The 121,896-nt window shown below is 48.5% G+C and overlaps 15 protein-coding genes across 63 annotated transcripts in view; 9 read left to right on the forward strand and 6 right to left on the reverse strand.

Moving 5' to 3' along the window:
- TGM1 (transglutaminase 1) overlaps nt 1-14,329 on the forward strand; it is a 16,965-nt gene extending 2,636 nt beyond the window's left edge. For 2 of the 3 annotated variants that reach the window (XM_017644578.3, XM_017644579.3), the window contains exons 4-15: nt 1-99; nt 498-616; nt 724-831; nt 1,241-1,415; nt 1,756-1,894; nt 2,057-2,160; nt 4,300-4,388; nt 4,887-5,040; nt 5,148-5,429; nt 5,555-5,715; nt 6,078-6,214; nt 10,336-14,329. The exon at nt 1-99 is cut by the window's left edge and continues 150 nt beyond it. In XM_017644578.3, coding sequence (XP_017500067.1) covers nt 1-99; nt 498-616; nt 724-831; nt 1,241-1,415; nt 1,756-1,894; nt 2,057-2,160; nt 4,300-4,388; nt 4,887-5,040; nt 5,148-5,429; nt 5,555-5,715; nt 6,078-6,214; nt 10,336-10,564 — 1,796 coding nt within the window. In that variant the 3' untranslated portion in view covers nt 10,565-14,329. The remainder of the gene's footprint in view (nt 100-497; nt 617-723; nt 832-1,240; nt 1,416-1,755; nt 1,895-2,056; nt 2,161-4,299; nt 4,389-4,886; nt 5,041-5,147; nt 5,430-5,554; nt 5,716-6,077; nt 6,215-10,335) is intronic. The other variant, XM_073211444.1, reaches the window with a different exon arrangement.
- Nucleotides 14,330-29,327: 14,998 nt separating this feature from the next.
- On the forward strand, nt 29,328-35,421 carry TINF2 (TERF1 interacting nuclear factor 2). Of its 16 annotated transcripts, none has more exons than XM_017674885.3 (9): nt 29,328-29,438; nt 29,660-30,147; nt 30,293-30,397; nt 30,508-30,609; nt 30,690-30,797; nt 30,880-30,976; nt 31,144-31,594; nt 31,683-31,750; nt 31,858-35,421. In XM_017674885.3, exons 2-9 carry the CDS (start codon nt 29,956-29,958, stop codon nt 32,121-32,123), a joined length of 1,389 nt encoding a protein of 462 aa, XP_017530374.1. In that variant the 5' UTR covers nt 29,328-29,438; nt 29,660-29,955; the 3' UTR covers nt 32,124-35,421. The 16 variants fall into 16 exon arrangements, 10 of the variants coding, with proteins under 10 accessions (XP_017530374.1, XP_017530377.1, XP_017530376.1 ...); XR_005061112.2 differs by having other exon boundaries at nt 29,380-30,147; nt 31,144-31,266; nt 31,858-31,949; nt 34,350-34,479; XM_017674888.3 differs by having other exon boundaries at nt 29,380-30,147; nt 31,858-31,949; nt 32,081-35,421.
- On the reverse strand, nt 32,776-39,422 carry GMPR2 (guanosine monophosphate reductase 2). Of its 6 annotated transcripts, XR_001855418.3 has the most exons (11): nt 39,070-39,421; nt 38,559-38,678; nt 38,299-38,418; nt 36,067-36,150; nt 35,741-35,914; nt 34,811-34,892; nt 34,613-34,719; nt 34,384-34,426; nt 34,065-34,239; nt 33,566-33,725; nt 32,776-33,367 (listed from the first exon to the last, which is right to left on the reverse strand). XR_001855418.3 is itself a non-coding variant. In XM_073211464.1 (10 exons), exons 1-10 carry the CDS (start codon nt 39,331-39,333, stop codon nt 33,178-33,180), a joined length of 1,302 nt encoding a protein of 433 aa, XP_073067565.1. In that variant the 5' UTR covers nt 39,334-39,416; the 3' UTR covers nt 32,776-33,177. The 6 variants fall into 6 exon arrangements, 5 of the variants coding, with proteins under 5 accessions (XP_073067565.1, XP_017530378.1, XP_017530382.1 ...); XM_073211464.1 differs by lacking the exon at nt 34,065-34,239 and having other exon boundaries at nt 35,741-35,872; nt 39,070-39,416; XM_017674889.3 differs by lacking the exon at nt 34,065-34,239 and having other exon boundaries at nt 39,070-39,415.
- NEDD8 (NEDD8 ubiquitin like modifier) lies at nt 39,412-56,458 on the forward strand. Of its 2 annotated transcripts, none has more exons than XM_037017361.2 (4): nt 39,412-39,656; nt 55,223-55,270; nt 55,430-55,512; nt 56,088-56,458. In XM_037017361.2, exons 1-4 carry the CDS (start codon nt 39,639-39,641, stop codon nt 56,182-56,184), a joined length of 246 nt encoding a protein of 81 aa, XP_036873256.1. In that variant the 5' UTR covers nt 39,412-39,638; the 3' UTR covers nt 56,185-56,458. The 2 variants fall into 2 exon arrangements, with proteins under 2 accessions (XP_036873256.1, XP_036873257.1); XM_037017362.2 differs by having other exon boundaries at nt 39,412-39,650.
- A 141-nt stretch (nt 56,459-56,599) lies between these two features.
- MDP1 (magnesium dependent phosphatase 1) lies at nt 56,600-58,661 on the forward strand. Of its 7 annotated transcripts, none has more exons than XM_073211472.1 (6): nt 56,653-57,350; nt 57,447-57,507; nt 57,571-57,681; nt 57,851-58,006; nt 58,206-58,301; nt 58,453-58,661. In XM_073211472.1, the coding sequence occupies exons 1-6, from the start codon at nt 57,314-57,316 to the stop codon at nt 58,502-58,504; spliced, it is 513 nt and encodes a 170-aa protein (XP_073067573.1). In that variant the 5' UTR covers nt 56,653-57,313; the 3' UTR covers nt 58,505-58,661. The 7 variants fall into 7 exon arrangements, with proteins under 7 accessions (XP_073067576.1, XP_073067573.1, XP_073067572.1 ...); XM_073211471.1 differs by having other exon boundaries at nt 58,206-58,291; XM_017652114.2 differs by having other exon boundaries at nt 58,002-58,109.
- Nucleotides 58,662-58,802: 141 nt separating this feature from the next.
- CHMP4A (charged multivesicular body protein 4A) lies at nt 58,803-63,625 on the forward strand. Its single transcript, XM_017652457.3, is given in 8 exon segments — nt 58,803-59,213; nt 60,579-60,728; nt 60,813-60,990; nt 61,425-61,444; nt 61,447-61,537; nt 61,641-61,642; nt 61,701-61,829; nt 62,255-63,625. Coding segments are annotated over 8 exon segments (660 nt in total). The 5' UTR covers nt 58,803-59,182; the 3' UTR covers nt 62,314-63,625.
- On the reverse strand, nt 63,493-65,863 carry TSSK4 (testis specific serine kinase 4). The gene is given in 6 exon segments (XM_017652346.3): nt 63,493-63,748; nt 64,188-64,345; nt 64,348-64,580; nt 64,925-65,139; nt 65,486-65,640; nt 65,643-65,863. Coding segments are annotated over 6 exon segments (1,008 nt in total). The 5' UTR covers nt 65,710-65,863; the 3' UTR covers nt 63,493-63,568.
- Nucleotides 65,864-72,246: 6,383 nt separating this feature from the next.
- Nucleotides 72,247-77,815, forward strand: TM9SF1 (transmembrane 9 superfamily member 1). 4 transcript variants are annotated; one of them, XM_073211452.1, is made up of 6 exons: nt 72,247-72,681; nt 73,160-73,521; nt 74,288-74,909; nt 75,202-75,387; nt 76,289-76,562; nt 77,147-77,815. In XM_073211452.1, exons 2-6 carry the CDS (start codon nt 73,177-73,179, stop codon nt 77,538-77,540), a joined length of 1,821 nt encoding a protein of 606 aa, XP_073067553.1. In that variant the 5' UTR covers nt 72,247-72,681; nt 73,160-73,176; the 3' UTR covers nt 77,541-77,815. The 4 variants fall into 4 exon arrangements, with proteins under 4 accessions (XP_073067553.1, XP_017507266.1, XP_017507335.1 ...); XM_017651777.3 differs by having other exon boundaries at nt 72,681-72,809; nt 73,145-73,521; XM_017651846.3 differs by lacking the exon at nt 72,247-72,681 and adding an exon at nt 72,683-72,809.
- A 156-nt stretch (nt 77,816-77,971) lies between these two features.
- On the forward strand, nt 77,972-99,683 carry IPO4 (importin 4). 8 transcript variants are annotated; one of them, XM_073211446.1, is made up of 30 exons: nt 77,972-78,203; nt 78,284-78,370; nt 78,503-78,582; nt 78,662-78,703; nt 79,137-79,266; nt 79,354-79,533; nt 79,765-79,830; nt 79,932-80,033; nt 80,122-80,205; nt 80,479-80,643; nt 80,739-80,792; nt 80,951-81,060; nt 81,366-81,474; nt 81,632-81,761; nt 81,949-82,062; nt 82,158-82,271; nt 82,530-82,650; nt 82,809-82,920; nt 83,027-83,136; nt 83,246-83,323; nt 83,399-83,456; nt 83,541-83,646; nt 83,726-83,919; nt 84,070-84,111; nt 84,472-84,597; nt 84,703-84,911; nt 85,020-85,152; nt 85,231-85,335; nt 86,054-86,123; nt 88,314-88,402. In XM_073211446.1, the coding sequence occupies exons 1-30, from the start codon at nt 78,135-78,137 to the stop codon at nt 88,346-88,348; spliced, it is 3,135 nt and encodes a 1,044-aa protein (XP_073067547.1). In that variant the 5' UTR covers nt 77,972-78,134; the 3' UTR covers nt 88,349-88,402. The 8 variants fall into 8 exon arrangements, with proteins under 8 accessions (XP_073067547.1, XP_017506525.3, XP_073067549.1 ...); XM_017651036.3 differs by lacking the exon at nt 88,314-88,402 and adding an exon at nt 86,202-86,564; XM_017650972.3 differs by lacking the exon at nt 88,314-88,402 and adding an exon at nt 86,239-86,564 and having other exon boundaries at nt 78,120-78,203.
- REC8 (REC8 meiotic recombination protein) lies at nt 86,654-93,235 on the reverse strand. Of its 2 annotated transcripts, XM_017651669.3 has the most exons (20): nt 92,537-93,235; nt 92,210-92,413; nt 92,066-92,134; nt 91,806-91,948; nt 91,645-91,720; nt 91,415-91,535; nt 90,349-90,409; nt 89,945-90,024; nt 89,583-89,694; nt 89,423-89,495; nt 89,251-89,342; nt 89,030-89,079; nt 88,569-88,712; nt 88,173-88,239; nt 87,915-88,084; nt 87,653-87,701; nt 87,334-87,400; nt 87,075-87,206; nt 86,897-87,003; nt 86,654-86,791 (listed from the first exon to the last, which is right to left on the reverse strand). In XM_017651669.3, exons 2-20 carry the CDS (start codon nt 92,263-92,265, stop codon nt 86,700-86,702), a joined length of 1,761 nt encoding a protein of 586 aa, XP_017507158.1. In that variant the 5' UTR covers nt 92,266-92,413; nt 92,537-93,235; the 3' UTR covers nt 86,654-86,699. The 2 variants fall into 2 exon arrangements, with proteins under 2 accessions (XP_017507158.1, XP_073067554.1); XM_073211453.1 differs by having other exon boundaries at nt 89,423-89,694.
- IRF9 (interferon regulatory factor 9) lies at nt 95,847-101,016 on the reverse strand. 3 transcript variants are annotated; one of them, XR_001851741.3, is made up of 9 exons: nt 100,492-101,016; nt 99,539-99,719; nt 99,078-99,261; nt 98,720-98,841; nt 98,568-98,643; nt 98,398-98,469; nt 97,443-97,852; nt 96,415-96,530; nt 95,847-96,279 (listed from the first exon to the last, which is right to left on the reverse strand). XR_001851741.3 is itself a non-coding variant. In XM_017650833.3 (9 exons), exons 2-9 carry the CDS (start codon nt 99,716-99,718, stop codon nt 96,154-96,156), a joined length of 1,218 nt encoding a protein of 405 aa, XP_017506322.1. In that variant the 5' UTR covers nt 99,719; nt 100,492-101,016; the 3' UTR covers nt 95,847-96,153. The 3 variants fall into 3 exon arrangements, 1 of the variants encoding a protein (XP_017506322.1); XM_017650833.3 differs by having other exon boundaries at nt 97,443-97,784; XR_012120596.1 differs by lacking the exon at nt 98,568-98,643 and having other exon boundaries at nt 99,047-99,261.
- Nucleotides 101,017-101,152: 136 nt separating this feature from the next.
- Nucleotides 101,153-110,756, reverse strand: RNF31 (ring finger protein 31). 4 transcript variants are annotated; one of them, XM_037017344.2, is made up of 21 exons: nt 110,351-110,754; nt 110,124-110,270; nt 109,820-109,975; nt 109,546-109,605; nt 109,349-109,424; nt 108,940-109,117; nt 108,079-108,466; nt 107,614-107,901; nt 107,093-107,341; nt 106,800-106,985; nt 106,482-106,688; nt 105,062-105,235; nt 104,881-104,979; nt 104,707-104,796; nt 103,495-103,609; nt 103,268-103,386; nt 102,873-103,052; nt 102,683-102,740; nt 101,849-101,945; nt 101,406-101,574; nt 101,153-101,289 (listed from the first exon to the last, which is right to left on the reverse strand). In XM_037017344.2, the coding sequence occupies exons 1-21, from the start codon at nt 110,540-110,542 to the stop codon at nt 101,236-101,238; spliced, it is 3,282 nt and encodes a 1,093-aa protein (XP_036873239.1). In that variant the 5' UTR covers nt 110,543-110,754; the 3' UTR covers nt 101,153-101,235. The 4 variants fall into 4 exon arrangements, with proteins under 4 accessions (XP_036873239.1, XP_036873237.1, XP_017506044.1 ...); XM_037017342.2 differs by having other exon boundaries at nt 107,614-107,904; XM_017650555.3 differs by having other exon boundaries at nt 102,873-102,986; nt 107,614-107,904; nt 110,351-110,752.
- Nucleotides 110,757-111,563: 807 nt separating this feature from the next.
- PSME2 (proteasome activator subunit 2) lies at nt 111,564-114,886 on the forward strand. Of its 2 annotated transcripts, none has more exons than XM_017650153.3 (11): nt 111,564-111,714; nt 112,025-112,057; nt 112,489-112,551; nt 112,843-112,890; nt 113,000-113,030; nt 113,117-113,214; nt 113,790-113,858; nt 113,989-114,056; nt 114,228-114,282; nt 114,583-114,669; nt 114,758-114,886. In XM_017650153.3, exons 1-11 carry the CDS (start codon nt 111,667-111,669, stop codon nt 114,836-114,838), a joined length of 681 nt encoding a protein of 226 aa, XP_017505642.1. In that variant the 5' UTR covers nt 111,564-111,666; the 3' UTR covers nt 114,839-114,886. The 2 variants fall into 2 exon arrangements, with proteins under 2 accessions (XP_017505642.1, XP_017505567.1); XM_017650078.3 differs by having other exon boundaries at nt 111,565-111,714; nt 112,804-112,890.
- Nucleotides 114,887-115,023: 137 nt separating this feature from the next.
- Nucleotides 115,024-118,061, forward strand: EMC9 (ER membrane protein complex subunit 9). Its single transcript, XM_017650441.3, has 5 exons — nt 115,024-116,346; nt 116,491-116,567; nt 117,422-117,491; nt 117,581-117,675; nt 117,837-118,061. Exons 1-5 carry the CDS (start codon nt 116,149-116,151, stop codon nt 118,015-118,017), a joined length of 621 nt encoding a protein of 206 aa, XP_017505930.1. The 5' UTR covers nt 115,024-116,148; the 3' UTR covers nt 118,018-118,061.
- A 5-nt stretch (nt 118,062-118,066) lies between these two features.
- On the reverse strand, nt 118,067-121,174 carry PSME1 (proteasome activator subunit 1). Of its 3 annotated transcripts, XM_017649962.3 has the most exons (12): nt 121,008-121,166; nt 120,646-120,799; nt 120,038-120,070; nt 119,844-119,906; nt 119,613-119,723; nt 119,479-119,524; nt 119,261-119,358; nt 118,941-119,009; nt 118,788-118,855; nt 118,623-118,677; nt 118,460-118,546; nt 118,067-118,287 (listed from the first exon to the last, which is right to left on the reverse strand). In XM_017649962.3, the coding sequence occupies exons 2-12, from the start codon at nt 120,682-120,684 to the stop codon at nt 118,207-118,209; spliced, it is 750 nt and encodes a 249-aa protein (XP_017505451.1). In that variant the 5' UTR covers nt 120,685-120,799; nt 121,008-121,166; the 3' UTR covers nt 118,067-118,206. The 3 variants fall into 3 exon arrangements, with proteins under 3 accessions (XP_017505451.1, XP_036873253.1, XP_036873252.1); XM_037017358.2 differs by lacking the exon at nt 120,038-120,070 and having other exon boundaries at nt 121,008-121,174; XM_037017357.2 differs by lacking the exons at nt 120,646-120,799; nt 121,008-121,166 and adding an exon at nt 120,546-120,569.
- Between the last annotated feature and the right edge of the window lie 722 nt (nt 121,175-121,896).

Below are 121,896 nucleotides of genomic sequence, written 5' to 3' on the forward strand. Positions count from 1 at the left end.
TTCAACTCACAGTCCGCACACGCTCAAAGGCTGGCGAGTTCCTGTTGCCCTTTGACCCCCACATTGAGATCTACATCCTCTTCAATCCCTGGTGCCCAGGTGAGCTTGCTGGAGTCAGGAGCAGGGGATGGGCAGAAGGGGAGGTCAGGGCTTCTTTTCCTAGGATCCAGCTAAATGCTAGGTGCCTGGACCTCAGAGAAACCAGCCTTCTATTGTCCATGTGAGGGGACTTAGATACAATGTAGAAAGGTGGCTGGCCCAAGGCCACACAGCCTCACCTCTCCTGGCAAACGGCGCTGGTTACAGCCACCTCTTTTATGGTGAACTTCCTCCTACCATCTCTGTCACTGTCCCTCTGTCCTTCCTGGGAGCAGTGCTGCCAGGCTAGAGATACCTCGCTTTTTCTCTGTGGACTTGGTCTTGCAGAATTGGCCCAGAGGCAGATGGGGCCCAGGTAGAGAGCTGAGGGGACTAGGCATCTGTGTTTTGGGATACAGAGGACATCGTGTATGTGGACCATGAAGATTGGCGGCAGGAGTACGTGCTTAATGAATCTGGGAGAATTTACTACGGGACTGAAGCACAGATTGGCGAGCGGACCTGGAACTATGGCCAGGTGGGGCTAACCAGGGCCACGGTGCACTTGGGAGCTGGAGGCAGGTGGGGTGGGGTAGGAGAGCAGGCACTGGCTCCAGGGTCACCCTCTGCCCTTACTCCCTCCAGTTTGACCATGGGGTGCTGGATGCCTGCCTGTACATCCTGGACCGGCGGGGAATGCCATACGGAGGCCGTGGGGACCCAGTCAGTGTCTCCCGCGTCATCTCTGCTATGGTGAGCACATTGATGTCTGAGCCCTACTGTGTGTGTCCACCTCCTGCCTCCCCTACCTGCTGCTCCTGTCCTTTCTGATTTCCCCAGGACTCCAGCCCTGTCCCTGCCTTTGCAAAGGATACTGTGGAAAGGGGTCTCCCTCCTCCTCTTCCCTCCTTTCCTGCCCCCCACCCCACCCAGCCCTGGCTCTTGTCCCAGCTGTAGTGGAATGTAGGGCCCAGCCCTAAACTTGGCACACCCAGGATTCACATTCCTGTGTCAGACCAGCAGCGGGGGGAAGTGGGGCTTCCAGCGAGATCCAGAGGCACTTAAGAGTGAGGGGCTGCTGTGGGATCAGGGGCTGGGCTGGGGACACATGGCAGGTGTGAGCCTCTCACCCACCCCGTGCACCCCACCCCGTCCTGGGCAGGTGAACTCCTTGGATGACAATGGGGTCCTGATTGGGAACTGGTCTGGCGATTACTCCCGAGGCACCAACCCATCAGCATGGGTGGGCAGTGTGGAGATCCTCCTCAGCTACCTACACACAGGCTCTTCTGTGCCCTATGGCCAGTGTTGGGTCTTCGCTGGTGTGACCACCACAGGTAAGGGACGGACTGGGACTGGGGCACCTAGGCCCTACAAAGAGGAGGCGGCCAACCCCACTGTGCGCACAGTGTAAGGGCAGGTTGGGGAAGGAGGTGGTAGATGATAGGCTGGCCTTAATTATCATTACTCAGTGTTAATTACCTAGAGAGGCTAAAGGGAGAGGAGGGAGAAGGGACAGGCTGGCATCCTGGCTTGCCCTAGCCCCCAGTGCTCCCTGGCCCAAACGCTTCCTGATCCACCTTGGTAACCCCAGTTGCCCAGTCTGCCTGATGCCTCTCTTGTCCCCATCCCTGCCCTGGCCCTGGGCTCTGAGCCCCAACTCTGGCTCCTCCACAGTGCTGCGCTGCCTCGGCTTAGCCGCCCGCACCATCACCAACTTCAACTCAGCACACGACACAGACACATCCCTCACCATGGACATCTACTTTGATGAGAACATGAAGCCTCTGGAGCACCTGAACCGTGATTCTGTTTGGTGAGGCCAGGGCCGGGGCTGGGCTGGGGCTGGGGCTGGGCTGCCCATCCCTGCCAAGGAACAGAAACCAGGGCCTGGACTGGAAACCAAGGAGGCATTTCAGGGCTGGGGGACTGTCTCCGGATGGGTGCTCAGACCCAGCCTTCTGTGCGGTTCATGCAGGAATTTCCATGTGTGGAACGACTGCTGGATGAAGAGGCCGGATCTGCCCTCAGGCTTTGATGGGTGGCAGGTGGTGGATGCCACACCCCAGGAGACCAGCAGTGGTGAGGCAGAGCTCTGCCTGGTTCCTGTACCCCACCTTGGCCCCCTCCCCATCTCCCCAACCTTGGTAACAAACTAAGTGTCCACATGGCTGGACCTTAGAGCCTAGTCCTTTAACCCCATGGTTTTTTTAACTGGCTTACTGATAGAAACACCGTAAGCCTTTAGTTTATTTTCACTTTTCTGCACAACTCTCTATTTGCCTGAGTTTTATTTATTTATAATTATTAATAGACTCAAATAGTGCAAAGATCAGAAGATTTAAGAGAATTTAGTAAGAAGTTTCCCTTCTCCAACTAATCTATTCTCATTTGCTTTTTTTTACTTACATATCCTGGAGGTAACTAATTAAAGGGCCCTTTATTTATATATTTTTTACAGTTTAAAAAGTCATTATTATAAGAAATACATGCTTGGAAGGAAAAGGTAAGTATAGAATTGAATAATATAAAATGTGAAAAGTTCCCTATTCTCTCTCAGGAGGTTTTTGTTTTAAGTACATGTCTAGGTCCCATCCCAGACCTCACACATTACAGAATTTACAGAGATAATGTATAGGATTCTGTATTTTCAAAAGTTCTCCTGGTGATGCTGAAGATCAGCTGAGTTTGGGACCCACTCCAGGCCCTTGTGGAACACATGGGAAACAGTGGCCCAGAGAGGTGGAATGACTTTCTCTAGGGCACAAAGCATTAGGTCACTAGCAGATCAAATCCGGTTCCTGATTCCTTCCCTTTTTGACACCCATTCTTGCTTTCATTCTCTCCTGTCTGTTCCATTGCTCATTATGAGTTTCATTTCATGTACAGTATAGAAAAAGTTAGGGTTTGGATAGGTTCAAAAAAGAAAATAGGCCCTATAATCCAGCCCTAAGAGATCACCACTGATGACATAATCTACTGGTCTCTTTTCCACAGTATCTGTTTCTGCAAAAACTAGCCCTGTCGTACACTCTGTTCTCAAACAGGTCCCTCCCGCACTTTCCTACCTAACCACTCCAGCCCCAGGCAGCCGGGCCTGCCGCTCCTGCTGCCTTCCTGCCCACCTCTCCCTTCCTCACCCTGGGTCAGCAAGCCCTCCACTAGCCTGCATTCCTCCTCTGGCCTCTAGCCAGACCCCTCCCTCTCAATCTTTTCTCTGTAGGGTGCCCCTGAGTTGTGCAATCCAATGATGCCTGCAATGATGGAACAGCCTGGCCCAGGACCCCGGGAGGTCTGAATTCTGGCCCCCACTCTGGGAAGTGTGGAGTGGGCAGCAGACAGGGACTCTGGGGCCAAGCAGACCCGGGCTTGATTCCAGCTTGATCACTTATCAGATATGTCACCTTGGGAGGTTCTTTGCACCTTTGGGCTTTGGTGTTCTCATAAGTAATACAGGGATAATATATACCACAGAGAGTAGTTGGAAGAATTAAATACTAGCATCATATATTAGAGACTAACAGATGCCTGGAACATAGCAACTACTCCATATATATTAGCTCCTTCCATCCTCTGTCTTTTGAGATGCTGACATTTACCTTATCTTACTGAGCCTCAGTTTCTCCATCTGTAAAGGAGACCGCAGTGCTAGGTGTTTTCTAAGATTCTTTCCTATTAGATGGCCCTCACTTCCTGCTCTGTGTCCTTTCCTGCCAAGCCTCCTCCATGTCAGCCCATCTCCTCTAGAAAAGTCTCCTGAGCACAATAAGGTCAGACTTTGTTTTGCACCAGCTTCCCACAGAGAACTCCCCAGTGGGCTACGGAGCTAAGGGTTTGATCTGGATCTTTCAGGAATGGTGGCTGTGATGTCACTGCTCTCCCAGCCAGCAAGCAGAACCATCCTGGGCTCTGGGTTTGTCTTGATGTAGGGTGGAGGGTTCTGACTTCTGGGGATCACAGACAGCCAATCTCCAGCTTCAGCCAGTGGAGGAAGAGTGCTTTGGTTATAAGGCAGGCTTGTCCCATGTTTACTCCACCCCCAGCTGACGGAGGCCAAATGGAGCTGCACCCTTCCTTCCATTCCTTCCTGGGTTGGACCAGGTGGCAGCTGACCCTGAAGCAATGGTCATTGGGCCTGGGTGGGTGGGCCTCTCCCAGGATCTGAGGGTTCCCCTGCACCCCCTTGGATCTCTCACATCTCTCCTTCCCTCACTCCCCTAGGCATCTTCTGCTGCGGCCCCTGCTCTGTGGAGTCCATCAAGAATGGCCTGGTCTACATGAAGTATGACACGCCCTTCATTTTTGCCGAGGTGAGGGCTGTGCTCCGGATGCCTCCTTGGGCATTCTGGAGGGGTTAGAGCACTGGCTTTGTTTCTGGGTTCTCTGGTCCTGACTTCACCACTGACTGACTAGCTGTGTGTTCTTGGGCAAGTCATTCATTCTATGATTTTTAGTTTTCTTAACTGTAAAAGAGGGATAATAATGGCTGCCATGCTTTCTGTACTCAGGATCAAAAGACATAATGGGTATGAAACTGCTTTATAAATTGTAAAGTCTTCAGATGAGCCTAAGGGATTACTGTTATTAATACCAAAGAGCGCTGCAAGGAGGCTCCTGACCTGCTCTCTGACCTCATCTGGCCTAGCTTGGAAAGTCTCCCAGTTTGGCTCTGCCAGGAAGCTCCCAGTCTTTGGATCTAGCACTTCCTGTAGCTCCTAGGATCCTGAGAAAGCACCTAGGGGTCAGGCCCCCCTCAGACCCTCTGGCTCACTCATTCCTGGCTCACAGCCTCCACACCACCCCAACAGGTGAACAGTGACAAGGTTTACTGGCAGAGGCAGGACGATGGCAGCTTCAAGATTGTGTACGTGGAGGAGAAGGCCATTGGCACGCTCATCGTCACAAAGGCCATTGGCTCCAACATGCGGGAGGATGTCACCCATATCTATAAGCACCCAGAAGGTACCATTCCCCCAGCCTGGCCAGCTGCAGTCCATGCCAGTGTTCTCCCTGTGGGCTTGCCCAGCCTAGCAGTTGCTATAACTTCACCCGTGACCCTCAACCCCCAGGCTCAGAAGCGGAGCGGAAGGCAGTGGAAACAGCAGCCTCCCACGGCAGCAAACCCAGCGTGTATGCCAACCGGGACTCTGCTGAGGATGTGGCCATGCAGGTGGAGGCACAGGACGTAGTGATGGGGCAGGACCTGACGGTCTGTGTGGTGCTGACCAATCGTGGCAGCAGTCAGCGCACTGTGAAGCTGCACCTCTACCTCTCTGTCACCTTCTACACTGGCGTCACCGGGTCTGTCTTCAAGGAGAGCAAGAAGGAAGTGGTGCTGGCCCCAGGGGCCTGTAAGTGCCCCTTGCGCAGCCCTGCCCCCTAGATGCCCGGGCCCACTGGGGCTGTGGACATGGAGACCCCACAAGGCCATGTTTGAGGAAGCAAACCTAGGTGACACCATGCGTCTCTTCCCCAGCGGAACGCATGTACATGCCCGTGGCCTACAAGGAATACCAGCCCCACCTTGTGGACCAGGGGGCCATGCTGCTCAATGTCTCAGGCCATGTCAAGGAGAACGGGCAGGTGCTGGCCAAGCAGCATACCTTCCGTCTGCGCACCCCAGATCTCTCTCTCACGGTGAGGGCAACATGCCAGGGCTTCAGGGATGGCCAGGGGTGGGAGGAAATTGGAGGTGAAGGCACTGAACAGAAAGGGGGCTGGCCTGGCAAGCCCTTCCAGGAGAAGAAGTCAGGGGCTGCCTCTGGGCTCTTGGGCCTCCATTTCCTCATCTATAAAATGAGATCTCATAGCCCTGATTCTATGGTGGCTCCAGTTGGGGAGTGGGTCGGCTTTCCTCCCTAGCTTTGTGGAGCCTTCTCTCAGAGGCAGATAGGTGGGAGGTTCTGATTCTAAGGAGTTTCTCCTTTCTGGAGGAGTGCACCATCCCCATGTAATTGATCAGGATCTCTGATGCGGGGGTGGGGCTCTTTTTCTCTCAGTTATTGGGGGCAGCTGTGGTTGGCCAGGAGTGCGAAGTACAGATTGTTTTCAAGAACCCCCTGCCTGTCACCCTCACCAATGTTGTCTTCCGGCTGGAGGGCTCCGGGTTACAGAGACCCAAGATCCTCAATGTCGGGTAAGTCTGGCCTCTCTCCTGGCCCCTGCCACTGTCCTTGCCTGTGTCCTGGGCTGCCCTGGGTCGCAGCTTCACTTCCTTTCTCAGTCAGGACATGTATGGTCTGTCAGGACTCAACAAAGCTGCTTGGGGCCAGTCAGCAATCCCTCCTGCCACAGTTCAGTCCAACCAGTGCTTGAGGAGCTCTGCTGAGTGCTTGGTGCTGCGCTCTGGGTCCCTGCCCTGCCTCAGTGTCTCAGCCCTGCCTCACTGTCTCATTAGGGAACTACAGTTTCACATAGGGATCATTAGTAACTCATCACTAACACTGGCCCAACCCTCATGAGTTGACCAGTCATTTTCAGGAATATTATCTTATTTGGATACCATTAAAACCCTTTTAAAGTACATTAGAGATCATCATGTGATTAAAAGCAAAGCTTTGGGATCCTAACGACTTAGATACAAGTCCCAGCTCCATCACTCAGTGGCTATGTGCCCTTGGGCAAGTGACGTACTTCCTCTAAGCCTCAGTTTTCTCACCTGCTGAGTGGGGATGGCACCAGTACCTGGCTCTGAGGGTCATGGTAAGAAGTACATGAGATGATGTGGGTAAGGCCTGTTGCATTGGACTTGGCGCAAAGGTAGTATTCTGTTGGTAGTTGTTTTTTTGATTATTACCACCATCACCCCCAGTTTACAGATGAAGAAGCTGGTGGCCACACCTTCCAGTGTCTCACAGCTCATAACGGGCTCTCTGCCCTTCCTGCCTTGGCATCATGCACGGCTTTCAGGCCTGCTGTTTGGTTTGTGTCATGAGGACCAAGCAGCAGATCTGGAGGAGAGGGCCCCCTGCCTCAGGCCTTCATCCAGCTCACCTGGGTCTGAGCCTGGGCCCGGCAAGGCTCTGTGTCTAGTGAAAGCATGCACGGCCCTTCTGTTCCTAGGCTTATGCTGTCATTTCTAACGCAGACCCATGCAGGTCTGCCCTGTTCCCACCTAGGAACAGCACAGAGGGGAAGCCAAGAAGGCCAGAGGCTGACCTTTACAATCGGCTTTCTGGGGACAGGACAGGCATTGTCCTCATTTGACAAAGCATGCCTGAGGGAAAGCCCAGGTCCCTGGGGAGGGGATTGGTGGGGGTAGCAGTGTCCCCAACCCATCCTGCCCACTCTGCCCATCCCTTCCCTTCTGCCCTGTAGTGCCATCACTTTTGCCAAGTGTCAAAGCTGAGAAGGTTGCTGTCCTGATCTTTGCTGTAGCCTGGACTCAGGATGATGAGATGTTACAGGGAGGGCTTTCCCCTGTGGCCTTGCATGGGCTTCTGGCAGCTGAGAGAGGGGAGCTTGGGGTCCCCAGGTGCTTGCCTTGCAGGTAGGCATTTCTCATGATGATGGAGGGTGGTTCCCCTGTTCTGAGGGATCCCCAGAGATGGACTCTCCTCAGCAGCCTCTCCAGACCTTTGATTCTTGCCCCACCTGTGAGTTAGGAGAGGACCACTGGGCTGAGTGTTGAGATGCCCTGTTCCCTCCTAGAAACAGCACAGAGGGGCTGACCTTTAAAATTGGCTTTCTGGGGACAGGACAGGCATTATTCTCATTTGACAAAGCATGCCTGAGGGAAAGCCCAGGTCCTCTCTTCATCTTCGGGGCTTGTGTGAGTCTACTGCCATTTAAAGGCTCCTGTCTTCCTGCCAGTCACTGAGAAGCTTGAATGGTGGTTTCTCAAGCAGGTCATCCTTGGACATTGTATGGCTCCCTCGAACAACTGAGGGCCCTGGGGAGAGATCCCTGGACTGTCAGTTTGGAGATATTAGATTCCAAGAAGATGGGTGTCACTTTGCTCTCATTTGCACATCAAAGGCTGTGGTTTGGAATCCCATTATAACATAAGGTGTGCCACCCAACGTGGTGACTGGCTACTGAATAAACATGCCAGAACTAACTCCACCGGATGGCTGGTGTCACCACCAACCCAATCACCAGGGGAGGCTGGAAGTCTATTCCAAACCCCCAGAGCCTGAATCATATTCTCTAAAATATCCTTAGGGTGGCCTTCTAAGGGGGTGGATTTGACTTTGGGGAAATAGCCTAAAGTCATGTAGAGCTAAGACTAATAAGGTAGGTAAATGTTTGTTTCTTGCATAGGCAACATGGTTGAACAAGGATGTAATTGGAGAACAGTGCTAATTTGGATGTGTACTTTCTGGTGTCCTTGTCAGAGAGTTGATTTCATTACCTGTGCTCAGGTACAGGCATATGCCAGCTTTAGCAGCTGGGGTGCTCAGCTGAAACTCACAAACGGGGGTGTGACAAAGGTCTCACCTAACACTAAGCCTTGGCAGGGAGAGCTCTTGACATTCCTATCGGGAACCTGGAAAGCAATTTCTCTTGGAATTAATGTTGTAAGTAAAGACTAGATTTGGAAATAGTACAGTTCAGTTATAGCATGGATTAAATAGACCTGAAGGCTGGCCTGAGCCTAAATAACTTTTAACTTTTTTATCTGTGAAAAACTGAGCACAAATTAAAAGCACAGATTTGTAACCAGCTAGAGTGTAGCCTACCTGTTAAAATACAGCCTTAATTTCCAGCTACAGTATGATAGGAAGTCTAGAAATTAAGTCTATAACCTAACAAGTAGGCTATATATTCCCCTTGCCCCCCACTACTTCCCTCCTTCCTCGAGCTTGGAGGTGTTGTGAAGACCATCCGATCCCACCCCCTCATTTTACATTCATTTCCATTTCACAAATGACAAAGTAAGAGTCAGAGAAGTTCAGTAGCTTGTCCTAAACCAGACATCTAACAGTGGTTGAAGGAGAAGTACAGAACAGTTCAGGAGAGCCACTTGGAAGCTAAGTGTATTGTCCCAAGGACAGCTCATCCTTGAAGTTGGGGTGCTGGCTCATTCCCTTGAAGGACTGGTGTCTGCACAGGGTCCAGCTCCAGAGAGGGTCCCCAGTACAGGCTTGAACAGGGCCAGAGACAAAGGTTTTGGCAGAGGCAGGAAAGGACAGATGGTAACAGGTATGGGAAGATGTGATATAAACACAGCGTATAAAGTGCGTATACAGATTGCTGGATTTGCTCAGAGGGCAAGATTCAATTTCTTGAGCCCAGAAGGTGCTCAAAGGAGCCCTCACATGGTGTGAGCTAGGCCTGGAGGAGACACACGGGAGAGTTTGTGGAAGGGAAGGAGCACAGCGGGGCTTGTGGGCAGGAGCAACGGTGGGGTATGATGAGGCCACGCAGCAGGCAGGGCTGAGTCAAAGTGAGCCTGTGTGTCCGGTTAGGGAGCTTCCATCTCAACTCGGAAGCACTGAGGTAGCCAGGCCCTTGAAGGGTTTAATTTACCTCCGAGTGATTAAAGAATAGAATGGAAATAGAAGGCAAGTAGGCCAATTAGAAGGTTGGTAAAATTGTGATTCCCAGAGGAAATCTAGATTCCTGGTTTGGGAATAGATTGCAGAGGTTCATGAAGAAGGGAGAAAATGAACACATTGTAGTGTGTGCATGCTCATGGGTATTTCTCTGTCACACACATGTGAGTGTGTGTCAGTTTAAAGATGCAATTGTCTGTTTTGGGGAAGGACTTTCCTTTTTTTCTGAGATAACATCCTTCCAATGTTTTGGGGTATTAAAATGCCCCTTCTTTGGCAAAATGATTTGTGGCAGGGGTAATTAATTTTCTTCTACTCTCTTTCTTGACAAAACCACAAGTATTTGGCAATACTGTGTTGAGCCTCCAAGTGTCATTTTGAAGTTTTCTTGGTCTTAGAAACCCCAGAGGAGATGGGGACAGCTGGCCTGGTCAGGGCAGGAGTGCTGGCAGTGGAGAGGAGGGTGAGGCTGTGCAGCAGTCTTCATCCAGGTGTTTCTTCTCCCAGGGAGCCGGAGGGAGGAGTCCCAGGCGATCTCCAGCTCAAGTGGCTGGGTGGGTGGCAGCTGATCTAGCTAGGCGGAGGCAGAGGGCTGAGGGCTCAGGCTTTATCCTGGTCATGGGTGTGGAGATTCCAGCTGAGCCCAGAAATGTCTGAAGGGCTCCACCTCCTGCTTCTTCTTTTCTGGCTGTCCCATGGGTCCTTACTCCCTACTCCTCCCCCAGTCACCCCAGGCCTATGACCCGGTCTCTGCCCACAGGGACATTGGGGGCAACGAGACAGTGACGCTGCGCCAGACCTTCGTGCCTGTCCGACCAGGCCCCCGCCAGCTCATTGCCAGCTTGGACAGCCCACAGCTCTCCCAGGTGCATGGTGTCATCCAGGTGGATGTGGCTCCAGCTCCTGGGGGTGGGGGCTTCCTTTCAGATGCTGGAGGCAACAGTCATGCAGGGGAGACCATCTCTATGGCATCTCGAGGTGGGGCTTAGCCCTAGGCCAGGAGCAATGGGACTGGACTCAGATTAGCAAGGACATTGCCTCAAGACAGGGGCTCACTGCAGAGTGGTTTCCTGAATAGGGGCTCAGGTTGGGAGGCCAGGGCACCTGGGGAGGGAACCAATCTTGACTTGCACTGGCATCACAGATGCTAATAAACTCTTTTTTAATAAAGCTGCTGTTCTGTCCATCCATCAGTCCATGCCAGGCCAAGGACTGTAGACCCAGGAATGCATGTGGCATTTCTGGCACCCTGGGCTGAGAAGCTTGGTTGGCAGGTCAGTGATAGTGCCAGAGCTCAGCAGCTCTCAAAATAGGGCCTACTAAGGGACAGGACAGCCTCCAGTGTTAACCTGTCCAGCTTCTCCCAGTCCGAGGGCGCTCCTACTGACCATAGCCCTTTCGAAGCCCCTTGGAGTAGGAGGGGACTCCCCTCCTCTGTGGTACTCACTGAGAAGAGAGGAACCTAAATGCCTTTTTTTGTAGGCACATGTTTGAGGTAGAAATAGGCTAGAGGATTTTCTAAGCAGCAAAAGCCACTTTGCAGTGCTTATTTTCAAATATCCTTGTCTAAGAATTTTTACAAAAGTAATACATGTTCAGTGTTGACTTAGAAAAATACAGAAAAATTATAAAGAATAAAAATAACAATGTAAAGAAAAAAAAACTACCACACTGTGCAGGAAAGAACTGTTAACATTGTGTTTCATATGGTGCTCTCCCCTTCAAGTAACCATGGTAAGCATTTTCTCACAGCATTAAATATGCTTTGAAAACACCCTGTTTAAAGACTGGACAACAGTCTTGGCTTCCAGCCCACCCTCCTGGTCTTCCTGAATCTCTGGCTACCCTTCTCAGTCTCCTTGGCTGGTACTTCTGCTTCTGCACAGGCAGGTGACTCAGGCCTCCAGCCAGGCTCCTTCTCATCCAGCTACACTATGCCTATGTGAGCTCAATCAGTCTCTTGGTTTTAAGGACCACTGATTTAAAAACCTGTATGTTTTCCTGGAGCTTCAAACTCCTATACCTACTGCCTTCTCAGCTTCTCTACTGACTGTCTCACAGACACCCCAGGTGTAGCTCATTCAGGATCAAACTCCTGACCTCCCTCCAGCAAATCCTCCTGGAGCCTCCCTATATCAGTAAATGGCAACTCCATCTTTCTATTTCTCAGGCCCAAAATTTGGGAGTTACCCTTGACTCCTTTCACTCTCTTACATCCCACAACCAATCGATCATCAAATCTTGAGAGTTCTGTCTCCCACCCATATGTGTCCAGAATTTGACTGCTTCTCAACACCTCTACAGCTACCACCCTGCCAGAGCTGTCTTCATCTCTCACTGGGATTGCTGCCCTGGCCTCCTAATCATTTTCCCCACTGCCACTCTTGCACTGTGATCCTCTGTTCTTCACACAGCAGCCAGAATGAGCAGGTGAATCTGATTGTGTCAGTCCTCTGCTCAAAACCTTCTCCTGGCCTCCCCGAAAGCCAAAGTCCCTACAGAACTCTGCGACACAGCCCTCATGTCCCCTTTCTTCCCAAGGCTCAGTCCATTCATTCCCTGGCCCCTTCCCACCTGGACAGTGCCAGGCAAGCTCCTGCTCCAGCGCCTCTGCGAGGCTGTGTGCTCTTCCTGAATTCTTCCCCACATGTCTGCCTGGCTCGCCCCCTTATTCAGTGAGGTCTTTCCTACTAACCGGTTTTAAAACTGCAGCCACCTTCACACTCCCTATCCTTCTCTGTGCTTTATTTTACTCAGTAGCATGTATTACCATCTGACATTCTATATGTAGAATTCTTTTTATTATTCTCTCTACTGGTACTGCGTCATCCTAGTCCAAGCCACCATTGAACTCCCAGCCCTGTCACTAGCCCTCCCCCTACCCTATCTGTTTGCAACTTGGCAGCCAGAGCAATGTTTTTAAATGTCAGCCAGATGGTGTCACTGATCTGCTCTCCCTCCACCCCACCACCGCCAGTGGCTGCTCACCTCTTACAGAATACAGCCATGATTCCTTGGGCCCTCAGGACCCCGCAGAGGTAGCCCCCCTCCTCTTCTGGTCTCATCCCCCTCCCTTTTGCCATGCTGTTTCACCTTTCTTGTTTCCACCTCAGGGCCTTTAGTTTTGCTGTTTCCCCTGCCTGGCACACTCTTCCCTTGATAACCACATGGCTGGCACCTTTCCTCCTTTGAGGGTTTTCTTCAAATATCACTTCCTTAATTAGGCCTTTTCTGTTTAAATTACAACCCATTGCCCTCCTCACTACTTAATTTTTCTCCATAGCACTTATCCCCATACAACATACAAAATATTTTAACAATGTATTTGTTCATTGTGTCTCCCCTCCCCCTACCAGAATATAAACTCCATGAGAGCAGTGATTTTTTGTCTGATTTGTTCCCTGCTGTATGCTCAGAATTTAGTGCACAGATATGCTCACTAAATACTTGCTGAATAAATAAGAATGTAGGCCCTAATATATATTTAATAGCTCATGTCAGTTCCCAACAACCTCATAAAGCAGGCTGTATTGTTATGCCCTCTCTACATGAAGAAACAGAGGCAAAAGGGTTAGGTAATTTGTCCAAAATCAGTTAGAAGTCCAGAAAAGGATTGGAACCCAGTAGTCAGGTCACACAGCCTAAATTCTATCTCAGACTGACATGGCCCCACTGAGTTCTCCATTCCACCCTCAAACTCTTCTTCCCCTGGTTTTCCCCATCCTGTTGGTACTATAATGACCCTGCTGTTCAAGCCCAAAAGCTACAAGTCACCCGTCTCCTCCCTTTCCTCTCCTTCAATATTCAATCCATCAGCAAGTCTTAGCAGCTCTTCCTTCAAAATATACCCATACCTGTCCATCTCTCCACTGCACTGTCCCTGTGCTCTCCCTACAGAACCACCATAGCCTCCAGATGCATTTCCACTCTTTTTTCCTGAATAACCCAATTTCTACATGGCCAGTGAGCTTTCTAAGCTCTAAATTAAAACCACACTAGTAGTCTCCTGTTTAAAACCTTCCAGTGCTTTCCTATCAACCTTGGAACAGCCAAGTCCTGCCTTCATCTGTCTGGCCCACAGACCTCTCCACCCTTGTCTCCCCCACATGCCCTGGCCCGCAGTCTCAGCCTCAGGGGCCGTCTGCTGCTCAGATTCACCAACCTTCCCCTTGGGACTTGCTTATCCTTCTGGAGGAACACTCTTCCTCCAGGTTGCAGGCCAGCCCTCTTCCGTTATTCATGTCTAAGCTCACAAGCCACTTCCTCCTGGCCATCAACCCAATTTGTTTTCCCGCCTCCCAGTCTCTTTAGTATCTCACCCTATTTTGTTTCATGTCCTCCCTAGCACTTAATGTTTAACATTTGCGGGCTTATTCATTTATTAAAGTCTGTCTCTTGCCTCTAAAACATGAGCTCCCTAAAAGTGAGACCTTACCTAAGACAAGGTGTATATTTTGTTCACACAACTGTCCCAGGTCCTAGAGCAGAACCTAGCACAGAACTACCCAAGAAATGTTTGCTACTTACTAATTTAAAAGCAACAATATGCAAAATGTGACTTTTAATTGCTCCTTGAATTTATGGGGCAAACTCCAGTGGTTGCACTATATTTTTAACAACAAATGAATGAATTCTGTCCCATAGATGTGACATAACTTATTTTATTAGTACCTCAGTCCTGGAAATTTAAGTCTTCCCAATGTTTTGCTATTACATGTTTTGCTGTAATAAACATCCTTGTACAAGCACACCAATCTTTGTACTTGTTTTTTGTTACTTCTTTAAGATAACACCCTTAGTTAATTATTGTGAGAATGATTAGATATAAGGGATTGAGAGTGTATAAGGCTGTTGATACACTTTTTCATATTAGTTTTCAGAATGATTGAGCAGTATCTCTTTTTAGTGAACACCTGGGAGAAAATGTGAGAGTTTAAGATTTCTAACAACTTTGTGACTTGTTTCCCATATGCTCATTTTACCCTGGTCCCCTGTATTAACTGGAGCTGGAAAGTACTTGAGATTCTCAAAAAGAAATAAACAGACAGCTGGGGAGGCAATGCTATTCTCCAAACAGCTGGAGACATTGAAACAAAAGTATGTTAAGCTCCTACTATGAGTTAAACTAAAACTGGGAGCTTTGTGGAGAACCTCTTTAATTCTCTGGAGGTGGACCTTTAGACTCCCTGTTGTCCCCACATGATCTGTTCTGGCCTTGGGCCTCTAGGTCCCCTCCCACTAGAATGTAAGCCCCATGTAGACAGGGACCTCATCTCTCTTTCCACTGAGTCACAGCCTGGGACACATAGTGGGCACTCAGTACATGGCTTTTGAATAGACGATGAACCAAATGGAGGGTGACAGGGAGTGTAGAAGATTTGGGAAGCAGCGGAGGATTGCGTTTTGGGGCCTCTGTGGGAAGAACACATGAAGGCTGACAGACCAGCTCTGGGAAAGAGAGAGATGGGCAGGGGAGCTGAGTACTACTGACCAGCAGGGCAGTCTCACTGGAACTGTACCACAGAAAACCACACTAGGGAAACCTATTTTATGCCTTTTTATATTTGCTTACATGAGGATTTACTTTCCATCATCCTTTTTTTTTTTTTAGTAAAGATGTGTTTTTAGTCTTGGTTCTGGAAATCCACCAGAGTTGCCCTCTTAGTTGGTGCCCCTGGGCAGTGCTGAAGCAGTCTCCAAGTCTTGGTGACCTGTTTTGGTTTCCTGGGGCACCGGGTACACAAAATTGGTCACAAACGAGGAGATGGATTCTTTGCATTAGTGGCTGAGGGTTCCCTCAGTGTAAAGAACCAGTAAACTCCTTAATTCCTTATGCCCCAAGATTTAAAGCTGGGAACCTAGTAGTGGTGTGGACAATGATAGCTTCAACTGAGGCCCAAGAGCAGGTCAGGGGACCATCCTAGGTATGAAGAACCAGGCTGGATATGAGGGTGCCTGAACCCCATGGGGGTGGGTTTGATTTGGTAAAGCCTGTGGCTAATGCTGGAAGCTCCTGCAGCCTCTTGGCCCAGGGAGCAAAGTCTGGACCTGAGAGCTCAAGTACCAACTCCTGCAGATGGTTTTCTAGGAGGACATTGAGTGGCTGGGCAAAGCAATGCAGACCCTGTGGACAGCAAGCTCTCCGCAAACAAGCATGGAAACAAAGTCCTGCCCTTTTGGTCTGAGTTCTTGGAAAATTCTGGGAGAGGTAAAGACACCAAAAGGAAGATTTATCTCCCTGATAATAAGCCAGGAGGAGCTAATGACAACTTTTAAAGCAAAAACTTACAAGATGTGATTTATAAATGTGTCTCAGATTTATGGATCAGACAAGTGGTTGTACTTTATTTTAAATAAAGTTAGTTTTTAAAATAATGGTTAGCTTCAGCTATTCTAAGGTCCACCCTGGAAAGAGATTTGTGTCCATAGTTGGGCCAGAATTTTACAGACTCGGAATGGTGGCTAATGGACCATTTCTTCATCCATTTAACAAATATTAAATGACATAGGCCAGCCAATGGACTAAGTGCCAGAACACAAGACAAACCTAGTTCCTGTACTGTGGAGACTCCAGTCTGAAAAAGAAACAGATTAACTGAATAAATGCACAAGACAAAGAAGAGGAAGTAACTCTGAAGTTTACAGTGAAGAAGGCCTGGGGGTTGTGGTTAGGAAAGTTTTACCTACATTGGTGACCCTGGAGGTTAGTTAGGCAGAGAGGGATGGGAGATCAGGCCAAGCAAAAGGAATAGCCTGTGCAAAGATCCTGTGGTAGAAGGGAGTCTAGAAGAGTAATAAACAAGACTAAAGGAAGGACAGTGTGACTAAAGAGGAAAGAGCAAAGGGCAGAATGGAGTTGGTGGAGCTGAGGGATGCAGGGCCAAGCCTTGTGGGGACTCAGAGGCTACATTAAGAATCTTGGTCTGCCCTGCAGCAGTGGGAAGCCTTTGAAAGATTTAAGGAATTGTAGATGACATTACCACATTATGTATTTTGAACAGATTACTTTGTCTGTGGTGTCAAGAATGGATTGGTGCAGGGCTGGAGTGGATGCAAAGACACAGATTGAGAGGCAGCTGGTAGTAGTTTATGCTAGAAATGGTAGATTGGGTGAGAGGGGTGGCCAGAGGCAGATTGGAAAACTTGAATAAATATCTAGGAGGTAATTCACAGGACTTGAGGCAGGATGGGATGTGGCTGGGAGGTAGAGAGGAGCAGTAAAGATAACCCCCAGCTTTTGGGATTGTGGAACAGGCCTGATTGTGGTGCCATCCACTGATACAGGGACTGATGTCCCTCACCAGAGATAAGACACTGCAAGGAGGGTGAGGCTCAGAGATACAGGGCCACACAGAGCCTTTGTATACTTCTCTTCTACCTGGAGGTTCTCCTTTGTGTGACTGGGAGGACTTTGGCTTTGGTTTGAATGAAACAGTTCCCTCACCCTGGGTTCTTCAAGTGTGGTCTCTCCACTATGTACAACAGAATCATCAGAGCTGTTAATTAATAATTCAGATTTCTGGGCCTCAGAATAGACCTCATGAATCAGAATCCCTGGAGCAATAGCCAAGAAAGCTGTATTTTAGCAAGCTCAGTCAGGGGTTGAGTCCTATCTATGCACAGCAGAGTAAGGACTGAAAGCGACAACCTTCCATTCTTCTTAGCTGTGCTTTTCCCCTGCTTTCCTTGCCTACACCCTTCTCAGGCCGGCAGTAGCCATGAGACCCCATGCCCAATGTTCTGAGTTCTTAAACTCACTGTTTTCTTAAACCTTTGAGTTTCAGAAGGCTTGCAAGACAAGGGGCTCCTAGCACAGGAAAAAGGAGCTGTTTGTATTAGTTCTAAACACATGAACAAGGTGCTGTATTAGGCGCCACTAACATATGTACAAGGAAGAAACAAGCCCTTCTCTCAAGGGGCTCTGACACAGTGGGGGTGACAGACAGGTGAGCATTCAAAATACAGTAAATGCATACACAGTACTTACTAGGCATCAGGCAGTGTTCCAAGTGCTTTATATTTACTAATTTATTTAATCCTTACAACAACCTTCCATGCCAGTGGTTGTAATAAGAGGATGTACAGGATGCTGACAGCCCCAAGAGAAGGATGAAGGTCTTCAGAGGTAAATATCAGATGAGTCACCAAAGATGAAAAATCAAGTCCAAGATGCAAGGACAGAGGGATCACTCAGTATGTGCAAGGCACAGAAATGTAAGACAACACAGCATAGTTGGAAAATGCAAACAGTTCGATGGGGCCTGACATACAGGTGCACGATAGGTACAAAATGGCAAGGAATGTGGATGAAGAGATATGGTTGGTCAGATCATTAAAAATCCTTTTGACATATTTCAGAGTTTGAACTTTCTTTTGAAAGGAGGAGGAAGTTTTCAGGTAGGGATGGTATGATCAGTTTTGCATTTTACAAAGATTCATGATGAAAGTAACAAAAAATAAATGAAAGAGGAGTTAGGCAAGTTCGAAGGTTCTATAGGATGTAGAACTGACTAGACTTGGTGATGGATTAGATTTGGAGAGGAGGAAGGACTGAGTTCAGGGTGGTAGTCTGGGTTTCTAACTCACGGTGAAGAGAGGTGCCATGCATAGACATACAGAGCCCAGGAAGAAGAGCAGAACTGAAAAGGGAAGATAACTTCCAGCTTTCAGTCTGACATATAAGGAGTTTGGAAGTCCTCCTCCTGTCCTCACAATAAGAAAAAAGATGAACAAACTGAAAACCAACAATCAACAACTCTTCTTACATCTATTGAAGAAATGATGTCACAGAGCAAACCACCATCCCCAAAACTGGAGAGAGAGGTAGACACACAGAATCACACCTCACCAAAACAGAAGCCCAGGACTAGAAACCTCTGTGGGAACCAGTAGCAGGGCAGGAAAACATAAACTATAATTGACAAATTGCTGGAGGCTCAGTGCAGACAAATTAGATAGTTTAAAACTCCAGGAAGACCCAGTCTTAGGGAACCCCTACACTTTTGTGCGTTTTATCTTCAGGAGCTCTACTAGGTTCTCACAGTAAAGATCACAAAGAAAAAAACAAATAAAAAAACCTTGTACTTTTGACAAGGAAAGGGGAAAAATAGCCACTCTGAAATACATCCAGAGCACTCTGTTCTTCTCAATAAGTTCTGCCCGTAGGAGAAAGTATTCTACCAGACCCTAACTAACTTGGGAGAAGGGAAATACCCAACTCCAGCCTACTTGTTTGTCTTCCCTATGAGTGGGAGAAGGATAGGACTGAGAAGTGCAAGTGAAGTTCATAAATCAGAGGCACAGGATCCGTAAAAGACTGAGACCTAGTCACCAGACTATATGATACTTTCCCTTTCCCCACACCTCACCACCACATCAGTAGAGCTCCTATATAACATGACTATAATAGAAAGACCTGCACACCTTATTTAAGAAGGCTCTAGGGAACCCCAGACAACAGGGGAGACAATAACACCAGAGGAAATTTTAGCTTCTGACACTTAAAGCTATAGCAAACACTGAAGACAGCCTAACCCCTAGCCAGTTAAACAGAAAACACTCAAGGCTTATTTACTTTGGTTGCTTTTACCCATTACATCCAACTCAATAAAAACTACAAGGTATACTAAAAGACAATACAAACAGAAACAAAAACACAGTTTGAAGAGACAGAGCAAGCATCAGAATCAGACTCAGATATGGCAGAGATACTGGAATTATGAGAATGGTAATTTAAAACAACTATGATCAATATGCTAAGGGCTTTAATAGAAAAAGTGGAGAACATATAAGAACAGGTGGGTCATATAAGCAGAGAGATGTAAACTAAGAACCAAAAGGAAATGCTAGAATAGCACTGAAACAGAGATGAGGAATGGCTTTGATGGGCTCATCAACAGACTGGACATGGCTGAGGAAATAATCAGTCAACGTGAAGAAATGTCAGTAGAAATTTCCAAAACTGAAATGCAAAGAGAAAAAAACAAAAAGGTACAGAATGTCCAAGAACTGTGGGGCAATTGCAAAAGGTATAGTATATGCAGAAGGAGAATACCAGGAGAAGAAAGGAACAGAAGAAATATTTGAAATAATAATAAGAATTTCCCAAAATTAATGATAGACACCAAACACAGATCAAGGAAGCTCACAAAACACCAAGCCAAATACCAAGAAAAGAATGCCTAGATATATCATATTCAAACTGAAGAAAATAAAAGAGAGAGAATCTTGAAAGAAGGATGGGGTAGGGGACACCTATAGAGGAACAAGGATAAGAATTACACTGGACCTCTCTTCAGCAACCATACAAACAAGAAGAGAGAAGAATGAAATGTTCAGTATGTTTAAAGGAAAAAGCTGACCAACCTAGCCTTCTGTGTCCAGCAAAATTATCCCTCATAAGTGAAATAAAAGGAGAAATAAAAAATTTCTCAGAGAAACAAAAATTGAGGGAATTTGTCACCAGGAGACCTGACCTGAAAAGCATGTTCAAAGAAATTCTTCAGAAGGAAGGAAAATGATATAGTTCAGAAACTCAGATCTAGATAAAGAAAGACCCTTAGGGGAAAAAAAGGCATAATAAAAAGGAAGCTAAGGGCGGAGCCAGGATGGCGGCGTGAGTAGAGCAGTGGAAATCTCCTCCCAAAAACACATAGAGCTATGAAAATATAATAAAGAAAAATCTTCCTAAAATAGAGACCACAGAACACAGGACAACATCCAGACCACATCCACACCTGCAAGAACCCAGCGCCTTGCGAAGGGGGCAAGATATAAGCCCCGGCCCAGCGGGACCCGAGCGCCCCTCCCCCCCCGGCTCCCGGCGGGTGGAAAGAAACCGGAGCGGTTTTTTTTTTGGCGAGCGCTTTTTGGAAGCCTTAAAGGGACGGGCCCCCGTTGCTAGGGAGGCAGGGTGGCGGGACCGGTGAGCAGGTGCCTGGGACCAGCACCTGAGGACAAAGAATATCCCACGTTTTTCCCTGCGGGACCGGCGGGCGGGTGCCTGAGACCGGTGCCTGAGGACAGAGGAAATTGCGCGTTTTTCCCCCCTTTTTTTTTTCTCTTTTTGGCGAGCGCTTTTTGGAAGCCTTAAAGGGACAGGGACCCCAGTGCTAGGTAGGCAGGGTGGCGGGACTGGTGAGTGGGTGCCTGGGACTGGCGCCTGAGGACAAAGAATATCCCACGTTTTTCCCTGCGGGACCGGTGGGCGGGTGCCTGAGACCGGCACTTGAGGACAGAGGAAATAGCGCGTTTTTCCCCCCCTTTTTTTTCTCTTTTCTGCAAGTGCTTTTTGGAAGCCTAAAAGGGACAGGGACCCCGGTGCTAGGGAGGCAGGGCGGCGGGACTGGTGAGCGGGTGCCTAGGACCAGTGCCTGAGGACAAAGAATATCGAGCGTTCCTTCCCTGCGGGACCGGTGGGTGGGTGCTTTTTGGAAGCCTTGAAAGGACAGGGACCCTGGTGCTAGGGAGACAGGGCAGCAGGACCAGTGAGCGGGTGCCTGGGACCGGCACCTGAGGACAAAAAAAAGAAAAAAAAATCGCTTCTTTTTTCCTTTTTTTTTTTTTCTTTTTCTTTCTTTCTGTTCCCTCTCTCATTGTTGCTGTTGTTGTTTTGGTTTGGAGAGTGCTTTTTGGAAGTCTTAAAGGGGCAGGACAGGTCACTTAGACCAGAGGCAGGGAATCTGGGGATCTCTGGGCACTCTAACCCCCTGGGCAGCAGGGAGCACAGAGACCCCTTACAGAGATAAATAGCCTCCTGGCTGCTCCCCCTCCAACGGGGCTCCACCATTTTGGAGGAACAGCCCCAGCCAGGCCAAGCCCACAGCAACAGCGGAGATAAACCTCAAAGCAACTGGGCAGGAAGCAGAAGCCCTGTCTGCGCACAGCTGCCCAGCACAAGCAACTAGAGGTCGCTATTCTCCCAGGAAAAGGCTACAAACCAACAAGAAGGGAAGCTCTTCCAGCGGTCACTTGTACCAGCTCTGCAAACTATCTCTATCACCATGAAAAGGCAAAACTACAGGCAGACAAAGATCACAGAGACAACACCTGAGAAGGAGACAGACCTAACTAGTCCTCCTGAAAAAGAATTCAAAATAAAAATCATGAACATGCTGACAGAGATGCAGAGAAAAATGCAAGAGCAATGGGATGAGATGCAGAGAAAAATGCAAGAGCAGTGGGATGAGATGCAGAGAAAAATGCAAGAGCAGTGGGATGAAGTCCGGAAGGAGATCACAGATGTCAGGAAAGAGATCACAGAAGTGAAACAATCCCTGGAAGGATTTATAAGCAGAATGGATAAGATGCAAGAGGCCATTGAAGGAATAGAAGGCAGAGAACAGGAACGTATAGAAGCTAACATAGAGAGAGATAAAAGGATCTCCAGGAATGAAACAACACTAGGAGAACTATGTGACCAAGCCAAAAGGAATAATATTCGTATTATAGGGATGCCAGAAGAGGAAGAAAGAGGAAAAGGGATAGAAAGTGTCTTTGAAGAAATAATTGCTGAAAACTTCCCCAAACTGGGGGAGGAAATAATCGAACAGACCATGGAATTACACAGAACCCCCAACAGAAAGGATCCAAGGAGGACAACACCAAGACACATAGTAATTAAAATGGCAAGGATCAAGGACAAGGAAAGAGTTTTAAAGGCAGCTAGAGAGAAAAAGGTCACCTATAAAGGAAAACCAATCAGGCTAACATCAGACTTCTCAACAGAAACCCTACAGGCCAGAAGAGAATGGCATGATATACTTAATGCAATGAAACAGAAGGGCCTTGAACCAAGGATACTGTATCCAGCACGACTATCATTTAAATATGATGGTGGGATTAAACAATTCCCAGACAAGCAAAAGCTGAGGGAATTTGCTTCCCACAAACCACCTCTACAGGGCATCCTACAGGGACTGCTCTAGATGGGAGCACCCCTAAAAAGAGCACAGAACAAAACACACAACATATGAAGAATGGAGGAGGAGGAATAAGAAGGGAGAGAAGAAAAGAATCTCCAGACAGTGGATATAACAGCTCAATAAGCGAGCTAAGTTAGGCAGTAAGATACTAAAGAAGCTAACCTTGAACCTTTGGTAACCACGAATCTAAAGCCTGCAATGGCAATAAGTACATATCTCTCAATAGTCACCCTAAATGTAAATGGACTTAATGCACCAATCAAAAGACATAGAGTAATAGAATGGATAAAAAAGCAAGACCCATCTATATGCTGCTTACAAGAAACTCACCTTAAACCCAAAGATAAGCATAGACTAAAAGTCAAGGGATGGAAAAACATATTTCAGGCAAACAACAGTGAGAAGAAAGCAGGGGTTGCAGTACTAATATCAGACAAAATAGACTTCAAAACAAAGAAAGTAACAAGAGATAAAGAAGGCCACTACATAATGATAAAGGGCTCAGTCCAACAAGAGGATATAACCATTCTAAATATATATGCACCCAATACAGGAGCACCAGCATATGTGAAGCAAATACTAACAGAACTAAAGAGGGAAACAGACTGCAATGCATTCATTGTAGGAGACTTCAACACACCACTCACCCCAAAGGATAGATCCACCGGGCAGAAAATAAGTAAAGACACACAGGCACTGAACAACACACTAGAACAGATGGACCTAATAGACATCTATAGAACTCTACATCCAAAAGCAACAGGATATACATTCTTCTCAAGTGCACATGGAACATTCTCCAGAATAGACCACATACTAGCTCAACAAAAAGAGCCTCAGTAAATTCCAAAATATTGAAATTCTACCAACCAATTTTTCAGACCACAAAGGTATGAAAGTAGAAATAAATTCTACAAAGAAAACAAAAAGGCTCACAAACACATGGAGGCTTAACAACATGCTACTAAATAATCAATGGATCAATGAACAAATCAAAATAGAGATCAAGGAATATATAGAAACAAATGACAACAACAACACTAAGCCCCAACTTCTGTGGGATGCAGCAAAAGCAGTCTTAGGAGGAAAGTATATAGCAATCCAGGCACACTTGAAGATGGAAGAACAATCCCAAATGAATAGTCTAACATCACAATTATTAAAACTGGAAAAAGAAGAACAAAGGAGGCCTAAAGTCAGCAGAAGGAGGGACATAATAAAGATCAGAGAAGAAATAAACAAAATTGAGAAGAATAAAACAATAGCAAAAATCAATGAAACCAAGAGCTGGTTCTTTGAGAAAATAAACAAAATAGATAAGCCTCTAGCCCAACTTATTAAGAGAAAAAGAGAGTCAACACAAATCAACATAATCAGAAATGAGAATGGAAAAATCACGACAGACTCCACAGAAATACAAAGAATTATTAAAGACTACTATGAAAACCTATATGCCAACAAGCTGGAACAACTTCCTAGAAGAAGAAATGGACAACTTCCTAGAAAAATACAACCTCCCAAGACTGACCAAGGAAGAAACACAAAAGTTAAACAAACCAATTACAAGCAAAGAAATTGAAACAGTAATCAAAAAACTACCCAAGAACAAAACCCCGGGGCTGGACGGATTTACCTCGGAATTTTATCAGACACACAGAGAAGACATAATACCCATTCTCCTTAAAGTGTTCCACAAAATAGAAGAAGAGGGAATACTCCCAAACTCATTCTATGAAGCCAACATCACCCTAATACCAAAACCAGGCAAAGACCCCACCAAAAAAGAAAATTACAGACCAATATCCCTGATGAATGTAGATGCAAAAATACTCAATAAAATATTAGCAAACAGAATTCAACAGTATATCAAAAGGATCATACACCATGACCAAGTGGGGTTCATCCCAGGGATGCAAGGATGGTACAACATTCGAAAATCCATCAACATCATCCACATCATCAACAAAAAGAAAGACAAAAACCACATGATCATCTCCATAGATGCTGAAAAAGCATTTGACAAAATTCAACATCCATTCATGATAAAAACTCTCAGCAAAATGGGAATAGAGGGCAAGTACCTCAACATAATAAAGGCCATATATGATAAACCCACAGCCAGCATTATACTGAACAGCGAGAAGCTGAAAGCATTTCCACTGAGATCGGGAACCAGACAGGGATGCCCACTCTCCCCACTGTTATTTAACATAGTACTGGAGGTCCTAGCCACGGCAATCAGACAAAACAAAGAAATACAAGGAATCCAGATTGGTAAAGAAGAAGTTAAACTGTCACTATTTGCAGATGATATGATACTGTACATAAAAAACCCTAAAGACTCCACTCCAAAACTACTAGAACTGATATCGGAATACAGCAAAGTTGCAGGATACAAAATCAACACACAGAAATCTGTAGCTTTCCTATACACTAACAACGAATCAATAGAAAGAGAAATCAGGAAAACAATTCCATTCACCATTGCATCAAAAAGAATAAAATACCTAGGAATAAACCTAACCAAGGAAGTGAAAGACTTATACTCTGAAAACTACAAGTCACTCTTAAGAGAAATTAAAGGGGACACTAATAAATGGAAACTCATCCCATGCTCATGGCTAGGAAGAATTAATATCGTCAAAATGGCCATCCTGCCGAAAGCAATATACAAATTTGATGCAATCCCTCTCAAATTACCAGCAACATTCTTCAATGAATTGGAACAAATAATTCAAAAATTCATATGGAAACACCAAAGACCCCGAATAGCCAAAGCAATCCTGAAAAAGAAGAATAAAGTAGGGGGGATCTCACTCCCCAACTTCAAGCTCTACTACAAAGCCATAGTAATCAAGACAATTTGGTACTGGCACAAGAACAGAGCCACAGACCAGTGGAACAGATTAGAGACCCCAGAAATTAACCCAAACATATATGGTCAATTAATATTTGATAAAGGAGCCATGGACATACAATGGCAAAATGACAGTCTCTTCAACAGATGGTGCTGGCAAAACTGGACAGCTACATGTAGGAGAATGAAACTGGACCATTGTCTAACCCCATATACAAAGGTAAACTCAAAATGGATCAAAGACCTGAATGTAAGTTATGAAACCATTAAACTCTTGGAAAAAAACATAGGCAAAAACCTCTTAGACATAAACATGAGTGATCTCTTCTTGAACATATCTCCCCGGGCAAGGAAAACAACAGCAAAAATGAGCAAGTGGGACTACATTAAGCTGAAAAGCTTCTGTACAGCGAAAGACACCATCAATAGAACAAAAAGGAACCCTACAGTATGGGAGAATATATTTGAAAATGACAGATCCGATAAAGGCTTGACGTCCAGAATATATAAAGAGCTCACACGCCTCAACAAACAAACAAAAAATAACCCAATTAAAAAATGGGCAGAGGAACTGAACAGACAGTTCTCCAAAAAAGAAATACAGATGGCCAAGAGATACATGAAAAGATGCTCCACATCGCTAATTATCAGAGAAATGCAAATTAAAACTACAATGAGGTATCACCTCACACCAGTAAGGATAGCTGCCATCCAAAAGACAAACAACAACAAATGTTGGCGAGGCTGTGGAGAAAGGGGAACCCTCCTACACTGCTGGTGGGAATGTAAATTAGTTCAACCATTGTGGAAAGCAGTATGGAGGTGCATCAAAATGCTCAAAACAGACCTACCATTTGACCCAAGAATTCCACTCCTAGGAATTTACCCTAAGAACGCAGCAATCAAGTTTGAGAAAGACAGATGCACTCCTATGTTTATCGCAGCACTATTTACAATAGCCAAGAATTGGAAGCAACCTAAATGTCCATCTGTAGATGAATGGATAAAGAAGATGTGGTACATATACACAATGGAATACTACTCAGCCATAAGAAGTGGAAAAATCCAACCATTTGCAGCAACATGGATGGAGCTGGAGAGTATTATGCTCAGTGAAATAAGCCAAGCGGAGAAAGAGAAATACCAAATGATTTCACTCATCTGAGGAGTATAGGAACAAAGGAAAAACTGAAGGAACAAAACAGCAGCAGAATTACAGAACCCAAAAATGGACTAACAGGTACCAAAGGGAAAGGAACTGGGGAGGATGGGTGGGCAGGGAGGGATAAGGGGGGGGAAGAAGAATGGGGGTATTAAGATTAGCATGCATGGGGGGAGGGAGAAAGGGGAGGGTGGGCTGCACAACACAGAGAGGACAAGTAGTGACTCTACAACATTTTGCTAAGCTGATGGACAGTAACCGTAATGTGGTTGTTAGGGGGGACCTGATATAGGGGAGAGCATAGTAAACATAGTATTCTTCATGTAAGTGTAGATTAAAAATTAAAAAAAAAAAAAAGAAAGAAAGAAAGAAAAGGGGGATTACTCCTTAACAGGATAAAACTATTGGTAAATCAAAGATCAACGCATGCTTTAAATATCCTTAATGTTGATCACTTAAAGGGTGTCAGATGATCAGCTATGGAGGTACTCTTTTCTGATAATATTCCTTTTTCTTAATTAAAAAAAAAAAAAAAAGCAGTTACTGTGTGCTGACCTCCAATGAGTTCTGCAGAGTGGTATAGAGGGCATGTCAAAGTGTGGGCAAAGGGTCTGTTTGTTTCTACGCAGAAGATCACGGCCTAGCTTGGATACCCAGAAAATGAACTAAGATACGATATGAGGAGGAGCTTCTGGCATCAGCACTCTCTGGAGGACTTGTGCCAGGGGATGATCATCAAAAAGCCTCCACAGGGATCCGGACGATGCTGCGGTTGTGGCTGCATCCAGCCCACCGTCTCCTGGACTTGCCATAGGAATGAGGAGGGAGATGTCTAGGCTGGCATGTGCATACAGTGAGACAACGAATTTGACCGGATCTGTACTGTTGGAACTCAACCAGGAGTTGGGAGGGGTGCAAGTTGTAGCACTCCAAAATCTCATGACTATAGACTATCTATGGTTAAAAGAACATATGGGATGTGAACAGATCCCAGAAATGGGCTGCTTTAATTTGTCTGATGGTTCAAGTACAGTTGGACAATATCCATCATATAGATAAATTTTCACAAATGCCTAGGGTGCCTAAATGGTTTTCTTGGCTTCACTGGAGATGGATGGTAATTATAGATTTGCTTTGTTTATGTCACCGTATTCCTATTATGTTAATATGTGTGTGCAAATTAGTTAGTAGTTTAAAACCTATACATACGTAAGGTACTATACAAGAAGATATGTCAAAGAAATAATCAATCCTCCCATGTTTCCTTCATATGCTACATCTATAGCTTTTCTTCTTCCTTCCTAATTACAACCCTTAAATAGAATTCGTGCCTCATATCGAATTTACCGAGTATCATAATTCCTCCAGGTGGTAAAGATACCTCGAGACAAGTGCTGGGCATAGAAGCCATAAGGCATAAATCTGCAAAGAAGTAAAAAGCTAACCTTTGCAAACAATATGGCTTCTCTCTCACTTACCAACTTTACATTTCCCTGTATGGCCCCGGAAGATGACTGGTTAGCCAGAGACGGGTAAGATTCCTCAAGGGAGGAACAACCTAAGACAGGCACAGTCGCAGGGGGGCCATCAGGTGAGAATTTGGGGATCAACAGAGGTGAGGCTCAGAACCTCACCCCCCCTGCTTTGAGAGAAATCTGCATCCGTGGATGTCTTGCTGCCCTTGTCTAGCCTGGATTAATACTTAGTCCATAGGCACACACCTGATCATCTGATCATCTACATTTGCCCTCTTACAGCACTAAACTATGTTTTCTACCTTTATCTTGCATTTACCTACCACTTCAGCATTTTATTAAAAATAAAAATAATAATAATAATAGGAGAAATGTGGGATCAAGTACAAAAATCAAACAAATATTCATATTTGACCTGATTGTTTATAGGTCATATTGCATGATCAAAACCGAAAGTTTCTGTGATGAATGCCCTTGTACTGTTCACCATGTAAGAATTTATTCACTATGTAAGAATTCGTTCACCATGTAAGAACTTGTTCGTTATGCTTCAGAAGATTGGAGACTGACGAGAATTAGGCTTGAGATGGATTAATGATTGTACATTGAGCATTGACCCCCCATACTGAATTTTATTGTTGTTAACAACCATTTGATCAATAAATATGAGAGATGCCCTCTCAAAAAAAAAAAAAAAAAAAAAAGAATTTGTAATTAAAGATCTTTCTACAAAGAAAAAAAAAAGAGATAAAAAAAAGAAAAAAAAAAGGAAGCTAACTAGAATTTCATACATGCCCAATTTGGGTACTTCGGAACCTCCAATTCAGATGTCCAGAGGGCAGCTGAATGTGTGGATCACCTCAGAAGACTCATCTCTGGTGTAGACAGGGAGGAATAGGGAAGCCATTTTCTCTACAAAAGGAAATGGCCCAAGGAGCAGTTTCATCAAATCCCTGTAGTCAAGGTAGGTAATTCATTCAACCAACAATTAAACAATATACAGGTTCTGTACGTGGTGTCGGAAGTGAGAGACACCACGAAGGGTGACAAGGAGACAGACAAGTAAAACAATTACATTAGGTGGCTAACTGGAGTAAGGGCACAACAGAAAAAGTAAACTTTATTTTAAAGCTACATGATACTATACATATGTATCTCAAACACAGAAAAGCACACACACAAAAATCGTTTTGTTTCACCATCCAGAGAAAACCAGATTAATCTGATATGCCCTGTCAAATTTTGTATCTTATTATTTAAGGGCGGGCGCCCTCTTCTGTTCTGTAAAAGTAGCCGTTGAATTCCTGCCGGAAGCGGCGCGCCGCGCGGTTAGGCGCTGGTTTGGGGGCTGGGCTTTAAAGAATCGTATTTCAGTGAGTCAAGACAACGGAGAGCGGAAGGCGCACAACGCCCGCTTTACAGACTAGGAAGTCTGGCCTCAGAGAGGTACGTGACTTTGGAGGCTGGACGAAGAAAGGCCAAAGCCGGAAGAGCCCAAAGCGGCGGCCACGAGAACCCAGAGCCCCCCCAAAGACCTCGCAAGCTTTGTGGGGGTGCGGGTGCGGGAGTGGAGGCGGACCGGCTGGGGCGTAGCCTTATGGCGCGACGTCACGTTCCCCTGTCTGGCGACCCATTGGCTCTCCCATTACCGTCCTTTTCCGGGACAGGAAAACGGGTCATAGACGGAAAAGAGGTTCAAGGCAGCGGCGGCGTCTGAAGCAGAGCGACCTGATCCCTTTGCAGCCAGTCAGCTTCTCGATTCAGGCTCCGGCCTGAATTGGAGAAGTCCTCCAGAATCCCGGCCTGTGGAAGGGCGCCGAATCGGATCGCGAAGTATCCGACGTAGACCGAAATTTAAGAGCTCCTGAGCGCCACCGGAAGCCACGCCCCCAGGCGGGTCGGAAAGCCTCGCCGTGGGGGAGGAAACCTAAAGAGATTGCCCCCGGGGCGGAGCCCGCCAGCCATGGCTACGTCCCCGGGGGCTGGTCCCGCCGCTCTGCGCTTTGTAGCCGCTGCCAGCTGGCAAGCCGTGCGTGGGCGCTGCGTGGAGCATTTTCCGCGGGTGTTGGAGTTTCTGCGATTCCTGCGAGCTGCTGCTCCTGGCTTGGTTCGCTACCGCCACCATGAACGCCTGTGTATGGGCCTAAAGGCCAAGGTATTGCAGCCAGTAGGAGCTAGAGAGGAAGGGGGAAAGGGGCGGGTTGCCGGGACCTGACCAGAGCCGATCGCCTGGGGATGGGACTGGTTGGAAAAGGCAGCTTGCGCCGAAGTGAGCATTCTGAACTCAACACCCTAAACAGGTGGTGGTGGAGCTGATCCTGCAGGGCCGGTCTTGGGCCCAGGTTCTGAATGCCCTGCATCACCACTTTCCAGTGTCTGCACCTGTAGTGTGGGACCCCAAAGCTGTGAGTAATCTCTGGAATAAGCCCTATTCCCATTTAACACAAAGTTGTGCCTCCTTGTGGTGCCTGGATCCACCTGCCCCTAACTTGTCTGCCTTCTTTACCCTCAACAGACAAAGCAGGATATGAAAAAGATCTCAGAGGCACAAGAAACTTTTTGCCAACAGGTGAAGCATCTGGCAGAGGCCCCTGTGAACTTGGCTTCCAAGCTGCAGGTGAAACTGGCTGGTGTGGAAGCTGTGATGTGGTTTATTTTCTGTAGCCCTCTTCTGACCTGCTTATTTCCCTACTGCAGGAACTTGAACAAGAGTATGGAGAACCCTTTCTGGCTGCCATGGAGAAGTTGTTTTTTGAATACATGTGTCAGCTGGAAAAAGCACTGCCTACACTGCAGGCACAGCAGGTTTTGTGGCAAAACAAGTAAGGGCAGAGTGCGGGGCAGTTCTATCAAGGACTGGTCTTCATGCCTCTCTTCCTGCCCACAGCTTCAGGATGTGCTGAGTTGGATGCAGCCAGGAGTTTCCATTACTACTACTTTTGCCTTGAGCCAATATGTTGTGGACATGGGGTGGCCACTTGCAGGTACCAGAACCATCTGGGAGAACTAGGAATTTGGGGGTAGAGTGTTTAGTTGATACATTTTGAGACAGATCTTTGGAAGGGCTACATGGGCCTGAAGCACAGAAGAAACCAGAGTGAGTTGTGTCATTATGTTTTCTTTTTATAAGGAGCTTCATTTTCTTTTTCAGAGTGCTCTATTAATGATTCAGTGAACATGACAGAGCCCATGGAGCAGAGTCTTCCTCAGCAACCAAGTCTAGCACTCAATGATCCTCTGCCAAGAGCCAGGCCTGGCCATTACCTTCATCAAGGTCCAGCCTCAAGGAAGCACCCAGAACCTGTGGCTGGCCACCATTTCAATTTGGCTCCTCTAGGCCGGCGAAGAATCCGGTCCCATTGGGCAACCACTAGGGGAGGCCATAAGGAGCGCCCCACAGTCATGCTGTTTCCCTTTAGGAATCTGGGTTCACAAATGCAGGTCATATCTAAGCCTGAGAACAGGGAAGAACACATGGCAGATCCAGCAGGCGCTATGGGCACAAGAGAAGCCTACACTGGAAAGTCTAAGAGTCCCTCCCAGACCCTAGGGGGTAGGGCTCTGAAGGAGAACCCAGTTGACTTGTCTGCCTCAGAGCAGGAGTGAGTGGAACAGTTGCTTCTTCTGCCAGCAGCACATTCCTTGCCTGCTTTCCCTTCACCCCATCTTCTTTGCTTGCTCCCCCCTCAGGAATTGCTTGGATTGCCCCATGGATCCCCTGATACTGTCATTATCGCCTCCGATGAGCAGGAAGCCAGGTAGGTAGCTTAAGTCAGGATTGGGTCAGACAGCCTCCTCCCTTGGAGACTTGAGGGCTTGTGTTCACCTATAAGAATATACTTTGACTCTGGTTTCCATCCTGCAGTGTCTCCTCCGTCTCAGTCCAGCTCTGTCATTACCATAGGGGACTTTGTTTTGGACTCTGATGAGGAAGAAAATAGCCAGAGGGAAGGAAGGGTGAGTAGGAAGGAACACAAAGTTGGGGAGGGGCATGGGCAGAACATGATGGAAAAACCCACATGCTCCAGCATGTGCAGGGCTCAGAATGTTTCAGATGATGATAGCATCTCCCTGCTCCTTCTCTGCAGGGATCTCTGGGAAACTATCAGAAGACAAAATCTGATACCCTGATCCCCACTTTGTATGAGTACCTCCCTGCTTCTGGCCCCAGTGACGTGGGTTCCTTCCCATGACCATATAGACAGCTCTAGATTCCTGTGATAGGATTGGAATGCCCTTTGCACTCCGCCTGTCTCCTTTGTCAGCTCTACACACAGTTTAGAGGGAATAAAGTGAAGCCCAGGCTTGGGTTGCCTGATCACATTGCTAAAATTACTTTGTAGTGCCTGATAATTAAACATTGGAGTACCTAAAACACTGTCTTGGTGTGAGGAAGGGAAATTAAAGCTTCTGTAAGGTCGGTGTAAGTCATTCCTTAGAAACAGAACTGTCCTTTCCAGAGCTGGAAGAATCCCTTTGCTTTTTTACTTCCCTTACAAAGTGGTGTTCCAGTGTGCCCAGAAGGGTTACCAGCGCTGGCAGCCTGAAAGAGAAATTTCTTTTTGCTATTCTGAAAATGTCTGCATGTGTCCTGATGCCAGAATATAGTTTGTGAATTCTCATGCTGTCAGATTATCTGTGTGGTGGCACTAGAGTGCAGATACCTCATGGAAAAAGTACTCACTGTCCTTGGTATTGGGTCAGTGCCAGCTCCACCTCCACTTGCTTGGGAGCAGCACCCAGATGCCAGCCTTGTGCAGAAAGCCTCCAGTATCTCTTTATAGTCATTTGGATTTTTCTTTATTGAGGTATTTAAAATATATGAACATTTCTGAGTTTTTTAGATATTCAAAGATTCTGTTCAATGAAGCTGATTAACAAAACATGATTCTAAATGCCTTATTCCAGACCAGGGCTATATTAAGTACTTATGTTACAACCCAGCATCTTTGCCTTTTAATAATCTTCAGGATGCTGGGTGCCCAGATCCCTATTTATCTCATTTTCCCATGAGTGCCCTGGACATTGTGTGTATGCAAATAGAGAAGTACAGAATTACTACAGGAGCCTTCAAGAGTGAGATGACAGGAAATGACCAAGTCATCAGTAGCCACAGTAGCTAGGATGGGTGAAGAGCCCACTTGGGTGGGGTGCTGGTGCCTTAGGAGGGCAGAACTGCTCAGATCTAGCTCTCTTCACTGAAGATTGGATTCACCTGCTGAGTGACCCGGATGAAGGTAGTTCTCCTGCTCAACTCCTTCAGTTTAGCTGCTCCCACGTAGGTACATGTGGAGCGGATGCCTCCAAGGATGTCTCGGATGGTATGTTCCACATCCCCTTTGAAGGGCACCTCCACTATCTTTCCCTCTGAGGCCCTTAGAGAAGTAAAAAACTTTCTTACCTTTTCTTTCAGAATTCCTTAAGCCCAGTGACTTATCTCCAGTCTAGCATTTAGCCCTGGTTCACCACTTTTCTCATAACCATCCATCTCCCAATGAGTCCCAATGAGTAAGCCACCACCCTACTTAGTCACACTTTCCAAGAACTGCCAGCTCCTGGGCTTCAACACATACCTATACTCAGCCACGCCTCCAGCATACTTCTTCATGGCCATTTCAGAACTCATTCCATAGAAGAGCTTGTACCTCTTGCCATTCCTCTCAATGAGCTCACCACCTGACTCAGTGTGCCCAGCCAGCATGCCACCCAGCATCACAAAGTCGGCCCCTGCCCCTGCCAGCATCAACGATGGGGGAAAGAGATGAGTCTGGCTCAGGTGCCCACTCGCCCACCCTGAGAAGCAACTCATGCCAAATTCTCAGTCCTAACCAACATATTCCTGGGTTTGCTTCAGCTGGCCTACAACCAACACAGGCTGCTCTGCCCTGGCCTCTCAGGGGGCCTGCTTTCCCCAAGAATTTTTTAAAAGCCTCTGCAGATTCCCTGGCTCGCTTCTGCTCTTTTTTGCTGCTCTTGCCATCTTCCAGTCATTCCTTTTTACTGTGTCCAACTAAACACACTTCAAGTTTCCCAAGAGCAAAGGTCTCCAACTTCAGTGTGAGCAAGGATCACCTAGGAAGCTGTGAAAAATGCAGATTTTCAGCCCCATCCCCTAGAATCTGATTTTGTAGGTCTGGGTAGGGCTCAGGCATCCACACTGTCCAGCAGTCCAGGGGATCATGCAGATGGTGCTGCCTCACACTTGGAGGGTCTCTATCAGTCTCAGGATTTCCCCTGGTGGCTTGCCCTAGGTGAAACCACAGGCTTCAGGGTCACTAGTTCATATTATAAAAGAAATCTGAATGGCTTTCTCAGCCTTTTCCTAGACCCTCAGAGATAACTCATCCTCTTCTACAGGATCCTCCTCCCATACCCTCCCCAACAGCCTTACCAAAAGCCTTGGCCACATCCCCAGGACAGCTGCAGCCTCCATCCTGCAAAGTACGAAGCACAGTGAAGAGATGGCCTAGATTTCCCAAGCTCTCTGAGTGATGTCCCATTGACCCACCTCAAAGATGACACGGACCTGGGAGTCCTGATCCACCTCTACCAGAGCCTCCATACCTAGCAGAAAACCTAGATGTTTGGCAGCCTCATACCCTACCCAGCTCCAGCCTTACTGAAATGATGTGGCCTTTGAGGCCATGAGCAGCATCTGCGCATTCCAGCACTGCACTGAGCTGTGGGTAGCCCACTCCAGTTTTCTTCCGGGTGGTACACACAGAGCCTGAGGAGAGCGTGACAAGGATGAGAGTGAAGTGCTCCACAGGTGTCTGCCACCAAAGGGGGAGCCAGTGGCACCCAAGGAACCAGCTTACCAGGTCCAATTCCTACTTTGATGATGTCAGCCCCAGAGAGGATCAGCTCTTCCACCATCTCTCCTGTTACCACATTCCCTGCCTGAGACAGCAATTAAAACAGAGCATTCTTAGGATTGCAAAGAGAGAGGAGGTTGGGTGTTCTCATATAGCACACCTGGACTGTTACCTGCCAACATTAGTATAAAGAAGTGGACTTGGATTCCCTCTCCTGGGTTCCCTAGAGTGTCTAGACTAGCCACTTCAAAGAACCCTGCTTCCCAAGATGAGGTAAGGGGGTGAGTGGCCAGTGTCACCGCTGTACTAGGGTGAAGCTGGGGTCCATGTGGACCAAGGTCAAATCTGATTTACAATAGATTTATCTCCCTCTCCCTGCCAGGAGACCCAAACATATCCTGTCCTTAAGCTGTTATACCATATATCCTCTCTGGCTTCAGGGCAAAGGGGAAGACATGGTAATGTCAGCTGAATACCCATATGCACACCTGAATTTGCTTTTGATGGACAGTAGAGAGAGACCCCCTCAATGCTGGAGAGAAAATGAGGCCTCGTCATCACTTCCCTAAGCTTGTAAAAAAAATAAAACTTTTTTTTTTTGTGCAGCCCTTTAATATGACTGTGCATGTCCATTTCAGTAGACAGGTGTCTGTGCACCACAGTATGCATAGTGCATAAATGGTCCATGGTTTGGTGAGTGATGTTAGGCACACTGGATTTACAAAGACGATGTATCAAGAGTCAAGAGATAATAGCACTGACCAGTAGACAAACATTTAAGCATGGAACTACAGATAATGACCCAGTGACAAAATTAAGTGGACTTAGAAAATTATAATGCAGCAGAGGAGAAATAAACTAATGTAACAAAACGGACTGGCAAAAAAGCGTGAAAGAAAGAAATGTATCAACTGCAAGATAATAGAAACATACCATGATGGTGTGTTGAGGGAAGCGCTTCCGCACATTCTTTACAAATTCAACAAAATGTTCAGAATAGCCATTTGCCACATCCAGACATATATATTTCACCTGGGGAATAGCTTCCAGGATTTGTTCCAGCTGCTGAAAGTCAGAAGAGCCTGTACCTGAGCTGGCAGCCAGATGCTGTGAGATAAACAGGGCCATTGCATGGGAGGCATTAACTTTGTTACATGTCAGGAATACCAGGGTAGGGAGGTGAGGGTTGGTCCCCAGGAAGCCAAAAAGATTCCTGGAAAACTAGTCTAAGGAAGAGATCAAGGGAGAACCAATGTTACCTCAAGACAGTCAGGATTCTGGCTAGCGAACTCCTGCCACTGCTCGAGGCTGTAGTGTTTATGGACAGCAGTGAAGAGGGAGAACTGGAGAAAAGAGCCATCAAAAAGAAGTTTGTAAGGGTCTCTTTCTAGAAACAGATCTTTATAATCTAGCCAAGGGGGAAAAGGACTGAGGTTTGAAAAGAGCAACTTGAAATCAATGGTTGAGCTACAATTTTAGTTCAACCATTCTCCCCATAAATCCTAGAAGGGCTTTTTACTGTAAGCTAGTACTTGTCAAACACTCCCACCAAAGTACTAAGTCATCTGGATTGGATTTCACCTGCCAGCACATAGAGTGCTTCTGACTTAAAGGTGACAAGAACAAGGTGTTGGTGTAGTAGGACAAGCAGCGGACAAGGAAGAACCGTGAAGAGGCTGGACAGAGTCAGTGTCTGCTGTGCTGACTAAGCCGCTTCTCCTGTGGTAACCCAGTACTGAGCTAACCTATCTTGGGTGTCTTCTGGTCCATTTATCAGTAATTCAGTGAGTCAAAATGCTCACAAAAGGTAAGGCTTTAAAGCTAACAAAAAAAGATAAGGCTTTAAGGTTAAGAAAGCCAATAATGTGCTACCCCCCATCCTTATCCATCTGCACTGGAGTAAAAGATTTTCTGGAGACATGGACCAATCTGAAAAGTCTATTTCATTCAGTGTTTCATTCAGCCAAGTTCAAGGATACAATGATTCATCAGATTTGTGTTCCTTAGTTCAACAAATAGCAAACAATATCCCAATACTTTGAGAAAGGCATTCAAAGGCCTCTGTGAGTGCTGGTTATTGTGCTTTAAAACTGCAAACATGCAAACAGATTATAGACAGCTGTTGACTGAGACAGCACAAATCTTGCCACCAACAAGAAATCCAAGAAATGCCACCAACATCAGCCAGCAGTAAGGAAGTGCTATTGCTCTACACACTCAACATTACCTAAAGTTGGTACTGAATTCTATTTTCTTAGCAACACTCTGCCATTAACATGCTGAGGACAAAGGAAAATCACTCCTGGTCAGCAGACCTTGGAGACATACAAGCATAGTGAGGCATGGCATGATGAGCACATCCAATTACATACCAAGCTAGAGATCTAGAAAAAGATGCTTACTTGTATCCAATCTTTTTATTATTACTATGAAGACTTGGCTCTGTCTCTAAAATCTGATTCTTTAGAACTTATCAGCAGAACTGAAAAGCCAGACCCAACATAAAGCATCAAGACAGCACCAAAAAAGTCTGAATTACAGCCTATCTGTTAATGCTTTAGTCATATTCACCATTCCTCACTCCACTAGACATGGTAGGTGGAAAATGGGCAATAGCATTCCTAGGCATTTAGTGAATGGCAACAGCAGTAAAGTACTCAAACTGCGTAACTATCAACCTAAGAGAAATGACGGCAGACATTCCACAAAAACTTATAGCAATCAAATACAGAGAAAGGGAGATGAAGTCCTTAAGGCTAAAAGAGCCACAAGCAACAGCAGAATCCATCAGCCAGGGTACATGGATTAACCAGAAGAGTGCATATATTCTCAGTGTCCAGAGTAACTATCTAACTTATCAGCTACAAGTATAGAGGCAGGTAATTACTGACAGGAGCAGCATCTTCTATTTTGAAAGTAAACAATAACCTGTATGTAAGAAAAACACATTCCATTTTGGGCACATCCCAGAAACTCTCAGGAATCCAGGATTTAAAGAAGAGGAAGATTTTTAAAAATGAAAGAAAAAGAGAAGGATAAACATAAAAGAAAATAAGCTGCTGCTCTCTAGGATCTGCTAGTTAGAAATTTTTGAACTCAAACTGTATTTGGTTTCTGGACTAAAACACTGAGTTCTTAATGTCTCTAACAGTGTACTGGAGGGATGCATATGGTTTGGAGGGGGTGACCTAGGTGGTGGGAAAATTTGGCAGAGTATCAACTCAACTACTAGACAGGAGAAAAGGGAAAGTTCTGTTTATATATTAAAAAATGGGGCAGAATTTAGTTCTGAATTTTGCTAACTCAGATGGCCTTTTAACTTACTAAATAAAGGGGCCTCAGTGCAAGAGAAACTGGATAAAATAGTAAATCAATCATACTGACTGTTACTTGCCAAAGTTAACCTGGAACCGGGGTGGGCATGCAAATACCTCTGTAGTCAGCCCACATAACTAGACATCATTAAGGAAGAGACATGAGGTAAGTTCTACCTTACAGAGAACCTTGGCCATTTCAAAGGTGCCCACAGTATCCATATTGGCAGCAATGATGGGGATCCCAGTGTACATCTGCTTTGAGTTCCGAAATGAAAAGGATCTTGTGAGATCCACCTGCAGATGTGCACAGTAAACAGAGAATTCATTCACACAAAAATCAAGTTTGGCACAAAGACAAAAGCCAGGAACCTCTGTCAGACATGGCCCACCAGGTGCTTGCAGGCAAGAAAGGGCAACTAGGAAAGCAAGCTCACCTCACTTCGAGACTTAAGAGTACTGCGTTTGGGCCTCAACAGAACATCCTTGAAGTCCAGTTTGACGTCGTTGTCGATGTGAGGCATGGCGGGGACCTGAGGTAGCAACGAACCTGAGGGCTGGAAAGTAGAAAAGTCAGGAAGGAGGAGCTGAATCAATCTCCCTGTAGGCTTTAATGCCCTATTTGCGCTGGCAGCAGGGCTCATCTCTCTTCTTGCTTAAAATTGTGGAAGGTTGGGGCCCTGGTCGAGGCATGGTCCCCTAAGACCGTTAGGTCTGACCCGCCTTGTGGATGCGATCACACTCCGTGTCTCCACCCCAAGCACTATTTGTCGGAGAGAACTGGGATGGAGTCGCGAGTGACTCTAAGAAGGTGCATTCCTTACCCCACTACTTTTCCTTCTCCAGCCCGTGCAAAGAGCAGTTTAGCGTAAGAAGTTTATTTAGGCAGGGAGAAGAAATTTGGAGAGGGGAGGTCCCACGACCAGCTTCCGGAATAGGAGTACTCACTTCCTGTCGCCGAGGCCAAGCGGCACTTGACCGAAACTCCCCTTGCTTAGCAACAAGCCTCGTGCAGCTCCGCTGGGCCTTGTGTGCCCTGCCAACGGGTTCCGCTAAGTGCCGACGGGAACGATTTAACAGGTATTCTAGCTTCGGCGGCGGCCCTGCGAGGCTTTCTGGGTAACAGAGTTCGCACACTCCGGTTGCTATTGGATTCGAGGGGCAGGAGACTGCAACTCCCAGGGTGGAATGCGCGGGGCTACCCCCTGGCATGATGGGAGGAGTACGTTCCGCCCCCGCTCCAGTAGCCCCGGCTCACTGGGGACTTTCAGAATCGCGGAGGCGTCCTCTTTGCTGTAACTGAGCTTGTCGCCTTGTTTTTATTTTTCACGCCACCGAAACGAAACGCGGGAACGTTCCCGAGCCTTTTGGAAGCCCCGTGGAAAAAAGTTGGGGGTGGAGCCAGACAGTGACCCGGAAGGAGAAGTGACTCACCCTTGGAGTGTTGGGGAGAGGCAGTGGCGACCGCCCCGGTAGAAGCAGCAATTATCCGTGTGCAGCCCCAAACTGGAAAGAAGATGCTAATTAAAGTAAAGGTGGGAGTACCTCCAGCCTTGCCAAGACGCAGTGGTACTGGGCCGGCCTCTGCGCCTTAACGGGAGAAGAGGGGAAGGAAAACCACGCCTTTCCAAAGTCTGGAGGGTGCTGACAGCCTCAGGGGTCCGCGCGAGGGGTGATGGGAAGTGAGGGGACCCAAGAGGTCTTTGATAGCTGGGGGACTGGCGCCGCCAGAAGACCCCGGGGTCTTGTAGTCCCTGCTTTTTCGCTGAGATTGTGCCATGACCCAGAACGAGGCCGCCTTTGTCCGGGGTCTCTCTGTATTCGAATCCCCGCGGTCATAGAGAAGGCCTAGCAGCAGCTTGGCTTCCACCCATCTTTGGATTTTTGAAATAAGTGTTATCTCCATCTTTCATGCCCAGGTTACCTGCTTTTCCCAACCCCTAACGTAGGCTTCCTCCGACACAACACAAAACGCTAGATTGGGGTACCGGCGTCTTCCAGGGGCTAGGCTGTAAGCCTTTGCTGGTTGTCGCTAAGATGTAGTATCTCAGCCGGCCTTCAGGAACCAAAGCTGGGAGTGTGGTCAGTTATCACATGCCTTTCTGAACCGGGCCTCCTGGACCAGCCTCACTTCCTTGACTGAGGCAGGTTAGTGACCAGTGCCCTAGTTCTTGGTACTAGCAGTGTTTTCCTTCATTTTCATCTCTCAACTCCTGTGATTCTTCACCAATACCCAACCCTCGTTAGTCCCATCTGCTATTTCCTCTTTTGTACCTTCAGACAGAGGAGAAAAACTAACAATTGATGCAGTGCGTCATTAGTTTGGCCTTTTTACTGCCAAATAAGTCTGTTGTTATTTCATTAGCTCTTTAGTGTATTTACCATGCAGAATAGCCATTCTTAACTTCTTCAGTCTTTCCAAACCATCTCTTAGCTAAGGATTGAGGCCAAACAGCATGTTAAAGATCATTATTTTTCAAACTTTGAGTAGTGACCTGTAAAAGAGTCACTAATTATAAAATCAGTTTAATAGGTCAGTAGGGTCACAAGCAACATTAAAAAAAGAAAACAGTATCAGGGTATATTGATGGGTAAGAGTATTGTTTTGTGGAATTTTGTTTTCATTTTATATGTACATTACTAGTTCATATGTATTTCTTAATGTGGGTCACTGTCAAAAAGTCTGAGAAATACTAGTAGATGAATGTTTTTATTTTCAATGCACATGGATTCTCATGTCCTTTCAGTTTTCTCTTAGTGCAAAGAATAGGTTATTACTCTACTTATGTTCACGTTCTGTAAACTTTTTAAAAACATCTCAATCTACACTAAAAAATTTTACTTCGTCCCATACAGACACAAAAAATTTGCTACTGTGTGATATGATCAAATTGTCAATTCTAAGTGGGTTTGTAACCTACTGAGGAGTTGAGACCTGAAGTTTAAAAAAAGTACTGTGTTTTAGATGGGATTCTTAACTTAAAGGTGAGAGAATCAGCTGGAGATCCTGTGAAAATGTTGATTCTAATTCAGTAGGTATGGGGTGGGACCCAAGATTCTGCATTTCCGACAGGCTCCTAGGTGATGCTAATGCTGCTTGTCTGGGGGCCACACTTTGAGTAGCAAGGTTCTAGATTTTGTCTCTTTCTCTGAATCCATTTTTATTTAGTAGTTCTCTAAAATTGTCAGTCTCCTTTCCCAAACCACTGTCCTTTCTGCCTTTAAACAGGTTTCTCTGTCCTTCATCTTCTTTTTTTGTTTGCTGAGTTTCTTTATATGTCATATACACATGAAAGCAATTAGTTAGCTGTTAATTACTATACAAATGATAGGTTAATTAGCAGTGTTCCTTTGTGAGTTATTCATTCTTCAGTGGTTGCCTCCATGTAGCTGACTTCTTCCATATATTTTTCTTCAGGCCCTTACCACTAACCCCTCCTGATTTAAATATTTTCTTGATACCGCATCTCTTGTCTTTCTGAAATTAAATACATCCTCTCTGTCTTGGGCCATCTTCTCAGTACTCTTCTTGTATATTGATCCCATCAATCTACCAGGTATCTGGAACCCAATTCTTTAGAATCATTTTTCTCTTAATAAAACCTGGTTTTTCTTTTGATACTTTCTGCTTGATTTTCTTTCCATTCCCATTAACCTTATTCTGGTCTGGAGTCTAATAAAACTTATGCCTTTTTTACTCTGTAATACCTTCAGCCAAGTTTTACTACCACCATACCCTCTCTAAAGTTTAGAGTCTAAGCCAAAAGATAGTGTACAGAATCATAGCATACAGGTAAACTTTAAACTTCTTTTTCATCATATTACTCCCTAAATTCCAGATTCTGCACTGATATCTTCTTAGTAGATTACTTTGGGCAACTGTCTTATCTAAACCCCAGTTTTCTCATTCTTTTTTTTTTACCATGAATTTTTAACTTTAAAACACAGAGTTCTTAAGGGTTCAGTACAATACGTTGTTAACAACAGTGTACACTCATGTAACCACAAGATCTAGAACAGTTTCAGGGGTTAGTTTGGCTTTAGAATTTTATATAAACAGCTATAGAATATATAATTTTTGTGACTGGCTTCTTCAACTCAACATTATCGCTATTGTAATATAGTTCTTACTGTACTGAGTAGAGTTAGATCAGATGGTTACATCGCAATTTGTTTATCCATTCTCCTGTGGATTGATGTTTGGGTTGTTTCCAGTTTCTGGCTGTTATGAATAAGGCTTCTGTGAACATTGTTATTACACAAGTCTTTTTGTGGACATATGTTTTTGCTTCTTTTGCATAAATACCTAGCAATGGAATTACAGGGTCATGTGCTGGATATATGTAACTTCAAAAGAAACTGCCAAAAAGTTCTCCAAGGAGTAGTACCGTTTTACATTCCTACCTGCAGTGAATGTGCATTCTGGCTGCTCTGTACCCTTGCTAACTTACAGTCATGTCGTTTCCATTTTGGCTATTGTAGTGGATGTGAAATGTTATCTCATTCAGGTTTAAATTAATTAACATTTTTTGCTAACCATAGCACTTTGCATTGACCCTTGTATTTGGATAATAACATTCAGTATGTCAGTTCCTTGCTTATTGGTTTGTTCTATTAATTGTGTCTCCTTGTGTCTTGGTTGTAAATCTCCACTTGAAAAAGACTGTTGGCAAAGACTGGATCATTTAATTTCTTTTTCTTTTATGTCCCCTCCAGTGCCTAAAGCAGTATGTTGGGCTTAGGTTCACCATACACTTGTTAAATAGCGCAGAATGTATTCCCTGGTCAAAATGACTAGATATGAAGGAAGAAATCCAGTAGATAACCTGATATATGAAGAATGTCTTTTTAGATTGTTCACTTTCTTTAAAGCAATTTTAGTTATGGACAATTTCAAAACATATACAACAGCAGAGAGAGGAATATAATGCACCCTCTACCGAGCTTCAGAAACTATCATCTCATGGTTAATCTTATTTTATATATACTCACCAATTCTGTTTACCTGACTGGTGTTTTAAAAAGCAAATCCCTTATAACATGGCTTGTTTATTTGTACATATTTTAGTATTTATCTGTAAAAAAAAACTTTTATTGTAACTGTAGTTATCACACCTAAAAAAATTAACAATGATTTCTCACTATCACCAGACTTATCGTCTCATTTGTTTTTTGTTTTTTGTTTTCTTTATTTTGGTATCATTAATCTACAATTACATGAGGAACATTGTTTATTAGACTCCTCCCATCACCAAGGCCCCGCCACAAGCCCCATTACAGTCCCTGTCCATCAGCGTAGTAAGATGGTGTAGAATCTCTACTTGTCTTCTGTGTGCTGCACAGCCCTCTCCATGCCCCCCCATTATACATGCTAAACATAATGCCCCCTTTTTTTCCCCCCCTCCATTATCCCTCCCTTCCCACCCATCCTCCCCAGTCCCTTTCCCTTTGGTAACTGTTAGTCCATTCTTGGGTTCTGTGATTCTGCTGCTGTTTTGTTCCCTCAGTTTTTGCTTTGTTCTTATACTCCACATATGAGTGAAATCATCTGGTACTTGTCTTTCTCCGCCTGGCTTATTTCACTGAGCATACTACCCTCTAGCTCCATCCATGTTGTTGCAAATGGTAGGATTTGTTTTCTTCTTATGACTGAATAATAATATTCCATTGTGTATATGTACCATATCTTCTTTATCCATTCATCTACTGATGGACACTTAGGTTGCTTCCATGTCTTGGCTATTGTAAATAGTGCTGTGATAAACATAGGGGTGCATATCTTTTTCAAACTGGGCTTCTGCATTCTTAGGGTAAATTCCTAGAAGTGGAATTCCTGGGTCAAATGGTATTTCTATTTTGAGCCTTTTTTTTTTTTTTAAGAAACTTTTTTTTACTTTGTTATCATTAATCTACAATTACATGAAGAACATTATGTTTACTAGGCTCCCCCCTTTACCAAGTCTATTTTGAGCTTTTTAAGGAACCTCCATACTGCTTTCCACAATGGTTGAACTAAGTTACATTCCCATCAGCAGTGTAGGAGGGTTCCCCTTTCTCCACAACCTTGCCAACACTTCATATCATTTGTTTTTTACAGTTTCTTTAAATCTGGATCCAGCGAAGATCGGTACATTGCAATTGGCTCATACATATTTTTAGCCTTTAAATCTGTAATCCCAATCCCCCACCACCTTTCCCCATATTTTCTTGTTGAGTAAGCAAGGTGGTTTTTCTCAGAGTTTCCTACAGTTTGGATTTTGCTGATTATATCCCCATGTTGACTTTTTTTTTATTATTAAGGTATCAGTCTTATGAAGGTTTCACATGAGCAATGTTATGGTTACTACATTCACCCATATTATCAAGTCCCCCAATGTACACCCCATTGTGGTCACTGTTCATCGGCATAGTAAAATGCTACAGAGTCACTACTTGTCTTCACCCAGCTATATTGCCTTCCTCGTGAGCCCCCCCAACCCCACTACATTATGTGTGCTAATCATAATCCTCCTTAGTCCCCTTTTCCCTCCTTCTCCACCCACCCTCACCACTCCCTTCCCTTTGGTAACCCCTAGTCCCTTCTTGGAGTCTGTGAGTCTGCTGCTGTTTTGTTCCTTTTGCTATCTTGTTATACTCCACAAATGAGTGAAATCATTTGGTACTTGTCTTTCTCCACCTGTCTTATTACACTGAGCATAATACCCTCTAGCTCCATCCATGTTGTTGCAAAGGATAGGATTTGTTTTCTTCCCTGTGTTGACTTTTAATGTATTCCTCTTCCCTCTGTATTTTCTTTAAATTGCCAGTAAGATCTAGAGGCTTGATTAGTCTATTTTGTGTGTTCATGTGTGAGAATAATTCACTGGTGGTGGTGTGATATGTACTTCTGTCAGGTTGTTTTGTTTTCTATGATATTAGCCTGTTGCTTATGACAAATCTAAAACTCTAGAGGCCAAAAGATCTCTGAAATAAAAAGGTTTATTTAGCCTTTACAGATGCTAGCCAGATAAGGACTGAGTCCTGGGACTGGAAGTTTCTGCTTCACCAGCAGCAAGGCTAGTTAACAGAAACAACTTGTTTGCCAGACTCAAGAAACAGCACATTTATGAGGGGTCTCAATGAAAGAAAGTTCTTTAAATTCACATTGACTACAGATAAGGAAGGTGAGCTAACTGGAAGCAGGGGAAAGTCCTAGGAGAAGGGTTAGTCCATAGGGAAGGCTTGTGGATTGATTGTTGATGATCAGACCCTGCTCAGCGCAAAGGGGGATGCAGTGGGTCCAGGGAACCCTCCCAGTGATTGTTAAAGTGACTTCATCCAGGAACGTGGAATTTCTAGTTACTATATCCCAAGGCTATTGACTGATAACCTTCCCTTGTCTCTCTGCCTCTTTCTCCAGCCCTATGTCACTTAATTTAGAATTTTTGCCTTGTCCCTAGATCCATTTTTTCATTGGAGGTTACAAAATGGGAATATTCTTATTTATTGGTGCTTCATATATTAGTTGGAAAACTTGAGCAGCTTCCAGCATGGTTGCCATTAGCCACGTGGGCTTTTGAGCCTTTGAAATGTGGCTAGTGAGCCTGAGGAACTGAAGTTTTATTTCAATTATTTATTTTATTTGTATTAATTTAAATATAAACAGTGAAACTTCAGTCATTGGAAAACTTTTTTTTTTTTTTTGAGAGGGCATCTCTCATATTTTTTGATCAAATGGTTGTTAACAACAATAAAATTCAGTATAGGGGGGTCAATGCTCAATGTACAATCATTAATCCATCTCAAGTCTAATTCTTGTCAGTCTCCGATCTTCTGAAGCATAACGAACAAGTTCTTACATGGTGAACGAATTCTTACATAGTGAATAAATTCTTACATGGTGAACAGTACAAGGGCATTCATCACAGAAACTTTCGGTTTTGATCACGCATTATGACCTATAAACAATCAGGTCAAATATGAATATTCGTTTGATTTTTGTACTTGATTTATCTGTTGATCCCACATTTCTCCCTTTATTATTATTATCATTTTTATTTTTAATAAAATGCTGAAGTGGTAGGTAGATGCAAGATAAAGGTAGAAAACATAGTTTAGTGCTGTAAGAGGGCAAATGTAGATGATAGGATGATCAGGTGTGTGCCTATGGACTAAGTATTAATCCAGGCTAGACAAGGGCAGCAAAACATCCACGGATGCAGAAGATTTCTCTCAAAGCAGGGGGGTGTGAGGTTCTGAGCCTCACCTCTGTTGATCCCCAAATTCTCACCTGATGGCCCCCCTGCGACTGTGCCTGTCTTAGGTTGTTCCTCCCTTGAGGAATCTTACCCGTCTCTGGCTAACCAGTCATCTTCCGGGGCCATACAGGGAAATGTAAAGTTGGTAAGTGAGAGAGAAGCCATATTGTTTGAAAAGGTTAGCTTTTTACTTCTTTGCAGATTTATGCCCTGTGGCTTCTATGCCCAGCACTTGTCTCGAGGTATCTTTACCACCTGGAGGAATTATGATACTTGGTAAATTCGATATGAGGCACGAATTCTATTTAAGGGTTGTAATTAGGAAGAAAGAAAAGCTACAGATGTAGCATATGGAAGGAAACATGGGAGGATTGATTATTTCTTTGACATATCTTCTTGTAGAGTACCTTAAGTATGTATAGGTTTTAAACTACTAACTAATTTGCACACACATATTAACATAATAGGAATATGGTGACATAAACAAAGCAAATCTATAATTACCATCCATCTCCAGTGAAGCCAAGAAAACCATTTAGGCACCCTAGGCATTTGTGAAAATTTGTTTATGATATGATGGATATTGTCCAACTGTACTTGAACCATCTGAGAGAAATCAGACAAATTAAAGCAGCCCATTTCTGGGATCTGTTCACATCCCATATGTTCTTTTAACCATAGATAGTCTATAGTCATGAGATTTTGGAGTGCTACAACTTGCACCCCTCCCAACTCCTGGTTGAGTTCCAACAGTACAGATCCGGTCAAATTCGTTGTCTCACTGTATGCACATGCCATCCTAGACATCTCCCTCCTCATTCCTATGGCAAGTCCAGGAGACGGTGGACTGGATGCAGCCACAACCGCAGCATCGTCCAGATCCCTGTGTAGGCTTTTTGATGATCATCCCCTGGCACAAGTCCTCCAGAGAGTGCTGATGCCGGAAGCTCCTCCTCATATCGTATCTTAGTTCATTTTCTGGGTATCCAAGCTAGGCCTTGATCTTCTGCATAGAAACAAACAGACCCTTTGCCCACATTTTGACATGCCCTCTATACCACTGTGCAGAACTCAGTGGAGGTCAGCACACAGTAACTGCTTTTTTTTTTTATTAAGAGAAAGGAATATTATCAGAAAAGAGTACCTCCATAGCTGATCATCTGACACCCTTTAAGTGATCAACATTAAGGATATTTAAAGCATGTGTTGATCTTTGATTTACCAATAGTTTTATCCTATCAAGGAGTAATCCCCCTTTTCTTTCTTTCTTTCTTTCTTTTTTTTTTTTTTTTAATTTTCAATCTATACCTACATGAAGAATACTATGTTTACTATGCTCTCCCCTATATCAGGTCCCCCCTAACAACCACATTACGGTTACTGTCCATCAGCTTAGCAAAATGTTGTAGAGTCACTACTTGTCCTCTCTGTGTTGTGCAGCCCAACCCCTTTCTCCCTCCCCCCCCATGCATGCTAATCTTAATACCCCCCTACTTCTTCTCCCCCTCTTATCCCTCCCTGCCCACCCATCCTCCCCAGTTCCTTTCCCTTTGGTACCTGTTAGTCCATTTTGGGGTTCTGTAATTCCACTCCTGTTTTGTTCCTTCAGTTTTTCCTTTGTTCCTATACTCCTCAGATGAGTGAAATCATTTGGTATTTCTCTTTCTCCGCTTGGCTTATTTCACTGAGCATAATACTCTCCAGCTCCATCCATGTTGCTGCAAATGGTTGGATTTTTCCACTTCTTATGGCTGAGTAGTATTCCATTGTGTATATGTACCACATCTTCTTTATCCATTCATCTACAGATGGACATTTAGGTTGCTTCCAATTCTTGGCTATTGTAAATAGTGCTGCGATAAACATAGGAGTGCATCTGTCTTTCTCAAACTTGATTGCTGCGTTCTTAGGGTAAATTCCTAGGAGTGGAATTCTTGGGTCAAATGGTAGGTCTGTTTTGAGCATTTTGATGCACCTCCATACTGCTTTCCACAATGGTTGAACTAATTTACATTCCCACCAGCAGTGTAGGAGGGTTCCCCTTTCTCCACAGCCTCGCCAACATTTGTTGTTGTTTGTCTTTTGGATGGCAGCTATCCTTACTGGTGTGAGGTGATACCTCATTGTAGTTTTAATTTGCATTTCTCTGATAATTAGCGATGTGGAGCATCTTTTCATGTATCTCTTGGCCATCTGTATTTCTTTTTTGGAGAACTGTCTGTTCAGTTCCTCTGCCCATTTTTTAATTGGGTTATTTTTTGTTTGTTTGTTGAGGCGTGTGAGCTCTTTATATATTCTGGACGTCAAGCCTTTATCGGATCTGTCATTTTCAAATATATTCTCCCATACTGTAGGGTTCCTTTTTGTTCTATTGATGGTGTCTTTCGCTGTACAGAAGCTTTTCAGCTTAATGTAGTCCCACTTGCTCATTTTTGCTGTTGTTTTCCTTGCCCGGGGAGATATGTTCAAGAAGAGATCACTCATGTTTATGTCTAAGAGGTTTTTGCCTATGTTTTTTTCCAAGAGTTTAATGGTTTCATAACTTACATTCAGGTCTTTGATCCATTTTGAGTTTACCTTTGTATATGGGGTTAGACAATGGTCCAGTTTCATTCTCCTACATGTAGCTGTCCAGTTTTGCCAGCACCATCTGTTGAAGAGACTGTCATTTTGCCATTGTATGTCCATGGCTCCTTTATCAAATATTAATTGACCATATATGTTTGGGTTAATTTCTGGGGTCTCTAATCTGTTCCACTGGTCTGTGGCTCTGTTCTTGTGCCAGTACCAAATTGTCTTGATTACTATGGCTTTGTAGTAGAGCTTGAAGTTGGGGAGTGAGATCCCCCCTACTTTATTCTTCTTTTTCAGGATTGCTTTGGCTATTCGGGGTCTTTGGTGTTTCCATATGAATTTTTGAATTATTTGTTCCAATTCATTGAAGAATGTTGCTGGTAATTTGAGAGGGATTGCATCAAATCTGTATATTGCTTTGGGCAGGATGGCCATTTTGACGATATTAATTCTTCCTAGCCATGAGCAGGGGATGAGTTTCCATTTGTTAGTGTCCCCTTTAATTTCTCTTAAGAGTGACTTGTAGTTTTCAGAGTATAAGTCTTTCACTTCTTTGGTTAGGTTTATTCCTAGGTATTTTATTCTTTTTGATGCAATGGTGAATGGAATTGTTTTCCTGATTTCTCTTTCTATTGATTCGTTGTTAGTGTATAGGAAAGCTACAGATTTCTGTGTGTTAATTTTGTATCCTGCAACTTTGCTGTATTCCGATATCAGTTCTAGTAGTTTTGGAGTGGAGTCTTTAGGGTTTTTTATGTACAGTATCATATCATCTGCAAATAGTGACAGTTTAACTTCTTCTTTACCAATCTGGATTCCTTGTATTTCTTTGTTTTGTCTGATTGCCGTGGCTAGGACCTCCAGTACTATGTTAAATAACAGTAAGCAGCATATAGATGGGTCTTGCTTTTTTATCCATTCTATTACTCTATGTCTTTTGATTGGTGCATTAAGTCCATTTACATTTAGGGTGACTATTGAGAGATATGTACTTATTGCCATTGCAGGCTTTAGATTCGTGGTTACCAAAGGTTCAAGGTTAGCTTCTTTAGTATCTTACTGCCTAACTTAGCTCGCTTATTGAGCTGTTATATCCACTGTCTGGAGATTCTTTTCTTCTCTCCCTTCTTATTCCTCCTCCTCCATTCTTCATATGTTGTGTGTTTTGTTCTGTGCTCTTTTTAGGGGTGCTCCCATCTAGAGCAGTCCCTGTAGGATGCCCTGTAGAGGTGGTTTGTGGGAAGCAAATTCCCTCAGCTTTTGCTTGTCTGGGAATTGTTTAATCCCACCATCATATTTAAATGATAGTCGTGCTGGATACAGTATCCTTGGTTCAAGGCCCTTCTGTTTCATTGCATTAAGTATATCATGCCATTCTCTTCTGGCCTGTAGGGTTTCTGTTGAGAAGTCTGATGTTAGCCTGATTGGTTTTCCTTTATAGGTGACCTTTTTCTCTCTAGCTGCCTTTAAAACTCTTTCCTTGTCCTTGATCCTTGCCATTTTAATTACTATGTGTCTTGGTGTTGTCCTCCTTGGATCCTTTCTGTTGGGGGTTCTGTGTAATTCCATGGTCTGTTCGATTATTTCCTCCCCCAGTTTGGGGAAGTTTTCAGCAATTATTTCTTCAAAGAGACTTTCTATCCCTTTTCCTCTTTCTTCTTCTTCTGGCATCCCTATAATACGAATATTATTCCTTTTGGCTTGGTCACATAGTTCTCCTAGTGTTGTTTCATTCCTGGAGATCCTTTTATCTCTCTCTATGTCAGCTTCTATACGTTCCTGTTCTCTGGCTTCATGATTTTTATTTTGAATTCTTTTTCAGGAGGACTGGTTAGGTCTGTCTCCTTCTCAGGTGTTGTCTCTGTGATCTTTGTCTGCCTGTAGTTTTGTCTTTTCATGGTGATAGAGATAGTGTGCAGAGCTGGTACAAGTTACCGCTGGAAGAGCTTCCCTTGTTGGTTTGTTGCCTTCCTCACCTGGGAGAATAGCGACCTCTAGTGGCTTGTGCTGGGCAGCTGTGTGCATACAGGGCTTCTGCTTCCTGCTGGGTTGCTATGGGGTTTATCTCCGCTGTTGCTGTGGGCGTGGCCTGGCTGGTGCTGCTCCTCCAAAGTGGTGGAGCCCCGTTGGAGGGGGAGCGGCTGGGAGGCTATCTCCGTAAGGGGCCTCTGTGCTCCCTGCTGCCCAGGGGGTTAGAGTGCCCAGAGATCCCCAGATTCCCTGCCTCTGGTCTAAGTGACCTGTCCTGCCCCTTTAAGACTTCCAAAAAGCACTCTCCAAACCAAAACAACAACAGAAACAATTAGAGAGGGAACAGAAAAAAAAAAGGAAAAAACACTTGATTTTTTTTTTTTGTCCTCAGGTGCTGGTCCCAGGCACCCGCTCACTGGTCCTACTGCCCTGCCTCCCTAGCACCAGGGTCCCTGTCCCTTCAAGGCTTCCAAAAAGCATCCGCCCACTGGTCCCGCAGGGAAAAACGCGCGATATTCTTTGTCCTCAGGCGCCGGTCCCAGGCACCCGCTCACCAGTCCCGCCACCCTGCCTCCCTAGCACCGGGGTCCCTGTCCCTTTAAGGCTTCCAAAAAGCACTCACCAAAAAGAGGGAAAAAAAGGGGAAAAACGCGCGATTTCCTCCGTCCTCAAGTGCTGGTCCCAGGCACCCGCTCACCGGTCCCGCCACCCTGCCTCCCTAGCAACGGGGTCCCTGTCACTTTAAGGCTCCCAAAAAGCACTCGCCAAAAAAAAAAAAAAAAAACCGCTCCGGTTTCTTTCCACCCGCTGGGAGCCTGGGGGAGGGGCGCTCGGGTCCCACTGGGCCGGGGCTTGTATCTTACCCCCTTCGCAAGGCGCTGGGTTCTTGCAGGTGTGGATGTGGTCTGGATATTGTCCTGTGTCCTGTGGGCTCTATTTTAGGAAGATTTTTCTTTGTTATATTTTCATAGCTCTATGTGTTTTTGGGAGGAGATTTACACTGTTCTGCTCACGCCGCTATCTTAGCTCCCTGGAAAACTTTTAAGTATGTTTGGAACAAGTTGGGGGTGAAAATCTACCTTTTCAAGTGTAAATTATGAAGTTTAAATACAGATCAGGTATTTCAGATGAAAATTTACCATCTGAGTTGAGATTGCTCTAAGTATGAATGAAGTGCACATAGGATTTTGAAGATCTGGTTACAAAAAAAGGAAAATACATTAACAATTTTTACATTGGTTGCATATTGAAATGATAATATCTTAAATATACTGGGTTTAGGAATATAACAATTAATTTCACCTTTTCAAAATGTGGCTGTTAGTATATTTAAAACTGTAAATGTGGCTTACATTACATTTCTCTCTCTGTTGGATGGTGCTGCTTTACAGAATCATTTCCTTATACTCTCATCAAGGATATTGTTTGAAAAAAATTTTTTCTCATGACTGTATTTCTGGTATTAAAAAATGCGGAAAATACAGAAAAATACAAATAATATAATTTAAATCACCCATAATCCCACAACCCAAGATAAAAGCACTGATGTGTATATCCTTCCAAACTCTTATGAAAGCACATAAGTACATGTATGTGTTGTTTTTTTCTTTTTTTTTACAAAGTTAAAATTATACTGTTATTCTAAACATTATTTGAGGACTATAATTTTCCCTTTGTCATAATTTATTTAATCCTCAGTTGTTTGATATTGAGATTGTGTTTCTAATTTTTTGGTATTAAAAGGCTTTGATGACCATTGTCACAGACATATTTTTGGACATCATCATTATTATTTTCCCAGAAGTGTGGCTGGGACACCACATTGCCAAATTGCTCTCTGGGTACATTCATGGACTTCTATAGTCAATTTCAGAAACAGGTTCAGTCATCGAGTTTTAGGTTTTATAAACCATAATTTTTTTAAAATGCTGTTAAGGTCCAAGCATCTTACTTTTGGTAGAGCAGGTCTAGGCCATCTCTTTGAGTCTGTTTTACTCTTGAAAATTTTCTGTTATTGAATCAGAAGGAGTATTTGTATTAATATTCATATGATAAAAGAATATGTTTTTTATTAGAAATTTAGTAGTACAGATAAAGGGAGTTACCCATGATAAACCTTCCCCTCAGTCCTATTCCCCTTCTCAAAGGCAATCACTATTGCAGGAGATATGTATACTTTTAATCTTTTTTTCTATGCATGTATATAAGTATATATCTATATATAGAAAGTGATATATATAATTACACATTTTTAGACCTTTCCATGTTAATCTATAAACTGTTGCATAATAGTATCATTCTGTAGATGTACCATAGTTTAATAGTTTACATATTAGACACTAGGCTATTTCTAGTGTTTTGCTTTTACAAATGGTGCTGCAGTAAACCTCACATTTTTCTCTTTGAATACATGCTCAAGTTTCAAGTTTTTCTCCAGGTTAGTTACCTAGAAAGAAAATTGTCTTGTGTAAGAGTCTTTGCATTTAGAGTATTAAGATCAATAAAGTGGAATAATTTGTAGACAACACAGAATTGCATACTTTTCTTTGGTCAGGAAAGGGTCTTTCCATATATTGTCACTGTCATTTCATAAAACGACATTTTTAACACCTGAATATATTTAGTTTCATGAAAATCTCACTGTTGTTATTTTTCTCATTTTACCATAGGCCATTGAAAATCTTCACAAAAGCCAGCTTGGGTTGGGGTAGAAACTTGAGAATCACTGTTGTAATTTATTCTTTTGCATCCAAACAGGTAAATCTAAAGGAGTTACTCCTTACATTGAAAAAAATATTCTTAGTACTGACCCATTCTCGTAGTTGGGAAATTAGGTCCTAAGTACTTCTTCATGCTGGTCTATGTGAACACCTGAAGTAGAAACAACATGTCATTTTGTGAGCCTACTGCAGGAGCATACATTGGGTCCCAATACCAGACCAGCCAGACTCAGGCAGTAACGTTGACCGTTGAACAAACACAGGTTTGAACTATCAAGTCCACTTATATGTGGGTTTTTTCCAATAAATATTTTGGAAGAACATTTTTTGGAGATTAGCAACAATTTGAAAAACCTTTTCTTAAGCTTTATCATAAGAATACAGCATATAATGCATAAAACACAAAATATGTGTTAACAGCTAATGTTATCTGTAACGCTTGCGGTCAACAATAGGCTGTTAGTTGAGTTCTAGGGGAATCAAAAGCTACATGTGGATTTTTTGGCTGCCTGAGGGGTTAGCGCCCCTAATCCCCATGTTCTTCAAGGGTCTACTGTACTGAATACAGAGATAAAAGCCCAGTCTCTGGGGCCAGAGAGTCTGTGTTTAGAGCCACACTCTTCTTTTGACTTAATAGGCATGCTTTTTAGCCTGTCCAAACCCCATTTCCCTCACCTATAAAGTGATGTAGTTATAGTACATATGTCACAAATACTTGCAAGGATTAAGTGTATTGATGCATGTAAACATTCAGCACAGTTTCTGACTCTGGGAAAGTGTGTCAGTAAATATTGGCTGTGATCGTAACCTGACCACTGGTGTATATTTAGCCTTTCTACAAATATTTATTGACTGCTTACATGTCAAACACTGTTTTGTGCTTAGATTAGGAAGATGAATTGAACAGTCTCTGCCCTTTGTAAAGTTGGAGTGTAAATTGGAGAGTTTTACACTTAAAACAACTAGCTGTAATAGGCATTAAAGTGCATTGGGGATGAATCATCAATCTTAAAGGACCCTTGAAGGTTTGAGAAAGAGTGGAGGGGAGGGTATGGCAACAAAGAAAACAGTGGAAGCAAAGAAATGCCCCTAAATTAGATGGTACATAGTGTATTTGTGGTCTAGATTTTTGCAGACTGGTGTGGATAGAGCTTGAAAAGCAAGGATGGATGGGAGATTACAGTGGATGAAGCACAACCTTCCTAAGTGTATAATCAGTATAATTGTTGTATTTGGATATCAGCAGCCCTTAGCCTGTGGAAGAAGTTAAGAAGACCAGAGCAGTAATTTAGGATTTAAATAGACATCTAGAGAAGATATGGGAGAGTAGAATGTGGAACCTTGTGTACTTCAAACCTGGTTAGAGGTCTCTCATGTCCTAAAGAATTCTTGGAATATTGGAGGGTTAGTTTCTAAAATTGATACATAAAGCAAGCTCCTTCGGACTCAAAGGAATACTTTGCTTAGGATACCTCTTATTGCAGTTGCAGCTAAGGGAGTGCTGGTATTCTCATGGATTCTAGTGGGCTAGAAAAACTGTATATCCAAGAAAAATTGTATATTGGACTGTAGGACTCATCAAACCCTTGCCTGTTTCAGACGCTGACTGGAAAGGAGATTGAAATTGACATTGAACCCACAGACAAGGTAATGTGTGGTCAGTACCTCTTCATGCCCATCTCCCTGTATGTACATGTGTTTGGATATGCAGGGGAACTTGGTCTATTCCCTCTCAATGCTGTCTGCATAGCTCTTGTTCTTACCACTTCCATGGTCCCACCCCTGACTACTGGTATACCCCTAAAGGTGGAGCGAATCAAGGAGCGTGTGGAGGAGAAAGAGGGAATCCCCCCCCAGCAGCAGCGGCTGATCTACAGTGGTAAACAGATGTGAGTGTGACATGGGAGTGAGGGCATGACAGCCTTCTGTGAAAATAAGGGAGCAAATACGGAAGGTGGAGCAGGCCTGCCTCTTTTTTGGTGCCTCAGACCCTTTGACAATTTGGTGAAGCCTGTGAACCCCTTTTCAGAATAAGATTTTTTAGACAAAAAATAAAATATGTAATATTACAAAAGAAACTATATTGAATAGTTACCAAAATACTAAAAAAACAAATTTGTGATATATGTGCTGCTTTAATACATTTAAGACCTAATGGTGGGTGTAATAACTCCATAATTTTGAAATATTGTCAAGATACATGCAAACTGTTATGAAAATACCTTATTTCTGTTAACAGGTTACCCACATTATTGATACCACTGGGTTTTTATTGTGTTTAAAATTAAAAGAAATACCAAATTTCAGTTAGGGTTTAATAAAAATAAAGATGTATTTTTTTCTCATCTGAGTTCATAGAACCTCAACCCCACCTGAGAGATCCATGAAAACCAGCTTAAGAATCTTGTTCTAGATGGTATTTCTAATGCTTTTTTTTTTTTTGTCTGGCCTCCTTTTTCTGCAGGAATGATGAGAAGACAGCAGCTGATTATAAGATCCTAGGTGGCTCAGTCCTCCACTTGGTGTTGGCTCTGAGAGGAGGAGGTGGTCTTAGGCAGTGATGGACCCTCCCTCCTTTTTATCTCCTTACCCTGTCTCTCAAAATGAGGCATCATATATCCTCACACTCTGGGGGACACCAGAGCCACTGCCCCCTCTCCTGGATGCCCAGTCTTATGTGCCTGTTGGTGGGAGACTGTGAGGACCCCAGGATGCGGTGTTCCTGGCCTAAAGGGCCCTTGCTGGCTGTTGGGTTTTAGTTTGCAGTCCTGTGTGCTTCCCTCTCTTATGGCTATGTCCCTGGCTATCAATAAAATATTCCCTAGCCTCTTTGAATCTTTCTTCTGTTGCACAAATGTCACTGAAGTAAAAATTGGACCCAAGGCACCCAGTTATGCCGTGCTACAGGAGTAGAACGATGGACGGGAATGTTGGACGGGAATGTGCCCTTAGAGGATTATGGAACTCCAGAGAGGCACACTCTCAGTGGTGTGCTCAGCTCTTACTGGCTCACGAGAGCTAATTGGCATTTCTTCCCAACCCACTATTAAGTGACTTCATGTTGGTAGCTTGAAACTGGCCATAGAAGGAATATTTACAGAAACTGGGTAACAATACAAAACATTTGCTCCCCCAAACTGGTTGTTACACGTCTACCAGCATACTACTGATGTCGGTGGTAGAATCCAGAGCATGAATTCTCTCCTATTGTGGCCTTACTGGACATTTGGGCCTGGTTCAAGGAAGGCCTCAGTGTCTTTACAAACACTGTATTCTTTCTGACTGGTATATTGCTGGGGGCTCTGTGTTTACTTTGGAGAGGTTGATGCGGAGAAAGTTTGAGTGAGGAGTGACATAAGCGCTGATGAATCCCTTAGGGCCTGCTTGGTAAGATAAAATGAGAAGTGCCAAAAGCGAGGGTTTCCATTTCCTGGCTGCTCTAATTAGTAGAATGTGGGGAGGCTGGTTGGAGAGACCTGGGGCCCGCGGTGGTACTGCGTGCGGTCGCGTTGGCAGTGCTGCAGTCCTTCGCCCTTTCCTCCGTCAGGAGGCGTTCCTGAGAGGCCCCCAGGCCCGCGTGGCGACGCTCTAGCCGCCGTTTCCTTCAGGCAGCTGGGACGGCCTCGCCGCCGGCGGGGCGTTGGCAAGCTCTCGGGCCGGGAGAAAGCCGCTTCGGTTCACGCAGCGGGTATGGCGCGGCTCCCGGAGCTCGCCGTCTTCGATCTGGGTGAGGGATCCGACTGGGGACAGTTTCTTGGGCGCTCTCCTTTTCCAGACCCGAGCGCCTTCCAAGGCTGAACCCTCCCCCTTCTTCCTCTTCCAGATTTTACGCTCTGGCCGTTCTGGGTGGACACGCACGTGGACCCCCCGTTCCACAAGAGCAGGTGAGAAAAGGTTGGGGCAAGGTGGGGTCCGGTCAGAGTTGAGCACACTCTCGTCCTCTCCAGAGATGGGACTGTGCGCGATAGACGAGGCCACCCAGTCCGACTGTACCCAGAGGTGCCTCAGGTCCTAGAACGGTTGCGGGGTTTCGAGGTGCCCGTCGCGGCCGCTTCCCGGTAAGAAGAGCGACTGAAAAAAAAATGTCGGTCTAATGCTGAGAGCTGTTTGCGTGCGAAGACTTCTCGTGTAACCCCTTGGCTAAAAATTGGGGCAGTGCATATTTGCACGTATTTGCATATTTTTCGAATTGCACCCTCCCCTGTGCTTTGTATTTATTCAACACAGATCTCAGCGCCCTGTGTCAGACAGGAAGGTTATGAAATTGAATAAGGGCCAGGGACGCATACTCATCCTGGAGAAACAGCAACCAGTATACATAAATTCGCTTGCAGCCCTGGCCCTGCACTCTTCTGATCCCATCTATTACATCATGCAGGACAGGTGAGATTGAAGGAGCCAACCAGCTACTGGAGCTTTTTGACCTTGTCAAATACTTTGTTCATCGGGAAATCTATCCAGGCAGTAAAGTCACACACTTTGAGAGGTAGGAGATGAAGGATAGAAGCAGGGTGTGATAAGACCAGAGAGGCTCAAAGAGCTAAGAAGCCAGTGTTGTTGCCCCCTGCCCTGTTTTGCACAGGTTGCAACAGAAGACTAGAATTTTTTTCTCCCAGATGATCTTCTTTGATGATGAGAAGAGGAATATCATAGACGTCAACAAACTGGGTACTGAGTGGTGAGAACAGTCATTTGGGGAATGATGAGAAAGGGTCCCTAGGAGTGGGTAGGTAAATAGGCACAGGGTGGATAGTTTGTGTGACAGGAGACACCCAAAAAAGGTGAGAGTAATAATAAGCCTGATGAAACATGGCTTCTTTTCTTTCTAGGTGTTACCTGCATTCATGTCCAGAATGGAATGAGTCTTCAGACCCTAACTGAAGGATTAGAGGTATTTGCAAAGGCCCAAGCTGGACCCTGAGGTCCAGTCCTCAGGATGAAGATGAGCCTCAGTGGAGGCATAAAACTGAAAGGCGACCAAGAAAGCATTTTCAGGTGTATTTGTAAATTATTAAAATGTATTTATGTGTGGCAGAGAGATCTCACCCACAGTGTGGGTTGTTTCAATTTTTGTAGCGTGTGAACTGGTGGTGGAACTCTCCCTAGGTGCCAAGAGCACGGTGTGAGGCATTAGACTGCATCAGGTTCTGCCTTATAAACTGTGGCAAATACAAGACTTTGATCCCCGTGTGAGCTCTACCCCTTTCCTGAGCTCTGCCAAGGGCATGAAGACCGCTTTCACTGGATCCGAGTAGTGGGGAGCATTGCCCTGCACATTTCCTTGCAGGAAAAACATACTTAGTTTTGGGCGGGTGTGGGACTGCCTTTTACATAGTCGGATATGAAGAGGCCGCTTTAAGAGGAGCACATAGCTTTCGGGCTGTCGGTTCGGGTCACGTGGCAGAAGTGGCCTCCTTTGACGCCTGTTGATGATGTCGCCACAGTGCCCCAACGAGGGATTGGCCGAGGCCGGTCCTCGGGTGATGAGACGGCACCCTACCGGGAGCAAGGCGGAAGCGGGCTGAAAGTCGTCTGGGGGCGGGAGAGGCAAGGGTCGTGATGAGTGGTCTCGGCCGGCTCTTCGGGAGGGGTGAGCCCGGATGAGAGTGGTTGACTGGGAGGTGCTGGCCGCAGAGGGTGGGGTGGACCACGGCCCCGAGTGGGGAAGACATCCAGGAGGCACGCTGTTCCGAAAACCCTGGCCGCTCCCTCTGCCTTCCTTTCCCCACCCCAGAGGGAAGAGCTCGAGGCCCGGGAGGGAATACAGTGGCGCGCGAGGCAGCTGCTGGCTCCCACTGTTTCCGGCCGGCGTCCTCCACTCCTTTTCAAAACACTGGTGCTTATTCTGTGCTGGGAAGCAGGGAATCTGAGGTGATGAAGGATTGCCTTCTTGAAGCTCCTATCCAGTTGGGGAATACAAGCAAAAACTGGCATTTACAGTGTAGTATAGCAACTCCATGGTGAAGACGATCCCCAAAACCAGAGGAACACAGCAGCATGGGAGGGGGGCTGTGGCGGGCGTGGTCCGGAAGGAAAGTATGCCCGGTGGAGAGCTGATGTGCTCCTGGAAGAGGTAACTATGTGTGCAGAACAGAAGGAGAAGTTTGGTATGTTTAGGGAAAACAGAAGTGCTGGCTGCCCCTGTGACTGTGTGTGCGCTGAAGGGAAAGAGGAAAGTAGAAGGAAGTATGAATGAAGACTTAAATAAGGGCTGGATCATGAGGACTTTGTATGTGTTGTTTAAAAAGTTTCAGATTTTCTCCTGTAGGCAATAGAGAGTCTGGAAGGACTTTAAGCAGGCAAGGGACATCAAGGGTTTTTTGTTTCTTGGTTTTGTTTTTTTTAACTATTAGAGGTGCAGAAGATGAAGGGGAAAATTGAGATCAGTTTTTTTTTTCTCTAGTGCTTCATTGTTTTCCTTGTGCTTCATTCAGTTTGCTCCTGTGAAGTCAGGACCTTGGGCATCTCCTGAGACAGCAAGTGGAACAGTGATTATAAAAAGTGACTGAACTCTGGTGGGGGTGGAGGGTGTGATAATGGGGAGACTCAGTGTGTGTAGGTGCAGAGGTAGATGGGACATCTCTGTATCTATATCCACTCAGTTTTAATGTGAACCTAAAACTGCTCTAAAAAATAAATAACAACAACAACAATAATAATGATGACTGGAAGTGACTTGAAAGGCAGGTTGGAATATTGAGAGTCCTGGACCTGGAAGACATGCTGCCACATTTCAGTTCCTGCTCAATCTGTTACTGGCTGTGATTTCACATGAAAAAAAATTAACATTTTGTACCTGTTTTTACATTTGCAAAGGGAAAATAGTATATTCATTGTAGAGAGTCATTTTGAGGTTAACAGTAACAGTCAAATGCCTAACATATACTGTGCACTCAGTGATTGGCAGCTAATGTTTTTCCTTCACACAAAATGGGCCTGCTCCATTGGACGCCAGGGAAGAAGGAGAAGGAGCCAAGCCCTGAAGAGGCAGTACAGAAACTGAAGGAAACGGAGAAGATACTGATCAAGAAACAGGAGTTTCTGGAGCTAAAGATTCAGGAGAAGCTGCAAACAGCAAAGAAGCATGGGACTAAGAATAAGAGAGGTAATGAGGGAAAGGTGTCAAGAGGGAGGGCCCAGGTAGGAAGCGGGCTTCTGGCTCTGACGTTTAGGGTGTGGGTTGGGTCAGCTGCCCTACAGGCTTTGTGGAGGAAGAAAAGATTGGAACAGCAGCTGGCACAAACCGACAGGACACTATCAACTCTGGAGTTTCAGCGGGAGGCCATTGAGAATGCCGCCACCAGTGCAGAAGTGCTTCGCACCATGGTGCTTGCTGCCCAAGGCATGAAGAAGGCCTACCAGAACATGTGGGTATGGGGAGAAGGGACGAGGGGGCCCAGGCACTCAGGAGAGGAGCTTGGTATTGTACTTTGAATTTTAAAGTCTCTGAGAATGTGCATTTACAGTATAGATGCCTATGATCTAGCAGCCTCCTTGCTTCCTACAAGATCTCTCTGCTGCCTGGGGCATTCTAGGAAGGAAAGATAATCTTTTATCTTTTTTTTCCTAATTTTTAAAGATTCTTAAGAGAAGGGAGTGTAGCCTTTCCTGTCCCCAGTGTGGCTTCTTGCCATTGCTCAGCCCAGACTTGCCTCTTTACAATATTCCAGGAATCTCTTCTACCTGGGAAGCCATGGACTTATCAGTCTGAGGCTGCAGGCAGGAGGGACCTCATTCATGCTGGATGAGAAAATCCAGAGGAGTTGTTGCCTAATTTCTTGGCTACATATCTCGTTCTCAGGGATATTGACAAGGTGGACGAATGATGGCTGACATTACAGAACAACAGGAGGTGGCCCAACAGATCTCGGATGCCATTTCTCAGCCTATAGGCTTTGGAGATGATGTGGATGAGTGATTGGGATTAAGGGTTTAGGGAATATTGGAGAAAGCGTGGGACCAGTCAGAAGGAATGCCCAAGAGAATCGTGGGGCAAGTTCAGGGGGAACTCCAAAAGCGGTTTGTTTTTGGAAGTAGAACTTTTTGTGTTGAACAGTCTTATTTTCCTATATCCAAGATGACCTGTTGGAGGAGCTAGAGGAGCTGGAGCAGGAGGAATTGACCCAGGAGTGAAATGTGGGCCAGGAGGAAGAACTCCCAGTCAAACTTCCCAGTGCACCCTCTACACATCTGCCTGCAGGGCCAGGTACCCAGGGTTGTATTGTCTCAAACACTTGAGAGGATGGGATAGGTATGGGAAAGATTATTGCTCATCCTCTTGCCTCAAAGGAACCAGGCAGAGAGGGCTGCTGCTACAGTTGCACATGTTGTTGACTGCATAAGGACCCATGCCTAAAGGGGAGTGAGATTGAAGTCCAGCCTGTGCTCCACTAGCAAGCTGTGTATCCTGATTTAGGGCTGCAGATGCTGGGAGAAAGAGGCACCTTTTTCTCATTTGCCCAAAGGTGCAGTGGGAATTAGCAGCAGTCCAGCAAGCAGAAGGCCCCACAACTTTAGGTTCTTTACTAGGCAGAGAGAATTCAGCAGGCTCTGAGTGTGATAGCAGCAGTGGTTCAAAGTTGCCGAGGCCTTAACACTTCTTTCTTTCTCTGGGTATCCTTGTCCCCAAAGTTCCCAGAATGGATGAAGATGAAGAAGAACTAAAGCAGTTGGCTGAGTGGGTATCCTGATGAGTCTGGGCTTGTCTTCCTGATGCTGCCTTTGTTGGTCTCTTTGCCTTAAGTGCCAAGTGCTGAGTGAAAGGAACATAGCCTTTTTGGGGAGGTCCTACTGAGGGTGATAGCATGACCCTGCCTGAGAAAAGGGTCTGTTGCCCTCCCGTCCGTGGTTCAACTCCAAAGAAGGATCTTGGTGCAGGAGCAGCCCTTGGGCTGCCTTCTCTTTGATAACCGTTAAAGTGCCCTTGTTCTGAATAAAACTGGGCATATGGAACCCTAGTGCTTATACTGCCTTATCCACACCTGAAACTCTTCCCCTAGTCCTTGGACCTTTGTCTCAAGCAAGGAATAACAATGGGAGGAATGAAGGAGCATTGGGATATAGAACAAACGGGAGTTTCCAATATCTTAACCTGTATGTTCCTGGCAGATACTGTTTTATCTTTCAAGTTGGTTTGTCCTGGAGTTGCCTGAGGCTGAGGTTGAGGAAACTGCCCTCTATTATTTATCTTAGAACCATGTGGAACTATCCGAGTCTTCCCTCATTGTTTTCCCCCAGTCATGCCTCTGCCAAGACAGCCCCGTGATTTACAACCCATATTCCTTTTGCAAAACCCATTTTCAAAGGGAGGGAGAATACAGAGATAAAGAAGCAAGTAGCTCTCCTTTATCCATACCCATAGTTAATAGGCTGGGTTTGAACTGTCACTTTTATGTCTAGTTCAAATGTGAGGGGCCATGATTCGCTGGGATTATGTCAATAATGGTTAAGGTGGTATTTGGAGGAGGGAGAAGGAACAAGATATTTCACACATCCTGATACCAATTTATAAAAGAACAAACAATACCCTCCCTTTGGACTACAGACAGAGGCAGAGCCATGACCAGACAGAGCATCCAGGGCCTTTGTCCCATTGCTTGAATATTGAGAGCACCCAGGAGATGTAAAAGCATGAGCATTTGCCAGAATCATGAAACCTCCCCAAAGAGGGTGTTCACCTAGCACCCCCTCCCCCTTGAGCCACATAGGAGCTACATTTAAATTACAGTATTGACTGAATAGTGTCCAGATGGCTGGTTACAGGATCTGAGCAGAAGCCCACTTCTTACCCTCAGCAGGGCTTCCTGCTAAGGTTCCTTAGAGGAAGGAATGAAATCCAATGGATTAAAACTAAATCAGAATTAGATTTATTTTTGGTAAAAAAGATTTTCATAGCCCCAGACCCTCCTGCTTTGCTCCTCTCTCGACCCCCTCCCTCAGCCACTCTCAGGTATTGATTTCCAAGGGCTGATGATGGTTAGTGTTGCTGGGAGGCTGGCACATGGCCTCAAGCAGCCTTATCTCATGAGTGGGTTGTTCAAGCTGGAACTTGAGCACCCAGGGATCCTTGATGTCCAGGATGGTGGCGCACTTGGTGGCTTGGCATAGCATCTGGAGGACCAGGTTCTAGGGCAGAGGGGAGAGAGGTCTTGGCTGAGCTTGCCCCTCATTGTGCCACACAGGCAGTGAGCAGTTGGACCTAAGAAAGACAGACACAGGATAGCCCATCACACCACTCTGGTGAAAGGGGGTATGGCCCTGCTTTTATCCTCAAAAGCAGGCATTTAACTTCCTGGAGGAGAGGCAGAGGGAAGGGCCAGGCATTTACCTCCTTGGAATCTCTTGCAAAATCCCCTTCTGGTCTAAAAAGGTAGAGGCTGAAACCTGCTTATTGCTCACATCTAAGGTGTGGAGCCCTGTGGTTGGCCCTTTAAGTCCTCCCCCTATACTAAGGCAGGAGCTGGAGTGTAAGATGACCAGTTGAGGTGAGAGCCTTCCCCAAGGTTGGGTCTTCCCTCCCTGTAGATCATCCCTGAGGCCTCAGCCCTCCTGGGGAAGCCAGCACGTTGCACTCCTGGGAAACGGAGTGGTTAGATGGAAATGTGACCTCCTTCTGAGTCTCTCTCAGCAGCTTCTTGAGATTGGAGTCATCAGAGGGCAAATGGGCAACCACCAGGGTGTAGAGGATGATGCCCATACTCCAGGTATCGGACAGGAAAGGGTGTAGGGCAAGCTTAGCAAGATCTCCGGGCAGGCATAAGCAAAGCTGCCACAGTAAGTCTGGCTGAGGTGGGTAAAGCAGTTCACTTGGCGGTAGGAAGGGCTACTGCACACAGACTGGTTAGAAGGCACCATCTTGGCAAAACCAAAGTCCGATATCTTCACATTCTCCCACTTGTCCAGCAACAGCAAAGGCTGGGGGTCAGGCTGGGAAGAGGGTTTAGTATTAGACCGGGAGCTGAAGGGCCAGGGGTCAGAGGTAGAGATGAGGAAAGGCCAACTGGGAGAGATGCCACTATGAGGACACAAGGCAAGGAGGAAGGAAAGCCATGGAGTTGTGAGCAGAGCCCAAAGATGAGAGTATGGTACCTGAGGTCCACTGGGAGCTCACCATTGTATTTCACAAAATGCACACAGTGGATACTAAACAAATATTCTTGACCAGATGATTAAAAGAGTGAATCAATGGGCCTGGATACTGAGGAGGGAAGTCAAGGCAGGAAAAAAGAGGGCTGAAAATGGGAAATGTGCATTCAAATCCCCTTATGAGCCCAAAGGCCCCAGTCTAGGTGGCACCCTCACCGGTACACAATGCCCTTGCTGTGCAAGTAGGCGATGCCCAGGGTCATCTGGGAGAACCACTTGCCAGCAAGGGGCTCAGAGCAGGCCCCATAGCGCTGGATCCATTCAAGGATGTCACCACCCTGAGTCAGCTCCAGAATGATGTACACTCAGGATGTGGTCTCAATGGCCTGGTAGAAGTTGATGAGGTACTTGTGCCGCAGGACCTTAATTACCTGGCTCCGGAAAAGGGACGCATCAAACCCAGGAAGGAAGAGCCCTGGTTGTGCTGCCAGCCCTCCTGCCCTCCCACTGCTACTTAGAACTTTGCAACACCATCAAACCCCAGAGAGCTGGTGGCATGTGGGCAAACCCTGTGCTTTGCACTTTCACTTTTTGAGAGACTGGAGATGAGTGGGTGGGTGTAAAGAGATTGAATTTACATCAAGTGATTTCCCTAGCTGTTTAGTGAAACATTTAGTTCTGGTCTGTGGGTTTCTGAACCCACCCCCTCCTAATCATAACCCTCTGAGAAGCCTTAAGCAGCTTGGTGCCATTTCCCCTTCCAGCCCCCTTTCCAACCTGTATCTCACTGGACAGGAACTTGTTAAGATAGTCCTCTGAGGCCTTCTTCTTTGAGATAATCTTGACAGCCACCATGACCTTCTGCTTGGTGTAGTAAGCCTCATACACCGTGCCATAGGAGCCATTGCCAATGACCTTGCCCACTTCGTAACATACTCCTCCATGACAGAGTGGTAGGCCAAGGTGGGTGGTGCTGCCTCCAAGGTGTCTCCCTTCCCCATGATGCTGGGTACTGAGAGCAGGGAGCTTTGCTACTTAAAAGCCTCTAGTCTGCTCAGAAAGCCAGCACCTTGAGCTGCAGAGGGTTAGGGTACTCAAGTGAAGTTGTCTTTGAATGCTTGCCTGTGTAGTCACCCAAGTCTGGGATGCTGGGCTCAGCTGTCCACTAGGAACTTGGAGGAGGAAGAAGGGGAAAGCAGTTCTTTTTGTCCCCACTGGTTGTTTCTTTTCTCTCCTCTTGGTTACGGAACTCCCCAAGGTTCCATGTTCCACACACATCACAATTCACCTTCTGCCATTGGCCACAAGCCTTGAGAATGATACACACTTTGGGAAATATTCCTGGAGACAACTTCTGTGATCTGGTGAGACTTCCTCTATAAATCTGGTCCCTCCGACCATTCATGTTTATTGAGACCTATTGTGTCCCAGGAAGTGTGCTGAGTACTGGGATAAAGTAACCAGGAAGGCCAACAGAGACCCTATGCTCCTAGATTCTATACAGAATGAGAAACACCTGAGTGTGAGACTATTGCAGAGAATTGCAGTGTGTTGTAGAAACATATTCTAAGGAATCTAAACCTTAAAATGCATTTGGGGGGTTAAGACAACCTTTTTTTTTCAAACTCATGTTCAGCTGGGCTTCGTTGGATGGTTCATCTGATGGTCTCGGCTGGGATGTGTTTGTTTCTGCTGCATATGTTATGATTATCCAGCAGACTATCCTGAGTTCCCTCATAATGGCACTGAATTCAAGAGGAAGTTTGAGATAATCCGGCTGAGGCCTAGGGTCTGAAGTCACAAAGCATCACTTCCCTACCTTTACATGAGCAAAGACAGCTACAAAGTTAAAAGGATCACTCATGAAAGGATGTAGACTCCACCTCTTAACCTTGAAATGCATTATCTTGCCTTCCATGACCCTGAACTCCTAGTTTTTCTCCCATCCCTCTAGCCATTCCTCAGACTCTATTGGAGCCTCATCTTCCTCCATCCATCTCTTAATCATATCCTGAGGCTTCCATCACAGGCCTTCACATGTTCCTTAAGGATCTCATCCACTCCCAAAACTAATCATTATAATTGATGTTGACTACTCCTAATCTTATCTCCTTCCCAGATATCTGGAATTCCAGATCCAGCATCAATTGCTCACCAGACATTATATAGGAATGTCTTCCCCAGGCACTTTAAATTCACTGTGTCCAAAACTGAACTTATTTTCTTCCCCCAAACTTCCTCTTTCTGTAAGTTCTATACTAGTTGCCCTCAACTGAGACACTCAGATGTCATTCCAGACCCTTCTTTCTGCCTCTGGCCCTACATCCCATCTGTCACCAAATCTGTTTCTTCTAATTCTCTAGCAATACATTCAAGGTTTTCCAAGTCTGCTCCCACTATCTTAGTTCAACCTCCATCATTTAATTGCTCTAGCAGGTTTTCTGCTCCCCTCCAGTCTGTTCACCCTGAAGTGTAAAGTGTAAATCTGGTTTTATTCCCATTTAAAACAATTCAATGTGTTTCCATTCTCCTCAGGATCAAGTCCAAATTCCTTTATATGACTTCAAGATTCAGCCCTGCTTCTCTTTTTTTATTTTAACAATGTGCAGTGCTGCAGCCAAACAGAATTGTTTTTCCTTCATTTTTCCCTCAGTCCTGATGAACTACTCTCCCTTCAGGACTTAGCTTATAAGTGGCTTTAAGACAGCCTTTATTGAATGCTCAAACCCAAACTGGATTGATATCCCCCCTCCAGGGTGCTCCCCAGCCCTGATACTTTCTCTGTCATAGCACCTAACATAGGTCTGTAATTGCTTTTCTTCCTTGCACCTCCTACTAGGCTATAAAGGAGATTAACTGATCAGAAGAGGGAGATGAAGTCAGAAGTTTGAGAAGAATAGATTGTAGGGAATGGAAGAGGGATGATTTGGAAAATGAGCAGGATCACTGGGCAGCTTTGAAGCTGAACATAGTTTATAAACACAGGATGTTAATGTATAGTTTGATATTATTTTAGAATCCTAGATATAGGTGCTTGAATACTGACAGATGAACTTACCCAAGACAAAGGTTTCACTTGGCAGCTGTAATGACATATGGGAGAGAGGCATCAAGAACACAAGCAAGAATGTGAAATGATGGAAGGTGGAATCCAAGCTAAAAAAGAAGACAAAAGCTCAGGGGGAGGGGTTGCAGTGAATTGGAAGAACAAGTTGGATGGGAATGACAAGGACAAGAGGTTGTGGGTCATAGAGGGGTTATCTGGGTTTAAAATTGTGTGTATGTGTGTGGGTATAGGGATGGGGTGGGGGTGGCATTTGGAGGAAAAAACAGGGAGAATCAGATTTCTTGTATCTTCCATCTTCCAAAACAAAACTTCTTCAACAACAGATTATGCCATAGAATACTGGTAAATTCCCATTTATTGGTAGCTGATCTTGCTAGAAGGATGGTCCCAAAATCTTGTTGGAAGCCAGATCTACATCCTCAATCTATCACGAGAAGCAGTTGTCCAGGGCACACCATCGTAAGGAGGCCCACCAGCCCTAGCCATGTTCTGCTTCTCTGGCTAGATAGCTAGTCCCTGGATAGGCAGCTTGGTGGCAGCTCTGAACAGGGGCTAAACCAGTTCACTCGAGGCATGTGTGTTAAGTTGCCTACTATAGACAAATGCACTGCTAAAGTCCTGAAGATACCAAGATGGATAAACTATAACCTTCCTGTGAGGAGTTAGCAAGGGAGACAGACACCTAAGTAAAATAACAGAGTGAGATAAACCACTACAAACAAAGATTGGAAGGAGATATAAGTGAAGGCTTTATAGAGAAGGTCATTTGCACTGTTTAAAAAAAAGTCTCCAAGCAATTAAGTAGTGAATGGTAGATTGGGCAGTCTAAGCAGAAGGAACTAGATGAGGCTTGCAGGCTTGAGAGAACATGACATTGAAAATTTCAATCTGAATACACAATTGGGTTCAAGAAAGGGAATGTACCTGGAGAAGTAATTAAGACCCAGATCTGAGAGGCCTCATATGCCAAGTGTTTTTCTGTTTATCCTATGTACTCATAGTCAGATTTTGATGTGTATCAAAATCAGAACTTGTTAAAAAATACGGATGCCCTTAAATCTACCAAGAAGTAAAAAGCTAACCTTTTCAAACAATATTGCTTCTCTCTCACTTACCAACTTTACATTTCCCTGTATGGCTCCGGAAGATGACTGGTTAGCCAGAGACGGGTAAGATTCCTCAAGGGAGGAACAACCTAAGACAGGCACAGTCACAGAGGGGCCATCAGGTGAGAAATTGGGGATCAACACAGGTGAGGCTTAGAACCCCACCCCCCCTGTTTTGAGAGAAATCTTCTGCATCCGTGGATGTTTTGTTGCCCTTGTCTAGCTTCGATTAATACTTAGTCTATAGGCGCACACCTGATCAACTACATTTGCCCTCATACAGCACTAAACTGTTTTCTACCTTTATCTTGCATCTACCTACCACTTCAGCATTTTATTAAAAATAATAATAATAATAACAATAATAATAAGGGAGAAATGTGGGATTCACATATAAATCAAGTATAAAAATCAAACGAATATTCATATTTGACCTGATTGTTTATAGTTAATAATGTGTGATCAAAACCGAAAGTTTCTGTGATGACTGCCCTTGCACTGTTCACCATGTAAGAACTCACTCACTATGTAAGAATTTGTTCACCATGTAAGAACTTGTTCGTTATGCTTCAGAAGATTGGAGACTGTTGAGAACTAGGCTTGGGGTTGATTAATGATTGTGCATTGAGTCCCCTATACAGAATTTTATTGTTGTTAACAACCATTTGATCAATAAATGTGAGAGATGCCCTCTCAAAAAAAAAAAAAATACAGATGCCCAATCACCCCCTTCCCTAAGATCCTGATTTGGTGGAACCCAGGTATCCATGTTTTTAATAAGTTTCTGGCTGAATTTGATTCACACCAAGATTTGAGAACCACCCTTGCAGGAAATAAGGCAGGAAGGAAATATGACAAGGAAGGAAGGAAGGAAATAATAAGGAAAAGGAAGGAAGGAATCCTTGCAGCAACAGTGTGAAAAATAGATCCAAGGGGGATGAGACTAGCAAAGTGGCTGTCATGGTAATTTAAATGAGAGGATGGGGCCTGAACCAAGGCAGCCACAGAAGACAAGCATTTGGGAGATATTCAGGAAGTAAGCAGAGAGTGCTTGGTGGTACCAATCTGGGGGGGGGCAAGGGGGATTGAGAAAAACGCTTATGTTTTTGGCTTTAGAGACCAAGTACTTGTCACTTAAGGACTATTCTAAAGCCACTCTTAAGTAATTTTTTTTCCCCTAAGTTTCTAATTACAAAATCGTTTGTCTTAAAAACTCAGTTCCCTACAGTCTGGAACCTTACTTCCTCCTGTAAGGAGGAAGGCTGGCTCAGAAAGGGTAAAAGTGGGTAAATGGGCTTTTCAGGCCAGAAGTCACTTGTGATTTTCCGCTGTCCTACTTCTTTCCCTGGGTGAGGGACTCTTAAAAGTCAGCTTCCTTACATGTTGTTACCAAATGACCAAACGAAAGTCAATATGCCCTGGGTCTGATTTACCCTAATGGCAGATCCCCTTAAATAGTTGACACAATCATTGTCTAACCCCATACACAAAAGTAAATTCGAAATGGATCGAAGACCTGAATGTAAGTCATGAAACCATAAAACTCTTAGAAAAAAACATACACAAAAATCTCTTGGACATAAACATGAGCGACTTCTTCATGAACATATCTCCCCGGGCAAGGGAAACAAAAGCAAAAATGAACAAGTGGGACTATATCAAACTAAAAAGCTTCTGTACAGCAAAGGACACCACCAATAGAACAAAAAGGCATCCTACAGTATGGGAGAATATATTCATAAATGAGATCCGATAAAGGGTTGACATCCAAAATATATAAAGAGCTCATGCACCTTAACAAACAAAAAGCAAATAATCATATTAAAAAATGGGCAGAGGAGATGAACAGACATTTCTCCAAAGAAGAAATTCTGATGGTCAACAGACACATGAAAAGATGCTCCACACTGCTAGTCATCAGAGAAATGCAAATTAAATCACAATGAGATATCACCTCACACCAATAAGGATCCCCACCATCCAAAAGACAGACAACAACAAATGTTGGCGAGGTTGTGGAGAAAGGGGAACCCACCTACACTGCTGGTGGGAATGTAAATTAGTTCAACCACTGTGGAAAGCAGTATGGAGGTTCCTCAAAAAGCTCAAAATAGACATACCATTTGACCCAGGAATTCCACTTCTAGGAATTTACCCTAAGAATGCAGCACTCCAGTTTGAAAAAGACAGATGCACCCCTATGTTTATCGCAGCACTATTTACAATAGCCAAGACATGGAAGCAACCTAAGTGTCCATCAGTAGATGAATGGATAAAGAAGATGTGGTACATATACACAATGGAATACTATTCAGCCATAAGAAGAAAACAAATCCTACCATTTGCAACAACATGGATGGAGCTAGAGGGTATTATGCTCAGTGAAATAAGCCAGGCGGAGAAAGACAAGTACCAAACGATTTCACTCATATGTGGAGTATAAGAACAAAGCAAAAACTGAGGGAACAAAACAGCAGCAGAATCACAGAACCCAAGAATGGACTAACAGTTACCAAAGGGAAAGGGACTGGGGAGGACAGGTGTGAAGGAATGGATAAGGGGTTGGGGGGGAAGAAAGGGGGCATTACGATTAGCATGTATAATGTAGGGGGTGTGGCACGGGGAGGGCTGTGCAACAGAGAAGACAAGTAGTGACTCTACAGCATCTTACTACGCTGATGGACAGTGAGACTGTGATAGGGTATGTGGGGGGGGGGACTTGGTGATGGGGGGAGTCTAGTAAACATAATGTTCCTCATGTAATTGTAGATTAATGATACCAAAAAAAAAATAGCTGACACAGACAAGGGTAAACCTTTTCAGAAAAATCTGCAATACGAAATTAAGAGAATTTATGCACAGAGATAATAAAAACATGAAAAGAAACGAATATATGGCAAGATGCTTTACCTGCAAGTAACAATAACTGTCCGTCTGCCCAGCTCACAGGCTAAAAGGGCGACACCCTATCTCTGTGTGCCTCCTTAACAGACTTGGCTCAGGCTTGTCTGCCGTCGTACATTGAGACTGTCATTATATAAACAGGGAGGTCTCCAGTACGGCCTCAGGAAAGAAAGCATTCTTATTTATATATTTATTTTTTGGCGGACCATTCACAAGTAGGAGAGAAGCAGTGAGGTGAGATCCAAACTCCAGTACCTTTGCAATGTCCCTGGCAAAGCGACATCCAACGCCTCACCCGTCCATGAGGGTTGGGGGCCATGAACCGCCTCTCAGCTCGGCCTCAGCAGTCAGTGCGAGTCCCTTCGGTTCCGCCCGCAAACACTAGGTGTAAGGCCCAGCCACTGCCCAGGCTCAGTGTCCTGGCCAGTCACTGGGCTCACGCCGCGGGCACCGCTCTGTCTCCGCTAGTACCCCAAGTTTTCCCGGGGACGGGCGGGCGGCCCAGCAGCGACTCTTACTCCGAAGGGGCATCTGCATCCTCGTTGCCAGGCCTCAGCCGATAGTCTCCCTCGGGAGGAAATCACCGGTCCAGCTGCCGCAGCAGCGGAGGCGTGGTCCCCTCTAGGCTCCAGCAACTAGTTTTCCGCCGGGCTGAGGTCCCCGCGGGTAAGGGCGGAAGTGGTAAGACTGACGTGTCCTGGGCTGCTCTCCCGATCGCCGGGAGGGTCCCCCGCCGGGAGACGGGTTAGCTGAGCCTTACAGGGTCACCAGAGCTGAGCCAGGCCTCCGGCTGCGGAAAGCTCGTCGAGGAGTCGTTAACTGAGCCGAGAGTGGTGTTCCGCGTGGGGTGACCGCAGCCGCTGCGATCAGGCACAGCGGCGGCCAACCCCCTGGAGGTCGGTCGTCGGGTCCTGTCCAGACCGCCGCTTGCGCGCCGCTCTGGGGGAGACCCTGGCAGGAGCCCAGAGGCAGCTACGGGGCTGCAGAGGCCACTGGCACCGCCTCGGCCAGCCCTTTCCGCGCGGTGAGGCCCCCCAGGGCTGCGGCGGGAAGGTGCTTGGGGGGTGCGAGGCCGCTTGGCGTTGCCATGGGAACGCCCCGGCGCGCGGGAAGTCCGGAGCAGATAGGTTGTGGCGTGGGCGTGGGCGTGGGCGTCGCGGGGGGAGTGGTGGTAGGAGGACTAGAGAGCAGAGGATTTCAGTCTTATGCATAGGGAGACATGCTGCGGTGTGGGGGTCGGGAGGTGTCCTCCTGAGGGAGGGCCAGAGAGGCCAAAGGGAAGATTTGGAGCCACTGGGCGCCAGTTCAAGGGCCTGACCTAGGGCGTCATGAGTTGATTCCTGATTTCCACAACCGCAGGACTCCTCCCAACAGGTTCCATTGCCTTAAGGATGACAGTTCGAAGGCACCCCGGAAGCTGGAGCTACCAGTGGTTACCACTCCTGATGCTGCTGCTGGGCACAGGCCACGAGCCTGGGGTGGAAGGTGTGGCACATTACAAAGCTGGAGACCCCGTCATTCTGTATGTGAACAAAGTGGGACCCTACCATAACCCTCAGGAGACTTACCACTACTACCAGCTTCCAGTTTGCTGCCCTGAGAAGATACGTCACAAAAGCCTTAGCCTGGGTGAAGTGCTGGATGGGGACCGAATGGCTGAGTCTTTGTATGAGATCCGCTTTCGGGAGAATGTGGAGAAGAGAATTCTGTGCCACATGCAGCTCAGTTCTGTACAGGTCAGCCTCTCTACATTCGCTAGAACTTAGCCTTCCTTCTCAGGGACTAATAACAGTGCCTTACATTTATGGTTCTCAGAGCCCCTTTATGGAAATGAGTTGACTTGATTCTAACTACAATCCCATGTGTAGCAGGACAGGTGGTGGTATTTGAATTCAGTTGACAAAGAAACATACTTGCTCAGAAGTGACTTTTTCAAGACTACATGGGTCGTGAATTGCAGAGCTCCTGGCTCCAAGCTTTTCTGTTGGTAATAATGTCCCAAATATCACCCGTACGTAGTTTTTTCCTTCCATACCTATCTCTCATTTCTTTCTCTTTCTCAACTGGCTCCTTTACACTCTGCCTCATCTTTCCTTTCATACTTTTTTCTTTAGCAAATCCTACTTAGGGTAGCTGACCTTGGTCTATTTCAGACCTTACACCTGGCATCTCCTTTTTCTAGGCCTTAACCCTGTCAGGTCATATTGCTTTTATTAGGAAATCCCAACAACATACTAGGGTCTAACCCAGTGGTTCTCAACAGGGGACAATTTTGTCTCCCAAGAAATATTTGGCAATGTGTGGATAAATTTTTTATTGTCACTACTGGGGGGGTGCTACTGACATCTGGTGGGAAGAAGCCAGGGATCTTACAATGCACAGGACAGTCCCCCATCACGAAGAATCATCCATCCCAAGATGTCATAGTGCTGAGGCTGAGAAACCCTGCTCTAACCCTATGCCTGGGGAGACCTTGTCTGACTCCTGACTTGCTCTTTGTAGGTGGAGCAGCTGCGCCAGGCCATCGAGGAACTGTACTACTTTGAATTTGTAGTGGATGACTTGCCAATCCGTGGCTTTGTGGGCTACATGGAGGAGAGTGGCTTCCTGCCTCACAGCCACAAGATAGGACTCTGGACCCATTTGGACTTCCACCTAGAATTCCATGGAGATCGAATTATATTTGCCAATGTCTCAGTGCGGGATGTCAAGCCCCACAGCTTAGATGGGTTACAGCCTGATGAGTTCCTGGGCCTCACCCACACCTACAGTGTGCGCTGGTCTGAGACTTCAGTGGAGCGTCGGAGTGACAGGCGCCGTGGTGATGATGGCGGTTTCTTTCCCCGAACACTGGAAATCCATTGGTTGTCCATCATCAATTCCATGGTGCTTGTCTTTTTACTGGTGGGTTTTGTGGCTGTCATTCTCATGCGTGTGCTTCGTAACGACCTGGCTCGGTACAACTTGGATGAAGAGACAACCTCTGCAGGTTCTGGTGATGACTTTGACCAAGGTGACAATGGCTGGAAAATTATCCACACAGATGTCTTCCGCTTCCCTCCATGCCGTGGTCTGCTCTGTTCTGTGCTTGGTGTGGGTGCCCAGTTCCTGGCCCTTGGCACTGGTGAGGTGATAAAAATTAATCAGGGATTTCTCTCAAGGGGTAGAACGAAGCAAGTGGTTTGTTCAGAAAAGATCTTCAGATGTTCTCTTCTGTCCAAGGTGAGGGGCAGACCTAAGGGGTGGGATAGCTCTAGCATGGATGTGTAAATTCTCTTGTGGGTTTTCTGGACAACAGAACTGGGAGATAATGTTTTGCTGGAGGCCCTGGGTCTGGGAGAAAGGGGGCTGATTCCTCCGAAATTGCCAGAGGGACAGGTGAGCCCTAATTCAGGCTTTTCACTACTATCCTGCAGGCATTATTGTCATGGCACTGCTGGGCATGTTCAATGTACACCATCATGGAGCCATTAACTCAGCAGCCATCTTGTTGTATGCCCTGACTTGCTGCATCTCTGGCTATGTGTCCAGCCACTTCTACCGGCAGATTGGAGGCGAGCGTTGGGTGTGGAACATCATTCTCACCACCAGTCTCTTCTCTGGTAAGGACTGTCCTTTCCCTGTTGGGCTGACTTAGGAACTTAGACTGTATCACAGAACCTGGGACAGAATCAGAGTAAGGCTTTAAGGGAATGCAAAGAGGCAAGATCAACAATAATAAAACCACTCAAAAGACAAAGTATATCTCTTGTATAGTTAAAAATTAAGCCCTTAAAGTGTCCTAGGCAGCATGGCAAGCACTTGCCATGCCTTCCTCTCATTTGACCCTCACAGTGACTCTGGGAAGTAGGTAATAACTGTGTCCATGTTGCAGATGGAGGATATTGAACTTCAGGATGGTTAAGAAACTTGCCCAAGATTACACACTTCCAAGTAGTAGTGAACTAGGTTTCAGACCCAGGCAGATTGATTCTAGAGCCTTTACTCCCAACCATTACACTGTATTAACACTCTTTCTTGAATTTATGTTTTAATACTTTTTGATGTTTTTTTATTTTGGAAGTAAGCTACCCCACTCTAGCCTTTCAAGACAGCTTGTCCTTTCAGGCAGTGGTAGCCTGCATTGTGAACGTTCCATGTTCCCATCCTAAGTGGTTTATTTTCCACATTTGTTTAAGCCAGGTCTTTCTGAAAACAGGGTCCTAATTCAAAGAAATGTCTCCTGCTTAAAGTCATTGATGCTACAGCAGGACAGGCCCCTGGAGGCATGTGGATCTGCATTGCTCTTAGATCTTTATGAAACAACTGCCTTGATCCTTAATGAAAAGGGGAGGTGGTGTTGGTTAAAAGAAACAGGCAAAACAGGACACAGAAAGGGTGGAAAGAGTGGTTGTCCTGGGAGCAGATGTTTCGTCCCTCTCCCCTTCAGGTCCAGTCTGAATGGGTGCCCCCAGGGATGTAGCTCCTAGTGCTGACCCTCCTTCTGGGGGCCCATCCCTGCAGTGCCTTTCTTCCTGACATGGAGTGTGGTGAATTCAGTGCACTGGGCCAATGGTTCGACACAGGCTCTGCCAGCCACAACCATCCTGCTGCTTCTGACAGTCTGGCTGCTGGTGGGCTTTCCTCTCACTGTCATTGGAGGCATCTTTGGGAAGAACAACGCTAGCCCCTTTGAGGCACCTTGTCGCACAAAGAACATCGCCCGGGAAATCCCACCCCAGCCCTGGTACAAGTCTACTCTCATCCACATGACTGTTGGAGGCTTCCTGCCTTTCAGGTATCCTCCTTTTATTCCACGGTCATCACTCTCAGGTTCCTGACTTTAACTTTTCCTTGCCCCACTCACCCCACAGCCTAACTCAAAGTCAGTGATAATCCCTGGTTCACCTGTGCCGTTAAGAGCTCATTAAATGGTTCCTCCTTTCTCCAAGCAGGACTGAGTTTGAATCAGTTCAAATATGAGTGTCTCATTTGTAAAGCTCTCCAGAGACATTGATCCTTTCACCTTCCTGAATTTTTACTTTAGTGTCCATAGGCACCATGTGGGTACCCATTTGAATGCTCATCCGTTTTGTTGAGTACTTATAGTGCCAGGCAGATAATACAGGGAAAAATAAAACAGACAAGATCCCTGCTCTCAACCTATCAAGGAAGATGTTCTTGAAACAAGAGCAGCTAATCATAGGTAAAAGAATCCCCATGAACCTAGGGAGTGGAGTGGATCCACTTTCCAGTGACCTAGTAATTTGGAGGGGTGGTCACTGGATTGGGTCTGACCACTGTGCTGGCAGTGCAGTCCTTTAATGCTGACTATACACAGTGCAGTCATTTAATGCTGACTATCGTCTCTTCTTTTCACAGTGCCATCTCTGTGGAGCTGTACTACATCTTTGCCACAGTATGGGGTCGGGAACAGTATACTTTGTACGGCATCCTCTTCTTTGTCTTTGCCATCCTGCTGAGTGTGGGGGCTTGCATCTCCATTGCTCTCACCTACTTCCAGTTGTCTGGGGAGGATTACCGCTGGTGGTGGCGATCTGTACTGAGTGTTGGCTCCACTGGACTCTTCATCTTCCTCTACTCAGTTTTCTACTATGCCCGGCGCTCTAATATGTCAGGGGCAGTACAGACAGTAGAGTTCTTTGGCTACTCCTTACTAACTGGTTATGTCTTCTTCCTCATGCTGGGCACCATCTCCTTTTTTTCTTCCCTAAAGTTCATCCGTTATATCTATGTTAACCTCAAGATGGACTGAATTCTGGGTGGCAAAACTATTGCCCTTCTCTCCCTTTCCTCCTGCGCAGAGGCCCACTGATCTCTCTTACCAACGTCTCTTATATTTGACAGAATTATGTTATGGCATTGCTGCCTTCCCCTTTGCCCTTTGGGCCTCTCTTCCCCTGAGAAGGCCTGGAAATTCTAAATCTCTATTACGTAAGGAGTATATATTTGAACTTTTTAAGTTGCCTTTAGTTTTGGTCCAGATTTTTCTTTTTACAATTGTCAAAATAAAATTTATTAAGAAAAAGATCCTGTAGTTGGAGGGTTTGGTCTGGATATAGGAACACAAACCCTGCCGTTAAGGGCATTGTTCCTTAGAAAACCGGGTCGGCTGCGGAACGCACGCAACTCGAGCGCCCCACGGAGCTTGGGAACCTACATTACCAGAGCTTTATTTCGCGGTTCAGCCGGCGCTCAAGCCCAACGGAAATGGGAAGATCGCTGAATTACCCTGGGGACGGCCGGCGCGCGGAGCAACGCCCCTTCCGCCGGAAGTGGGTTTCGGAGCCTCCACGTGTTGTCCCTTCCACCCGCTGTCCGGCCGGGGAGCGTTGGCTCCGCTGCTGCTATGGAACCCGCCGGCCTGGAGCAGATCCTGTGGGAGCTGCTGCTGCCGGACACCGAGCGCATCCGCCGGGTACGGGGCAAGCGGGACCGGGCTGGGGCAGGCGGGAGGCTGTGGTAAAGGCCTAACTGTGACCTCCAGACTCCCTCCAGGCCACTGAGCAGCTCCAGATCGCTCTTCGGGACCCCGCCGCTCTGTCCGCACTGTGCGACCTTCTGGCCTCGGCAGCCGACCCTCAGGTGAGGCTGACTCCTTCCCGCTGAGCTTCCCATCGAATGCCACCGGTCAAGCCCCAGCAGCTCCTGCCTGCTGCGGCCCGCCTGGTACACATCCGGCGCCAACCCTCACCTGCCTGCTTTCTGTCTTCGCAGATCCGCCAGTTTGCGGCCCTGCTGATTCGCAGACGACTGAACAGCCTCTGGCGACGGCTCGCACCAGAGCCTCAGGAGAGGTGGGCGGGGCCGGGGCGGGGTTGGCTGAGGCGGCACTCGCGCAGGCTGAGTACCAAACATCTGCCACCTGTGTTCCAGGCTCAAGTCCCTGGTCCTGACGGCCCTTCAGAGAGAAACAGAGTAAGTATTTACCCCTCTTATTCTGGGATCCTAAGTGACTCCAGGCTGAGATTCCCCCCCTCTGGGTTTCTGACTTCTTTTTCAACTCCAGGCAGGGACTTGGGGAGCAGGGACTTCACTTCTAGACCAAGGGTGGAGCCACAATTCTGAGACTGTTGAAGACTATAGTTCTTAAGAATGGTCTGTGATGCTCTGCTAAACCCGAGTCAGAGATATGAAACTGAAATTTAGTCTGAGTGAGGCCAAACTCACCAGGTTACATACCCACATTGCTGTTGGTCTCTCTGAGCGGTTAGTCTCTCTGAGCTGCTGTCTTATGCATCCCAACTTGGCAAAAGCCCTATGCCCACACCTGGAGGTTTCTGTCCTGGCCACCCTATAGGGCAGGGCCAAGGAGGGGGATTTGGGTGGGGTGAATCTCTCCTGTTTGCAGGCATTCTGTGAGCCTTAGCCTGGCTCAGCTCTCAGCCACCATTTTTCGAAAGGAAGGCCTGGAGGCCTGGCCTCAGCTCATGCAGCTTCTTCAGCACAGTACCCACAGCCCCCATATCCCAGAAAGAGAGGTACTATCAAATGGTTGGTGGGAGGTAGGGACTGAGAGGCCAGACAGACCATGTAAGGTTTTCCCTCTTATCCCCACACCTGGACAGATGGGGCTTTTGCTGCTAAGTGTTATAGTGACCTCCCGACCTGAAGCCTTCCAACCTCACCACCAAGAGCTTCTTCAGCTTCTGAATGAGACCCTTGGTGAGGTGGGCTCTCCTGGGCTCCTCTTCTACTCCCTGCGCACTCTGACCACCATGGCTCCTTATCTCGACACTGATGATGTGGTGAGACGTGGCCCCGCAGCTTCCCTGGCTCCCTGTCCTTGGGCCTTCATGTCCTCACCCTCACAAGATGCAGAACTATGTCCGCTTCTTCTCTTGCTTTTTGTCCTTCCTGACAACTGAGGGTGGATACTGTGGGTGGCTGTGTCTGGGATCCTCCTATGTAAAGGCTTCAAGGAAGCTGTTAGCTTCTGGGGTCTGAGATGAGGTTGCATAATGCCTTCTGTCCTGTAGCCTCATGCACGGATGTTGGTACCCAAAGTCATCGTGGCAGTGCAGATTCTGATCCCTGTAGATGAGGTGAGGACATTTGGGCAATAGCTGTGTTGGAAGGAGCATGCAGGAGCATCCAGCTGGTCTACTGAAGAAGAGTGTAACCCTAAGATTTGTGTCTCTGGCAGGCAAAGGCCTGTGAGGCTGTGGAGGCTCTGGATGAATTGCTGGAGTCACACGTGCCCATCATCACCTCCCACCTCTCTGAGGTCCTTGCCTTCTTCCTGGAGGTGAGCCTGGGGTGGGCATTGCCCCTGCTGCCCCTCTCCTACTGGGAGTTTCCTTGCTTGTCTCTGATTCAAGTTAGTCTCTGGGCAGGTGGCTAGCAACGTGTCCCTGGGTGATACGATACGTGTGCGTATTCTCTGCTGCCTCACTTTCTTAATCAAAGTCAAGAGCAAGGTGAGTATCCTGCGGTGCATGTCACCACCACCACCACCCCCACTGCCCCCAAATCTCCATCCCTCCTCTCACTCCTGGGGCTTTCTGTCCATCTTAAAGTATCTAAAGTACCATAACCAAGATATTTGAGATTTGGTGTGGCCACACCGCAGCTTCTGGCTTAGAGATCTGCAATCTCCTGCTGGCCCCTTTGTGGCATGGAAGGCAGGAATTTTTAATATGAGTCCATCTTGGGAGCAGAGTCTGAGACACTATTCTACCCTCCCTCTCAAGGCCTTGCTGAAGAACCGTCTCCTGCCACCCTTGTTGCACACCCTTTTCCCCATTATGGCTGCCGAGCCCCCTGTAGGCCAGCTGGATCCTGAGGATCAGGATTTGGAGGAGGAAGAGCTGGAAATTGGGCTGGTGGGGGAGACTCCCAAGCACTTTGCTGTACAGGTGGGATGTGGGATGGGGGTGGTGGGGTGGCAGGCAGGGTGTTAGGTAGTAGTTGTAGGGCAGAGATGGAGCCAGCAAAATCTATCTTTTTATAGGTTGTGGACATGCTGGCGCTGCATTTGCCCCCTGAGAAGCTCTGTCCCCTTCTAGTAAGTGTGGCTCTGTCCTTCTGATACCCCTATGCCCAGGTCGGCCTGCATTCCTGAGGCTGAGGGCCTTTGGGTCCTGGTAGGTATAGAGGGTCTGTTGCCCCAGGAATAGGCAGGCTCATAACAGCATCTCAGGAGAGTTCCTCCTGTTCCCCTAGATGCCCATGCTGGAAGAGGCCTTGCGGAGTCAGAGCCCATACCAGCGCAAGGCTGGGCTCCTGGTGCTGGCTGTGCTGTCTGATGGAGCTGGTGACCACATCAGGCAAAGGTGTTTATTCCCCTGTCCTGGAGAGAAGGTGGGCCATGAGGAGGAGGACCACACAGCCCATGGTAGTTCTGGTCTATGCTGTCATTCAAGCCCAATTGTCAATAGCGTTTCCTCCCACTCTCAGAAGTATGAAAGATAAGTTTAATGGCTGCCCCAGCTGTAGTGACAAGGAGGCGGTATCTACCATATGGTAACAGGGAAAGCCTTGGTTTTCCCAGGGGAAACAAACAAAACAAAAAAATGGCTCAGCCTAGTGCTCTTGGGTCCTGCCTTCAGACTGTGTCATCTTGTCCTGCTCCATCCAGATTGCTGCCCCCACTGCTGCAAATTGTGTGCAAGGGCCTGGAGGACCCATCGCAAGTCGTGCGCAGTGCCGCTCTCTTTGCCCTGGGACAGTTCTCAGAGAACCTACAGGTCAGGAAGGTTGAATGTGGGCAGCCACCATTTCAGAGTGCCCACCCATCCCAGATACTCATCTCAACTCAAATCTTCAGGCATTCCTGCTGCCATTAGCATGTAGGTGTGTGCCCTGTGGTCAGGTTGACTCAGGGCCCCTTCACTCTTTTTCTAGCCCCATATCAGCAGCTATTCAGGGGAGGTGATGCCACTGCTCCTCGCCTACCTGAAGTCAGTGCCTCCTGGGCACACACACCACCTGGCCAAGGCCTGCTATGCCCTGGAGAATTTCGTGGAGAATCTAGGTAGTGATGGCAGTTGGGGGTGCAAGGAAGGGGACGTGACTGTAGCTTTGGCTGCAAGGCGCATCCTGAACTGTCTGCAATGGGGAGAGGGATGTAGTGGGGCCACAGAGAGGATCACCTAGAAGGAAGTGGCCCCCCAGAGGGTAGGAGACCTGGGTTGGTTGGTAGAGAAGGCCCTTTCTCACAGGGCCTAAGGTGCAGCCGTACCTTCTGGAGTTGATGGAGTGTGTGCTGCAGCCTCTGAGGAACCCCAGCAGCTCCCGGGCCAAGGAGCTGGCTGTGAGCGCCCTGGGTGCCATTGGTGAGAAGAAAGTAGCCAGAGGCAAGGGCACGGGTTCACCCAGAGAGCCTGTGGCAGGTGATCCTGGCCCCTGATTCTGTGCTTCCATCCTGCAGCCACGGCTGCTCAGGCCTCCCTGCTTCCCTACTTCCCCACCATTATGGAGCACCTGCGGGAGTTCCTGTTGACAGGCCAGGAGGACCTTCAGCCTGTGCGGATCCAGAGCCTGGGTGAGTAAGGGTTCCCAGGCAGTATTCCCAGGGCCAGGGAAGGGCTGATGCTCACCTGTTCACAGACAGCAGTTCCCCAGGGGAGCACAGGTGTCCTCCTTCTTATCAAAGAAGGTACTCCCGACACTAAACCAGAGTAGGTGGGATTCCTGAATCACCCTCCACCCTAGGTGCCACCTTTGATCCACCAGGCCTTGGCACTGCACACTTCTGGCCCAGTTCCATATCCCAGAGCTAACCAAGTCCTTGTTGCCACAGAGACGCTAGGGGTGCTGGCCCGAGCAGTTGGGGATCCCATGAAGCCCCTGGCTGAGGAGTGCTGCCAGCTGGGACTGGGCCTGTGTGGCCAGGTAGATGACCCTGACTTGCGGCGCTGCACGTGAGTGAGCCCTCAACTTGCCCCTGTCCCGCCACTGGATCCCCATCCCTTACCCCAGACCCCAGTCTTCTGGTCCTGGACCATAGGTTTCCCTGGGTTCCCCCACCCTGTCTGGCTATACCAGGCAAGATTATACAGCTTCCATCTAACTCCACCAGGTACAGCCTGTTTGCAGCCTTATCAGGGCTAATGGGTGAGAGTCTGGCACTCCACCTGCCACAAATCACCACACTCATGCTGTTGTCACTGCGTTCCACTGAGGGCATTATGGTGAGGAGATGGTGGGCTTGGCTGGTGAGGGAAGGCCAGCCCTGGGTTGTGATTCATCTTCTGGGCCCAGCTGAGCCAAAGTCCCTCCTGTGCATCCTCTGTCCAGCCTCAGCAAGATGGAAGCAGCTCCTTCCTTCTGTTTTATGATGAGAGTGATGGGGAGGAAGAGGAGGAACTCATGGACGAGGAAGAGGAGGATGACTCTGAGATCTCAGGGTACGGAGGGGTGCCATTCTGTTCAGAGGTATCTTGGCCTTGGGCAAGGGCACAGTGGGGCACAGTCTTCCTGATGCCTGAGCACTGCTGCTTCCGCACTGTACTCTAGGTACAGCGTGGAAAATGCCTTCTTCGATGAGAAGGAAGATGCCTGTGCTGCACTGGGGGAGATTTCTGTGAACAGCAGGTGAGCATCAGCCTTTCCCTGGCCCTGAGAATCCTGCCTGCAAACCCCTTGCATATGGCGTGTGTTTGTCCACAGTGTGGCCTTCCTTCCCTACATGGAAAGTGTCTTTGAAGAAGTGTTCAAACTGCTGGAGGTGAGAGAGTCTTTGGGTCTGAGGGTTGCAGGCCCCATGTTTGCCCTGCACACAGCAGGCACAGCCGCCCCTCCTCATCTGCAGTGTCCTCACCCGAATGTGCGGAAAGCAGCCCATGAGGCGGTGGGTCAGTTCTGCTGTGCACTGCACAAGGCCTGTCAAAGCTGCCCCTCAGAACCCAACACTGCTGGTGAGAATGGGAGGCTGGGGCTGGGTGCAAGGAAGAGAGGGGCGGGGCCTGACTGGACATCAGCCAGTAATGTCCCCAGCTCTGCAGGCTGCCCTGGCCCGAGTGGTGCCATCCTATGTGCAGGCAGTGCGTGGGGAGCGGGAGCGCCAGGTGGTAATGGCTGTGCTGGAGGCCTTGACTGGGGTGTTACGCAGCTGTGGGACCCTCACACTGCAACCCCCTGGGCGCCTTGCTGAGCTCTGCAACATGCTCAAGGCTGTGCTGCAGAAGAAGGTGAGTAGGCCAGAGGGGCTTCTGGGTAAGATGGTGGCCCGGCCTCAGATGGGGAGATTCAGAGGCTACAGGTGCAGCTACCCCTTTCCCTGACTCATGGAAACAAGGGGCAGGCAAGCCAAGGTTTTGTCAAGCTCCCTCTTCCTGCAGATAGCCTGTCAGGACACTGATGAGGAAGAGGAGGAGGACCAGGTAAGAGCTACAGATGCAAACTGGGACTAGGCAGTCCAGATAGTCCCACAAGGGCAGGTGTGGACAGTGTACTTGGGCTTGGTCTGGGGGAGCCACATAATGGCTCCAAAAGATGCAACCCTGCTTCCACCAAGACAGTGGAGTCTGGGAAGGCTTCCTGGAGGTGGGGATTCAAGGTGGGATTGATTGATAGGTAAGAGTAGGAGCCAGAAGAAAAGGCTGGACCTAAATAAGCCCAGTCTGGAAAGGGCCTGTTTTGTGGCAGTGGTGGACTGCCTGCAGGAGTGGCCAAGCATGGTGGGAGGTGTCCACAGGTGCAGAGCTGGCTCTGGTTCTCTAGCCCCTGACCTGGCCCCACAGGCTGAATATGACGCCATGTTGCTAGAGCATGCTGGTGAGGCCATCCCTGTGCTGGCAGCTGCAGCCGGGGGAGACGCCTTTGCCCCCTTCTTTGCCCCCTTCTTGCCATTGTTGCTGTGCAAGACCGTGAGTATTTCCTCTGGCTTCAAACTTTTTTTGCCCATGTGCCCTATGTCCAGCCTCCTACTCTGTCCCAGTCCCTAGGCTGACTTGCACTCCTCTCCCCACCAGAAACAGGGATGCACGGTGGCAGAGAAGTCCTTTGCAGTGGGAACGCTGGCAGAGTCCATTCAGGCCCTGGGTGCTGCCTCAGCCCAGTTTGTGTCCCGGCTTCTCCCTGTGCTGTTGAGCTCCACCCGGGAGGTAGACCCCGAGGTGCGGAGCAATGCCATCTTCGGGCTGGGTGTGCTGGCAGAGCATGGGGGCCACCCTGCCCAGGAGTATCCTTGGCTAGCAGAAGGGGGCTGGGGTGAGGTTGGGAGAGTATTCCTGGGGCTCAGAGATCCAAGAGGTCTGCCTGGGTGCCTATTCCTTGACTGTGGAACCAGACACTTCCCCAAGCTGCTGGGGCTCCTGTTGCCCCTCCTGGCGCGGGAGCGCCATGACCGTGTCTGTGACAACATCTGTGGGGCACTCGCCCGCCTGCTGATGGCCAGTCCTACAAGGAAACCAGAGCCCCAGGTGAGGAATGGGGGCATCAGGCAGGGCCAGTAAGCTGAAAAGGGTGCAGGGTGGTACATGAGGCATCTGTGTGTCCAGGTGCTAGCTGCCCTGCTGCATGCCCTGCCCCTTAAGGAAGACTTGGAGGAGTGGGTCACCATAGGGCACCTCTTCAGCTTCCTGCACCAGAGCAGCCCTGACCAGGTAACCTTGATGCTGCACGGCCCTTAGAGGGGAGCTTGTCCTCCAGTCTCAGTGACAGGCAGAGTTGGAGTCAGTTGTGGCTAAATGCAGTTACAGTTTAAGCTGTCCTTTGACATAACATATTCTTTTGCTTTCATATTTGTCTGCAGGATTGGCAGCCATGCCTGTAGTGGGAGAGGAGGGACTTTCTCTTACCACATAGCATTTTTTCTTAGGGAAGCTCTATCCTCCCTGGCTATTTCTACCCTCTGGTCTGAGCCAGAAATCAGAACTTCCTAGGCTGATGTCCTTTACCAGGGCTCTTTCATACTGCACTCCATGAAGGAGGCTGGGTACCTGTGGGCCACCTACCTTCCATTCTAGTCAGCTATTCTGCTTTCTGAGGGAGATTTGTCTTCACCCCGTGGCTAGATTTGGATTCATGTCCCAGGGTCCCTGTGTGCATCACCTCTGTCTTGCATCTTTAGAAACTATTGTATTGGTGGAGCTCCTGGATGTCTGGGCTGCTTTTGGTCTTGAGGCCATCACTTTGAAGCCATCCCCTCCAAAAAAATTATTACCATGTCTCATGGGTCCTTCTCATGCTCCACAGTTGTTTTGGATGCCTGTGAATCAGTGTCAGGTTCAAACAGCCCTAGTACGAGACTTTGCCTCTTTTTGGTCCCTATCCTTGGGGCCCAGGATGCTGCTTCCCAAGTCAGCCCTTCTTTACCCACAGGTTGGGGATGTGGCCCCTGAGCTCCTGCGTATCTATAGCCTCATTCTGGCTGACAACAAGATCCCACCAGGTGAGAGGGCAGAGCCAGAGGGAGGCAGGGAGCATCAGAGCTCCAAGGTCCTGAGACATCTAGGGGTTGGGATGCCAGTCCTCCCTGGATCTCTCCCTCTTCGCTCTCCACCCAGACACCAAGGCTGCACTGCTGCTGCTCCTGACATTCTTGGCCAGACAGCATACCGACAGCTTCCATTCTGCACTAGGCTCATTGCCTGGTGACAAAGCTCAGGAACTCCAGGCTGTCCTGGGCCTCACCTAGGCTGTGGGCTACAGCCAGGCCAAAGAGAACCGAGCCTGCCCAGGCCCCAAGACCACCTCTCAGCCCAGTTCCAGCTCACACAGTACCAATGATTCAGGGCCTCACACCCACAGCCCTGCTTGCTTGCCTTATGGGGACACCTTTGGGGTTGGATCTGTTAACGCTGTGGACAATACAAATGGAGTTATGACATCATCCTGTAAGAAAGGCAGTTCATTTTCTGCTTGAACAGTAGCTCAGAGCAGAAAGCACAGAGATGCGTGTTCAGAAATGAGGCGGCCAGGATCTAGTTTAATGTAGCTGGTTTCCTAACAGCTTTGTAAATTGGCTCTAGCCATAGTGGAATCGGGGCCCTGGCTGGATCAGGAGGCGCCCATATGGCTTCTCTTGTTCCACACGTAGAATCTTCTGTGCTGCAAGCACTGGTCAAGAGGGGAGGAGAGAGCCAGTTAGGGCAAGTCCCTAGAGTAGCCTCTGGCCCATGTGTCCCCACAGACAGATGCACACACACACATGCCCACACTCACCCAAGAGCAGGTAGAAGACCCGGGCAGCCATCCTGCGGGGGCTGCAAGGTGATACCAGGCTGCTGAAATCAGGCTTCCTGTTGGCCTGCAGCTCCAGGGCCACTGCCCTATAGAGATCAAGAACTGTTAGCTGAGTCCCCAGCCTGGACTTCCCTCATGAGGCACCCCTCTCTGGTACCTGTGCATGGCCTCCAGCGAGAGCAGCTCAGGCTCTGGGGGCAGCTCCACAGGCATCTCCATGGGTACTTCAGGGAGTTCAGGCACCATGGGCAAAGCAGGGGGCTCTGGCTGCTCTGCCTCAGCCCAGGCCCTAGAATGGGAAGTAAAGTGGAACAAGGAACATGACAGCTGTAACAGCGATGGGCCATGCCCACCCCAGCCAGTCTCCTGACCTGGCGAGGGCTATAGGCCTGGGTGCCCCCAGGCTGGCAGCTTACCACCGTTCTTCCAGGGGGATGAGGCTGATGCGGGACTTCTCTTCCTCAGCTGCTTCTAGGGAGAGCTCTGTTGGGGGAAGGCGAGGTCCTGGTAGGGCTGCTCATTTGAGAGGTCAGGACCTTGGGGCCACCTGGTTGAACTGGGTGCCAGAGCTATGCAGTGAGTTGCTAAAAGTACCCAGGTGGGAGAACTGAAGAGAATTCTCATTCCTCATGTTAAGCACACCCTCTGATTAAAACCATCAACACTTGGGGTACCTGTTGCCTGCAACAGTAGTTCAGGTGGTGGCCCCCACTGTCTACATTTCCCAGTGCCTACCTGAAGACAGCATGAGGGGTCCACTGGGCTCCTGGGCCTCCCTCAGCACCTGGGGGTGGGAGAAAGAGAACTAAGACCCCCAGTATATAAGCACCTGGAGCAGGGGTCAAGCAGTCCCACCATGAGCCAGCCTAGGCTCTGGGGCAGGACACAGCCCAGTCCTGTGCCCAGAACCTGGCATTGCTGGCTCCTATTGGCAAAAGGCAGCCTGCTGGAGCTCTGGCAAAGCAAACTGGTCTCTAGGAAAGATGGGTGTGGTTACCTCAATATCACTCGGAGTTTCAGCCTTTCTTATTTCCTCAGCTGCTACCTCCCTCTCAGCAGCCTCCTCCTCAGGCTCCTGGGGTGGCCTTCGTCTCCTGACCTGTGCTCTTGGGGGTGGCTGGGCACAGTGTGTCCAGAGAGCCAGCAGTTCTGGAGGTAGCCAGCACGCTGGAAACGAGGGCATTGGGAACAGGATTGGTGGTGTGAGGAATATGGGTTCAGAGGATGCCATGTGCCAACTCCTGCCACTCCTTACTGTGAGTTGGGGTTCGAAACAGCTCTGCAGGACTTTTCGTGGTCCTTTCTGGAGGCTGCACCATTGGCTGCATGGGGGGAAGGCCATAAGCCTCGTGAGGAGGGAGCCACTCCTCACTACCCCTTCCCCACCTCTTTGCAGTGCCTTGTTCCAGGCCTGGCTGTCCAACCCTTTGAACATCCTGCTCCTGCCTGCTCTGACTATTAAAAGTAGGACTTTTTTAACTGGTATCCATGGATGTGCTCACTGGGGTCACCAAAGAACACGGAGAGTTCCCTAATGCATGCACTTTGGGAAATGCTCTCATCTCCCCAGGAGTTTACAAGGCCCTGCATGCACCTGCCCCAGGCCCTCACTGCCTCCCTCCATCCCCTGCAGAGCTAAGGCTGCACTTACACACTCCCAGCAATGGGCTCTGGTTTGCAGTTGTTCCTGAAATTTCTCTCGGGAAATCTGAGTCTCCTTGTCCCAGAACAATAACTGGCGGCGGCGGCGAGCAGGTGGACTCCTAGGAGTTGGGAAGACTGGGGGCCTCCTCCGCTGATTAAGGACGGGAGGTGGGAGCAAGGTTACCCGTTACTCCTTTTCCTGTCATCCTGACAGCAAACAGGCCTCACACTCCTGCCCCCCAGAGGTGCCTTGGGAAAGCTTGGGCAGGGCCTCTGCAAGTTTGCACCTACCACCCCTGTTTGAGAAGGCAAGTTGGATAAAATGGGGTGTGGCCAGGGGCACCTTTTACTAATTTGCACAAAGGCCCAGCAGTGGTGCAGGGCTTGGAGAAGCCAAATACAAATGAACAACTGGCTGAGGAGGAGAGTGGAAGCAGGCAGGGGTTGCTGGTGAAGTGTGCTACTCACCTCTAGGCTGAGTGGGGCTGGTGGACGCAGCTCTTGAGGAGGGGTCACCTCTGCAACAACACTTCAGGTCCTGGCTCTGCCCCACACCCTTTGCCCTCATGGCCACCCAGACAAGAAGCTAGAGAGCCTCCCTTCAGCAAGTTGGAATACAGGGCCCTTGCCTGCAGCAGCTATGCAAGTGGCCCTGGCAAGGCCCCCCCCCCGGCCTGGTAGGTGCTCACCAGTAAGTGGGGCCCCGGGCTCCCAGCCTGCCAGCCTGAGTTCTTCAGGGGCTAGCAATTGGCCTGGAAGTGGCTCTATTGCCCCTTCCACTCTGAGGAAAGAAGGGTAAAAGAAATTAGGTCATCGTCCCAGCAATAACCCCCTAACTGGCCCAAGGGTTCCTACCCTTACTGTGCAAGAGCTAGAGGCGAGAGTGGGGGAACTATGGTGTTTCCCTCTGGGGCCCGGGGCTCCTCCTTGGTCTCTGCAGAGAGAGGATCAGGGCTCAGTGTGCAGAAGAGGAGAGGGGGGGCACTGCACAGGCCCAGGTTGTCAATGCCAGGGGCCTGACCGTCTGGTGCTAGGTGGGCCCTACGACGTTCCTCTAACAGGAGAGCCTCATCTTCCTCAGCGATCAGTAGGTCAAGGTCTCGGCGGCTGACCTCTGGGAGGTCCTGTTCACCCTGTTGAGAGGGGAAGAGCAAGGAGAGGGTACTCAATTCCATTTCTAAAAAAGGAAAGTAAGATCCAGGAGGCATGCTACAGGGCTGGGCTGAGCAAGCTCCACTGGGTGCTCAAGTGCCAGGGGCAGGGAGTCTGGAAATGGTGACGGAGAAGGCGGGACTCTGGGCAGGGAGAAGTAGGTAGATGCAAGGGGAGCTAGGCTATAGAAAGCAGACCTCAGGCCTCAGACTGTGCAGGGGCACAACTCACCTCAATCTGCAGCATGTGTATGGGCTCCGCCTCCTGGATGGTGATGGCCTCGGGAGACAGCACAGTGACCAGGATCCTTTCTGGAGGGGCAGGGAAGTCACACCAGCCTCCCTGCTGCTTTCCAAGTTCCCACATGGACTCAGGTCAACCCAGGTTCTAGTGAGGCCCAGCCGGTCACTGGCAATCTGACCCTGGTTACGTTGCTTAACAACTATGGGCCTAGTTTCCTCAACTGTAAAATGAGGATGAAAATTCTGACCTCATAGGACTATTGGGAGACAATGATGGGATTACAGACATAAAGACCTCTGCTCAGAGCCGTCTCTTAAGAGAAGCTCAAAGATTGTCATTTCAGTTCTTAGGCCTTCCTTTTTCTCTTGCCAGAAAGAAGACTCTCTACTCACCTGGTTTCCTAGGCTCTTTAGGGATTCTCTCTGGGGTTGCAGCCTCCAAGAGGTGTCGAATCTTTGGGGAGGGATTGGGGACAAACAACAGGATTAAGCTTCAGCCACTGCTTTCCCACTTTTCACACCCTCATTCAGACAATGGACAGTAATACCCCATCATGCCTAATTCTTGGGGCATCGGCATCACTATGCAGTGAACCCACTTGCCATCTGTTCCCCTCTCTTCCCATTCCTGCTGTCAGCCCCCTCAATTATCTAGCCTCTGTCATTTTGTCTTTGTGAGAAGCATTGCATCCTTAGTCAACTTATGGGGGACAGAGGGTACAGGAAAGATTGGTATGGTCTAGGGGGGGAGACAAGTTTGTATATGACCTCAGCAAGAGTCAACACAAGGATAAAATAAGGCCCTAGTGATGTGCTGTGTTCCAGAACAACATTGGATTCTGGCTGGGAGTGGGATAAAGTCAGTGGAAAAGGGTAGTATTTGAGCCAGGTCTGTAAGGAAATGTAGGTCTTAACTGGTAGAGAATGAGCAGTGACCATTATGGGCTAGGGAAACAACATAACCAAACAAATGAATGTAGCATCATTAGGATATATGGATCAGACTAGTGTTTGGAAATGAAAAATGCCCAGGGGATATGCTGAGAGATGTCTGACAATGGCTAGGTCTGGACTGGGGTATGGAAAACTCTAAATTCTAGTATTCTTTTTGCAGTGGGGAACTCCTGGAAGTGCTTTGAAGGAAGGGAATAACACTTTCTAAATTGTGGGGCATTAGGAACTGATAGAGAAGGGAAACCCAATGCCAAAGGACAGGTGCCTGGATTAGGGCCTTGGCTGTGGGAACTGTGGAAATAAGTGGGGACAAGAGCTGCTTCTAGGTTGGCTCTGAATAGGTAAGTGGAGTAGTTTTGTCTGGATGGGTCCATCAAGACCATTCCTCTGCACTAACTCCTGAGGGGCAGAGCTGTGGCAGGCTCCCTTCCACTCACCCCAGTGTCAGCAGTCTCTGTATGCATTGTGAAATCAGTCTGAGGTGTCCCAGGGGATTGAGCCCTACCTGAGGGATATTGAAGGGACTGGGAAGTATGGGATCCACAGATATCATCCCAAAAAAGGGGTCTGGAGCATCTTCCAGGGTTTCCATCAAGTCCAGGTGGTTAGGAAGCAGCAGGTTGGGTCTGAGAAAGAATTTGGGCTGTTGTGGACTGAGGCTGAGATGGGCTGAGGTGAAGCAGAGAGGTTCCTTAGCCAAGGCTGGGTGGTCCCAGGCCCAGGGGGGCAACTCACAGGTCAGCCTCTACCATATCAATGCGCATCTGCAGCTGGGCACGGTGTAAACGCTCCAAGATGTGCTGGATGTCCTCTGTGGGCAGGGAAAGCAAGGTAGAGAGCCAGCCTAGCCAAGGGCCACTCAGCTCTGCCCCATCTTAGAGCCTTCCCAGCCTTACCTACGAGGTACTGGCATTGTTGAAAGTAAACGCGGATCACGCCGATCTGGAGCTGGGCTGAAAGGTAGAGGGAGAAGCGGGGCCGCGGCAGGCCAGGCAGCGGGGGTTGCACTCGCACCAGCACATAATTGAGGATTTCCTCGCTGGGGGAACACGCGCCTTGATGACCGCCCTGCTACGGATCAACCCCACAATCTTGCCCACCCCAAATCATCCCCTAACCCTGATACCAGGCCATTCCTCCCTTTTCTGGGCCTTACCAAGTCTTCACCACGTTCACCTTTAGGTATTCGCGCTTCACCAAGCGGCTGCCGCGCGTCGCCGCCAGCCTGGAGGGGGAAGAGGAGCGTCAGGCTGGGGTCCGTGGGCCCCCGTTTGGTACGCCCACCCGGCCTGGCCCCTACCAGATGGTGGCGAAGCAGCCGGTGTGGCGCTGAAGCACGTTGGGATAGTAGAACATCGTTTCTCTGGGGTTTCACCTTCGCCTTCACCACTGCTCTATTCGGATCTCAATCCAAATTCTTTAGGGCACGGGAGTTCCCAACACCGTTGGTGAGAAGGGTTTGGACAGGTGGCGTGTCAGGTGGACATAGAATGCCAAATGCAAACTGGAGAATAAACGATTTAGGGGAGAAGTAAATGGAGACGCAGATTGCATACACAGTAGTTGGGACGCGCCTCTCCGTCGCCCCTGGGTGGGTTTGCACGCCCCGTGAGTACTTCGAACTTACTGGAGCCTTCCGAGTTGGTTTCCAGGTTGGAGATGCAGAGCTCTTGGAATGAAGGCCCACGCTGTGACCCAGACCAGGTCCCGAGGGAGAACGGGTTTCCTCCGTAGAGATGCGGGGGCCCTGGGCCTTTGCGCTCAGTCTCGGCCCCTGCAGTCCCGGTCGTGGCGCCCTCCGGCGGCACTTGGTCCCACGGCAGGGAGTGCGCACCCTGGTGCTCTAAGCCTCGCTCCTCAGTAGGCCCCCAGAAACAGCCAATGGGGAACGGGGTGGGCTCGGGAGCGCGGGTTCCAGGACGCCAAGTAGCCTGCCTGGTGTTGAAGCAACAGGAATGTCCCGCGTCAGGCAGCAAACCAATAGGAAGAACCCTGCGCGCTGCCCCATTGTAAGGTGTCTTGACCAATGGACTCTCGTTCTCCTTCTGGTAACAAGTATTCCTCGGAGAGGCCCTGCTCTGCGGGCCAATGAGCGGGGAGCAAATCCCAGCCTCTGCCCGGCAGCGGGCTTGGTAACAAGGGCCCTTCAACTAGTAGGGGTGGTAGGGTCATGCCGAGGGCAACTTCTCCTGCCCGGTTTGGGGCACCTGACCTGCGGTTAGACCTTCCCTTTTCCCCAAATCCCACCAATTATCAATTGATTGATTCATCTTTGTGTCCAGCCTAGGGCCTGTCGGCAGCTGGAGGTAGAAACGATGTAAGGCTGGCTTGGGGCCACCAGCTTGAGGTGGCCTTGGAGCCCCCCACAGGTCGATGGGCAAGAAGTCAGATCTCACAGGAAGCAGTGACGGGGCTTGTTGGGTCATTTCCTAAACCTAAACAACTGAGGTTGTGGGCATCCCCCAACAGGCTGTTTTCCAGTTATGAGTGTCCTCCTGGCTTTAACAGACCTTACCTTTGTTGGATGCAGGGAACACTTCTCTATATGCCAAAGCCGTTTGTCTCAATTCTTTGTGTAAAATTAAAGTTGTATGGCTGTAGTTACAAATACCCCTTGTCCCCATGCTCCCTGCCTTTACACAGCATTTCTTTGGCCTAGAATGCCCTTCCAACTGTGAGTCCAGGGCATGTTCTGCCTCTTAAGAGACTCAGCTCTTATTGCAGTAAACATTTGTCAAATGAATGTACACTCGCCCTGAATTTAAAACCATGGAATGTCAAGGCTGAAAGAGATTTCAAAACCTAGTCCAAGCCTTACCTTTACAAATGGAGAACAGAGGCCCATAAAGACTGTTTCTCCCAGACCACACAGCTTCTTAGTGACAGCCTGGCTGATAGCTCTGCTCTCTTGAATTCCAATGTTCCCAATACTTATTCTACTGTGCTTGACTACATTGGCTTCTATATGACATAAATGTCAACATTTTTAAGTATTTACAATGGGGCACAAAGATGATAACATAGGGATACCTGTCCTTAAAGTGTTTAGAATTTAGTTTAGGAAATGGGCAAGGGATACGGTAATTTATTCATCCATCCATCCATTCAACAATTATTTATTACATGCCTACTATGTGCCAGCACTCCTCTGGCCACTGGGATATAGCAATGAACAAAATAAGTCCCTATTCTTATGGAGTAGGGGAGAGAAATGAGAAGTAGGCAAAAAAGTACAAGAAGTGATCAGAGCTATGAAGAAAAATGAGGCATAGGAAAAGAAAAAGTAGTGAAGCTACTATTTAGGTTGGGTTCACAGGGAAACCTGCTCTGAAAGAGAGAAGGCAAGTCACTTGCCTACCTAAAGAAAGAGTATTTTAGACAAAAGAACCAGCAAGTGCAAGGGTCCTGAGGCAGAAATGTGTTTGGTGGGTTCAATAAGCCTGGAGAAGAATGGCAAGAGGTATGAGGTTAACGAGGAGGATAGAGGCCACATTGCAAGGATCTTAGAGGCTATTGTAAGGATTTGGGCTTTTACTCTGAGTCAAGAGCCAATGGAGGGTTTGAGCAGAAGAATGACATAGTGCAATTTACATATTAAGAGATTTACTCCTGAAAATCAGCTGAAGGTGGACAAGAGTGAAAGCAGAAAAGAAATGAATGAAAGCTGGAAGAGGTATGACAAATGATGGCAGCTGGTTTCCAAGTATTGGGGGTGGGTGGGGGTGGAAGAAGGAAACAGATTCTGGACAGATTCTGAAAGAATAATGATGAGATTTGCTGATGGATTGGATGCAGGGTGTGAGAGCAAATGGAAGTCAAGGAGTTAGCAGGTACAAAGAAGTTCAGCAAGGGTTTCAGCAAATTAAGCGCCTAACAGGGCTGGTGTACTTGTGCCCTCAGTGGCTGATTTCTCTGCTGCTCGTAGAGACGCCTGTTTGGGTTCTCAGGATACTGAGCAAGACTAAAGAGAAGGTCCAAGGAGGTAGAAAGACTCAAAAGCATCACTGATATTTGTCAAGTGAGACAGCAGGAAGATCCTCAAGGATCTAGGCATCTAGATTTGACCCTGTAAGTGAGCCACAGGAGGCTCATAAAAGTGACATGATAGGAAGAAGTCTGGCCTGAGAGGCCCTTTTCCTCCATTCTGCCATCATATATAGGGAAGACAATGCTGGAGGCTGTGGCAGTTAGATAAGCTGTGACTTAGGTCTGAACTAGTCTAGTGGAAGTGAGTGTACAGAGGCAGGATGACAAGTGGCCTTGTGAAGGAAGAACTTCCAGTTTGGTAACAAGATAAACACAGGAGTAAGGGAGAATGTCAGCTGATTTGGAGCCCTCATATCTCAGTGAACATAGCATTGGTGACACAGCAGTCTAGGCAGGGTGTTTTGTGGGACTTATAGAGTGAGGCACCAGTTAGGGAGTACCCTTCAGTTGCGAGGACAGCACTGTGCTGGGAGGTTAGGCACCAGGACCTGGTTGGCCCCAAGCACACAAGGTGCAGCAGCTCTTCCCTCTGAGTTCTCCTTCCCTCCCAGGTCCCAAGGCCTCTGGCCTCATAGTTCCAGGTCAACTTCAGGTTCTCCTGCTTATTTAGACCAGAGGCCTATTGTGAAGGCCCAAAGCAGGGTCATCTAGCCAAGAACTGTGGAGCCAGATTTTCCAATGTAAAGTTAGTAGCTACAGGGGCTGTAGGCCCAGGGACCCTCTTCGTGGCTGGCCCCGACCCTCTCCCCAATCCTGGTTGCCTAGAAGGTACAGAGAGCCAAGCCGAGAACCCACAGCCCTGGCAGCTTTCTAGCCAGAACCTGGGGAGGGGAGGAAAGGGGCCTGGAGATGTCAGCAGGAAGAGAGCCGGAGTGCTGTGTTCTCATGTTATATCTCCATCATCTCCCTGTGACCCTTGCTACCTTTTCTCCCAACAAATAAGATGCTGATTCCTCTTCAGTAAAATTTTATTGTAAATCCTTAGTGAAATCTAAGAAGAAATATAAAGTGCTTGGCTTTGGGGTTGGGGAAGAGTCCCCTGAGTTCACACCATTTGGACTTTCCCAATTCAGTTCCTCAGAAATCAAAGAGGAATATAGAGGGCTTCAAAATTTAAAAAAAAAGATAAGTCATAAAAACTGTTGAGTTCCCCACCAGCCAGGGTACACGAGGAGTTCAAGGATGTAACTATCACTGACAACCACTGAGAATTATCACCCAGTGAGGCAGGTCAATAGCGTGGAGAATGAGTGTCTTTCAAAGATAGGAGGAAGAGAGAGGAGGGGAGGAAGGTGGGTCCCCCAGGCTCTGCACCAGGGACAGAGTGGCTGCCTGCTCCTCCGGTGTCTCCTCCAGTAAATGTCGGGCAAAGGCCTGCTCCATCTGTGTGGCAAGAGGGTACCATGAGCATACAGAGGCAGGCTTTTGCCCCAGGAGCTACTCCAATAGGCCCCTTTTCCTGGCACCCCTGCCTCCCCCCACAACAAGCATGCTATTCTTCCCCTGCCCCGAACTCACCTGCACTGTGATAAGACTCTGTGGGGTGTGGCTGGGGCCAGGGTTCTCCTCCCAGAAATTCAGTGTTACCTGGAACTTGGGTGGTGGGCCCAGGCCCTGGGAGTACTTGGCCAAGTCTGAAAGAGAAAGGGTAGAGGGCTGGAAGGAAAAAAAAAAGAGAAGAGGGACTACAGGCAGGGAGGGTATAGGGACAAGCCCATCCCAGAGATAGCAGGTGGGTGTGGGGCTACTTGAAGACCAAGGCCAGAGCAGGCGTGGCAGGGTGGCAGGGTTGTGAGCTGTTGCCTCAAGCCAGAAATGCTGGGATTTAAGCTGCTACTTGTGCATAGGCATGCACAAACAGGAAAGTGCCCCTTCCTCCAGTATGAGTATTTAGAGGTGGCTGATTATTATGTAGCTGGAAAAGCTCTCTGCTGGGAGGGTTTAGAGCACTGGTTGCTAACACAGATGCATCCACACCTGTTGCCTGCTCACGAGCACCCTCCCTATGCTGGAGCAGCCATGGCCCAGGGAACATTCATGCTTTGTGGCCACTATATTCAAGCCTTCACTCCCAAGGTCAGATTTAGAGTTCAATGGAGGCAGGGAGTGGAATCCCTTCCAGAGCAGATGGGAGAGGAGCCCCTAGTAGCCTGGAGTGTGACATGCACCAGCTCTCCTGAACATGTGGATAGCCATGAGTGCACGTGTGTATGTAGAAGAGGGCCACAGGGTACACTTCCCAGGATTACTGTATGCTTCCATGTGGTGGTGCTCCCCAAGATGTGACACTCATGTTCTGGGTGCCACCATAGAGCTTCATCTGCTATGGCCTTGACTGGGGAAAGATGGGGGCAGCTTGCCAGAGCTGAGCACAGGTCCTCACAAGTTGTGCACCATACAAGTGGAGGGGGGCCATGCCTGGGCTGTGACGGAGGATCTACTTGGGGGAGCACCCGGGGGTGGCAGGGCCCACCAAGTTGCGCCAGGGGGTGGGTACTAATACATAGGGGGGCAGGGGCTCAGGCACTGAGCTGGAGCAGCCTCACCTCTGCAGAAGTAGGCAGTTCTAAAAAGCTCCACGCACTTGTTGCTGGGCAGCAGATGCGGGCCTGGACCAGGAGGGGAGTAGGGCGCGTTCCAGGAGATGGGGATAGGGCAAAGACGCTGGACGAAGAGGCCTCGGGAGTTGCTGGCCACCAGGACACCTCTCTTGAGTTGGCTGAGCAGGCGCTGGGTAGGCTCTTGTGGACCAGGCTTGGGAAATACCACCTGCTCCATTCCGCACTGGGAGCCCAAGGGCTCAGCCACAAGGCGGCAGTCCAGGCTCTGCACCTGGGCCTCCCCCACCACGTGCCCATTGTAGATGAAGGTAAGCAACAGCGAGTAGTCTGCGGACAGAGATCGGCCAGCTGCACCAGTGCCTCTTCCCAGAGGCCCACCTGGTCAGCACGAGGTTCTGGAGAAACAAAGAGGGCTCCTTGCAAACCCAGCATCCTCATCTAGCTGGTGAGAAATGTAAGGCCCTGAGAGGGAAGCCAGGCAGGCAGTGGGAAGGATAAGGCAGGCTGTGGGGTAGGGGCAGCAGCTGGGCCTTCTGAGGACAGTGAAGGTACCCTCCCTCCTCATCCTCATTCCCCTCACCCTCACAGCCAGGGGACTTCCTGTCAGACTTTCCAGTCATTCAGGAGAGTAGCTAATACACAGATGCCCACTGAGGCCTCCGGGGTTAATGTCCACGGTCTTAGAGTTTACAGGAAGTCCCAGAGGTTGGGCCTCTGCTTACCCCACATAAATCAATGTCTCAAAGCAGGGGCTATTTCTGAGAAGCTGTTTTGAGTCTGGAGTCTGGCCAGGTGCACTGCCTAGACACCAGTGCCTCAGTTCTGGGAAAGCTGGGCCCAGTTTGCTGCAAGCCCTGGCAGATTAAAATAATGTGTGTACAGCCACAGGAAGGCTACCTGGGGGGACACAGAGCAGAGATGAGTCAGAAATGCCAAGTACCTGAGTCTGGAGGAGGCAGAAGCTCCAGGGACACCTGATCTCCTTGGAAAGGGGCCTCAGGTGTGTCTGTACCTGGAAGAGAGGCAGAGGCACATCATTCTGAGTGGTTTCAGGGAGCCCAAGGGCTGAGGGTACAGCACGGGGATGACAGGAGGCAGGGGTACTGGTACCTTCCCGAGGCTCCAGGCTGCTCCTGCTGCTCCCAGAGTCTGAATGGCCTGCTTCCCCACTGGCCCCCACCTCCTCCTGCAGACACAGTGTCCGTCGTTGGCCTGCTCTTCCCGTTACTGTCCTGCCCTCCAGCCCCCTCCCCAGATCTCACCTTTCTGAGGGGGTCCTGGAGTGAGGAGGGACTGAGTGTGCAGTTCTTTGTGGAACCTTCCCTCTCTGAGGACACAGAACTGTGGGGTCGCTTTAATGGTGATTTCTGGGTCTCTGGCTGGGCTATGGAATATTGTGGATGGGGAGAGAAAGGTCAGTGTTGTCAGTGGGGGTAGAGGGTAGGGAAAAGACTGGAAGCAGTGAAAGGACAGGCAGTCCTGGGCCAGGGAACCTGGGACAGCACTCTGCCTGAGGGGCCTAGAGGAGGCCCACCACCCTCTGGGAGTGGAGGGCTCCTATCTCCACCCATCCTCCCCAGTGTGCTCACTCTAGGCGTGGCTGGGCAACAGGACACCCACCAGGGAGGGTTCCTGGTGGCAGCAGCCGGTACACCTTGTAAGGCTCAGCCCCATCCCTATGGCCATTCTCAGGAACCTCCTCAAATTCAGGACTCTTGTTGAGGGCACAGCGCAGACGAGTCTTCCAGATAGCAGGGCCTTCTGCATCCCCCTCCTTGTACTTTCCCTTAAACATTGCCCAGGCCTAGAAGTGAAAAAGAGCAGTGTTATAGACCCCATCTGATCCTCTACTAGGGCTGGCTTCACAAACGTGCAGCCTGAGCACTCACACAGAGGGGCCTGTGCTAAGGTTTATGCTCAGCTGTGCTGTCTTGAAATCCTTAATAACACGTGTGCTTCCATTCTGCATGCTGCCAATCTCCCCTTTATCTGAAACCGAGGCAGTCACAACCCCTTTAGGGTAAGAATGCTAGTAGTGTCTACTCCATCCCTCAGAGGGTCTAGTAACCAAGCCCTTTCACCTTGAAGAAAGCAGCATCCTGATCCTCCCGGAAGTCCTGCTTGCCTGCGTGCTTCCAGGGAATCTGGAACATTGTCTTCGCTGCATCATACCAGCACACCCCTGGGAAGAGCCCGCTCTCCAGTTGCTCCACCACCCAGTTCCGGAGCTTTCGGGTGCTGCGTGCCCTGCCTGATGCCATCCTGGGGATAAGAGCAGCAGGAAGCATCAATAGAAATGACACTTTGGAAGGGAACATCTGCTGAGATCCTGGCCATGGGGATTGGATTCTAACAAAGCCCCCAGAGATCCCATCTGCCTTTCACCTCTAGACATATCTCAGGATTCTCTGAGGCTGAATTGTTTTGTCTCTGCCATCAGTAGAAATTACAAGAAGTGCTTTAACATCCTAAACTGTGACATCTCAAAGGAAACCTTGGCACTGGTCTGAAAAAAAAAAATTTTTTTCAGGTGTCTGGAGTAGAATTCCCTTGGTGGTGTTCCTGGTAAGAGGCCCTATCTGGATCCCCAAACATTTGTAGAGGCAGTATCTGCTACTGGGATCACTGATTGACCCTTTTTTACTCTCCCAACCCCACAACCTATCCTTTGACTCCCATCCCTCACCTCTGCTTGCCCCAGGGGTAGGTGGGGCAGGGAGTGGGGTAGGTGGGGGCAGGGGCAGAGCTGCAACGTAAGTGGGCAGGGCCGGAAGGCAAGCAACAAGAGTCAGCCGGGGCTGGGGAGATTCCTTCCCCAAACCCAGCAGCAGATTCTCCTGTCCTTTGCCTATAGGGCTGGGGACACTGGACTCTGGTCAGTCTCTTACTCAGGCCCAAACTCTTGCTCCTTGCTTACAGGCCTCCTGTTCCTCAGTCTCACAGAAGGGCCCCCAGGAGCCTGGCCTCATCTCCAACCCCACCGGGCCTTCTAGTCCTAGATCCAAGCTGACAGCCGATTCTTGGCTGATCTTACCTGAGCTGCTGTGCAGGCTGTCCCAGGGCTCAGCTGACCTCAGCTCAGCTCCAGGTTAGGCAGCTTCCGGATCTCTCCGCCCCTTTCTACGGTCCCCACCCTAAGTTTCAGTTCTTCTCCAGGGACGCCTGTTCTCAGAAATCACGTGGTCTGAGTTGCAGGGCAGCTCATTGCCACCGGAGGGCAGCAGCATCTCCCTGCCGCAATCCTGTCAGTGGTAGGAGGGCCCCGCCTGGCTCAGGCTCTTTCCCCTTCCTCCCTCAGATAGTCCTTGCTGGGACACTGCTGCTTCCCCAGGGAGGCCACAGTCCTGGGGCAGCCTGGGATTTCGGGATTGCTCGGTATCACCTGTGCATCTGTGTTCCCCCACAGTGCCTGCTTGGTACCTCAAATAGCTGCTGAATTTGATGAAAGGTAGAAGGGAGGCAGGGGAGGAGGAAGCCCAAGCCAGGAGGCTGCATGGTGGGGGTGGGAGGCGGCCTCCCCTTGGCCATCCATAGTATCAATTCCTTTCTAGCCCTGAGTACAGGCAGAGTCAGGAAGTGGGATGCATGGGGTGGGGGTGGGAGTGGGGACCTTTCAGTAAAGCTCTGTTCAACCCCCCTTTCCCTGGCGCCCCCAGATGGTGGGGCCAGGAAGAAGGACCACCAAGAAGCCTGGGCAAGGAGATGCCTCTTTATTGGTGCTGGAGCGGTTCTTGAGGGAGATGGGCCACAGAAACCTGGCCAGGACCCTTGCCCTCAGCTATTTCCTCCTGCGGGGGATACTCTGTCCCAAGGGCACCTTTTCCATCAGCTTCTGCAGAAGGAGAGAGATGATGATGAAACTAGAAGCCTGGAGCTCAGGCAAAGCCTGGAGAGGGGACTTCTAGAGCATGGAGTCAGAGGCATGGGGAGCACTGGGGAAAGACTTACCTGCAACAAGTGGGCGTGATAGGCTGGGGCATCCTCCCCAGCCAGTGGCTGGGGACGCATGTGCAGGTAGCGCTCGACAGCTGTCTCCAGCTCCTCCACCTCATACAGGGTGGCTGGGTCCAATGAGTGGGCATTGATGAGGCTTACAAGATACTCTTTGTAGTGTGCCCTGGGTTGATGAGAAGGCAGAGTGTGTGTTCTGTGTTCAGCTAATTTTAACTGAGGGCTTCGCTGGGCACTGGCATTCTCAGATGAGCAAGACTGCCTGTGGCAGCCTGTGCATGCTGCTGGCTGCTACCTATCCATGCCCTGGCCCAGAGAGCCCCTCCCTCGGGCTCTTTGCAGGACCTACTGATCCTATAGACCCACCTTACTGCCTGAGCATACCCTGAGTGCTCCTGTCTCTCTCCCCAGCCACACTCCATGCCCTGCCTGGCACTCACTGGCAGAGGCCAGCATAGCCATCCGGAGTCTCCTTGCCACAAGCTTCATCCTGGAGCCCGTTGGGAACCTCCTTCTGTTCCATCACTCGGCAGCCACCTAGGAGTGAGGGAAGGAAGGAACACTTTGTTGGGAGAAGGCCATTGACCACAAAGCCCCAGGAGAACTGGGATATTGATGGTGGCATGGGAGGCAGCCCCCAGGGAGGGTACTGGGGACAAAAACCCTGCTCTCCCAGTGGTGGTGGTGGTGGTGGGGGTACTCAGAGATGCAATTGTGGCAGCCCAATGCTTATACAAAAGCAGGAACCTTGCTGTCCCTGCTTTTATCAAAGCTGGCTTTTGGCCCATAATCCATGCTCCCTTGAGACAACTCTTATGGTTGTGATTCAGTTCTTGCTTAGTTATTCTGCAAAAGTCTTACTCTATCTAGATGGGAAGAAGTTGGGTAGATTAGAATCACACGTAAAATATTTCTGTGGCCCTCATGGAACCTAAAATAGTGTAACTACCAAATCTCATTAAATACTCCCTTAGTTAACTAATGAATCATTATCCTTTGGGAATGGGAGAAGAAAATTAGTATTGAGGGGCCATGTGCTTTAATGTGGTCTTATGTAAAACAGCTTAACTGCAAGGTGGATATTAACCCCATTTTACAGAGGAAGAAATAAGGCCTGGGGAGGTTAACTCACCAAAGGGCACGCAACAAGTGGCATAGGATGGATGGGCTTTGAGCCCAGGTCTCACAGCACACCCAAGCCTCTCCTTTGCCTGTCTCACAGTGGAAGCCCAGCCCACCTTCTCCCCTTCTCTAGGACTCATCTCAATACTTACCTCCAGGGACTGCCCGGGCCCCTGCTGGGGGCTCTGTATTGAACATGATGTTATTGTCCTGAGGAGGGACAGACAGATGGGGATTAGGTTCCCTTTGATGCCAGCCCCCTGAATTTCCCTTCTCGCCACCCTCGGCCAGGCCTCCTCTCCTAGGCAACCTGCAAACCCAGCCAGGCTGGCCACTCCTGACCTGTAACAGCTTCTGGAGGCGGACAGCAGTCCAGTCCCGCAGGTAGAAGAGACAGTCTCGGGGGTGGTGGCCGTGCAGGGACTTTTTCACCCTGCAGTTGGGGTCTGGACATTTCTGGTGGAAACCCAGATGGGAGAAGGGAAGATGGAGACTGTTGGGGTCCTGGCCTCTCAGGAACCCCTTTGTGAGGAGTGTAAGAATGGGGGAAGATGGAGACATTGGAGGGTCTGGAGCAAGCAGAGGGGGAAAGGGGACAGACAGGTGCTTTACACCCCACTGGCCTCCTCTTCTCTCCTTTACACCCTCTTCTCTTTTCTTCCCCAGAGGCCTCTGTCCCTCATACCCGATGGCAGCCCCCTCCCTGTGTCCCTTCTACCCCCATTCTCAGGGCTTACATTCTTGGCGTAAAAGGCATTGTAGCAGCCACTGCAGAACTGGTGGCGGCACTGGGTGCAGTGGAAATGCATGCAGCCTCCTCGGGCCAGTGCGTATGAGAACTTGCACTTGGGGCAGTCTGAGAGACAGAGCAGGTCAGGGCTGCCACTCTTTCTCCAGGCCCTCAGGCAGAGGGCTGCAGGCAATGATGTATTACTGGGCAAACAGGCCAGTGGGGCAGCCTTACCAATGCCATTTTCCTGCAGATACATCGCCAGTCCCTGGGCCTGGTATTCTGGGTCATTGGTGCGTTTCCAGTTCTGGAAATCCTCGCAGCTTCGGCCTCGGTGCTGCTCCTCCCACTGCCAGAAGGAAAGCATCACCTGGGAGCTCCACCCCAGGCCCCTCCACACATACCCAGTGGGCCCTGGCTTAATTTACAGCATCCACCATTTGCTCAAATCCCAAACCAAGGGGCCAGTCTTGGTTCTTCTGTTTCCTCATACCACCACACATCCACCAGCAATTCTGGTTTCCACCCCCAATCCTATCTCAACCCTGTCTCCTTTTTCTACACCCCTATTGTGACCACCATAGTCTGGGCCAGGTCAGGTCTTGCCTTGGTTACTGGTCTCTCTGCCTCCACTCCTGCATCCCTATGGTCCATTCTCTACCTTGCAGCCAAAGTGCCTTTGAAAGGGTAAGTCAAGCAGCTTCAACAGTACTGGGAGTATTCTAGTTTTTAGGTTTGGTGGTATGCTCTCAGGTGTTCATTTTATTATTGTGTTTCATAACACTGATGCAACTTTTTGGTATCAAATGCTAAACTTTTTAAGAGGTAAATGAAATAGTATCGTCCCTTGCTTAGTCTTATAATGAAAGGCAAATACCTTCCTCATTTGGCCTCAAGGCTCTCCTGACCTGGCAACTAGCTCCTCTCTGAACGCCTGCCACTCTCCCCTTGCTCTTGAGGATCCAGCCACACAACCCTTTTCTTATCATTTTGGCCTTCCCATGTGTTGTTCTTTCTGTCCCAAATACTCTTTGCATAATTGGCTTCTTCTTAACTTTCAGACTTAAGCTTAAATTAAACTATTTTTAGAGAAGACTTGTCTGACTTTTCTACCTTTAGGAGGTCCATTACTTCATTGCTGAGCTCAAATTCCTATTAGTTTTCTTCACAGAACTTTAGTCAGTGTGTAATTATGCTTGCTCCATCCTTCACTTCCTTTCTTTTCTTCCTCGTCACCTTTCTTTCTTCCCTCCTTCATCCTTCCACCTTTTCTCTCTCGTCCCTCTTTCCTCTCTCCTTCTCCCCATCTACCCCAATACTAGTCTGTGAGCTCTTTGAGTCCTGAGCTCATATCTGTTCTGTTCTCTAGCAGAGCAGACCACCTGAGATAACACAGTACCTGCCAGTAGCTCAGCAAGTATTTCTGAGAGGATGAATGTGCCTCACCTGGCGCTTGCAGAGAACACAGAAGGTCTGGTGACACTGGGGACATGTTGCCTCCAGCTGCTCACGCTCATATATGAAGCCAAAGGAGCACTGTGGGCAGGAGAGCATAAAGCAATCTGAGGCCTGACCTGGCACCACCCCTGCCCCTGTCAGCAACTCTGGCAGGCCACATACCTGCACGCACCACAAGAACTTAGGGTCCCGCATGAGCACACCCTCAGTCAGCTTCTTGTGAAACAGTGCATAGGCATCTGGCTCTAGGCTCTCTCGAAGCTGGGACAGGATATAGAAATGATATGTGGACAGGGTTCCTATTCAAAGCCCAGGGCACCCTGAGTCCCAGGGACTGTAGTACCTGGATGTCGAGGGTGGAGAAGTAGCTGAGCAACTGCGTGTCATCGGTGAGGTCGGGACGACCACAGGCAGGGCACACCATGTCTGTGATGTGTTTCTCCTTCAAGGCAATAGTGAAGTGCTGGCGGAAGCAGTCAGGACAGATGGTACACTCACAGGATGTCAGGGCCTGCATCTAGACAGTGAGAGAGGGTGAGGAGAATGTCAGAAGCTGTCAACCTGGGGAAGGGGCAGTAAACAGGTGTCCACTGAGAAACAGGGTCTAATTAACAACTGGGCAGGTAGCAACCTCAAATACCAGGCATACAACTTAAATGTTTGAAGACTTAACGTGGAAGAAAATAGGCAATGGTGAGACCTAAGGTGAACAGAAGAATGCCCTCCAAAGGCACTCACTTTCAATTAAAAGGAAACACACAAATAACATCCTTGGAATGACAAAACTACAGAGATGGAGAACCGACTAGTGGTTGCCACATGAAAGGAGGAGGAAAGGAGGTTATAACTATAAAGGAGTAGCATGAGGGGGTTCCTTTGTGGCAATAAAACAATGGTATCTTGGTTTTGATGGTAGTTCTGTGAATCTATACATGGGATAAAACTGTACAGTACTGTACATCCATGTGAACAATGACAAGGTCTGCAGACTAACTTTGTATCAGTGTCTATTTCCTGGTCTTGATACTGCACTATAATTATATAAGATATCACCACTTGGGGAAAGTGGGTAGAGAGCATGCAGGACTCTATTATTTCTACAACTTCCTGTGAATCTACAATTATTTTAAAGAGTATTATTTTTACAACTTCCTGAAAATCTGCAATTATTTTAAAGAGTAAAGACAAAACAAAATAAAACACAGCTGGCCTAAATAAACTGGACTGTATTTGGCTAAAGAACTACCACTGCTGACTTGAAGTGGGGGCTCAGGAGATAGGAGGGTCCTATGTGTACCACCTGGATATTTGATGATGACATTAAAGAATTGTGGTAATTATTTTTTTGGTGTGACAATGGTATTCGTGGCTGTGTTTTCAGAGTTTTATCTTTTGGAGATACATACTGAAATATTTACAGATGGACTATAAGATGTCTCAGATTTGCTTCAAAATACTCCTCCATCTATGTAGGCCATACATTGGTAATTGTTGAAACTTGGTGATGAAGACATATGGTTGAGGGGTGAGGGATGGAAGAGAAAATTTGTTATAGTTTCCTCTACTACTGTATGTTTGAAATTTGCCATAATAAAACCTTTAAAAAGGGGGGTAGGTATGTGGCCTATTCCTGCCCTCCCCTTCCTAGAAACCTTCAGGGCACATGACAACTGCAGAGCAAAGACAGGACCAGAGACAGGCAGAGTGGGGGTTCAAAGGGAACAGAAGCATTCCCAGGCCAGGTACAGCGAAGAGGGGCTCACCCGGTTGCGGGGCAGGGCCCAGCCGCACACTGCACACTCCTGGGTAAGCAAGCGGCGCAGGAAGGCCCGGTCCTGGCTGTGCCTCACAGCTTCCACCACATCCCCCAACTCATAGTTCCTGGGTGTCTCCTGCAGCAGTGACAGCGCCAGCTCGGCCCGGCCCCAGCTGGGGAGCGTGTACACTGCCAAAAGCCGTCTGACCAGGCTCTGCAATGGGATTTGGGTAGAATGGGGAGAAGTGGCTATCAGAGCCCAGGGGCCCTACCCCTCAGCTTTCCCTCTTCCCCACTAAGTGGCCTCTTCACCTCCTCCCAGCACCTGCTTGTCTGGCCCATCCCAGGAAGGGGTGGGCTCAGGGCCATTGTCCCAGAGACGCTGATGGAAGGGCTCAAGGCGCTGGCGTTGTAGCTCAGTCAGGGCCCGTGCCACGTCACCCCCATGTTGGAACAATGCTTGAAGAGATCCTTCCTCAGGCCCAAAGCCTAGGGACTGGAGCTCCTGCACCTGCGAGCAGGGAGAGTGGAGAGTAGCGAAGAGGGAAGAGCAAGCGAGGAGAGTGTGAGAGGTTCTGAGACCCACAACTCTCAACCCTGTCCCAGCACAGCAGGTACCTTCCTCCGCCGGGCCCTCACACACTCCTCCACCGCTTCATCAAGATTGCCGTGACGATCTAGCCAGGCTTTCCGGGCCTCTTGACAGGAAAAGGCACCTAGCCTTGGGTCCTGCTGTCCAGCCAGCTCAGCCACCATCTCCAGCACATAGGGCAGCTCTGAGCGCAACCACTGCAGGGGTACTTCAGTGCCCGAGTACTGCAGAGCCGAGAAGACCTCCTCTGGACTGGCACCTGCAGTTTCACCTTCCTAAGGCACAGTCCCACCCAGACACAGGGCCTGTCACGATGGGCACTCTCCACCCACCCTCAATCTGAACCAAAATGCCGATAGTAAGCATTTTGAGCTCAGACATACGGCTCATCTGAGCAGTGTCTAGTGTACTTGTCATGTAAAAGGATTCAGTAAGAGGCAGCTGCTGCTAACCATGACAAGTTTTACAAGAACTTGTATTAACCAACTGTAGCCTTTCCCTTCCCCCACTAGCTCAGCCTCATCACATTCCAGGCCCAAATCCTCACCCGGATCTTGATCACAAGCTGGAGACCTTCCTCTCTCATCTTGTCTTGGCGCTGCTTCTCCGTGTCTCCACAGGAACTGCGCAGGGGGCCACTGAGGCATCGTGGAGGCCCTGGCTCAGGCGGTCGCTCTTCCAAAGAGGTGACATGTAGCTCGGGGGTGTGCTGTACTGGGATGGGGCTACTGGTCCGGTTGCACATAGCACACACCCAGCCAGGGCCCAAGTTGCAGAAGGTACAGTGAACACAGTACCAAACTGGAGTCTGGGCAGAGGAGAGCAAAGTATTCCCCTGCTGGGAAGGCAGAAAGAATTATCCCATTGAAAGCTGGCTGAGGCTCAGATGGAAATACAGGGAGCTGGAAGGAAGGTAACGGGGAATTAAAGGAAAACAGGGGATGAGGAAATAAGAGAATGGCCTATGGTAACAGGTGCAGATGAAGAGCTAGGAAAGCCAGGAATAGATTACCTGAAGGGGATGCAGGCAAATGCCAGCATCCCGAGAATCCACCACCAAGCTAGGAGGCTGAGCCAACCGAGGTCGCTCACATATGGCACACAGCACAGCTGCTGCCTCATTCTCAAAGGTGCAGCTCTGGCAGGCCCAGCGACCCCGTGCAAGCTCAGGTTCTAGGCTCCCAGCTCCTTGGGGACTCTCAGTCCCCAGCCCCAACCCCTTACAGCCTCGGGGCCGATCACAGGCCACACAGAGCACCGCCCACGGTTCATTTAGCACAGCACAGGCAGCACAGTGCCAGGGCAGACGGGCACTCGCAGGATCGGGAGAAGAAACAGAGCTGTCTCCCAGGGCCAGCAGGGAGGCTGGCTGAGGCTGCGGAGGAGCTGAGGCAGGTAAGCTGGAATGGAAAAGCAACATGACCTGAGTCCCTTACCCCTGGGCACCCCTCATTCCCTGCATGCTGAGACAAGGCTCTGGCTTTTGCACATGTTCTGTCTAGAATGCTTCCATATCTATAAGCTGCTCAATGTTTAAATGGTGGCTTAAAGTTCCTATCTTGCTAGTAAACACCCCTAACTTAGGGCATGGCCCATAGTAAAATGGGTCTGCCCCATTTAGTGCCTAAAACTGTCAACTGATTAGCTGATCCTTCAGACTGGGTTGCATCTTCCTAGTCCCTATTTGCACACCACAGTGATCTACCTTGTGACTGCCACTTGCTTGGAATGTATGTCTTACGATCTCCTGGGGGCAGTAACCTGCTGCTTGTCCTCTATGAAACCATCTTTAGCACAGACTATGGCACACAGATACTTAAGTCATTATAAGTTATTTCAATTTCACTCCCACCCAGAAAAGAAGGCCTCTCACCTAGTGCTCAGGTGTGTGGCCTGGGCGGCCCCAGGCAGGGTCTGGCGGAGGTGATGGGCACGGGATGGGTGCCCGTGGAACAGGCGATCACAAACTAAGCACAAAGCCTGCTTACAGGCTGAGCAGTGCAGTGTGCCTGGGATAGAACCACAGAGGACGCAGGGACCAGGAGTGGAGCCTGGAGAAGAGGAAAGAACAGATTAACTTTCTGAAAAAGACCAAGATATATCTGAATCTACTGTGGAGGAAGACAAATCACATACTACTTTTCAACATTATCTGACCTCAAGGAAACAATGTTAATCTCTTTTAAAAAATAAAGGAAATCAACCAAGATAGCCAGAGGGCCCCAAATTTCCATCAATATGGTCTACTAACACCCCTCCCCCCAATATAGGACCAATAATACCTGGGACAAAGGGTGTGTTGAGGGGGCCAGGAGCAATCTCTCTCAGCAGGGGGGCAAACTCTGAGAGCTGCAGTATCTGAGGAGAAAGGGCAGGGAACAGACAAATGTTTGGGGACACAGAGTCCCACAACCTCTGTCCCCTTTGTTCACCAGGGCCCAGAACCACCCCCATGCAACCCCTATTCCTGCCTTCTTACATCATCTTCAACTTTGTCTTTCAGCAGCTGCTCCAGTGCCTGCTGTCTTGGGTGGGTATTCTGCAAGCAAGATGAAAAGAGTCCCCACCTAGAGCAAGGCCCTCTCTCAAAGCCCTGACCCTCAACATTCACAGGGAGAACAGTACTGGGTGTTCCCAGGTTGCTGTGGGGATTGTGCCCATGGTTTAGAAGCAAGGGGCTCCCCAGGCTGGCTCTGAAGTTAGGCAGGGCTCCCCAGCCCTGGTGCTTAAGCCCTGGACTAAAGACACCTCACCTGTAACAGCAGACTGAGCTCTGTCCGAAGCAGCAGTACTTCCAGTGTGACTGTAGCAACTTGGTGCTCATCTGGCTCCTCCTGACCCTCAGGGAAGCTCAACCCATCTGGCTGCTCCTCTGTGTAGCCATACAATCGCAGAACATCCCGGCCCCCCTGACACACATTCAAACCAGTCACTGCCCAGCAGGTCCTCTTCCCAATAGGGCTGGATTCCCCTCATTCAGCAGAGCCTCAGGCCCTTTCGAGCCAACCCCTAGCCCAGGCCAAGTCCCTTTCCCCAAAAGGGGCCCAGAGGCTTCACCTGAACAGCATCCACCGTGCTGCGAAAAACAGGGTTGTTAAACTTGACCCCGCGCCAGTACCGGGGCCGCTGAGGGCTGAGGAGGTTGCGGCCATATTTCTCCAGGATATTCAGGGCCGTGGACAGGGTGTTGAGGTAGTTTCGGGGCTGGAAGCAGAAAGCAGAGCTGTGAGCCCCGCCCTGACATCAGGTCCTACGTCTCGCTTCCGAGCGGGACCGGGCCTCACCTCTCCATGAGCGTTGCAGCGAACCAGGCGTGCGGCGTCCAGTTGCAGGTAGCGGGCTGCTGGCGGCAGAGAAGTGACCAGGAGCGGCCAGAGCTGCTCCAGGGAAAACGCCTGCCCGGAATCCCTCCTCAGCGCTCTGGCCAGCTCCTCGCGGGCTTCCAGGAAGGCCTGCTCCTCCGCCTCCCCTGGCATCCTGAGACCAGAGTGAGCCCCAGCCCCGCCGCCCTCCAGGATCGGCGCAGGCTGTGCACAGACCTCCCACCGTCCTTCCTTCCTGGTGTCAGGTTTTGCTACCCAACCCGGTCCCAGCTGCCCCGGGTCACTCAAGCCACCCACAGTCACTCTCCCGCCCGGGACCTTCGCTAGGCTTAGCCGGGAACAGGAAATACTCGGAAAGAGGGCGGGATTGAGATCTAGTTTCAGGGGAAGGGGTGGGGATTCAAGTTAAGGAAGGGCGGGGTCACGTGATTGGGGCGGGGTGAATAAGAGGCCGGGTCCCAGCCAATGACAAGGGTAAATGGCCCCATAGCTCTGGCCCCATAGCTCCGCCCCCAGAGCTCTCGGCTTTAAATCCCTTTGTACGGCTCTTCTCTGCTTCCCCCCAGGCTGATTCCGCCCCTCTCGGATAGTACCAGGCGTTGGGGATACCTTATTTCCTTCAAAGCCTTCCTCTCTATCCAGAGCAGTCAGCCATGCTCCGGTCCCCATCGGTGAGGCCCCACTCTGCGGGGAACTCAACTCTGGCGGGCCTGAGCTCCACTTAAAGGAATCTCGTCCCTTCTCCAGTTGGTCTTGAAGGCCGGGTGCCCTCCCGGAGAAAGCCTCAGCGCGCCTGCTCCCTTCCATATCCTGTTAGCCTTTCTCAGCTCCAGGCCTCCTACTACTTCTCCCACCCTCTCTGGTTCCTCCCCGGCCCTTCCCTGCAGTTGAGCTTTCTATGGGGAACCCTACCACTGAGCACCTTTCCCACTGTCCCATCACTTTCACCCAAACACCGGACTTGCCTTGGACGGCCCTACCCTTCTCTGCAAGCCCCTCCCCTACTCCAAGGGACAGCCCCTGTTCAATCTCCGCCGTCCCACATGTTCCGGCTCCTCCCTCGGACTGTTCCTGGGCTTGTGAACGAGTCAGCACCGCCTCTTCCAGTCGCAACAAGCGGAGAATGGCTGAGCGGCTCCCTATAGTTTGCGGCCTGCCAAGGGGAGGGGGAAAAGAAGAAAGGGGCGGGGTTGAGGGGGGCGGGCCTGGACGTGGGGAGTGAAAGCGAAAGCCTCGGCCGCGAGCCGGGAGACCCGAGATCTAGCAACTGGAGCAGCATGGCCAAGCCTTGTGGGGTGCACCTGAGCGGGGAAGCCCGCAAACAGGTATCGGGGGGACAGGAGTCCAGGAAGGGATCGGGGAGCCCTCCAGGATGGAGGCCAAGCTAGGTGCTCCAGGGGACCATGGCCGTGCCAGAAAACTCCCCCAATCTCTCTCTAGTGCTTTCACTTCTGCCGGGGATTCCCAGATTCCTACCCTTTGGCCAGTCTCTGCACTGAGCGTGGGCTTCCGGGAGAATCTAGCTTGTGGTTGGAAAGGCCTGAGCCAAGTTGGAGGGCAGCCCTGTTGGGGGTGGGATCTTACTCTTGACAACCGAGACCCTTAACTAACATCCGGGTACTGCTCTCTGTGCAGGTGGATGTCTTCAGGCAAAACCTTTTCCAGGAGGTAAGTATTCTGGATTCAAGCGATTTGACTCAGAATCTTAGACTAATACTTGAGGGTAACAGCTTCTTGGAGTGACCCCCACACCCACTTTAGGCTCTCCTTCAGTTATCAGACCTTCCACAAAGATAAACTCCTAATTATCGATCTTTACCTTTAATTTGATCCCTCTTAATACTCTTGCCACATCTGCCACTTCTTCTCCCCTCTTTTGGTGTGGCGATGAAAGCTGTTGTCCCAAGGCAGGAATACCACAGTTCTCACCTTGGTTCTGCCACTTACCAGCTTGGGAAAATCTCTTCCCTTCTTAGGGCTTCAGTTTCCTCAATCGAAGTACTGGATTCAGTAATTTCCAAGAACACTCCCAGTCCCACTTCTCAGACATCTCACTGAGCATGTTGTGAGATCCCCAGTCCTTGCAATGTAACCCACAGGCTGAGGAATTCCTCTACAGATTCTTGCCACAGAGAATCATATACCTGAATCAACTCTTGCAAGTGAGTACTGTGGGCCCCTTTTGCCCCATCCCATGGCCTCTCTCCTCTTTACCTACCCTCTCTAGCTAACAGCTGGCCTCAGCATGCAGAGAACAGTTGTGAGTTGTGGACTGGGAATGGTAGGATGGTATGAGGCCTGAGCCTAGGTTGGGAGACGGGATGGGTGCGTTGTGTGGGTGGGAAGCAAGGCTGTGTGACTCAAGATGAAGGGACGAGGCCGCCGGGCAGCCCCTGACAGTGAGCTCTGTGCAGGAGGACTCCCTCAACGTGGCTGACCTGACCTCTCTTCAGGGTCCACTGGACATTCCCATACCAGATCCCCCACCCAAGGATGATGAGGTGAGGCACTCAGGGATAGGGCTTGGACTAGGAACCCAGTTTATAAACCCAGTTGGAGATGACGGTCTCCAGTACTTTTCTAAAGCTACTTTCCCACTTTTTACCTTAGATGGAAACAGATAAGCAGGAGAAGAAAGAAGGTAAGAGAGGAAGGGGTGGCTTGGGAAATTGAAATGGCACATTGACTGCTGGATGAGAATGGGCCTGAATCCCCTTTTTCTCACAGTCCCTAAGTGCGGCTTTCTCCCTGGGAATGAGAAACTCCTGGCCCTTCTTGCCCTGGTTAAGCCAGAAGTCTGGACTCTCAAAGAAAAATGCATTCTGGTAAGCCTGGGAACTGGGGGAAACAGAGAAAACAAGCCAGGTCATGCCCTGGTCTCTTTCCGAGGACCTTCAATAAGGACCTCATTCAGGTCCTTCCTTTGGGGAACTGTTCTTGAAATAGGAAACTTCCTTCTGTGCCTTGTGCTTAGATACCTTTTGTTCTCCTCATTCTGATGTCACAGTGGCATCCCCAAAATCAGAAGCTATGCTGGTACAGAGTGCAGGTACAAGGATATAGTGAGTTGGTATAGGAACTTAGGCCTTAAAGGGAGACTGCCTGGGCTCAAATCCTCACTCTATCACTTACATACTGCTAACCTTAAGTAAAATCACTTAGACATTCTGTGACTCAGTTTTTTATCTGTTAAGTAAATAAACATTAAAAAATAAGAATATACAGTAAGAATATCTACCTTGAAAGGCTGCTTTGAAGATCAAATTAGATATATAATACACAGCACAGTCACTGGCATGTAAGAAGAGCTCAATTATCTATAACTTACTGGGAAGTGGCAGTCAGAGGAAGAATCCAGTAAGTTTGCTCAATGATTCCTACATGATACCTCTTAACATAGGTGATCACATGGATCCAGCATCTGATCCCCAAGATTGAGGATGGGAATGACTTTGGTGTGGCAATCCAGGTAAGAAAAAGGTGTGTGATGACATTGAGAATTGGGAGAGACAATGAACTGGGAGGAGGAGAGGGATGGAGGGTGAAGGAGGGAGGACATAAAGTGTTTTCTTTGCCTCCTATCTCTTTCATCACCTCAGGAAAAGGTGCTGGAGAGGGTGAATGCAGTCAAGACCAAAGTGGAAGCTTTCCAGACGACCATTTCCAAGTGAGGGCAGCTGGAGGGCCAGCATGGGGTGGGGCATGCTGCTAGGAGATTTCTCTGAAACTTTCAAAGTTGGGCAGCCTCATCAGGATGGTGGGGGCTGGGGAAGGGTTTGAGGGAATACACATCTGAATGCCCTTTGGTTCCTGTGGTTACTCCCCTTGCTTCCTGCAGGTACTTCTCTGAACGGGGGGATGCTGTAGCCAAGGCCTCTAAGGAAACCCATGTAGTGAGTAGATAGCCCACCAGCCTTTAGCTGAGGCTGGGGTGGGTGAGGATGGGGGGATAGAGGTCTTCTTTGCCTGGTTTCTGACCTTCCCAATGTGGAGAATATTAAGTCAAAAGTATTGCCTAGGAAAACTGATTTGGGCTTAGAAACCTTGACCTCTTTCTCTGCTTGATCCTGAGATTTCATTTCCTGGTGCTGAGAAGGGGCTCATCCTCAAGCTACCTATACCCTAAATGAGGAAACCAGGCTAATGTCCCAACCTCCCATGGGGTTGACTCAGCTTTGCCTCCCATATCCCAGATGGATTACCGGGCCCTGGTGCATGAGCGAGATGAGGCGGCCTATGGGGAGCTCAGGGCCATGGTACTGGACCTGAGGGCCTTCTATGTGAGTGAGGAGTAAGCCTCTAAGGGAAGTAGATGGGGGCAGGGGAAAGGCCAAGAACCTCACTGCTGCTCTTTTGGCCTTCTTCCAGGCTGAGCTTTATCATATCATCAGCAGCAACCTGGAGAAAATTGTCAACCCAAAAGGTGAAGAGAAGCCATCTATGTACTGAGCCCAGGACTAGAAGGAAAATAAATAACCTATACTTTGTGTAGATTACCTCAGATGTGTTCATTCATTTAAAAAGCATTTATTGAATGCCACCTGTGTCCAGACACTGAACAGGAATGTAAAGGTGGGAAAGGGAGGGAGCACCAAGAAGACAAAGTTGAATCAGATGCCCATCCTGGTTCTTAAGTCATCCCAAACAACAGGATAGAAACTGTTACACACCAGGGCAGCCATGGAGATGACCCATATTTGTGAATTTCACAAGATTGTTTCCATCCATGGTGTCTTATGAGTGCTTCCTGGAAGAGGTGGCATTTGAGTACAGCACTCAGGCTTTGGTCAGGGAATGAAGAAAGGAACAGCCCTCCTTGTCAGCTCCTTCCCTCATCTCGCTCATGCACCAGGGCCTTGTCCCTGGAGGGACAACGAAGTTTCACATAATTATGGGTGAATGGTTGGACTCTTAAAGTACTGGGAGGGGAAAAAAAAACAAGGCTTCATGGTGAAGGAAACAACAATGCAGGACATTATGGGAGGGATGGGACTGTAAATTTTTCTTTTTGTCCTTTTCCCCCCCTCTTTCAGCCAATTGCCATCTTTAGTTCTACAGATAATGCCTTTAGGAAATCAAGGGCCAGATATCTTATAGGTGCAAAGGTAACATGGCTCATAGTGAGTGACAGAGCCGGTCTAGAATACAAATCCATTCATTCCATAGTAGTAGTAGGAGCAAGGCAGGAAGCTTTGTTGCTTCATTCGAAAATCCACCGCTTCGGGACACGCAAGGCGGGGCTGGGTGCTGCACCCTGCAGGCTTTGCATTGCCTGTGGGGGCTAGCGACACAAACAACAGACGAAGCCATCCGGCAATCCGGAGCCGAAGTCCAGTAGCCTAGCCAATCAGAGTGCGGGCAGTTATCTGCCAGTACTTTCCCTTTCAAGAGAGACAAAGGCGGGGCAGGGTTTGGACGCGGCGGATGATTGGACTAAATGAGAACCTCCAGACCTATCAAAGAGCGCCAGATGGGCGGGACTCCAGAAGCGGGTATAGCTTAGAGATGCCCGCTCTGGGCGGTGAAGATAGACGCAGGTCTGTGGCCGCACGCTGGGGCGCGTGGAGGCGGAGCTCAGGGCAGCAGCATGCAACCGCGACCGGGCCTCTGCGGGCCGGTCGCCGGAGCCGGCGGGCTACTTTCGAGCAGAGTCAGAGTCCTCGGCGATCCTAAGTGAGGGGCCACGAGGAAGGGCCAAAAGAAGGTGTTGCAGCGCCTAAGCGGGCTTCGCCGACGCAAGCTGGGACCCCCCGCTCGCCATGGGAGAGGTGGAGATCTCAGCCAGGGCCTATGTGAAGATGTGCCTGCACGCCGCACGATACCCCCATGCCGCGGTCAACGGGCTATTGCTGGCGCCGGCGCTGCGGTCTGGAGAATGCCTGTGCCTCACCGACTGTGTGCCCCTGTTCCACAGGCACCTGGCCCTGTCCGTCATGCTGGAGGTCGCCCTCAACCAGGTGCCGCCGCTGGACGCCCAGCGACCACCGCGAACCTCCCCTCACACCCTTAATCCAAGCCCATCCCCCAGCATCTTAGCAGTAGTGCGCACCCATAGGGCGGACAGCACGACTTAGTTATTGATGGCCCCTTCCCCGTGGCAGGTGGATGCGTGGGGCGCGCAGGCCGGGCTGGTAGTGGCTGGGTACTACCATGCCAATGCAGCTCTGGACAACCAGAGGTGAGTGGGGTAGCCAGAGGCAGAAGGCTAAGGGTTATGCTGTGGGAGATCAAGAGAACACCTCTTGTCATTCCTTCCATCTTTCCTTGATCAGAGGCTTAGGAGCAGGGGCTGTGTACCAGGCACAGGCTGGGTACTGGAGGTGAGGAAATACGAAGAAATATAAAGGAGCTCTCTAGAGGAGCTGCCCTGGGGATGAGGAAGGTAACGGTGTAAAGAACAGGCTGACACCTACTTAACTGAGGTGCCCCCAAGTCCTTCTAGAACACAAAGGAAACCCAACCAGCAACTTTAAAAAAGGGAAGTTTCTTTTTTTATATATAGCAAGTTACCTACTTAGATAATAATCATATAGCTGGATCAAATTATACATATTGTATGCTTTTTCCTCCTTAATAAATTCATTTTCCCATCTCTATCCAAGTTCTACCTTATCCTAACAGCTGTATAGTTAGAATATGGATGCACCATGATTAATTTAATGCCTTACATTACACATTGAGGTTGTTTCCAATTTTTGTTTATAAACTGCCCTGTTATTATGTTAAGTTCTTTGTTAGTGTAATTTCTAGGTCAGCATATGTATACAGGTTAACTCTGGGTGGTTATGCCAAATAACCCTCCAAAAAACCACCTCTGATTGCCACTCTCACCAGCAGTGTCTGAGCACCTGTTTCCCACAGCACTCAAGCATCAAGTTGTTGTTTGTGAAGCATCAAGTGGGCCTTAACCCTCTCAGGCCAGCTACAGGAATGGGCCATCACTGCACCCACATCTACATGACCTGGGAGGTCCAGCTCAGATGGACTGGGTCTGCCTACAGCTCCTCATTTTCTGATCTTCCCTCTACACAGCCCTGGGCGCCTGGCCTTGAAAATGACTGAGCGGATTGTGGAATTCTTCCCTGATGCAGTACTTATTATGGTGAGGCTTGGGTGTCAGGAAGGGGAGTCGGAGAGAAAGTAGAAAGGGGGATCCTTGAAACTCTCACCTGTCCTTCCTTGTCCACACAGTTGGATAATCAGAAACTTGTACCTCAGCCTCATGTGCCCCCAGTCATCGTCCTGGAGAACCATGGTCTCTGTTGGGTCCCCAAGGACAAGAACTTGTGAGTGCCCCCCTCCCCCTCCACTTTTTGGTAGCCCAAAATGCCTGAGCTTTCTCTGTCCTTGATCCTGCCCCAAGAGTCCTTCTCTAGACCCTAACCTTTGCCAAATATCTGGCCCTACTGCTTGCTGAGTTTGATCTCGAAAGGGGTTATTATTTCAGAGTAATGTGGAGGGACTGGGAAGAGTCACGGCAGATGGTGGGAGCACTGTTGGAGGGCCGGGCTCACCAGCACCTTGTGGACTTTGACTGCCACCTTGATGACATCCGACAGGACTGGACCAACCAGCAGCTTAATACCCAAATCACCCAATGGGATGGTCCCACCAATGAGAATACCTGATCCATGCTGGGGTGGTTAGGATCCAATAAAGAGACTTGGGCTGATGGGCAATGGTATAACGTTATTTATTATGCCTGGGAGGCAAGATGAAGGAGGAACCTCAATAGGTGGAAAGTGGGAGAAAATCTGGATTCCCCTGTAAAGATAGGAAGGTCTCTACTGGACCCACCACGGAATGAGAAGAGCCTCTCAATAGATCATTCCCTTTGTTTCTCCCCTGGGCTTCTTGAGCTTCTCGAAATTCTTCAGGATGATGTCATATAACACAGCCTACAAGGTCAGGGAGGATTGGGGGTCAGCCACAGGCTCCACTGGCTCTATGCCCCATTACTAGCCTTTTGGAGAGGCTGAGCTCTGTCACCCTTTACCCCCAGCCTGCAGGGTCAGGGAGTAGCTGGCTTGGGAAAGCTACCTCTGCCCACCCCTGCCCTTGTCTCCTCACGTAAGCATTGCGGATCTCCATAACCATTAGCCGGATGTCCCGGTACTCGGCCTCATCCAGTTCATGCACCAGCTGCCGATAATCACCCTGCAGGAGACTCAGGTCAGGCCTGACTTCAAATAGATCCTTCCCCACTGTGCACCCTGACCTGGACCTCACCTACCACATGGGGCTGCTTGGCTGCTTTGGCCACGGCATCACCCCGCTCAGAGAAATACCTGTGGAAAATAGAAGGGTGTGGAGCCAGGAGGAGGAGGAGGAGGGAGCCAGACCTCTCTCCAGGCCAAAGGCAGAGTATTCGTGTGGATGCAGGTGGGCAGTCACTCACTTAGAGATTTGAGTGTGGAAGCCTTCCAGCTTGGTGTGAAGGCTGGTCATCAGCTCAAACACCTTCTCCTGGGGAAAGAATGCAAGAGGAAAAGTGGGAAACAGCATGGACTAGAGAGGTAAGGAAGGCAGAGAGGTGAGGCAGCACTCTTACCTGAACAGCCACTCCAAAATTGTTTCCATCCTCAATCCGAGGTATCTGCAGCTGCAACCAGGTGGTGACCTGGGAGGAGGGAATGGCATCAAAACTCTATCAGCCCCCAACCCAATTCCCAGGTTCCTATCCTCTGCTTCCCTGCCCACAATGGGTGGAGGTATGCCAGATCCATCCTGAGGCCTAGGGCCTGGAGTTCTGGCTTCATTTGCCGTGCCCTCTCCTGCTAAGACCTGGCAGGTGCTATGCCCTAACTGGCAGAGAGCAAGGAGGATGAAGGATTTGACCAGAAGCCTGCAGCTGGAAGTGGAAGAGCTCACCAGGTTGAGCTGCTCAATGACATCCTTGATCTCAGGCTTTAGGCGCTGCAGGAGGACCACGATCTTCTCATTACAGTTCACTGGGCCACAGGGAGGACCTAGGGAGAGAGCAACGGGTCAGTCACATGGTTGGGACTGTATGAGGAGCAGGGAAGAGGAATCCTTAGGGAGGAGCTTCTGGGAGATAAGACTCAAGTGCCTATCCACCCTAGTGGTACCTTTGTCTTCATCTTCCCCTTTCTTCTTTTCATCCTTATCTTCTTTCTGCGGGGAGACAGCAGCTCTAAGGTGTCAAGTGTAAGGCTGATTTCCCCCCGTGTTTAGGTCCCTCCTCCCAGCTCTTCCAGCTTGCCTCCTGCTGCTTCTTCCGCTTCTCCTTCTCTTTGTCCTTAACTGGATCAGGCACTGGAATGTCCAATGGGGCCTTCAGATTGTTCAGGTTGGCTTCATTGAGAGCTGGCTCCTGGTGCAGGGTGGGAGGAGGGCTGGAGGCAAGGGTGTCCCTCTCACCTCCTCACTCTTCATGGCCCCCCAGGCTCTCCCCCTGGCCTCTATGTTCTAGCTTCCTGCCCCAGCCCAGTACCTTTAAAAAGGCATCCAACTCAGAAATCTTCTTGGGGAAATAGCTCCCGAGCAGCTTCTCTGTCTGTGTGTGAGGTGAGGCTCAGAATCAAATTCCCTTCCTAGGCAGTGAAGCAGTTGCTGACACTGTCTAACGAGGGAGGGCTGAGCAGTGGGAGTTGGGTAAGAGTGAGATACTGATGGCGCAGATCTTACCTTGGCACACAGGTCTTCCCGGAACACATCCACCTGTGAGACACAGGAGCCCTTCAGCTATTGGGCTTTATGGCCAGTTTATGACGGCCGTTCCCTTAGGGTTCTGGGGATCCGGGGAAGGGTGAGGTGCATCCTGTGGGGTGGGGTTGGGGAGGGTGGAGTGGAACCCCATGCGGCTGGATTTGGGGGCTGAAAACATTCCTGGCGGCTAACAGCAAGTGGCTCAAGTGAGAACTGATGCCTCAAGTCTCCCGGGCTGCGTGAGGGGCTTAAGAGACCCTCTGCGACTGGGGCAAGGAAGGAGCCGCGGTGTGGAGCTGCCCAAGAAGTGGCAGGGCAGGTCCCGCACCCCGCGGTGTGTGGCCCCGGGCTCCGAGCCAGCAGACTTCCCCTCCACACCAGCTCTCCGCTTCACTGCACCCCGCTGAACCTCGGCCGCCGCCTCTCCCAGCAGGCAGACCTTGCCTGTATACCCCGGGCACCGTGGCTCACGTGGGCGCCTACTGACCCTCATTCCCGCCAGAGGCCGGGGGGCGGGTCACGGACTCCTTCAGCCTCTCGGAGCCACGCCTCCGTAATGGGCTCTTCCTCGAACCCGCAACTCTCACCTTGGCTTGGGCTTCAGGCTGGCCCCTGAGCGTGGCCATGGCCGGGACGAGGGGCCGAGCGCCGCACGACGAACGAGGAGGGGGCACGGGAAGGGAAAGCGAAAGCAGCGCTCGCTACCCACACGGCCTTCCTGGCTAGCGGGGAGTGGAGGTACTAGAGGAGGCGGGGACAGACCAGGGAAAGGAAAGGGCGAAGGGGTGAGAAGGTGACGCCGGCGGGGATCCCCCTAGAGCCCGAGAGGGGCGGTTCCTCGCGCCTCCGCCCCCGCCTCCCAGTCTCCCGAGCTCCTAACCTCTCCCAGCCTCTCTTTTCCCAGCCCGTCCCTCGATGCCCACCCCCAGCCTCCGCCCACCCCGCTTACCTTCCTCCGCTTTCTTTCCCCGCCTCGCCTCCCACGCTGGGCGTGCTGGCCTCCTGGTCTTCCGAATCCCGTAGGCCCACTACCCCGGCCGGTGTCCGCCTATGGACGCCCCGCCTCCCATTGCCCTGCTTCCGGACCGCCCACGGTTCTCTTCTTGCCCTGCTCTGCCTGGGACCGTGGTATTGTTAGGTAGGAAAATAGATATGAGAGGTAGGAGAAGATAAGATTTGGAGGGAAAGAACCGCCCAGTCCACGGCCAGTTGGAGAGGCCCCACTTGATGGAAAACAGAACTTGAAGAGGGACAAATTCTTTATCTGAAAAGTCCAGGGCTCGCTGGTGCAATCAGATCACCACGCAAGCGCAATTAGACAATAACTTGCCCCCACTTAACTGTTACTATAATCTCAGCATAAAATCTACATTGCCGTTTTATACCACCGTCACATTCTCTCCCCTTTTATGTGTGCACTCTGGGAAAATACACGGTGCACTAAGAGAAATGGGTATGACTAAAATTGTCAATCAAATTACCTCACCCTGTCATTCGAAGAGGCAAAGGGCGCCTTCTGACTAGGGCTTAATAAAAGAGACCATCCCCTAAAGAATCCGGGTCTTAGTTCTGACTCCAGCCCGCCGCTCTAGTGTACTAAAAATTTTACTTGGCTTCGCCATCATCTCTACTTTTCAATTCTTTGTCTCCTTGGGGACAAGAACTGAGGAGCAACGGTGAACCATGATAGTAAGCCTTGTCTGGCCCTCTTTCATTTTTTCTCAGCGGTGGAGCAAGATCTGGACTTCCTTCTCTAGCCCTGCCAGCATGGGACCCTGGCTTCACGGATGCATGGGCATCTTCTGGCCCATGCAGTGACGTTCAGATACTGGCACTAC

This window comes from Manis javanica, chromosome 8 (assembly GCF_040802235.1).
Source record: "Manis javanica isolate MJ-LG chromosome 8, MJ_LKY, whole genome shotgun sequence".
In the NCBI taxonomy this organism is placed as follows: domain Eukaryota; kingdom Metazoa; phylum Chordata; class Mammalia; order Pholidota; family Manidae; genus Manis; species Manis javanica.

Excerpts from the sequence above, each read along its gene's own strand:
- GMPR2 (XM_017674889.3), bottom strand. The coding sequence starts at position 39,333 with ATGCCAGGGGGTAGCCCCGCGCATTCCACCCTGGGAGTTGCAGTCTCC. Across the intron at positions 35,915-36,066 it reads AGAATCCTGACTGTCTTGAG|CATCTGGCTGCCAGCTCAGG; the intron begins GTAACATTGGTT and ends TTTATCTCACAG. Across the intron at positions 33,368-33,565 it reads GGAGGCGTGGCTGAGTATAG|GGCCTCAGAGGGAAAGATAG; the intron begins GTATGTGTTGAA and ends TACTTCTCTAAG.
- MDP1 (XM_073211471.1), top strand. The coding sequence starts at position 57,314 with ATGGCGCGGCTCCCGGAGCTCGCCGTCTTCGATCTGG. Across the intron at positions 57,508-57,570 it reads CCCCCGTTCCACAAGAGCAG|AGATGGGACTGTGCGCGATA; the intron begins GTGAGAAAAGGT and ends CGTCCTCTCCAG. Across the intron at positions 58,007-58,205 it reads TATTACATCATGCAGGACAG|GTTGCAACAGAAGACTAGAA; the intron begins GTGAGATTGAAG and ends TGTTTTGCACAG.
- IRF9 (XM_017650833.3), bottom strand. The coding sequence starts at position 99,718 with ATGGCATCAGGCAGGGCACGCAGCACCCGAAAGCTCCGGAACTGGGTG. Across the intron at positions 99,262-99,538 it reads AGGATGCTGCTTTCTTCAAG|GCCTGGGCAATGTTTAAGGG; the intron begins GTGAAAGGGCTT and ends TTTCACTTCTAG. Across the intron at positions 98,470-98,567 it reads CAGCCTGGAGCCTCGGGAAG|GTACAGACACACCTGAGGCC; the intron begins GTACCAGTACCC and ends CCTCTCTTCCAG.
- TINF2 (XM_017674885.3), top strand. The coding sequence starts at position 29,956 with ATGGCTACGTCCCCGGGGGCTGGTCCCGCCGCTCTGCGCTTTGTAGCC. Across the intron at positions 30,148-30,292 it reads GTATGGGCCTAAAGGCCAAG|GTGGTGGTGGAGCTGATCCT; the intron begins GTATTGCAGCCA and ends CACCCTAAACAG. Across the intron at positions 30,977-31,143 it reads CATGGGGTGGCCACTTGCAG|AGTGCTCTATTAATGATTCA; the intron begins GTACCAGAACCA and ends TTTCTTTTTCAG.
- PSME2 (XM_017650078.3), top strand. The coding sequence starts at position 111,667 with ATGGCCAAGCCTTGTGGGGTGCACCTGAGCGGGGAAGCCCGCAAACAG. Across the intron at positions 112,552-112,803 it reads ACCTGAATCAACTCTTGCAA|GAGGACTCCCTCAACGTGGC; the intron begins GTGAGTACTGTG and ends AGCTCTGTGCAG. Across the intron at positions 114,283-114,582 it reads CCTCTAAGGAAACCCATGTA|ATGGATTACCGGGCCCTGGT; the intron begins GTGAGTAGATAG and ends CCCATATCCCAG.
- TM9SF1 (XM_037017348.2), top strand. The coding sequence starts at position 72,873 with ATGGGAACGCCCCGGCGCGCGGGAAGTCCGGAGCAGATAG. Across the intron at positions 72,913-73,159 it reads GGGAAGTCCGGAGCAGATAG|GTTCCATTGCCTTAAGGATG; the intron begins GTTGTGGCGTGG and ends TCCTCCCAACAG. Across the intron at positions 74,910-75,201 it reads GTTCCTGGCCCTTGGCACTG|GCATTATTGTCATGGCACTG; the intron begins GTGAGGTGATAA and ends ACTATCCTGCAG.
- RNF31 (XM_037017342.2), bottom strand. The coding sequence starts at position 110,542 with ATGCCAGGGGAGGCGGAGGAGCAGGCCTTCCTGGAAGCCCGCGAGGAG. Across the intron at positions 109,425-109,545 it reads AAGACAAAGTTGAAGATGAT|ATACTGCAGCTCTCAGAGTT; the intron begins GTAAGAAGGCAG and ends CTTTCTCCTCAG. Across the intron at positions 105,236-106,481 it reads GGGCCCTGCCCCGCAACCGG|ATGCAGGCCCTGACATCCTG; the intron begins GTGAGCCCCTCT and ends CTCACTGTCTAG.
- IPO4 (XM_017650972.3), top strand. The coding sequence starts at position 78,135 with ATGGAACCCGCCGGCCTGGAGCAGATCCTGTGGGAGCTGCTGCTGCCG. Across the intron at positions 79,267-79,353 it reads CCCATATCCCAGAAAGAGAG|ATGGGGCTTTTGCTGCTAAG; the intron begins GTACTATCAAAT and ends ACACCTGGACAG. Across the intron at positions 79,534-79,764 it reads ATCTCGACACTGATGATGTG|CCTCATGCACGGATGTTGGT; the intron begins GTGAGACGTGGC and ends TCTGTCCTGTAG.
- NEDD8 (XM_037017361.2), top strand. Across the intron at positions 55,271-55,429 it reads ACATTGAACCCACAGACAAG|GTGGAGCGAATCAAGGAGCG; the intron begins GTAATGTGTGGT and ends ATACCCCTAAAG. Across the intron at positions 55,513-56,087 it reads ATCTACAGTGGTAAACAGAT|GAATGATGAGAAGACAGCAG; the intron begins GTGAGTGTGACA and ends CTTTTTCTGCAG.
- REC8 (XM_073211453.1), bottom strand. The coding sequence starts at position 92,265 with ATGTTCTACTATCCCAACGTGCTTCAGCGCCACACCGGCTGCTTCGCC. Across the intron at positions 89,695-89,944 it reads TACACATGCTGCAGATTGAG|GGTGAACAGGACCTCCCAGA; the intron begins GTGAGTTGTGCC and ends CCCTCTCAACAG. Across the intron at positions 87,401-87,652 it reads ACCCCTCATGCTGTCTTCAG|AGCTCTCCCTAGAAGCAGCT; the intron begins GTAGGCACTGGG and ends TTCCCCCAACAG.
- PSME1 (XM_017649962.3), bottom strand. The coding sequence starts at position 120,684 with ATGGCCACGCTCAGGGGCCAGCCTGAAGCCCAAGCCAAG. Across the intron at positions 119,907-120,037 it reads GGGAAGACCTGTGTGCCAAG|ACAGAGAAGCTGCTCGGGAG; the intron begins GTAAGATCTGCG and ends CCTCACACACAG. Across the intron at positions 119,359-119,478 it reads AGGGGAAGATGAAGACAAAG|GTCCTCCCTGTGGCCCAGTG; the intron begins GTACCACTAGGG and ends CTCTCTCCCTAG.
- EMC9 (XM_017650441.3), top strand. The coding sequence starts at position 116,149 with ATGGGAGAGGTGGAGATCTCAGCCAGGGCCTATGTGAAGATGTGCCTG. Across the intron at positions 116,347-116,490 it reads TGGAGGTCGCCCTCAACCAG|GTGGATGCGTGGGGCGCGCA; the intron begins GTGCCGCCGCTG and ends TCCCCGTGGCAG. Across the intron at positions 117,676-117,836 it reads GTCCCCAAGGACAAGAACTT|AGTAATGTGGAGGGACTGGG; the intron begins GTGAGTGCCCCC and ends TTATTATTTCAG.